General features: G+C 38.1%; 6 protein-coding genes, 14 non-coding genes and 5 pseudogenes across 26 annotated transcripts; 9 read left to right on the top strand and 16 right to left on the bottom strand.

Annotated features, from left to right (window-relative positions):
• Positions 1-23,790: 23,790 nt before the first annotated feature.
• caly (calcyon neuron-specific vesicular protein) lies at positions 23,791-32,445 on the bottom strand. Of its 3 annotated transcripts, none has more exons than XM_063475418.1 (5): positions 32,185-32,445; positions 29,153-29,387; positions 28,426-28,545; positions 27,275-27,388; positions 23,791-25,107 (listed from the first exon to the last, which is right to left on the bottom strand). In XM_063475418.1, exons 2-5 carry the CDS (start codon positions 29,279-29,281, stop codon positions 24,865-24,867), a joined length of 606 nt encoding a protein of 201 aa, XP_063331488.1. In that variant the 5' UTR covers positions 29,282-29,387; positions 32,185-32,445; the 3' UTR covers positions 23,791-24,864. The 3 variants fall into 3 exon arrangements, with proteins under 3 accessions (XP_063331488.1, XP_063331489.1, XP_063331490.1); XM_063475419.2 differs by having other exon boundaries at positions 29,153-29,295; positions 32,185-32,325; XM_063475420.2 differs by having other exon boundaries at positions 29,153-29,291; positions 32,185-32,303.
• Positions 32,446-41,194: 8,749 nt separating this feature from the next.
• On the top strand, positions 41,195-42,497 carry LOC134628672 (trace amine-associated receptor 13c-like). The gene has a single exon (XM_063475417.1). The coding sequence runs from the start codon at positions 41,468-41,470 to the stop codon at positions 42,461-42,463; it is 996 nt and encodes a 331-aa protein (XP_063331487.1). The 5' UTR covers positions 41,195-41,467; the 3' UTR covers positions 42,464-42,497.
• Positions 42,498-43,496: 999 nt separating this feature from the next.
• Positions 43,497-48,733, bottom strand: nsmce1 (NSE1 homolog, SMC5-SMC6 complex component). Of its 2 annotated transcripts, none has more exons than XM_063475413.1 (8): positions 48,597-48,733; positions 47,877-47,996; positions 47,135-47,256; positions 46,915-46,992; positions 46,173-46,319; positions 45,308-45,424; positions 43,877-44,003; positions 43,497-43,626 (listed from the first exon to the last, which is right to left on the bottom strand). In XM_063475413.1, the coding sequence occupies exons 1-8, from the start codon at positions 48,706-48,708 to the stop codon at positions 43,592-43,594; spliced, it is 858 nt and encodes a 285-aa protein (XP_063331483.1). In that variant the 5' UTR covers positions 48,709-48,733; the 3' UTR covers positions 43,497-43,591. The 2 variants fall into 2 exon arrangements, with proteins under 2 accessions (XP_063331483.1, XP_063331486.1); XM_063475416.1 differs by having other exon boundaries at positions 48,589-48,685.
• Positions 48,734-49,529: 796 nt separating this feature from the next.
• On the bottom strand, positions 49,530-60,703 carry vps37a (VPS37A subunit of ESCRT-I). Its single transcript, XM_063476600.1, has 12 exons — positions 60,251-60,703; positions 58,833-58,907; positions 57,462-57,579; positions 56,464-56,567; positions 56,011-56,224; positions 55,216-55,286; positions 54,085-54,212; positions 53,937-53,995; positions 53,474-53,542; positions 52,556-52,699; positions 51,756-51,844; positions 49,530-51,554 (listed from the first exon to the last, which is right to left on the bottom strand). The coding sequence occupies exons 1-11, from the start codon at positions 60,358-60,360 to the stop codon at positions 51,764-51,766; spliced, it is 1,173 nt and encodes a 390-aa protein (XP_063332670.1). The 5' UTR covers positions 60,361-60,703; the 3' UTR covers positions 49,530-51,554; positions 51,756-51,763.
• Positions 60,704-63,119: 2,416 nt separating this feature from the next.
• On the bottom strand, positions 63,120-63,324 carry LOC134630106 (small nucleolar RNA U3; annotated as a pseudogene).
• A 978-nt stretch (positions 63,325-64,302) lies between these two features.
• On the top strand, positions 64,303-64,516 carry LOC134630097 (small nucleolar RNA U3). The gene has a single exon (XR_010094169.1). It is a non-coding gene; the product is annotated as a small nucleolar RNA U3 (small nucleolar RNA).
• Positions 64,517-64,973: 457 nt separating this feature from the next.
• LOC134630099 (small nucleolar RNA U3) lies at positions 64,974-65,188 on the top strand. Its single transcript, XR_010094171.1, has one exon. It is a non-coding gene; the product is annotated as a small nucleolar RNA U3 (small nucleolar RNA).
• Positions 65,189-65,993: 805 nt separating this feature from the next.
• LOC134630101 (small nucleolar RNA U3) lies at positions 65,994-66,195 on the bottom strand (annotated as a pseudogene).
• Positions 66,196-66,948: 753 nt separating this feature from the next.
• On the bottom strand, positions 66,949-67,140 carry LOC134630102 (small nucleolar RNA U3; annotated as a pseudogene).
• Positions 67,141-67,626: 486 nt separating this feature from the next.
• Positions 67,627-67,840, top strand: LOC134630095 (small nucleolar RNA U3). The gene has a single exon (XR_010094167.1). It is a non-coding gene; the product is annotated as a small nucleolar RNA U3 (small nucleolar RNA).
• A 929-nt stretch (positions 67,841-68,769) lies between these two features.
• Positions 68,770-68,983, bottom strand: LOC134630093 (small nucleolar RNA U3). The gene has a single exon (XR_010094166.1). It is a non-coding gene; the product is annotated as a small nucleolar RNA U3 (small nucleolar RNA).
• A 491-nt stretch (positions 68,984-69,474) lies between these two features.
• LOC134630104 (small nucleolar RNA U3) lies at positions 69,475-69,661 on the top strand (annotated as a pseudogene).
• A 745-nt stretch (positions 69,662-70,406) lies between these two features.
• Positions 70,407-70,608, top strand: LOC134630100 (small nucleolar RNA U3; annotated as a pseudogene).
• Positions 70,609-71,413: 805 nt separating this feature from the next.
• On the bottom strand, positions 71,414-71,628 carry LOC134630096 (small nucleolar RNA U3). The gene has a single exon (XR_010094168.1). It is a non-coding gene; the product is annotated as a small nucleolar RNA U3 (small nucleolar RNA).
• Positions 71,629-74,481: 2,853 nt separating this feature from the next.
• Positions 74,482-74,695, bottom strand: LOC134630098 (small nucleolar RNA U3). Its single transcript, XR_010094170.1, has one exon. It is a non-coding gene; the product is annotated as a small nucleolar RNA U3 (small nucleolar RNA).
• A 1,602-nt stretch (positions 74,696-76,297) lies between these two features.
• On the top strand, positions 76,298-76,512 carry LOC134630089 (small nucleolar RNA U3). Its single transcript, XR_010094162.1, has one exon. It is a non-coding gene; the product is annotated as a small nucleolar RNA U3 (small nucleolar RNA).
• Positions 76,513-80,223: 3,711 nt separating this feature from the next.
• Positions 80,224-80,429, bottom strand: LOC134630088 (small nucleolar RNA U3). The gene has a single exon (XR_010094161.1). It is a non-coding gene; the product is annotated as a small nucleolar RNA U3 (small nucleolar RNA).
• A 3,071-nt stretch (positions 80,430-83,500) lies between these two features.
• LOC134630087 (small nucleolar RNA U3) lies at positions 83,501-83,716 on the bottom strand. Its single transcript, XR_010094160.1, has one exon. It is a non-coding gene; the product is annotated as a small nucleolar RNA U3 (small nucleolar RNA).
• A 1,613-nt stretch (positions 83,717-85,329) lies between these two features.
• LOC134630092 (small nucleolar RNA U3) lies at positions 85,330-85,544 on the top strand. The gene has a single exon (XR_010094165.1). It is a non-coding gene; the product is annotated as a small nucleolar RNA U3 (small nucleolar RNA).
• Positions 85,545-89,251: 3,707 nt separating this feature from the next.
• On the bottom strand, positions 89,252-89,457 carry LOC134630090 (small nucleolar RNA U3). Its single transcript, XR_010094163.1, has one exon. It is a non-coding gene; the product is annotated as a small nucleolar RNA U3 (small nucleolar RNA).
• Positions 89,458-93,873: 4,416 nt separating this feature from the next.
• On the bottom strand, positions 93,874-94,089 carry LOC134630086 (small nucleolar RNA U3). The gene has a single exon (XR_010094159.1). It is a non-coding gene; the product is annotated as a small nucleolar RNA U3 (small nucleolar RNA).
• Positions 94,090-95,477: 1,388 nt separating this feature from the next.
• Positions 95,478-95,693, bottom strand: LOC134630084 (small nucleolar RNA U3). The gene has a single exon (XR_010094157.1). It is a non-coding gene; the product is annotated as a small nucleolar RNA U3 (small nucleolar RNA).
• Positions 95,694-96,233: 540 nt separating this feature from the next.
• On the bottom strand, positions 96,234-96,449 carry LOC134630083 (small nucleolar RNA U3). The gene has a single exon (XR_010094156.1). It is a non-coding gene; the product is annotated as a small nucleolar RNA U3 (small nucleolar RNA).
• A 1,212-nt stretch (positions 96,450-97,661) lies between these two features.
• micu3a (mitochondrial calcium uptake family, member 3a) lies at positions 97,662-135,396 on the bottom strand. Of its 4 annotated transcripts, XM_063476595.1 has the most exons (15): positions 135,087-135,396; positions 128,621-128,768; positions 126,054-126,085; positions 123,784-123,862; positions 118,932-118,979; positions 117,271-117,353; positions 114,979-115,050; positions 113,762-113,803; positions 110,220-110,315; positions 103,892-103,986; positions 103,606-103,777; positions 101,505-101,613; positions 101,204-101,361; positions 99,238-99,302; positions 97,662-98,835 (listed from the first exon to the last, which is right to left on the bottom strand). In XM_063476595.1, exons 1-15 carry the CDS (start codon positions 135,345-135,347, stop codon positions 98,829-98,831), a joined length of 1,467 nt encoding a protein of 488 aa, XP_063332665.1. In that variant the 5' UTR covers positions 135,348-135,396; the 3' UTR covers positions 97,662-98,828. The 4 variants fall into 4 exon arrangements, with proteins under 4 accessions (XP_063332665.1, XP_063332668.1, XP_063332669.1 ...); XM_063476598.1 differs by lacking the exon at positions 113,762-113,803; XM_063476597.1 differs by lacking the exon at positions 97,662-98,835 and having other exon boundaries at positions 99,234-99,302.
• Positions 135,397-139,002: 3,606 nt separating this feature from the next.
• Positions 139,003-141,345, top strand: fgf20a (fibroblast growth factor 20a). The gene is made up of 3 exons (XM_063475412.1): positions 139,003-139,557; positions 140,368-140,471; positions 140,626-141,345. The coding sequence occupies exons 1-3, from the start codon at positions 139,233-139,235 to the stop codon at positions 140,869-140,871; spliced, it is 675 nt and encodes a 224-aa protein (XP_063331482.1). The 5' UTR covers positions 139,003-139,232; the 3' UTR covers positions 140,872-141,345.
• Positions 141,346-143,193: the final 1,848 nt, after the last annotated feature.

The raw sequence follows: 143,193 nt of genomic DNA, 5'->3' as shown, positions 1-143,193 counted from the left end.
TGCCGTATGAAACTGTCAAAATTGTCCAAGTTTTGTCGTGTTGAGCTTTCTTCTGTCACCTTTGTGCAGCAGAAGGTAATAAAATTTAGCTGGTTATGCTCACAGCACTGCAAAATTAAATTCTGTCTATTGTTTTCTTTTTTCTATAAACATCTAACAGATTGTTTTCCTGAAGAATTAGTTGAAGTTGACTGTTAATAAGTTTTAAAGTACAAAACAAGCCTTATTTAAGAAACTGTGTATAAAAAAATAAACAAAAAAAAATACGTATGTTTCATTTAAGGGCTGCTGTAGGTCTTGAAAGACATGATCTCTCAGATTTGCTCATGAAACTGGCCCCTTTTGCATCTTTCGTATGTGTTTACTTCAGTCGTAAACCATGTATGAGTAAACCACTGTAGGAGACCTTTAAGTGTAATGAGGGAAACCATTGCCTTGTTCCTTTATTAGCCCTCACGTGACAAAGCTATGTTAGTGATCAAAATAAATGACTGGGATGTTTATGTTTATGATATGCATGCTATTTTTCAAATAACTATATTATTTTTATTGAATCCTTTATTTAAACAATAAAAACAAATCTTTTTCAATAGAGACCTTTGTAAACAAACATTCGGATAGACACATAAGGACACATTATGCAGGTAGAGTAAGTGTAATTGCAGATAGTAGTTACTAGTAGTAGTTTTTGTATTTTGTTCCATTTTAAGAAACTAAGTATTTGAATCTAAGAGTAAACTAGGAAGTAGAGTGAGTCGTCAACCCAACGCACGGTTGACGAAGTGACTCCCCGGCAATTCTAGTCCAAAGCATCCTTGGCAAGATACTGAATCCCGAGTTGCCCCCAGTGCATCCATCAGAGTCTGAGTGTGTGAGTGAACTTTCAAAAAAGTGTTTAGATACAGAAAAACATCCTTGAGTGAATGTCTGTGTAATGAAGAGGGTGAATGAGGCTTGTAGTAAAAAGAGTGCTCAGTTAGAGGATAAAAGCTCTATATAATTACCATTCCTTTAACAGGTATTGTTAAAAAGTCCTACGAACTTATGTTGTAAGTACTGTGTTTAAATTGAGTAAAAGAGAAGAGATAAGCAGGCAGTCTTTGAGGTAGAGCCTTGAAAATGAACAGCATACAATGCTGCTCTCTTCTGTTAGCTAAGGAGGACAATGGCGATAAAGTGGTGAGTAAGAAAACAATCACCTGTAGTGCAGTGAGATACAGCATATAAATAATGTCACCATAAACTGTGTATATTATACTTATGTTGTCCCTTTATCTATGAAAGATATTCTAAAATGATCACATATAATCAAATAAACTTTTTTATTAATTTTCATGCAATAAGGGCATTTTGGGCAGTTTCAGCCAAAACTGCACCTCTCTCTTAAAGCTACCAACTATTCTCAGAATTCAGCATCAGCAGTATGTACAATATTTATCATGTTAGCCATGGTATACTGCAAAATTTTACAATGTAGTGATTAGAAGTGTGAAACTGCAAAAAAATATAAAATAAATAAATAAAATAAAATCAAAGCCTCATTTTAATAAAAGCACACACATATTTCTGGGGTAATAAATGACCCTATATAACTTTCCATTATCGTTGGCGCACCAATGGGCCAAATCCTTTTTGAAGAAGTAGCTTGACAAATTAATAGTAGGAAACATTTTTATGGTTAAAAATGTCACAATGGCGCATATAAATATATGACTGGGGTCATATATGATGCAGCTCGCTCACTTAAAGGTTGTATGTTGAGAACGGCAGATTTTGTTTTTCGTTCTTAAAAATGCTCCTACTCATTCTTTCTATATTCCTCCAGTGCTGCAGTGTAGTTCACTGTGCAAGGATGCTTTTTGCCAAAAGGATGCAGAAAGGTGATTATAAAAACCACTTCATTCATGGCTTTGGTTTTTCATGGTGCTTACTGACAATGAGACAAACATCCTCAGACCTGCCGAGTAAAGGGTTTTGCACTGTCTTGTATTTTTTTTGATTAAACAAAGAATTAACTGCATTTTATTTAGAAACAGTTAACCAGTGCAACATATGGAACATATCTGAAAATTTCAGCAGTTAATAGAAATTTGAAATCGTCTTCACCTGGACCCCAGTTGGTGAAAACATGCTTCTGTGTTACCTTTGCTTCGGTAGTGACACTTTGGTACAACACATGCTGTTAACACTAAGTGATGAAAAGACCCAAGTGAAAGGTATGGTCTTCCCTTGTGGATGTGGTATTTGTTGCAAGATTGAACTTTTCCAATTGGCTACAAAAATTAAGCCATAAAATCTTTCAGTGAGTGTGACAGGTCATGATCAAAACCAGCTGCCAATTAACTTAATGACTGAAGCTATCACATTCAATTAGAGCGAGTGTATCGACTGTCAATCCACCTCTTGGCTCGATCGCTAAATAAAAACACAGGCGGAGTATGATCACTTTAGGAGGCATGTCTCTTTTTTTGTGATCCTTATCTGACGAGCCCTGGATCATATTTGAACCAGTCGGCCCTGACAGGTCCCACGGATAAATTGCTTTATGAGAGGGGTCACCTCAACCTCTGGAATCCATCGTCAGCTTTCTGTCTTGCACAGCTGACAAATGGTTTCAAATAGCATTCAGGGGGCTTTACAGAAGTATTCCCTGATGTGTGTCTGCGGAAAGAACAAGCTAAAAGCAAAAACAAACAAGAGGAGGAGAGTGGTAAGAGAATGAGATGAAGGGAGAGATCCAAGTGAGATAAATAAACCAAAACAAAACAAAAATGAGAAGCACTTTCTCTCAGTTAGACCTTTACTCTGGCAAAGAGCCTACTGTAATCCCCCAGAGGAGCGGCTATCAGGCAGAAGTTTGCTCTGTGGTCAGTGTCTTTAACCCCAGATGATAACACTTAGCCTGGCCATAAAGCATAGGCCCCTTTAACTGATCCATTAGTGTCCGATTCCTGAGAGTGGACCCGCTGGTGTCTACTGAAACTTACCAGGAAGCCTTGAAGGAAAATAGCATGGCAGACATGCACTGAGATCAAAGACAACACCCCCTCCTCCTGACTACCTTTGCTCCCTCTGCTTCTTCACATCCAACTCTGTCTTTCTCTCCTTTTCTCACTGTGTCCTCTAAAATATTGTCCAGCTTTTAAAGTTTAAACAATTAAAGATAACCCAAAATGAGATATTTATGTTTTATCCATTTTTCATTCAGTAGGATCTGAAATTTGGGTGCAGGCCAATGAACTAGAACAGCAATGAACCTCTGTTATGAAGGAAATAAATTAATAATAAATAAAGAAAACTAATTAATGTTGGTGTTTTCTTGTTTTTTGGTCTAGAAAGCAAGCTACATGTAGTTTGTGTGGTTACCAAATACCACCACCACATGATCACATGATTGTCACAATCATGAATGACTGTGACAGTTATACCTAAAAAAATGTTGTGAAAGGAGTCCGATTTGAGTAGATGAGTCAGTGAAGCTCACTTCTGTCTGATGACGGCAATATAGAGGTGAGGTGTTGAAGATATCCTGAACATTTCTGCCAGCAGGCACTGCTGTATTACTGCTGTTAGCTGCTATCAGTAGAACTTTCTTTTAAAAGGATCTATCATTATTGGACAGACACTTAGTGAATAAATTCGCATTAAATATTGGAATGTAATATAACTGCTTATCAGAGGGAGAGTGCGATATTTAGGCTGCTCAAAGCTATTATTAGTCGACAGTATGTTGTTACCTTATAACCAGCTGCTGCTGTTGTTATTGTCAGCTATCCAAATCGCATCCAGTCCTGATCTTTCCCAGATCTGTGATCCTAATTCATTCCTGATCCATTTTACCATGCAAGTAGACTGAACCCAGTTTGTGAATCTGTTATGGAGCCAGTAGAATATCCAGGGTGGATCCGGTCCTGAGCCACTTTGCTATTTGGAAAGGAAATCCCCATGGACCCCCATGCTAAAAAGCCCAGAAATTAACATGTTTATGAACTAACTAGACATAATTAAAATAACAGAACAATGATGCAGAGATTAATAGTTAAAAGCTTAGCAACCTTTACTGCCGAGTCCTTACCCAGTGTTGTTTGTAATGTAATGGATAGATGACATGAAACTAAGTTCCTGTTTTGTCTGATTTCAAAAGCTTAACATGGACATAATCTAAACCACCTATAAATATTTTCCACATATCTTCCTGATGTCTTTCTCTTGTCCTCCATCTCCTCCTCTATATCTCTGTAGCTATTCATCTTTCCTTCTCTCTCTTTTAATGTCTTCTTCCTTGGTAGACCTCCCTACTGTTCTCCTTTCAACATATTTGTTATCTGCCTATTTTCTTTCTTCTCCTCATATAAACCCTTTCTGTCCCTTGTTGATATTTCCGCTGTACTCTTTCTCTCTCCTCACTAGCCTTTCCTCCCTCCCTTTACTACCAGCATCCCCCTGTCTTCCTCCCCTTGTGTTTTCAATTTAGTGCCACTATGAACCAGTTCAGATTGTAACGCTATCAATTAGTTAGCGACTCCAGCACATTTATTTAATGGGGCCAAGAGCAGTGATTTACAGGCTGCAAGAGAGATGTAAGGGAGAGATGTGCAGACATGTGCTGATATGGGTCTTTAAGGTCTGTGGGAACAGAATCTATGCAATGTGTACCTTGAGGATTTGGTCTTGCGGTTTAAGGTCTCTGTAGTAATGCGGTGAAACCTCCATAAGATGAAAAGGTTTGGAGAGGAAGAGAAGAAATGCAAAGAAAAGAGAAAATGTTTGAGATTTTCTGGACAGCTAAATGCTTCTTTTCATATGTATTGGATTTCAACCACAGTCTTTTATTCTGCAAGAGCTGCAGTCTTAATATATGTTTTGGAGATACTTTAAGATAAAAAGCAGAAGGTAAAAATGTATACTTGATTTTAGATGTTTGCTTTCAAAGGAAAATGCACTTTTGACTGTTGCTGTCACTGACAGTGTTTTAAAAAAAAAGGCTTGCAGTGATATACTTTTGTATATCATTATGGTGTTAAGTTTCTTTCTCCTTAAGTTGCAGTAGATCTTACAAAGAAACAATGTTCTTTGATTTAGGACCACAGCACTGCTGAGCTGAGGGTTGTCACAAATCATTCTGGTCATCTTTTGAAGTTTCAGACTGCTTTTTCATGATTTTGAGAAAATTTCATCTAGTGAAAGACAGTCCTTATTAATGTCTATTTCCTACAACAGAAAGGGGCATAATTTAAGATAATAATGATAAATCAGTATAGCAAAAATGACTCAAAAAATATTTTGTTTCTTCTGCATGTTTTTAGGTAAACTGGGTTTCTGATTAAATGGTGAGTTTCTGAACTCGCCTTATATACTGTGTTTTTTCACTTCATTAGTCTCAATCAGTTGGTGAGCCCATGTAACTTGTTGCCTCAGTTTCATGTTTTTATGTTTTAAATGCACCTGGTGTGGTCTTCTGCTGCTGTGCCCACCTATTTGAGTTACTTTCTTGTTCTTACCAGCTTGATGAAGTCTGGCCTTTCTCCTCTGACCTCTGGCATCAATAACACATTTTCAGAAGGGGAATTGGTTATTTTCTCTGTACACTCTAGAGATCATTGTGGGGGCAAATTCCCAGTAGATCAGCAGTTTCTGAAATACACAGCCCATTTGGCACCAACAACCATGCCGCCTTCAAAGTCACTTAAGCCACCTTTCTCTCCCATTCCCATTACTCAGTTTGTACTTCTGAAGGATGTCTTGACCATGTCTTTATGCATAAATGCAATGAGCTGCTGCCGTGTGATTGTTAGATTAGATATATGACAAGGTATACTTAATAAAGTAGCCAGTGAATGTAGATACCTGTTGCTGTTTGTCTTTTTATGTTAACAACATAGAGCGCATGCACATGAGTGCCTCTGCTGTTATCATCTTCATCAAAATCCTCACAAAAGCCTCATTTTAAAGAAAGAAGAAAATGTGTAGTTTCATGTACATAAGTATAATAAATTCATCTAATTAGGGTTCAATTTAATTCATAGTTTGAAAAGAAAACATTAAATATACCTTGCAGCTTTAAAGAGTGGGGAAAATTAATAAAGCAATCTAAGAGAAAATAAATACAGTTCAATTAGAACAAAAAATGATGCAGAAAAAGAAACTTGGATATGAAAAAAATGTTTAAATCTATTTACAAAATTTATAAAATAAACTATACTTTTATTTTTGGAAGCAGCATCTATTCCAGAGCCTATAATTTGGCTTATTGTATCTTGTCATATCATATGTTACTCCAGTGGCTGATTGAGGTTGACCATAAAACAAAAACTATATATAAACATGAATGACATGACATCACCCATTGCTATGTGACATCCCATTGTGAAGCCCCACCAATGTGATCTTAGCTTTTTGAAGCCAAACATCATGACCAGTGTTAATTCGTGGACTGATAATTTTGTTTTGTTTTGTTTTTTATGAAAACAAGATAATAACTAAATAAAACTTAAAGGATGAACACTATAAAGAAATGTACTGACACATTCATCAACAAATCAAAATGAGATGAAAATGTTCTGGGGAGATCAGATCCGATCAGGACTAATTAAGATGTGTTAAATGTGGGATGAGTTTGGAAGTTACCTATTGAGAGGTAATTTCCTTGTGCAGTAAAGTTAGATACACATGTTTCATCTTCCCCTGACATACAGGAGCTAGATCTCCCATGTTCCCTGTTTCTCATGAAGATGAGACTGAAGGCTTGGGAGCAGAGGTATTGACACCTTTCACATTTGACATCAAGGAAAATAAGACCGTAAACTGTGTAGAGCAACTCTCTTTATGACTACAGCTAAAAAACTTTTTTTTTTCCCAGCATGACTAAGACTAAATCCAAATTTACCGTCAAAATTAACGTTGTTCATGAGTGAGGGGTAAATATGACTGCGGAAGAAGAAGCCACTGCCGTCAGTGGCTTAACGACTCATGACTGACAAAATGGTTTATCATCCTTTCCAACCATAATTTACAAAATGATCTTCATGTTTTGTTTTGTATGACCTGAAACTAAGTGGCTGATCCTATAAACTCATCAGTAAAGTGTTTACTGAGGTCACAGAGGTGAGGAGCAGAGGACTGTTTTCCTATAGACTTATATACAACTGAAAGTCTTTTTGCAACCAGAGGAGCTGCGCTCTGCTTGCCATTACAACAAGCGAAGCTTGACTTTTCCTACCTGGACTTAATGTTAAAAGGTGGACATAGCAAAGGTGTTAAAATCTCAGCAATCAAAATAACGAATTTACAGCCTTGTCCAGCAAATAGTTTAGTTATCTATAGATAATTTCCCCATTTATAATAACTATAAAGGTGGTGATTGTTTTTAAATAACTCACCCATTTGGATTTTGTCGAGGCTCCACCGATGCAAGTCACTTTTTTATCCAACAATATCTGACAAATATGGTCCGCTGTGAGGTAGGGCCCATCTAAGAATTAGAATTAGCACTAATTAGCAAACTAGATACCAGCCTGCTAACTGAGCTGCATGGGATGCCCCTCTTACTCTCCTCTAAATATGCCTGGAAAAACAAAAAACATGTCAATAATTCTAACCTTACAGCTTCAAAATGCCAGAAAGTAACATAACTGATAATGAAAAAATATTCCAAAAAGTTGATTCTGTTCATCTGGACGTTTCAATCGTTCCATCACTCATCAGTCTCTGAGACTGTAGAAGTCACTTGGATGAGTGATGTAACGTTTCTCCTACTGAAACGTCCAGATGAACACAATCAACTTTCTGGAATGTCCTAACTTGGATTGAGCGTGCATCAAAACATGAAAAATATGAGAAAATTGTGGCAACAACATTGAACTAGTTAACATGTCTGTTTTTTTTTAAAGACGCAGTGTTCTCACAACAAAATTATCACTATGTGGTTTGTAGTTGGGGCAGCAGGGTAAGCAGTCCAGTGTGTGTGTGTGTGAAACAGAGCCGGAGACCAGAGTGTTATTGGAGAACCAGAGATGGGTTTGTTGGCTTGTCAGTACACACAGCCAATGGCCTGTTGCCTGTAACCGAGCCCCCACCGTGTCTCTCAGTGTCTTCCTCTTAATTACCCATCATTCCTCTCGCGGCAAGGCCCCTCACAAATTACAGCGCATTGTCTCCTGCCGATCGGCCTGTCATCACGCGGCTCCATGTTTCAGAACGCGGCTCATTGTCGATGGAGAGCAGAGTTTGGCACACACACGCATGCACGCACACAAGACCTTCATGCGTCCACATTCACACACACATGCACACACAGGCCAGGCCCATTAGCGCTGGTGCCAGCTGACTCTGTGACCCAGACAGGTTTCTGCCATGTCAGCAGGGCCAAATGACAGTGCCATGGTAGTAATACCCCCACACGCTATCACACATGCACACACACACAGTCACGCATGCACATAGACACCATACGGGTGAGCAGAGTGTCGCTTTGGAGAGTTACACATCTTTCTGTTGATCAGCTGAATGACTGCATTTCCCCTGGAGATGAAAGGAGGTACCCCCCTGTTTGCTCTATCAACCAGGATGAGACGGCAACACAACAAAAGCTTCAGTGTTTCCACCAGGAGTCTCCTCGACACGGGTAAACAGAAATGTATGCAAATATTGGGCCTGAGAGGTAAAATTTTGGAGACATCTTTTAAGTTGGATGTTTTTTGGGGGGTGAAGCAAAAGTTGGGAAGCAAGTAAAATGTATTATTTAATACAAAATAAATAAACGTATATAGTACCTTTCTTAATAAGCATCACAAAGTGCCTCACATCAACAATCAACATACAAAATACACATAACTAACATGTAGCAGCAAATTCTTCTCAATATCAGTGAAACTAGAACTTGTGACCAATGCAGATGTTCTGTCTTTTTAAAACTTAATCAAACTTTATTCACAGGTTAAACTTGGGGGAAGGGACTTATTTCAGCTGTGGATGAATACACATTTAATGCTCTAGTGAGTATCTGTGGCAGTAAGATGGTGTGTGTGGGATTGAGTCAAGGTAAACTATAGTTTGTGTGCGTTAACTGTAATTAGAAAAGACTGAACACATGTTTTTAAACAGATTCAGGAAAATAAAGGAGCTCTATGATGGCTTTAGCTGCACAGTCAATATGTGATGATGACAATAAGTTAGAATTTAGCAGTTTTACTATATGGATTCTATCATGTAGGTAACCTTGAAGGGTCACACTAAAAATGTTTTTAAAGAAGCAAATTATGATCCAAAATAAGCACTTGTCTGTCTTTATCTTTTAACACATTGCCCTCGTGCTATAATTTATACAGTATATCATAAACACATGAACGGATGGATGGATTACTTAAGATATTTGTGCTTCTATGAGTTATGGATTTATTAGTTTAAATCCGAAGCAAATTATTTGTTGCTGCTGTCTGTCGACCCCATGTTTTTGGCTGGGATTTAAGATAACATTTGCCACGTGCTGACATGTCTGTCACATCCCCCTCTTCACCTTGACCGATTCACTTGCTCCTTTGAACGTCACTCTTCTCTGTTCGGGCTCGTTGCAGCTCTGTGAGAAACTTTAGCTGCTCCGCACGTATGTCTGCCAAACTGTTGCATCAGCCCAGCATAAAAAAGGAAGGAAAAAAAAAAACTATTGAAAAACAAACACATAGTAAACTTTAATTGTAGGCATTTGCCTTGGGTATGAGGGAGAGGGTTTTTACTGGTTCTCCCTCTTATTAAAATTCAGGCAAAACACTAATTAATAATCACTAGCATATGCTGGGTGAAGTGTGGAATTCTTTTACTGTGGCATTAGGTGCAAATGAGATTAAAAGTGCAGTAATGGCTGCTCGGTCCATCCGTCCAACATGTTCACTTTAAAGAGCACCTCTGAAAGCTTTTTGCCCCTGATATGGGCAAAGATGTGCTAGTTTAGTTTACTTTTGAAGTTCCTTTTTTTAATAATCACATTATTAGGAAAAATAAGAAAACATAGAGTGTATTGTTTTTTGCTGCATTCAGAATTTAGCAACCCACAGCTCCTAAACAAATGCCACTAACTTATAAGCAGACAGTCCTCCTTCCCCACTAACTGCTCACTGAGACACATGAAAGCGTTGGTAATTGTGAGAGTTGCTGCACTTACGTGGAAGGTAAGGGGGAGGACGGTAAAAACTAAAAATGGAAGGCTCTTATTGAATACAATGACTTCCTTCCCCTCTCTGTATGGCTGCTTCTGTCTTCCAAGCAGGGTAAGAGAGGAAAAAAGAAGTCTCCATTTGGCACTGATTAGGGAAGACACAGATTGGAAGGAGGGGGCTTGGAGACCACAGGGGTTACACACATGTATCTGAAGCCGCGACACTTCAGGCCCCCTCTAATTTAGACGTCTAAGAATTTGCTGTATGTGCTGCCTCATGCCAGTAAGTCTCAGCCTCACTGTAAATAAATGGCACAGGGCAGCGTGCAGTCACCCCCATTTGTAAGTCATTAAAATATTTTTTGTGTGACATATTAATTAGAGTGCTCTGTTCGTCTTCTCGCCTGTGCACGGGGAGTGTTGAGGTTCTGCATGCTTGCAAACAAACGTGTTTCAAGTATGTGTGTGTGTGTGTGGCTTCATTCATGCTGTACAGACAAGATAGTTGTTTATCAGTCTTAACCATCTGTAACACATCATCTCGCCAATTTAAAAAAAAATGTCACAAGTTTACTGGTAACACTTACTGTGGTTTACTTTCTAGCTCTGAAACAGGGAGGCAGCAAGAATAATTTAGAAACAAAAATGTTGAACATGCCCAAGAAATAATGTTTAATTATTTAATTGTTCCGATTTTAGTTTAACACTAATTAGTTAAAATGCATGTCCTATAAATTTTATTCTCCACCTTTAAAGGCTCTTTTTTTAAGTCTTCCTTTTAATATGAGGGGAAAACAAGTCCTATGCCAAGTAATCAACTTTAAAGGTGAATTAGGAGATTTTTGTAGCTTTTACTGGATTTCGGAGGAAAGCATAACATGCTCTAAACACAACAAGATGAAATTGTCCACTTTCTACTTATCAACATAATATGCACAAGTCCCAGTGAGTTTCAGTTGGATACTGACTCTGTTACTGGCTCTGATTTGTCATAATCAGAAAAACTCAAAGCTGCAAGTCACAAAACCAAAACAATGCACTAAAAGATACTAAAATGCTCTGAAACATAAGGGGAAGCTCAAAGCTGGGTGCTCTATTTCTATTGGTTCATTACCTTTTATTTGTTACAAAGTTAATATAAAAAGTTGACTAACTCAGCTTTAAACACACTACCAGGTTCAGCGTTTAATTTACCCGTCACATTTACGTATCATGGCTTTAATTGTATGCAAAAGATTTCATTGAAGTTGAGCAGGCTGCAAATAAACAAACGTTTCTGTTTGCAGAAGAGGAAATGTGGGCCATCAAAGAGTTGCACAGTGAGTGCAGTAATTGGAAAAGCAAAGAAAATCTATTTCAGCTTAAAGGTCATTTAAATTGAATTTGTAAATCTCTGAATCTCTTTTTGTCCCTGATACAAATAGAGTCCCTCTAGCATATCTTCTCTCTCTTCATGTGGATTATCGTTGTATCTCTTGGCCCGCTGGAAGAATTATGGCTCTAATAACTTTCATTGGAGGCCCCTGAAGCATCAGTAAAATGTTTACTACAAGAACGCAGCGAGGTCCTTTGGTGAAGCCGTGCGTTCGTTACAGAGCCTTTGACTCAATTCAGTGTGTATAAATATATCCATTTCATTATAGGAGGCCAGTCAAATATTTGTTTCAGCGGTTTTCCCCCCATATAATGTAAATTGCTGCAAGCTGTTGCACTTGGAAAATGTTTTCTCATAATGCCTTTCTGCCTTCACATAAATCACAGCTAAATGTTGCATTCAAATGACTACAGACAGGCAATTTATTCTTGGCTTCCTCGTCCCCCTCCAGAGAGGCTTGTGGCGAGAGGGTCGCTTCGGTTTTAATAGCGACTGTCATTATTTGTTGACAGTTGTTCATCATCCTTTCCAAATTTATGGTGTTTCCTTAAAGTATTTCTTTGTTTTCTCTGCAGCTATGACCACTGTCAAATGAAGTGAGGGGTGAAAACATGTCAAGAATTAGGCCACTGTGAGGCAATGAGCACATGACATGACATCTTTTTTTTTTTTTTTAACATAATGAGGTTACGGGGAGATTCTTTTAATAACCCCTTTGCTCTAAAAATCCTACTCAATAAATATCAATAAGGTTTTTCAACGTTTAATTGTCTCACATTTGGCTTCCGTAGTAAACCATGTAACAAGAGCCTGAAACATCACCTCAAATTGACAGTGACATTTCCATTCCCTTTATAAGGGACAATAATGATACATCATCCACAGGCAGCGAGATAAGCCTCTGGTGAAACCGTGGTTGCCTAACAACAAAAAAGCAGGATTGTGTTGTGCAGTGTGAGTGAGCTCTGTATCAGCTTTAACTGGATCTCAGTGGGGTTTGCTGACAGTTGAACCACTGTGTAAGTGGCCCTGAGTTGCCCCACTGAGGGATTTTGGGGAATCTGTCATCAGTGACAATCAAAGCTAATCCTGTAAAAATCCACGTCATAGCTGCCTGTTAACTGAGGCCCTAAATGATTATGACATTGTAGAGCAGAAGTGCAGATGCTGCTTCACTGAGGTTTGGTTGTACCTTTGAATTTGGGAGTAGTACAGTGGATCCACCTGCCACACCGCCGTTGAAAAGACCTCTATGTCTCATACAACTAGTACACACCCAACAATACAGGGAGCTAAGTAATTAGAGGATTGTGAAAATAGAATTAGACAACAAATAAATGAACATTATTGCAGTAAAGTGAAGAATTCCCTGTGCAACAAGTACACCAAAAGCTTTTTTTTTTTTTTTGCTAATTACCATTTAACAATTTACCAATTACCATAATCATGAAATATATTGGAGGTCACACATCCCTCCTAGTAGAGCGTTTGTTGCAGTGAACCACAGCAGAAGTCAAATTGCAAATGCAATGAGTATAATCTGCACAACACTCGTTTTGTTAATTTACTTGCAAACAGTTAGGACCTTATTTGTTGGGCAATGACACAATTTTGTATTTTTGCCTCTGGGCACAACCACAAAGGCCTTAAATCAAATTAAAGTGAGGACTTTCAGCTTTAGTTTGAGGGATTTTTAAAAACTTTTGCATCAACTGCTTAAAAATTACAGCCATTTTTATACACAGTTCCTCATTTTCAGAGGCTTAAACTTCATTGGAGAAAATGACATAATTTTAAAGATGAGGATTGTTTCTCACATGTTAATGAAAATACTTTGCAGTGGGTGATTTTGGGCAAAGCTCAGCTTGCGGTAAATTCTGATATCCCACTAACACATCAGGACAGATTACTGTCTTGAAAATGTGCGTTTCTACCCCACAAAATATTAAAATATTTGACATTCCTAAGTAGAACAGAGATGTTTCTTAGTGGCTGCTCAAACATTGATACAAAAATGTTGAATAAATTCATTTGGTTTGGGAGGATAAGCGATGGTTCTTGGGCTGTGACACCCTTATCGGGAAACCCTGGACTGGCTCCCTGGAACATGTCAGGGATTAGAAACATGTTGGGGGTTGTGAGATGTTGTCAGGGGTCCCAGAATTTGTAGCCACACCCCTGTTCAGTGGTCTGGACCTGGAAAACAATATTCTATCTTTTAAAACTGCTCTTGGTTTTAGGGTCATGAAGAAAAACCCATGAAAAATTAGTTGATGGGAGAACTACAGTAACAGTGAGCTGTAATTCAGTTTTCTTATGAATATCTTGACTTGCACAGGTTTTGTTTTTGATTGTTTGGTTGTGCCTGCGAGCAGGATAACATAAAAATTGCCAAGCTGCATGTGGTGAAAGACGGTGGAGAGGCATATGAAACAGAGGGAAGAGGCTGTTCTTAAGTTGCAATAAAGGGCATTGGTGGCAGTTTCATCTATCATCAAAGTACTAATTTGTTTATACTGTATTGATTTTACATTATTTGTCAGTGACTATTTAATCTAACACAACAGTTTTGCATTGAAGAAGGATTGTGGGAAACCAATTCTTTTCCCTTTGTGGGCAGAGTTTTAAACCATGACAGTGAAGTGATGACAAAGCAGAATAAATGACACTGGATCCAAAATCATGTTGTTATTCACTTGCTCCTAAATGATAACAGCATGCACGCTAAAATCTCAGGGATTGCTTTTCTCCAGCACAAACAGGCATATTGATACAATTTCTACGACTCTCAAAGTCATGTTTTTGCCAGAGGGCACTACATACTGAAAAGATTTCACACTGACACTGTGGACACTCAAGGCAGAAAGAAAGTATTCCATGAGGTCACAGGGAGAAATGCTATTTCTATTTTATTAACTGTTTTGTGTGCTTTAAAGGACAAACAAAAAGAATCAACACTGAGAGTTCTGGTACGGTGAAGTGCAATGAGTAATTCAATATGAACTTTGTGTTCCTTTAATTAAATGATGGAATCCCAAATATGCTTTGTGTGTCAACACTGACACCAGCAGAGAAAAAAGATGAAGACACCCAGAGGGAGAGAAAGGTCAGTGAGAACATCCTGGAATAAAGAATTGGAGAATCCCACAGACAGACAGACAGGAATACCGCAAACTAAGACAACAGTAACAGACTGAGATGGAAGTGTTTGTTACTCATAACATCACAAAGGCAAAAGAAGAAAAAAAGGCAAGCCTCTTAAAGTAAAACTAATTAGTGCACCACAAACAGTTAATCAGAAACTGCTAGAATAACTTTACTGCCTCAATAATGTGACATGATCTTTATTTGTTGAATTACAGCAATACAATTTACATTTAATGTCTTCTCTGGTGTCTTTACAAGGATAACACTGGACATAAAATTGGTTTGAAGGAATAATGACATTTCCGCCTTTCACTCAAGTTAGAATCAATTGAGAATAAATTCAGTTGGTTCCTCGATTAAAGTAATAAAAATCCTGTGATGTGACCTAACAGAGGGGAATTTGTATTTTTTTTTTATTCTAATAATCAAGAAATGTAGATTATAAAAACAGACCACTATGGAGATTTTCCTGTTCAGTCATGTCAGAACAGCCGACCATTATTCAGGAACACACATAAAACAAAGATCGGGTGACACAGAGACATTAAAACCACTCAAGTACAGACACAAAAGAGCCACAAGGATCAGATGGGTTTTCAGTACGCAGATGTTCGACTCTTCTATCTGTGTTCTAGTACATCAGTGTGTAATTTAGACTTTATGTTGAAGTCTTACGCCAAAATAAGACTGTTTCCACCTGCAAAATATGTGGATGCCCCATTGGGAGCAATAGTAAAAATGATTAAAAGTATCCAGAGTTGTGCAAATGATGTCATGTTGCTTTTATGAGTGTCTTACTATGATCTGAACGTGACATGAATACCATTGATTATAATAAATAGCAAACACAGACAACATATAAATCTCCATAAAACTGATGGCACAGCTCTGGTAATAGATGAAACCAGATCTTGTCTGCATACCTTGATTGAAAAACAAATGTAAAGACACTTTGGCTTTTAGGAACAGTTTTCTACACATTTCCTTAAGACTCAAATGATATTTCTGCCTCATCACACTTTACATTTGTCCTGCAGATGTTCGCTTGCCGATAACTCATCCTGTACGAGAGCTAGCGAGCCGAGTCATGCATTCAACAGATCACCATTAATCACATTGTGACCTTCCTCTCAACCAGGCCCATCTAAAGCTCATTCATCCCCATTTGCCATGCAACTCTGCGGGTCGATAATTGGCAAAGCAAAACACAGATTAAACCCAATTTGGAGGGTTTCAACTTGAAGCTTAGCAGAGACAGCCAGGCTCAGGCTGAACTGGAGTTCACTGGTCTCTGGTCCTGTCTGAGGCTAAACCAGGAGGGGAACACAAAACCTAAATCAAACCAGCCTGTTCTCTGTTTGTGTTGCATGCATGTGTGTGTATGTGTGCGCGTGTGTGAGTGTGCAAAGCGTGCAGCATTGTGCTTCACCCTGCAATGGCATCACTAATAGAAACCAACTTTAAGCATTCAAACTTCGTTTGTCTCATTAACCTATTAGCTTAAAGCTTAATTACAGGATGTCGTAAAATGATTTGGTCTATGAGTAATGACAATATTTCAGCTCCTTAATGGCCAGAACAAAGCAAACTAAAGCTAAGTTAAGCAAAGCCGGTTGTTTTTCTTCCTCACGGCATGTCTGGGCTGCAGCTTTGGGCCTTTACCTCGCTGTGTAGGTCGGATAATTGTTTACTGGCGAGGTCTTCGTTGCATGAGGGCAACATCACGGCAGGAAAACAAAACTAATGACTAATTTCATGGCTCTTGAGTCATTTTAAAAAGACCATCATGAGGATTAACTTTAAAAGGGCAACTGTTCCTAATCTGATAGCAGGTATTCAAGTTATGGTTCAAAAGGCATAATTACACTTGTAAAGTGAAAAACAAAGAAGGGCAATAAAATATCTTTTTTTTGTGTGATTTCAAACACTTTTAGGCAAACATAAACCATCTTGTTTCTGCTTATCAAGCTAGTGGTTCAAAATACGCAGAAAGAACATCCCTCTTTGCAACAATGGGAGATGACCCCTAGGTGGCAGCGTACCTCATGAAACCTCTACCACTGTAAGTACATCACTCCAATTACAAAACCTACTCAATCGTCCTTGCTTTTATTATCTCTGCGGGACAACGAAACTGGATGACAGCGCGTTCGAGCGCTCGATAAGTTATGATCAGCTGCCTCGGCTCTAGCTCATGCCCTTTAAACAGCAGCTTGATAGGATCTGTGAGGCTCGCTGAGCATGTATAGTGTTACTCTCATCAAAGGGGGCTGAATGGGGGTGAATGGAGGATGATGTGTGTACTGCCTCTGCTTAGTGGAGGCATTTCCAGCTGGCGCCAGGGCAGAGGAAACCCACTGAGACACACAACAACACACACAGACACAGGGGTCAGCTTGGATTCACCCTCCTCCTCCACCACTACCTCCTCCATGCCTCTTGGCCTCTACCGCCTTCTCTTCTTCTGCTCAAACCCTCACCCCCCACCTACACTTCCCAGGCCTGGCCGCCTCTCATCTGCTCTTTCTCTTTTCTTCTGTTTGTCCTTCATTTTCTTTGCTGTCTTGTTTTGTCATCCTCATTTGCCCCGTCGTCCAACTTCTAAGAGTTAAAATGCTTTAATGAGCCAGCTAACGGACAAAATAAGTTCTTTGCTGACTGTGAACAGGAAGAGAGACACTCCACCTTGCAACAAAACGTGCAAAAGTGGTCACATGATTAGTCACATGTGTTTGAGCAGGTAGAGACAAGGATTTCCCCTTTGATGTTTTTTGTTAAATGGTAAATGAACTGGTTCTTAAATAGCGCTTTTCTACTCTACTACTGCTTGAGCACTCAGAGCACTTTATACTACCAGCCTCATTCACCCATTCAGACACAAACATTCAACCATGCACTTCTAATGCTTTGTATCTAACATTCACACTCCAGTGAACACATCAGGAGCAAATTGCAGTTTAGTATCTTGCCCAAGAATACTTTGGTATGTAAACCAACAACTTCCTGTTGGCAGATGAACTGCGCTACCGCCTGAGCCACAGCCAGCTTTATTTGATCTATTTTATTATTGATTAACATAAAATGGGAAATCAACAATAGACTGAAATATTTTTACTTATTGTATGTATTTATTGCATGTATAAACAATGGAGGAATGAAATTATTTTGTTAGCAGACAGAATATATTAAATAACGTATAAGAAGCAGTATAACAACAGTTCAAACAAAATAAAATCAGAACATGTCTGTTAACACGGTTAGCTCGTTAACGTGTTGATGCCACGCATGGGGCGATCCGCAGTAACGGTTATGGTGTTAACGTCATTTTAACGAGATTAACGTTGACAGCACGAGTTTGTTGTTGGTTTTTTTTTACAAGTTGCATGCCGTTAAACATTTACATGAAATGAAAAATGTAGACAAAGCCACAATTTTCCCAACTAAAAATTACACTTTGCTTGAAGTATCCACATGTCTGAAATTCTTTATGCTTCCTGCTGATGTCTATTTCTATTAGAGATGGACCGATCCGATATTAAGTATCGGTATCGGTCCGATACTGACCTAAATTACTGGATCGGATATCGGCGAGAAATTAAAAAATGTAATCCGATCCATTAAATATCAAAAAAGCACCTCACAAAACTTGCGACACGACGTAACTCGGCTTGTAACCGTAGCACGTCGAAGCAGTGTGCTCACGTGATAGAGCGGCTGTGTTTATTTGTAGCCTCGCTAGCAATCCAGCATTTCATCTCCGAGGAAGTTATCCCAGAGAGAAGTAAAGCAAGTGTGTAAGTTCATCTCTGAATGTTTGTAAAGCGTACCTACGTTAAGCTTAACAACCGATATATGGAGCCTCTTCTCTCTCCCTCTCTTGCTGCTACTTCAATCGTGAAACTGCTTAATGATCAGCTGATCGGCTTTTCTGTCGCCAGTCCGTCTCTCTTCTTTGTTTTTGGCTCACTTTGCACCAGAAAGAGGAAACCAGCGGCTGAACAACAGCAGCACGTTTAACCTTGATAAGCTGTTGTTAGAATTTATTTAATATTACTTTCTAGACCAGGATCCTTTTCTACGTAGCTGACGGCTGGTAACTGTGCAGGGGCGGATCTAGCAAAGTTTAGCCAGGGGGGCCGATAGGGCATGAACAGGGAAAAGGGGGCACAAAGACATACTTATCTTTCTTATTCTCATTTAAAATGTCTAGCTTTTAATAAATAATTATCTGAATCTTACACCCAAAGTTTTAATCTGATGTAAAATGTATAGAAGTCCATTACTGTATATAGTAACTGTTAAGTCTAATATACCCTAGTAAGCTATAGTACTTTTTCCTTTGGGAAAGTACCATCTGTGCAGTCTGCAATTCTGTAGAAGAAAGATGTTGAATATATTTAATTATTCTTGAAAAATAATTTATTTCTGTGCATTTTTTTCACACTGCATCAAATTAAAGTTGATTACGTCGATTAAGCATCATGAGGTGGAGGGTGGGGGTGGTTCCCTTTTTTTTTTTTTGCTGGGAGTTTGCAACCCTATTAGTTAGGTTGCTTAATATTTCTGCTAAGTACTCTTTAAAATACCAGAATAGGAAGGATGGAGTAGGTTTAAGTTTATTAGATTGATCAGTATTGCTGAACTATGAAATATTTTGGGTGCAGTGTATTTTTTACATACAGGTATAACAGAATAGCTTTAGTGTTGTTGTTTATTTAAACTTGAGTATGAACTTATACAAAATGCAGCAAGATATTAAAAAAAACAGTTTTATTGATTAAAAACACACTATATCGGATTAATATCGGTATCGGCAGATATCCAAATTTATGATATCGGTATCGGTATCGGACATAAAAAAGTGGTATCGTGCCATCTCTAATTTCTATTAAGAGACCATGATTGCTCATATTTAAGAGCACTTAATCAGTTTGAAATCAGATTAATAGTTTCTTTTTATAAAGCAAAAGATTGGCAGATTTGTGCATGTATATAGTAAACAACTGGTTGGCGTTGCTCAACATGAAGAGTTGAGCAACGCCAACTCTTCATGTTGGCGTTGCTCAACATGAAGAGTGAGCTAAAAACATGATGCCTGAATGAACCAAATCAACCAATCAGCACCTTTGAAGCAGAGCAAGGCTCTTTTTCTTCACTTTGACTCCTTCTGAATCTCCGCTGGCTGCCTTGGCGAAAACTCAAGGCCACAGGAGAACCTCTCCTGTACCTGTCATGTTATCAAAAAACTAACAACTAATGTATTGCTGCTCAGTGTACATCGAGACACAACAGGTAAAATTGATAGGTTACACAATTAATACTGATCATCTTTTTATTAAGCAATACGTTTGCCATACGTTTCTGTCTTAACAATGCTGTTGCCCTGGGATGCCCCCTTCATGAATGTGTGTGTAAATGGGTGAGTGTGGCTTGTGGTGTAAAGTGCTTTGAGTGCTCAATAAAACTAGAAAATTGCCAGTCCACATGCCTTTCCCTTGAGAGGGATAATGCACCCTAAGACATGCAAAAAAAAAAACGCAGAACCGCTCAGGGTCGGCATGAGGAAAACAAGGTGTTGTTTTGAAACGCCCCAGATCCAAATCTGATCGATCATCCTCTGGATGCAGTGGACTGACCCAAATGGGCCCTGTCTGTCTGTGTATAGCCCCTATCTTGTTGGATGGGTTGCCAGATTTCCTATATCCATGCCCAGATTGATTGGTGATATTAAAGCAGCACGAGGAGGACCAACAACAATAACAGGTTTTTAAGTAATGACTGATCATAGATGTTGCTCCTTCTCTCTGTCTTTTGGAGCCACACCTACCTTTGCTTACTCTTTCTTCTTGAAAAGCTGACACTGCAGCCTGAGAGGCACACAAACAAGGAAGAAAGTACTTACATCAGTGACATCAGAACTCAGAGGAATGTAGTTCTGGTGCGACGCTAACAGCTAAATAACTCTTGGCATGGCCTCCCTCACAATCTTCAGGGGGAACGCAGGGGAAGGGTGGGGGGACTCCAAGTGGTCAGAACAAATTAAAAAGCCAACCTGCTATTTTACTGTTCAGATCTGTTGATGCTATAAAGCAGGAAAAATAGGCTTGGCCGCCTTTACGTGACTACTCGGCTGATTTTACGTGATTTTCCTCGGGCCCTGAATCTAAGCCCTTTTGGCACAACATGCTATGCCTTGACCAAGCATGGGACCTGTAAATGCACCAATAAATATTTTTTAGCACTTTATTTAATTCCATGCCCTGGGCCAACAGCATCTCAAAGTATGTCACTCAGCAACAACAGTGAGGAGGAGAAAAAAAGGACCCTAAAGGCTAAACAGGGTGTAATGTAGATTTAATTAACAACCTAAGCACAGCGTCTCTCTCTCACTCACTCGCTCACACGCACACACACACACACAATACATGAAGGCTTAAATATACTGTAACAGACACAAGTTACACATAAACTTTATCAAACACATAACTTTAGGTTAATGGTTTCATATTCACACACACACACACACCTTCAAGTCTTTGAGCCACACATCCCTGGGTTTACAGCGATGGTGTGAAAATATGTGAGTGTAAATGAGATGCAGACAGGCTCACAGCAGTGAACCCAGCAAAGAGAGAGAATAAGAGGATGTGGCTTGGCTTTGAATTGCTAAACTAAAGTTTGAGGAGATGGAAAGAGTCATATTTTGAATTCTATGCATACTGATCATCTTTGAGCAACAGAGTGTAAACGGAGTCGAACATTTTTCTTCTGCCGGTAATTCAAGATTAAATTTTTTAAATATTAAAAAATATGCACTGATCCCTTTTTCCTATGTAGCTCAAAAAGCAGGAATGTGTGGAAAGCATTCAAAGTGTCTTTACAGAAATATTTAATCACAAAGAGCAGTTCTGCATTTAAAATATACTTGGCTATATGCATGTTTTATAAGTAAAATATGTCACAAAAGTTACTCAAAAATAACTGAAGGAACAATTACAAGCTGTCTCTGATTTATTTTCAGAAACAAACTCAATATAAAACCTGTTTAGTGACTCATTAGCTTGATAAAATGAAGCAAAATATAAAAAATAAATAATGATTACTTAAAGAATATTTATAACATTTGTGTGACATGAGGTCCTGTTTTATTTATCTAGTTTGTACTAGTGAATGTCCGTTACATATGTAACGGAGAGGAGCGATAGTCTCTAACTCGGAGAACCAAGGTTACAATGTAACCGTACATTTAACAAAGTTTGAAGTTGCTGGCTTGCAAGTTCTGTGGGGATATCCTTGTGTTAACACGTGAGATAGAATACCATATTGATTTCATGTTAATAATACAATATACAAATAATCCAGTAACTCTGTTACACTTTATACAATAGGGGGATGAAAAAACACTAGTAATTAGTAAAAAATAAAAGTAATTATTAGTTACTAGTCAACACCACAGTGTGTGGCTACCAAAGCATAAAATTAAAGGAGAAAAGAAAAAAATAAACAATAATCATTTACAAAAAAAAAAAAAAACATACACTAAAGATAAACTAAATTTGAATGATAATATATTATTTATAGCTGTTATGGTAATATTGCTATCGTAACTTATTTTAGACAAAATACTGTCAAGTGAAGATCTGATACCTTAATAGCGCCTAATTACTATCTTTGGTTTTGTGCACTAAAATGATTGCATTACATCCACTGAAATACCATATACACTCACCAGCCACTGTACTATGCACACCTGTGCTAGTACTGGGTTGGACCCACTTTTACCTTAAGAAGTGCCTGAGTTCATGGCATGTATTCAGCTGGAAACATTCATTAGAAAGTTTGGTCCATATTGACATGATTGTGTCACACAGTTACTCCACATTTAAACAATCCACAGTTGTTACTAAGTGACCCGAAGTATTCACATCATTACACTGACCACTGATAAAAGGCAGGATGGATCCATGCTTTCATGCTGTTCTCATCAAATTCTGACCCTACCAACCAAATGTCACAGCCAAAATTTAGACTCATCAGACCAGGCAACATTTTTCTTCTGTTGTCCAAGTTTGGTGAGTCAGCGTGAGCTGCAACCTCAGTTTCCTGTTCTGAGCTGACAGGAGTGGCACCCAGTGTGCTCTTCTGCTGGTGAAGCCCATCTGCTTCAAGGTTTGATGTGTTGTACATTCAGAGATGCTCTTCTGCATATTTCCTTTGCAACAAGTGGATATTTGAGTTTCTGTAGCATCAACAAGCCATTTTCACACAGAGAAATGATGCTCGCTGGATATTTTCTCTTTTTTCCAACCATAAAACCTTGAGATGGTTATGTGGGAAAACCATAGTAGATCAACAGTTTCTAAAATACTCAGACCAGCCAAACACTATGCCATGTTTAAAATAATCTAACTTTCTTCCCCATTCTGAAGCTCAGTTTGAACTTTGGCAGGTCGTCTTGAGCATGTCTACATGCTTTGAATTGCTGCCACGTGATTAACTGATTAAATATTTGTGTTAACGAGCAGTTGAACAGGTGTAGGTAAGAATGTGGCCAGTGAGTGCATATTAACTTATTATTGGTAAAACTGCTTTATACAAAATTTGATAATCAACCATAAGCCAAGACTATGTTTGAAACCTCTGACAAGGACAACTTTTACTGCGGAGGATAGAAACACCTAATGACTGTTTCTAAAATAACATCAGTGATGGTAAGTTATTAATTCAATTCATTAGTAGCAATGACTCTAAATTATCTTTGCCGGTTCTGAGTGAGAGAACTCAACACTTCAGACATTTATTTCTGTTCAGTCGGTGACATCAGAACAGATGTGCCTGATGTAAATGTTTGGCAGTTAAACCACTGGAAACAAGCTGTGCTGTGATCTCAGATTCATCCGACTCACATGAAAAGTTCTGTTCCAAAATAAGATTAATGCCACTTGGGAAAAAAAGGAAAAAAATGAATGAGACAAAAAGAAAAGTCAAGAGAAATTCTTCATACTTCTTACATCGGCAATTTTCCAAACTAAACCTTTGAGTCAAGACATTAAATACTGTACAGATATATTATTTGTTAATTAAATACATTTAAAAAACATAGAAGCTTTTAACACATAATTAACACTTATTATATCTACTGTATGATTAGAGCAGCTTATTCATACATCAGGATCGTGATAAGTTAACCCTGTGTTCACCATAAAGGCTTTTACACAATATTTATAGCAACATAAGTTAAACAAGAACGAAAACAGAACGTCATGTAATTAGCTACTGTTCACAATAAGCGTACCTACATGAACATACAGTACAGGTTTTGTTTGTAATAATACATTAAAGGCTCTTAAACTGTATCTATCATTACAGAAAGTAGCTCACATCATAATGTGACATAACAAGAGTCATCAAATGAGGAGTGGATTCAGAAAACAAACAGCATGTTTAAGTGATGCATACTTAATTGTGTTTTGTATTTAATTAATACTGATTAAGTGAACTTTTCTTGAAATTAATTACAAAGCCAATAACCCATTATGACAAAACTGTTTCCCAAAATCCAAATTTGGCTTTAACCTTACACAACTGCAATTAAAAGTCTAGACATAATAAGATGTGGGGTCAACTAAATTCAGTAAAATGGAAAATGTCTTAATAGTCAAATTATGTGCACATTCAATAATGACTTCATACATTCTGCTCTAAGAGTAAATCAGAAGACGAGGCAAGATAACAAGGCAGCGCAATGAGGGGAAACTCATTAAAAACTTATCTTCAGTTCTCACTGCAAGTTCTCGCCTTGCTTCTCTTCTCTCACCTCAACTCACTCAGATGAGTACACATATTACCCAGTATATACGTACATACACCACACATGAATGCAAACATGCACACATGAGCTCATACTAATGTAAGCATGAACAGTATTTACATGAGTGCAGACACACACGCCGGATCCAGACTTTAGTCATGACTCAGTAACGCTGTAAAAGTCATGCACATTCCTGCCTTTAACCACAAGAACTCACCACACGCACGCATGCCTTTACATTGGAGCACCAGTATAAGCGAGTGATTCAGTGAGCTGTCTGAGGGAAGAAAAAAAAAATCCAAACACGCACACACAGACGAAAAATAAAGTAACATAACATCCACCATGCCCCTCATTGTCATTTTCTCCCCTACACATTCTTCACTCATCTGTTTCCAGCACTCCTTTCAGCGGTTCGCTGCCTGGTTTGGTCACCTCAGCCTCCTTCAAAGCGCTGATGACTGGTAACCATGGCGATGACAGCTCAGGTCCGCTCCTCTTGACCTGGTTTAGGTGGCTGAGAGCAGCGTACAGTCCGGCGTTGGTGCCGCCGTGCACACCTGGCTCCTGCTCCTGCTGCTCTGTGTAGTACATCTCCAGAGCTGCAGGGGTGCAGTGCTTCTGCTGTTAGAGGGAATTATACAAACAGCTTTGGTGTTTTCAGTATTACTCACACACTGATTTGACATCATCATCACAGAACAAAAGCCATCCTGAGTCAAGATAAACTGCAGATTTCCTCCACCTGGTCCAATAGGAAGCAATCTGTTTTATGACAAGGAAAGTACAGTCCATGGGGATAAACAACCATTCATTTGCATCATATTAGTTAGATATTTGATATACAATTATGACTGATAGTTTTCTCTGTCTGTTATAGAAGTGTTTACCTAAAATACAGTTTAAATGTATTCTGATTTATATCCATGCTCTTCTGTATGTTTCACCTTGTTTCATTTTCAATCATGCGTGCAGCTGCTTTGAGCATTCTGGTTTTCTACAAGAACAACTTACAAAAATGTATTGAAAAATGTAAGCCAGCAGCGACGTTTGCTGCCATAGGTTGCTGTTTGCCTTTGCACTTTTGGAAGAAGCTTCTGAAGCTTGAGACAATAACTAAGTAATCCTGGGTCAAATGTTGCCTGTTTTCACATGCAATGCACATCAAACTGCTGAGTGGAACATTTGCATTTCACATACATTAGGTGGGGCTGGAAAGAGTTAAAGTGTAAAACCATGTTTCAGTCCTGTTCAGGAAGTTGTATTACATCCACATGCTATAAACCACATTCAGATTATTTTCAAATGCTGTTTCAAAGGCTAAGAAAACAATTTAAAAAACAATATACGTAAAAGGTACTCCAGAGGATAATTGAGGTTCTTAAATATACAAGGAAGCATCAGAGTGTGAAGAAATTTTACAGACAGAAATGTAATACAGTTGAGGATGTTTAAATGCTTGGTGCACAAACATAATTAAAGATTCATATCCCCAATAAGCCTTCACTTGAGGCTAAAGCATCCTTCAGAACATCCTTAAACTCACATTTACCTAATAGAATTAAAGATACATATGAAATTATGTGGGTGAATTAAACCAAGACACTGAATGCCTGTCCTTTTATGGTTGTGTTTTGAAAAGGGCCCATGTAAGTAGCCCTGACCTTGCAAGTCTTTCCCTTAAGGAGGATCCACTACCTGACCTTCCCTAAAAGCAAGGAGTCAAGCCTCTGAAAAGCACAGCAGTGACTACACCACCCTCCACCTTCCATCCTCTTTTTATGTCTCTAACAACACATTAGTAGGGGGAAAAAATGCTAAAAGCAACTGTAACCGGCAAAAACTTCAAAAGCCTTGCCGGAAGGTCCTCCTCCCTTTCCCCCCACCCCCCACCCCCCCTTCCCTTCCTTGCTTCCCCCCCTCACCGTTAAGCCTTTAATCACAGTTTAGTCACGCTCAGCTCTAATTAAAGACCCCTACAATTCACAAGCGGGCATCCCAATCTCTGCCTGACCAGAAAGTAGGCTGTCACTCCCTTCCCTTCCTTCCCCCACTCTCTCTCTATCTACCCCACTCTCTCATTTTCCACTGCGAGACAGGCCCTTTAACTAACATTCGCGGTTGTGCTGATTTGGTGCACGATGCCTCCAAGGTGCAGACAATGAGTTTGTGTTAGTCCTGAAGTGACTGAAATGAGAGTGTGCGGAGAAGAAAACACCAGACAAGCTGCACTGTAGACTGTTGAAGTACTCCACACAGACTACTTCGACAGTAATAAGTTTGTGATATAGAAAGATGAGACTATGACCTTCTTCAGCTGGTCTCTGCTATGCTGCAAGAAGATAATAGTCCATCTCCGATAATTTGCTTTCCTTGAATCATATTAAAAAAAAAATCACTATTTGTACATCTGTGTTTGTGTGTGTGTGTGTGTGTGTGTGTGTGTGTGTGTGTGTGTGTGTGTGTGTGTGTGTGTGTGTGTGTGTGTGTGTGTGTGTGTGTGTATGACAGTATTACTCATGTTGTGGGGACATAAATCTATTTAAACAGTCATGTCATGAGGACCTGTCGGCCTTCTAAGAAATGAAAGCTTTAAAATATTTCATAATGTACATTTTGACTTTGTAGGTTTAAGCTATCATTTAAAATTTAGTCATAGTTAGGAAATGAACATAAATCAGGGGAAGGATCTGACTTTGTGTGGGCATGTGTGCAGACACATGTGTTTATGCTAAGCGTGGTGTTTGTAAAATAAAGAAGCTCGCTGTGCACACATGGATACGCTGCCCACCTTCAAGATGAAACCCTCTGGGCAGGTAAGTTGGTCGTACCACATAGCTTTGTACATGAGCAGAAGGAGCAGGCTGGTCAGAAAGGTCAGAGTAATGAGGATCAGACCTGTGATCTGAGGAAAAACACACAGTTATACAGAATGTAAGACACTACTTTTCACTTCAGTTCAGTTTTATTTATATAGCGCCAAATTGGATTCCTCCTATGTCTATGGCCTTTAGCCACCAGGTGCTTTAGCTCCTGACACAGACTATATGTGAAGATGGTGACGATTATAGCTCTGTCAACATAGATGTTACGTCTTTCTTGGTGCCTGGGTGCAATACAGTTATAGCAGCTATAGTCTAAAAGGACCCACTGTGAACTTATCTATTGGACTACCATGTTGAAGCCTTCAGTTCGGCATTTTGACCACTGCCATTTAGATTTTTTGCTTTTTTATAACCCAACATGATGAGCAAAGGAGTGGCTCTAATTGAGAACCCGAGGACGCTATGCATGATCATACAGCTGTGACCTATCAATTGGAAGAATAATAAATCCTGCTTATTGTAAATATAATTTTCAAAAGAAACATCATGGTGTACTGAAAAACACTCTAAATTAGTTACTGAGAACATGAAAACATTATTTTGGTAATAAATCAAGTGATAATTAAAGTCATTCTTTCACAGATTCCTATTCAAACATTTCTGAAAGGAGAGGAGACAGAAGAGCCTTACAACTCCTGTTTTCATGATATAATAGGTTGTTGATATGATTAGCGATATGATTATTTAACTTTTCTTTGAGAAAACACCACTAGCAACTTTCATATTAAATGAATGAGGCAACATATTACAATCTTTTATGGAGTTCTTGAGCCGTTTCAAATAGAATGATCAACTTAATTAAAGAGCTCGGCTCTACGCTCTTTAGCAATCAATACAGTGCATTTGCTGGGGACTACTTTCAGCCAGGCATTAATACACATGAAATGCTCTAATGAGGATTTCCAGGAGCAGGCCATTGCACATGAGATGGATTCAAAACAGTGCTAGTGTTTATTAAAACAAATGCAAAGTCCACCAAGCACTGCATGCTGAACTTAACGGAAACACAACACAGACTTATACTAAATTTACATGTGTGAAGATTTTCACCCTTTACCTTGGCCTTCTCAGAGACATCACTGTAAAGGTTGATATTCAGCTTCTTAATGTTGGGAAAATACAGCTTGTTCTTCTTCTTCTGCTGCAGCTGGTACTGTGTTGACGTTTTCACAATGACCTGCAGCAGAGGCAATGCACTGTCACTGCGAGTTTCCTGGAAAAAGCTCGGAATTCCTATTAATCCATTATGGTTGATCGAGGATGCCCTCAGTTTTCAGCACAGGTTCAGCAATCCTGCCACTGAACACCATGATGGTTGTGTAAAAAATAAAAGCATCATTTGCAAAAGCAGATCGTTTTAATGATATGTTAAAAACACATTTGGGAACTACAAAGTGTTTTTATGTTAATGATTCACCACCATCTACTGAGCCTGTAGAACATCCTGTGCTGCTAAGAGCATTATCGGACAAAATATGATTCTGAGAGCTTTCTTCTTGTGTTATGTATTCAAAGAGGTGCTTGCATTGCGTGGGCTGGTGCCAAGGTTTTAACCTGGGATGGTAGGCAAGGAGAGGTAAATATAGCACTCTCGGCATTGGGTTTAAGTGAGGACAGGTAAGTATGCCCACATGAATTTAAATATTGTTTGTCGTAATCTGTTGGGCATTTTTGCAATGCTGTAAAATGCATGGTTCTGTTGCACCCAGTGTTCAACTTTGAAACAGTATTTTAGAAAACAGAAGTGGGCAGGCACAGAAAAAGAACAAGGAGTACAATTTTACCTTTTCTGCAAAAGGCTGCTGGAGCTGGTTGACCTCCAGGGGTGTGATGAGGGGGATGTTATCAAAGCCATCGTCCGCAGATGGCTGCTTCTCCAGCTTATCGGACAGATTGCTGCCCAGCTTCACCATAGCTGCTCGTCTGTCTGAAAATGACCGGACGGATCTCGGAATCAGGGACGGATTTAGTCAGACTGAGTGTTTTTGTAACCAAATGTGATAGAGCTGCTTGAGGACCCTGCCAGGACACAAGAGGAAGTGAGAAGATAACAGTCTGATGAGGATTAATGGGCCAGGATAAGAGAAATATACGCTGCATCAAAAGAAGAAAGGAGCATGAAAATTAGTTTTGAGTCATTTTAGCAGCGCAGCTGAAGATAAGGAAATGTGTGTTGGTCTACCACTTTTGCTCAAAGCAAATTACAGCAACAATGACTGTACTGAGTGACATTATTTTATAAATATAAACATAATATATCCCACTGACTTTGCCAAAACAGCTATCAGATGCACTGCCATCACATCTGCTTCATAAAAACATGTAATCTTTGGCAATATCTTTAATTTGCATAGTGCCACGTTCAGGCCACTTCTAAGTTTTATGACTAAATTAAAAATTAACAAAATCAATGATATTGCCATAATGCAAAGCTGCACTTTGTGTTTAATATTAAATACATGCTAAATTCTTGCTAAAACAGTGAATAATGCATTTGATAAATTTTAAAAACACTGTTATTGTGAGCATAGCTTGCTGACATGCACAGAATAACAACCAGTGTTTGTTTAGAAGTTATTCTGGCTTACACTATGTATACACGTATTAAATATTTTAAATTACTATTTCTTGGCGGGGAGCAGTCTAGACATTTTTACTCTTTCCGCTAAGCTACCCAGCTGCCTATTTAACTAAATGTTCATAGTATATTCCTGGAATCATATTATAGCACTTGACAGAAAGCAATTTAGCAGATTTCAAGCTATTTCTTGACTAACTGCCTTTTAAAACTGTCGACACACGACGCGAATGACTTTGATCATATTGTTACAGTCCATTGTTGCATGGAAACCTTAGTTCCTGGCATTTATGGGCATGTTACTTTGGCATATACCACCCACCAACGCATTGTTGTAGATAAAGCACACTCCCCAACGGCAGCAACCTTCCCCAGCATGCCACATTATAAAAACTGCTCAGTTTGAGTCTTTGATGAGAAACCCATCAAAGACTCATAACAACTCTCAATCTAGTCAAAGCACCTGCGGGGTGTGCCAAAATAAACCTCATCAACGGAAGTCACACTCAGTAACTTGTGGGACCCAAAGGATCTGCTGCTAATGTCCTGGTGCTAGACACAATATTAGGTTTGAATGTTGGGGCTGATCAGTGCGGTAATAGCTCGAGGACATACAGTATTTAAGTAACTCAGAGAAGCCGACTCTGTTTCCTGTTTATCCAGCCCAACAGTCTGGAGTAAACATATTTCATTATTACTCTGTATCTATGAATCTACTATCTATCCATCTCTTCCTCCAGCCTCTCACTTTTAATGTTTATAGCCAACATATACAAACTTTATTCTCTCAGTGCTACTCTGCTCAGATAACTGTCTGATTTCTTTTTCTCCTCTGACGATGAACTAAATGTGGAGGGAAGAGGTGAAGAGCCAATTATCTCATTCACGCATTGCAACACAACACCTTCCCCCAGCAAAGGACGCCACTGGCCCACTGATGCCAGTGACTCACAATGATGATACACACCAGGAGGCAAAGAGCTAGAGTTTGTATGCTGCTGGAGAAATCCCCAGTGCTCAGGAAATGTGTTTTTGATGAAGGAGACAGAGGATCATTTACTAAAGCCTCTAGTCCGTCATCAAGTGGAAAATGCATATGAAAATATTTTTAACTATGTGACAGCTTTCTACCAAACATTCTCAGCATTTTGGAAAACAACAAAAACCATTTGGACATTTAAAATCTTTGTTAGGTAAGATCTTGACTGACTCTAGGGTATTACTCAAGACTACAACACATATTTCTCGATGAGTGGGTGGTTATAATGTGGTCATCTGCGCTGACCGCCATTTTTCCTCCCCACGGTTGGAGTGAAGTGCGGGTGCGATGATTCATCCTGAATCTGTGATTAACAAATGAGTCGAGTGCTGCTGTCAAACATTCAGTGTTCCCACACCCTGACAGGAAAGGAGTCCAGAAATTGAAGGAGCTGCAAATGACATCCTACAAATTCACAACCACGGCTCGTTTCAATCATACATACAATTATACTGTAAAAGATTAATGATTACTTCACAGTTCTATCCATCACCCATATCTGACACACTGAAGGAGACTTGAAGCTGTCTAAAGGTGAATACATGCTGTGCTATGAATAGGTAGCAGAGTGTTTGCTACCTGTGCCTGTCAAGTTCTTCAGGGTTCACTGGTCATGCATATCTAAACTTACTGCATTGAAGACTGCTGCTGCAAGATACACAGGCTGTGTATGCAATAATCAGAGACCAGACATATGGATTGATAAAACACATTTCTGTGTATTTGTGTTTTGAATTATTGGGCTATTTAAACAAACATTGCAAACTTATATTCTTATATTTCGTTCTTCCACTGTTTATTTTCTACATTATTGTTTTTAATGAACTGCAGACTTAATTAATAACCATAGGAGACGAGGGCAATGACAGAATTTAAGTGTAGCCTCTTATATAATGTGGAGGTATAGGGAAAATTGCAACGCATGTCAGTAACACATACAGTCCCATGGAGCACACAAATCAAGGTTTTATTGTCCATTCATTCCCCAAAGAGGATGACAACCCCCCAATATAAGCTACCTGCACTAAATCACTTAATTGGGCAACGCATATCTAATCGATATTAAATAATCATCCCCTAGCTACATAACCCGCAGCCGATCAGGCTGTTCTTAAACCGCATTCACGTCCGTCTAATAAACACAAATAAGCCGCGGCACCGTCAAAAACACTGAAGCAGAAGGAGGAATAAAAACTTACGGTGGTCTTGCGGGCTCTCCGGTTGCCTGTGGATGGGATCGGAGCTCACCGATGCTGAAGGGGACTCGGTGTGAACGCAGGTTGCCGTGGTGATGTGAGATTCTCGGCAGGACTGCGCATGTAATTCAGCCTGGAGCGGCTCCGTCCTCCAGCAGAAACTGGCAGCTCAATGCGCGTCTCAGCGCGGCTCACGAGGACTTCAGCTGATGTACGTGTGTGAGCCACATATTCATATGAGAGTGTTTGTGATCGAAAGCGTCTGGTTTGTCTCTGAATGGAAAGACGGAGAGACCATTACTTCATCTTGGTTTCCAGGTTTGCGTACATTAACACAAGTGTTGGACTTCAGTGCAGTTTTGTGGTTCTTTTGAAGGATCTTTCACTTTTTACTTGATTACATTTAAGCTACTTGACACCTATAATTTCCGTTTAAGGTGCGCTTTACTTCAAGTCTCGTTATTTTGCATTTTTAATAAATGTAAACACATCTAATCAGTGCTTTACAAGCTGACATGTTCTATGTGAGGTGCCCACTAGAGGAGTTAGAATTGCTGATAAAGACATTAATGCGCCTTACATCTTCTCACAACTTAAATAAGTGTGTTTCAAACCAAGTGCTTATAAAGTGCTACATAGTGGGATTCAGACAGATTAAGATTTTACACTGGAGAAAAAAACCTACTTAAACCAACTTAAATATAATTACACATTTAAAAAGAACCCTATAAAGCAGTTCATATTTAAAATACAAACTGTAAAAGGGAACATTGTGCAAAACCAGTTTTATTGTTGATATTTTAGTACATTTTACCTCCATATTAATTGAGTGATTTTACTTTCATGAGAGTATTTTTAAACTGACGTATATGTTTAGCTAAATGTATTATTTCATCTACATACCTGTAACTGGGCCTAAACTTTATAGCATCTTTGATCTTCAAAAGAATTGGAAGTAAAGGTCTTGAAAACATAACTTAGTAATGATGGGCAAAAGGTTAAAGACCTGCAGACATAGCCCAGTTGTCTCTGACCTACTAACACATATCCCATGACCCAGGTGACCTGCAGAGTCTTCAAAGGCATATTTAAGCTTCAGCTTATTTCTGTTTCTTTTTTCTTTTCTTTTTTGTTGTTAATTTTTTTATAAACTCTTGAATCAAATGTGTATTGCCGTGAGGGAGAGTCATTTAGAGATGCTTACTGAGGTTTGTTTGTTTTTTGTTTTTTTTTATTGGTGCTTGGCCACCTAGTTTAATTCTCTCAGTAACTCTCAGTAAAGTCAAGCGGAAAAAAAGTATTTAATCATACATGTGTATGTGATGAGAGCGAAATAAGAAAGTGACGCATTAGTGGGAAGAAGAAGCCATGCTTGTCTGCAAATTTAGATAAGCCTTTTCATGGAAAGGGGACCCATGCTGTTTTCTTCTTTGGCTATGTCTGACTGTATGAATTCATTACCTCTTAAAGGGAGCACTCGTCCAAAAATGAGTGCTGAACCCCCATGCCCCCCCGCCAACCCATCAATTGGGTCTACATTTATTATTTTGACCTTTCCTTTCAGGCAGAGGGACATCAAAGTGGATCCTGGACTAGTTCCTCTATGAGGAGATGGAGGTGTCATCCTCACAGTGTGAGAGGCAGACTGCCGGCCTGCGCTGGTTTTGTTGTCAGTGTAGAAGATTCACAGAGTCTGGGTCAACATAATTAAAATGAGAATCAATTAGGATAAAGTCTATGGAGGAAAAAATGTGACAAACCAGGCGTGTTAATGAGGCTCTGTTTGTATGCAGTCACTGGTGTGTAGAAAGAAAAAAAAAAAGGAAAGTAAAAAATTTCTATAGTTCTCTATTAATACAAGTGATTAGATTTAAAGTGGCTCCAACTGGCAAATTGATTTAACATTTGTAGTTCAAAGAGAGGAGACTCCACAAAACCAAACGAATTCAAAATTGTATGACTCAGTTGCTGTAAATGATCAAGGAATTTCAATGGGTTTTTACAATATAACGAAATCAGTAGTTTTCATTTGTTGGTTTTTATTATAACAAATCTTAAGTTGAAAATCAGCAATAAATCCTACTTTAAAATTAAGTTTGTTTTACAACTAGAGTGGAGCAACAACAACTAGAATTAATACTAATCATGCAAGTTTTCACATGATGTTAGCAGGAGTTTCTGACTTTTATAACTGGAACTGGATGCTGAGTTTTAAATTGTCAAAAACAAACAAAAACAATACCAACAAAAATCAAGCGTAACAAGAATAATTACAAAAGTTAAAATGAATTAGTAAATTAGTAAATCCTTACATTTGGTATTTTTACAGCAAGCATGTAAAGATTTTTAAGAGGAAAATAAGAAATAAATATTGGGAAAGAAAGCGCAATAAGTTGGCAAACTTATTACTGATGGTTGGAATTTTAAAAAGTAGTGATGTTGGTGTTCACCAGTGTTCCTTTCTTTTTCCAGTGAATTCTCACAGCCATTAAAACTGCACGCAGCATGTAATGTTTCATATATCAGTATATGTACATTTTTACTAATTAACATGCAGACACAATTCTCAGTGCTATGCACACTTTAGTTTTCTCCACCCTGACTGCTGATGTCCGCCCTTCACTGAAAACTCACCTTCCGAAACAAACATCGCTGCCTTCCCACAGAACCGTTAAATCTGTCCTTGCAGTCTTAAAATAGCCAATCTGTCTCTCTACTGCTTAAACTATGGTTCCTCCTCTGCAGTCACTTCGTGTCCTGTAGCAACTTTTGTAACAGCCAACACAGAACTATGAATAACAGCATTAGTTAAATGCCTAAACAACAGTAACAGGACTGTTAAGTTGGTGCTTCTTTATCATTGTTTAGAAATGAAAACATTTCACATTTAAGACATTTTGTTATATTGAAATAGAAAGTGTAATCTGTTTAGAGTTTCAGTATTGTTGATACTGGAAAAATTAGTGATAAATAAATAATTTGTGAGTGAAAATATTTTTTTAAATATTTTCAAATATTTTATTTTTTACCGTTTTTTTCCCAAGAACAGACTATAAATGTAATTATTTCCATATTCAAACTTTTGTAATAAAATAATAACAAATAGTTTAATAGGACAGTGCAGTAAACTGTTAAGTTAATAGATCAGAGCAGTTTGGTTACAGATCATTTACCAACAGGGCCATCTAGTGTCAGAGTCGTCACCTCACAGTAAAGTAGAGGCAAAGACCAATGAGACAAAGACTGTTTGTTCTTTTTTTTTAAGCACCGATAAATCAAACAAAATGAGCCCCAGCAGTTTAACCACTCAGTAAGTACAGTATGATGTATTACTGAGACAGTTAGTGTTCATTATCAACAGATGGCAGCATCACTTCAGTGACAGAAATGATCTGACTGATGGGACCGAAGTCTTTGCTCTAAACTGTAAAATTCAGCGAGATGTAAAATCTCTTTTGGAACAATAATTCAGACAGCAGTTGTTCACTTTTGAACAACAATTTATCGTCCTCAAATTAATCTTACAGATTTACTTTATTTTACCAGACTTTTAAAAAATGATAGCTGTCCTTTTAAGCTATTCTTCTGTAAATTTTTAAGTTATTAATTAAACCACATATTTTCTTTAGGCTGAACTGACCATTTAGAATATACTTCTTTGTGAGAACACACTATTTTTTACAACGGAAATATTTTTCAAAGCACTAGGGCATTGAGGTACTTTTTTTTTCAAGACATCACAGCTCTATGTCAGTCTGATAAAATGTTGTTGAATCAGATAATAACTCACTTACTGTTTCAAATGAGATCAAAGAAGGATAAAGTCTAAAGAAGTAAAACAAATTCAATTAGAGTTCAAATGTTGTTTGAACCACTTTCAGTTTTCATGCAGATGTGGAAAATTCATAAAAGGTGTAACAACGATTTAATCATTTCTAAGCAAAGGACTGGTGCTGTTAGGCAAAGCACAACTTTATTGAGAGTTCTTAAAACCTTTTGCAGTCACTCATTGTGCTTTAAAACAATCATATAAGGCACATGTTTAATGTCTAATCATGTTTATTTAAAACATGAAACTTAGTGTAAATTTATCCCCCAAAATGTGTGCTTTTAATTTATTTTAATTTACAGGGACAGCTCATTGATCAACTCAAAAATGAACCAGGTCAATAGATTCTTTCTAATCTCTTGTCCCCTGCAAAGCTCTTTAAAAGTCCTGTAACCCCATAATTAGCATAACATGACATTTTTAATGGTATGTTAACGCGAATTAGCTGCTGACACCCCCGGCAGGAGCCTATCCCAGCTACCACAGGGTGAGACAACCTGGACAGGCTGATGCAGGGCCATCACAGAGAGACAACCATTCACACTCACAGTTATACATATGGGCAAAACCACCAGTTAACCTATCCCCACTAACTGCATGTCTTTGGACTGTGGGAGGAACCCGGAGGAACCAGAGAGAATCTGCAGAGAACCCACGCAAACGAAGGGAGAACATATACACAGAAAGGCCCTGGATTTAAACTCAGGAGCATTGTCCTGTGAGGCAACAGTGCTAACCACTGCACCACCATGCTGCCCTAAAATATAAGATGTACAACATAATACACTATACATACATACCCATAATATTAAGCATTTGTGGTTTCTCAAGAAAAACATTCACTCTTTCACTGCATTCCTTATCATGCTTTCAAATTGACCAATAGATATATGTTTAAATCTAGGTTCTGTAATTTATTCCATGTCCAATGTGCATAGTAAGAAAACATTGTTTTTCTCATCTGTCTTTTAAGCCAGACTTTCTTTGGCTTATGGATTATGTATTTAAAGGATGTATCAGAAAGAGAAGAAATGCAATAATAGAAGTGTCAGTGTATGTAAATACTAAAATAGTAATGAAAACAACCTGTGACAAGAATCCTGCTTAAACATCCATAAATGCACTTTCACTGTAAACTATGATGGCTACAATAAATAAACGAGCCTGCATCAGTGAAAGGTTCAATATGGTAAGTTATTTAATTAAAGTATTTGATACGGCATTAGACATATTATAGAAATTAGTACAAGGAGAGTATTAGAAGTACATGAAACTGTATTTTTCCCTTTATGTATTAGACACAAGCCATTGTTTCCTCATCGGCTCCAACAAAGAAAAACACACATGAAAGTTGTCGGGTGTGTTGTGTGCCAGAGGGACGCGTTTACACCTTGTAGACCTTGTGTGTCTGATATCACATTAAACCTCAAGTGAGTTTAAGGCAAAGGTGTTAATAAACAAACTTTAACAAAAACACATGATGCAACCAAATGTCACATGAATGCACAATATCTGAATTAAGGAGTCAAATAAGTGATTAAACAGGAACTAATGTCATACATAATATGATAGACATAAAAAATACAGAATTACTTTAGCAAAGTAGAAATGAGTAAAAACAAAATTTAGGTGATTATAGAGAATTAATTGCATTATTACATTTGATCAGGACCAGTGCATGACAAACTGTGAGCTAAAACTGAGACTGAAGTTTCTGGGACTAAAATTGAAGGCATTTTCCACAGGAATAGAGAGTTTTGTTATATTTTAAAATCAGCGTTTCCCATTAGCTCAAAGCCTTACCTAACAGAAAAATTATACATAATTATTAGGGGTGCAACGATACTCGTATCGATATTGAACCGTTCGATACAGTGCTTTCGGTTCGGTACGCATGTGTATCGATCAATACAAGATTTTTAATTTATTTTATCAACTTTTCTTCTGACGATGCTGTCTGTGTTGAGAGCTCAGTGGATCTGCGTTCGACTACTCCGCCTAGGCTGCACTGTCGAGCGCAGATCCACTGAGCGCAGCGCAAGCTAGCAAGACAGAAGCTTAGCTCGTTGCAACATGGTAAATTGAACCTCCCCCACCCTCATTCAGATCTGGCCTTTGGAACTATTTTGGTCTTCATGTGAAGTATGACCCTGAAGGTAAGCGTGTCATGGACAAAAGTAAAACAGTATGTCGGATGTGCCACGCAGTGTTCAATTACATGGGTGGGAACTACTGCGTTAGTGCAGTTTGCTCGTTAACGTGTTGACGCTGTCCAGCCCCACACACGGGGCGATCCGCGGTAGCTCATTAACGGAGATTTGCCGTGTTGTGGCGTTAACGTCATTTCAGATTAACGCTGACAGCACTAGTGGGAACACAATGAATATGACTGCACATTTACTCCGACATCATCCTAGTGCAAAGACAAGTGGAAGCAGACAAAAACAACAAGCACGCATGCTACAGACTTTACCCGAGTCATTTAGACAGCCGTTAGCACATGATTCTCCTTATGGGGACCTGATATGTTTAATATGCTGCTGAGAATATACCCCAGAAGAAGCGTATAGTATAGCTTTTATTTTGGAAAGAGCCATTTCTCTGTAATAAACTCTTTTCCAAAGATGAGGGATTTCTCCATCAGATATTTATTTTTTTATTACTTTGTCATTTCAGCAACATTAAATTTAAAAACTGTACTTTTGAGTTAAAATATATATTTATAATTTTAATAAATGACAAATTAAAAAGGCATGAACATTGTTTTGTATCGAAAAAATATCGAACCGTGACACCAAAGTATCGAACCGAACCGAACCGTGAATTTTGTGTATCGTTGCACCCCTAATAATTATAATGGCAACCAAGAGAAGCTGCATCATAGAAAGAGCCAGCGATCAAGGGATTACAGATGACTCCATATAATAGTAAAGGGGGGGGGTCATAATACTGATGCTTTTATGCAAATGACAATAGCACCAATACATTCTGATATTATAATGGCATATTTCACTCCACAGACTAATAATGGCTTTGTATCATTCATTCATCCCAGTCAGTTATGACAGTGTCACAGTGTGCCAATATACAGAAGACCAAAAATCAAATCCAGCTATCTTTACTCTTAGTTTTGTGGTTTTATTAATGAATGGCTTATGTGTAAAATGTCTATTTGAACAGTTACTGAGGCCTACAACCACATACAGACATACAACCACAGGGCTGAAGTAAACTGAACTTTTCCTAACAATACTAATACAGCCCGTTTAAGTTTCCATAAAGCTCATGTTGTACGGTTCCCTGCCTAAATAAAGAGACAAAGAAACAAAAGTTGAGGCTTCTGCAGTCTATCTTAATAATAATAATACCATCCAGGTAGGGACGTGAGAATTTTATATCTACAGTACATAATATTGTTAAATGAATCCAATCGAGATGAGGCCCAAAAACAGTATCGAATGGCACTCATCTTCAAGCCCTCAGGCAGCACTGCATTAAACACAGATGTGTTTCTATAGAAAAACCTTGTAAAACTTCACAATGCAAAGGGGAAAAAAAAGATATAAACAAGATCCAGAAACACTACAGCATGTCTCAGTGAAAAAAGAGTCCTAGTGCTAATCTGGCTTGTCTGCAGTCCAGACCAGGCACCCACTGAAAATACTGAGTGAACTATAAAGCAAAAAATACAAAAAAGGCCATCATCTTTCATGGAACTTAAAAAAAATACTAAAAACTATTAGTATCTGAAAAATGTGAGAGCATCTTTGTTTTGGGTCTGCTCCAAATATGAAGTGGTGCAGACAGGATTCCAAGACTTTGTGGAAAGCCTGGCAACCCAGTCTGTGCTCCCATAACTGTTCAGTGTAGCTAAGGTCGGGTGCTGCAAGGAAAAGTCCATGAAAGTCAGCATTTAGACATCTTTGCTCTTCATGTAGTTCTTGTGTAACTTTGAGGTTTGTTTGCGCTTATTTGCTGTTGCTGCGTGATTCTGTTTCTGCAAAGTTTCCAATTCAAGAAAGGAGAGCTCCTTCTTATTGGAGTGGGTTTAGCTGATTGGTATCAAAACAGCCTCAGACCTTAAAATTCACACCTCCAAGTTTAACTGCTCTATTATTAACCTCTACCCTTCATCTTCTTCCATAACACTGATCTAAAGCCACAAACCTTAAACTTGGATTCATCTCCAGCACTTTTTCCCATAATGAACTGTTGAAAGTATTTGACCTACCGGCATCCCCTGAAAAGTTTGCTGCAGACAAAATTTCATATAGTGATCTTCTGACACGCTAAGAAATATCTTCTTTCCCAATAATAAATAAATAACAGCAAATTTACAAGGTTCTAATGACTAGATCAAAGACATTTGAGTTTAATCTAAAAACCACTTTAGTGGAAGAAATTCAACTCAAGGAAATATAACCTGTCGTACAAACACGTAACCAAGGTCAGTGTTGCCAATATGCTCACACTGCTAACCTAGGAATAGATACTTGAATCAGTAAATGCTTTGAGTGACTTGGAAAAAAAACCCTATGAAATTCATGGAGGGATGAATCTAGTTGTTTGATTATTAGATTTATTATTATTTCTAGTTATCCCCCTGAAACACTGATTCCTCACATGGGATATATGGTCATAAAAATGTTTTAAATGCATTAAATAATGTTGACTTTATTGTGTTAAGCTGTAAATAATAACCCAATGTCTGCACATGAGGATGTCCTTTTGTTACTTAACTTTTCCATACTACAAAGTAAAGATTTTCTATTTAAAGATGATGCTTGCTTTTTGGTTAATCTGAAATACTTGGAAAAAATGTCAAATGCATCTTAAACAGGAGCTCAGGTCTCACAACGTCAAACACTGTCAAAACAGACACATCCGTCAGCAATGATGGATGTGACTGCTGATTTATGAACGCTTTGGCTTTAAACTTTAATCTGCTTTGAAACTACTTCACAGAACGTAGCGTTTTGTGGGAGAAACGTTTCGTCACTCATCCAAGTGACTTCTTCAGTCACTTCAGAGACTGAAGAAGTCACTTGGATGAGTGACGAAACGTTTCTCCCACAAAACGCTACGTCCAGATGAACAGATTCAACTTTTGGAGATTTACTTTCCTGGATGATTGAGAATGCATCAAGACGATACTTCACAGAACTTAGAAACTTGAATCTTGCATCATACAAATGGGTGATGAAAGGGGAGAGAGAGAAGAAAGGAGCAAGGTGGAAAAAACAAGAGAGGATTATAGACGAGGAGGAAGAAGAGAGAGGGGGGAGAGAACAGTAGGAGAGAATCGGGGGGGACAGGGGACTACTTAGCAGACAGTGATGAAAAGGCTGACTTGGGAGTTGGAAGGGGGGAGTGTCATCAGAGATAAATAAGCTGTACAATGTCTCACAGGGTCAGCAGGTTGCTTGAACTCAGCAGGTCATCCTTTCTTTATACTGGATGATGGACAGCCAGGACAGAATTGAACTCTGCTACCCTGAGCTTGCGAATTTGTCTTGCAGGGGTTTAACACGTCCTCAGCCTGAGGCTGTCCTCCTCTATACACTGTTCTTTTCCATCTCTGTGCTAACTGTAGCTCTGAATGTGCTGGTTATCATATCCATCTCTCATTTCAGGCAGCTCCACATGCCCACCAATGTCCTCCTGCTCTCTCTGGCCATCTCAGACCTCTTGGTCGGGCTAATTGTTATGCCGGTGGAAACAATGCGGTTTATAGAAACCTGCTGGCTGCTGGGAGATCTCATGTGTGCTTTTTCTTACATTATCGGCTTCACTCTCACCTCAGCCTCTGTGGGCAACATGGTGCTCATATCAATTGATCGCTACGTAGCTATTTGTTATCCTCTGCAGTACCCCACTAAAATCACTCACAGCAGAGCGGAGCTGTCTGTGACTCTGTGCTGGGCCTGTTCGCTCCTCTACAACGGGCTGATCTTAAATGAGCATCTCAGGCAGTCAGACAGGCATAACACCTGTCACGGTCAGTGTTTGGTGGTGATTAACTATGTCTCTGGAGCCATCGACCTTGTCTTTACTTTCATCGGCCCTTGCTCAGTCATTATCATTCTGTACATGAGAGTATTTGCTGTAGCGGTGTCTCAGGCTCATGCCATGCGGTCTCATATTACAGCTGCTGCAGCTGGTACAGTAAAAATCACCGCAAAGAAATCAGAGAAAAAGGCAGCCAGGACTCTTGGCATTGTGATATTTGTGTTTTTGATGAGTTTCTGTCCGTATTACTATCCCTCTCTTGCAGGGAAGGACATTTCAAACAGTGCTTCATCTTGGGCTATTGTTTCCTGGATGCTGTACTTCAATTCTTGTCTGAATCCACTGATATATGCTTTTTTCTACCCGTGGTTTAGAAAAGCTATCTGGTTCATTGTCTCCCTGAAGGTACTAGAGAAGGGCTCCTCTCAGGCAAATATACTTTAAAATAGCAAATTTATCCTGAACCAAATCAGTCTGTATGAGAGAATGAAACTGCTGATTATTATATGTGGCAGTAGCATGATGGTTTTTAATTATAGACTTATTCAATGAATCAAAGACCATCTGTCACAAAGTCTTATTTCATATGACCCACTTTCTCTAACAAGTATTGTATCCTGTCAGAACTGGAACATATAAGTCATGTATCAATGCATAATGGCAAAAAAGATTTACCCTCCTTACTGCATGAAATCAACAATAATAATTATAATGATTCAGGAAATCTTTCAAGCTTTTAACTACAGGACTTGTATTTATTCTGTTTAGATTTTTAAGTACTGTGCTCCTTATTACATTATTTTTATTCATTAAGCTTCCCTTTTTAACTTTCAAATTTCTGCTTAATTTCTTTGTGTATTTTTTATATTTCTTGCCATATTGTTCACTGCTCCAAAATTTAAAGGAGCACTTACAAAACACACATGAGATCGTGATGAAACATTTAAATTAAAAATCATTACTGAAATGCATTATGTAATTTGTTGGGGACAAGATAAAGTAACAATGGTTATTGTTGTTTCTTACATCTTTCAGTTTAACAGTTTGTATGCTACAGACTTAAAAAGGGGGTTTAGGAAAGTTGATAAAGGTTTGAAAGAAAGACATCTGCCTTAATTTCATCTCAACCACTGAGGAGCCACTGATCAGTGAAAAATTTCTTTCTTATTGTGAACACAGTGAGCCATATTTTAAGATGGATTTATGTCATTATTGTCAGCAAATCAGATACTCGTGTATGTTGTACAACAAAACTAATTTTCAAATCTCCATCACATGTTAGTTAAAATGGGCCATTACTGTCTCATAAAAATCTTTTATGTCTTAGAATGACATTATTCTCTTAACTTATCTTCTAGTGGAGCAGAAAATGAGAATATATATCTAGACAGAAAAAAAAATGTTCACAATGAGAAACTTGTTTTGTTTGAGGGGCGGGGGTAGATATTTGTAAAATGCAATACAAATACTACACTATTGAAACAATCTTTTATTTTTTATGTATAAAGCAAAAACAATAAAGACATTTATATTATATTAACAAACCATTAAGAAAGACTATTGATGAAGCCTTCATCTCCTGGATTGTGAATGAGGACGTTTCACTTCTGTAATAAAAAGAACAAAGAACATGAGTTTGTTATGTTGTTCTATTCACCTTCTATTTGAATATATGTTTAAATGAATTATAAAACGGCAATCGCACAGAAAACCTTATTTCTTTTTTGCACTCATTTCTATTTTTATCATTCACAGTTCCAGTCGAAGCCGATCAAATGTGCACCAAAGTTTGGGAGTCTCTAATTACTGGAGGTGTAACGTGTCCAGAAACAGCATTTGAGAATAAACAACATATACCAGGGATTTCATGTGGCCAGAAGTCATCACAAGAAGGACAACGTGGCTCCGATTTGCCTTTGAAGTATCTGGCCACACATGGGTTGTGTATTTTTATGCCACATGTAGGATTCTCACAAATTTGGCACTGAAAAAAACAAGAGAGACAAAAAAAAATCATTCAGATCAAATACTGTAAGCAAACAAATAATGCTGGTGACACATTACAGTAACTGGTCATTTTTTGGATACATTTAACACATATCAGGTTGGACTATCTTTTATCTTAAATGTTTCTCAATTAAAAACATTCCTCAAAGATTTTGATCCATACTGACCCCAGATGATTCACTTATGTGGGCTGCATCTTCATTATGCTAGTCTCTATTTCTACTGCTCCCAGGTTCTGGTGTGGTAGAGGCCACTTAAATACTGTGAACTCATTAGCACAGTAAAGAAACCGGTCTTATGCTCTTTGTGGTGTGTTATTCAGTCAAAAATGCCCATTAGCCGATTAAAACACTTGCCATTAAAGGAGGAATACAGTCAACAACATGAGTCAACAGGCTGTGGTGTTTAAATGGTGCTCAGATTACACTAAGAGGCCTAAAGTGTACTCCACTACATCAGTCATGTGCCTACCACCCACAAGGCAGGGTGGAGCCATGCTTTTATGCTTTTAATCTCAAATTATGTTCCTATCATCTGAAACTCATCAGACCAGACAATGTTTTTCCAATCTTACATTGTTCTGGAGTACACTGGTTTTCTGCTGCTGTGGCCAACCTATCCTACAGGTTGTGCAGTCAGAGATGCTCATATCTATAACATGGTTATAATTACTGGGTGATTGTATTATTGTTTCTATCAGCTCAAACCATTCTGACATTATTCTTTGAGCTCTGGCATCAACAAGACAACGTCAATTAGTTAGCACTCACAAGATGGCTTTCTTCTTTCCCTGACCATTCTCTATAAACTCTAAAAAATGTTTTATGTGAAAACCATTTCTGAAATATTCAAATCAACAATGCCACATTTAAAGAGACCTCAGTCCCCGTCCTTCTCCAGCTGACACTTGCGATTTCAGCACGTTTATATGAGTTTCTGCAATTTGGATGGCTGATTAGATATGCTTTATCAAGCAGTTGTGTCCAATACGGTAGGCAGTCAACATTACAGATGATATTTACTTCAATTCTCTCTCAAGATCAATTTTCTCAACAGCAAATGAATATAATATAAACAATAATTTGTAGTAATTGTAGTATAAATTATAAATTGTATATGCATGGTAGTCATCTTCATTGTTCATTTTAAAAATTTATATTTTTAAAGTTGAGGTAATATAACCACACCAACCTAATGTTTACAGTTTATAGTGATCATCAGTGCCTAAATTCAAGCGGGTACGAGGGTGATATTACTAAGTGGAAAAATGGAAACATTTACCTGGAAAGCGATGTTACGACAGATGTGGCACACTTTGACATGGTCTTGATACATTGTGCGAATATATGGCTCCATCTCTATGATACACCGGGTGGACAAGGTGTATTCGCCCCGTTTCTAGGGTAACAAATAGCACGCAATTACACACTTACAGAAAAACAAAAACAAGTGGTGAGTTATATATGTATATATTTGACATTATAGGCTTTGATTTCATTGCACTTTTCCACTTACTGCTACATTGTGAAGTTTTGCACTGAACACTGATTAACAGAAATACAAGAGTTAGTATTGCCAGAAGCCTCAATGTGAGTGCTTCTGCACAAAATATTTTAACTGCACAACTACAAACAAAAACATTTATTTTAAATAGAAGGACCTAATGTTTATGTATATTTTGAAGTTAAAATGATACTAGCATACTGAAACACATACCCAAAATTTTATTATTATTATTATTGTTATTATTATATTTTTGTCATCATTGAAACAAAGAAATCTTGTTTTGTAAGCTGTAAATGAGAAGGATTGTCTAAATAAATGTCATTTTATTTGTATAATACATTTTTTTAAAAACTGAAAACCATAATTAATGACATTTTATACTATGTCTTATTAATAAAGGAAGCAGTATGGGAATGATAAACAAATAGAGTCATTATCTTTGACCTTAATAAGCTGTATGACCTCCTCCTGCTGCATTCCCATTTTAAATATGGTTAATAGGAAGGCAAGTACTTGAAGAACTGAAATCATTTTAATAATCCGTTCACAAAAAAAGAGGAAGTAGCAAAAAAAGAGGAAGTAGTTTGTGGGAAATAAATAATCAGAATTGTGAAATCCTACTAGAGACGGTGTATTTTACCTCACTGAGCCATTTGTCGTGCACTAATCGGCTCAACAGGTGCTCCGTTTCGCTCTTCTTCATCTTTCTGGTGGTCATGGAGTCTGTGCTGTTCAGAATATCAGTAGAGGAAGCCTTGCCATTCTCAGAGCACACGATGAGGTCCAACTGAATGAGCACGATTCAAGTTGATCACAACATTAGTTTTACTACAAGCCACATTCACCCATTCACACACATTCATACCATTTCTTCTGTGTCTTTAACATGATATGTTTAGGAATTCCTGATGTAGCAAATATGATACAAAACTTCTTTAAACTTCTTTCTCAACACTCCATTTTCCAAAATTTTGAATTTTCATGGTTTGGGCTTTACAGGGTTAACGACTGCCTATTTAACACACACCAAAATTTGGGGTTCAATACTCTTGCCCAAGGAAACTAACATATGGACAGGAATCACAACCCCAGTCTTCTAAATGGTTGATGTTCTACCTCAAGAGCCACAGTCACACAAATCTGTGTGTAGTAATCTATTCATGACTTCCTACATGATCTTTTGAACAAAAAAATAATGTTGACCACTGTTTATGGATAATGTCACTGATTAGACTGTTACACTGAACTGCAACCTACAAGTTATGTTGTTTCAGGGTTTTACATCAATATACCCCCAGAGGCTTAAAACCCCACCCCGACAAATACCAAAATTTATAGTGGAGGCATCTATAACATGTTGTTTTGCTGTGAATTTAACTCACAGTTTTCCTGAAGAGCTCAAGTTCATTGTCGGCATAATCTGACGACATCCTGGTGATGTCAGTTTCAGCCATGTTCACCTGGATGGGATTAAAGTTAAACTTTAATTAATAATCTATTTCCTTTAATATGATCCTAAAACATGTAAAGTCTTTGCAGCTTGGACACATACTAAACAACAGCCCGACAAGGCAGACCCAATACAAGCATTAAATCACTAACCAAGGCGTAGTACTGCAGACCGTTATTTTCAGACATCCCTTTCCTAATCTGCATGAACATTGGCTGCAGTCTTGAGTTGATAGTATCAATAAAATCTTCCAGCTTGTCAGGTGCATACTGTGCTGCAGAAAAAAACAAGAACAACAATGTTTGTTAGTCTCCTACAAAAACAAAACAAGACACATTCTGGTTCTGGTATCAAAATGTGCACATTAAAGGTAGGTGATATAATCTCAAAATTATATCACAGTATTTAAAGGCAAGTTATGACAATATTTCTGATGATATAATGGACAATGGACAATATGATATGGCACAGCCCTAGTGCATATACACAAAAATATTTTCTAATGTCTATATGTTTGGGGAGGGTTGGGCTGAAGGATTTTAATTGGAACATATATACCATCATCTTATTGTACTTCTATCCCAAATTTGTATTTTACAACTTATTTAATATTTTATATATCTGCACAGGGCCTACAGACAGAAATTAGTTAGTAGCTAATTTTGGTACAAGGCGTCTTGTAACACTGCCTGTAATGAGGTTGCTTTTTTGTGTAACAGTAAATCAACAGTAACAGTCTCTTAGTGTAAGAAAATAAGAAATTATTTATTAATAATTAATAAGGGGGTGATACTACTTTTGGTTGCCCTACTTTACACTAGTCTCCAGATACACTATGAGGTGCATTTTGAATTTTCATTCAATTGTTGTTCACATGTATAGAAATTTACTTACTGTGGTGCGTTTCACAGCAGTACTGATAAAGAGCCTTTGCCGCTTGCTCATCGATTACACCACTGACCATCATGGTCTGAAGAAACCTTCGATGGCTTTCTCCCATCTGTCGTGACATGTCTGTGGGTACAGACAGGTGGTCTTTATATATATAGTTAAATATCTGTAAATCAGGCAAAAAAGATGATCATCCCATATCACTTTTGTGCTGGCTAAACGTAAACAATAAACAAATAGATAAATAAATAAGAATGTGATGAAAAAGTAACACTTATTATTTCACTGACACAAAAAGAAGTTATAAAACATCTAAAAAGCACATGTAGACATCTATAAAAACAAACAAACAACAACAACAAAACATTCTACAACTATTCCCTCCTGCAAACTCAACAATAACATCATTTCTGAAGGTTTCCTCCTCTTTGCCGAACGGCTAACTTAAGCTAAAACTACTGTTGCTAGCTTTTAGCATGAACTATATAAATATTGTAACTATGACTGAATCTTTTTAGAAAGGTTACGCTAGGGTAACGTTACAGCCAGACATTTTGCCAACTTTAACTGAACTATCTGCGGCAGTATGGAGATTTTGTCAATCAACAGTTATTGCTAATGGACCCGGTTATTTGCTTGTCCAGTTTTGCAGTTGCTCTAATGTTTAAAAACAAAAAAAATGTAATTCTTTCCAGTTTCATTTAAACATGTTTACCTACTCACCCCCTACCGCGCGCGCCTTCCGTGTTTTCCTCCGGGTTCTCTTCGTCTTTGTAGGTTTTTGTGGTGAATCACTGCCACCTGCTGCTGTGGAGGAACTACTGCGGGACGCCATCCCTGCCACCTCTGTTCATTCAAGCCTGCAGACCTGTTTTTTAGAGCTGTCACAATATCAGTGACCAAATTAACATTACTAAAATTATTCCCTTTACTTTTACTACAGCAATACATAACATGTTAAATGTTAAAAACCTCTAAGTTTCAAATATTATAAAAGTGCCAGCTCCACATAAAATTCTTAATGAATAGGTTTAGTATATGGTACATACACATAAGAAAAGCCAGATACACAAAATAATTAATACAGAGACAAACCACATTCATTGAAAAGCAGGAGCTACTGCTAAATAAAGTAACAGCTAAATAAAAAGCAGACTATTAGTGTTTTAGCTCAGACTTACCTCCTCTGACTGGCACTTGTTTTTCAGCTTTTATCTGGCACCTCTTTCCTAGTCTCTCCCTTTTCTTTCATTCATTTTTTAAATCTAATCGACGTGTTTTAACGTTACCAGGTTGCCATGTAGACAGAGAGATTGCATCTTTGACGTATGCACTTGGGTGCCATGGAAACTGCAGAGAGAGCAGAGTCTGTGGTGGAGAGATGTGTGCTGTTCTTAAACTGTTTACTGATGAAGATGATATCCACAGCAGGCAAAAGCAACCCACAGGCCAGTGATACCAAACAAAGAAACAAAAAGATTCATGTTTTATAAAAGAACGAATAAAAAAAATTGTGTCTATTTTCATACAGATAATAATGTAAGCAAATTTTCTAATGGCGAAAGTGCACATAGGTACTGAGCTTTAATGTTTTGTGTGTACAGTACTGCACGCAACCACAATATATACGGTAGCAGTGTTGTGCTTTATTTTAATGCCATGAAAAATTACACCGTATAATCTTTAGTGTAAATTGAATTTTATAAAGTATAGTTATACAAGGCTGGCTCAGGTTACCCTGAATCCTGCTTTAGTTACACCACCATAGGCTTAGGCTGCTGAGGGCTTCCTACAAAGCACTGAGTGCTTCTTCTTCACTCACCCTTCACTCTCTGAGCTTACACACCACTCTGAATTTAATCATTATTTATTATTAATTGGCTCTCTTCCACAGTGTGTTTTTTTTGTCCTGTCTTCCTCCCATCACCCGTCGCGACAGATGGCTGCCTCTTCCTGAGCCTGGTTCTGCCAAAGGTGTCTTCCTGTTCATAACAAGTTTTTCCTTCCCAGTATTGCCAAGAGGCTGTTCACTTAGTGTTGGGGATTTCTCTGTATGTTCATTGAACAAATTCCACATCATGGTCTTACTGACATCATGCAGCCCAAGGATACCCTGAGAAACTCTGGCTTTCAGGCAATGCTGGTATGTTAAAAAGAATGTGATCACAGAATTTATTCTAAATGCTTTATTACTCTAACAAATTAAATAAGAACATATAATACAAGGTGTCTTGAGTCTTTGATTACAATATAGCCTATTATTAACATTATTTAAATACAGTATCCAATGTCATTGAGTTTTACTGCAGCATTTAAACTAATATTCCTCAACATTATCCCACATCTTCTGAGGCTTTTCAGCAGAAATTTCAAGTTTGAGGTTTCAGGTGTCAGAAAACAGTTTCTCAGGCGATCATAACTGTGCATATAAGGGAAAAGTGGTGGTCAGTATGTTTACATCAATAATTTTTTTTTTAATCAATCAATGTAAAAAGCACTGAATTAAAATAAAAGAGGGACTGAAGTATTCAGATTTGAGTTAATGTAGTTTAACCTGCCCTCTGAACAGAAAAATATTTGCTTTCAGTGCTAAAAACTAGAACCACAAATGCTAATCGTGTTAGCATTGGTTTCAATACGTGACCCTCAATAAGCAGAATTACAATACAGGAACTAACAACTGAAACAGCTCTTACAGTATGTTATGTGGTCTGCTTGGTTCACGTTAACTTTGAATTGAAAACAAATGTATTACAACTTACAGTACATAAATTGAGGGATTATCAGAGTACTGATAGAAAAGTTGAAACCTTAACTATGAATGTTTATGTAAACACAATGATATTCAGGCTGTGTTTAGGATTTCCTCAAACTGACAGCTTGATTAACAATCAACCACTTTCCACTTTGAAAACACATAGTTTAAATTTTAACAGCCCAATTAAATGTCTCCTGACCGCACTGTTGAGTCCTTGCTTCTTTTCTTTGTTTTACTCACTGACAGTCATGGCTGTCTTGGACAAATTATCGCTGAAAGTGCATTGGCTGCACAACATCTCCGTATAGTGTAATGGGATGATTAAGCAAGGACTGATCTCAGAGATGTATGGTACAGACACCAATATTTCAGAATAACTTTTTAAGTGATACTAACTAGCCCACAGCAAAGAAAATGGAAGATTAGGGGCACTGTACTACACAACTTGTACTTTCTTCCACATTTCTTCACATCTCCAACCTTCCTGATTAAGAACAGGCAAGATTTTATGAGCAACGTGACATAAATCTAAAGAGGAAACAAAGCTTGTTGTAATCACTGCCATGTCAAAACTGGAAAAAGAAAAAAGAAAAAAAAGAAAGTGCAATAAAATTATCCACAATGTGATGAATCCATAGTAATGTGTCTGGAGCATCTAGGCATGTACCACTCATCCTCCAAGGTTTGGCCTCCTGTGGTGACTCAACGTTACTCTCACAAGATCCAACTTTAACTGCTTTTTTGTGTTTTGTTTTGTTGTTTTTTTAAGCTCGGATCTGGACACCATAGGCTTCTTGTTTTAGCCCAACATTGCAATCAAAATCTTCATGTTTCTCCAAACTGATGAGTGCCCAGTGTGCTTTTCAGCCCCTGTAATACCTTTTTCCTTTTACTTGGCAGCAGTTGGCTGAGAAACTCTGAATCTGAGGACCAAAGAAATGGTGAGAAAAGCAGAATGAATAAATGGGAATGAAAAATACAATTTCCTTTTTTTTTTCTTTCAAAAAAAAGAGGAAAGGTTATTACAGTCATTGCAAAAGTTGAGAACCAGCATTTTTACCCTTTAAACAGACATGTGACTGCAATGCGACTAAGTAATGTGTGCTGTGCTGTGATTCTTCTACCTTGTGATCTAGTGACTGGTAGGAAACGGGCCATGTGTGTTGATGGACTGTTGCAGCTTCTCTTCTTTGGCTCTTCTGCTGTGGCAAAGCTGGAAAACAAAACAAAAGTCATCTGAAGTTTCCCCTTAAAATGTTAAATGCAGTACTTCCTATAACATTCACACCTAACAATAATTTACAATAAATTACAATAGAGCCAAATGCAGTAAATATGGCACAAATTAAAACTAACATTTTTTTTAAAAAGTGTCAGGAGGTTCAATAAAACCTCTATTTTTAAACAATTAAAAATTTCTGTCAATTATTTCATGGTTCAGTCTTTAAAAGGTTAAAAAAAAGCCAACATGTAACACTAGAACAGCCACGCAGCATCATTTTTACCCACTGATGCAACAGTATCAACAAAAGCAAAGATTTCACTTCTTGAATAAGTTTTTTTTATTACTTTCTCCAATGATAACAAATAAAAGAAGCTACTTTCAGCTTTCCCTTGCCACAAGGGGTCAACACAGCGGGTAGGCTTTGCATGATAGATTTGTCATTATCATGACCGTCATCAGTCTCTCTCCAGTTCCTTACAGTTTTAATACCCTGTTTGCATCCCATTCAAAACTCAAAAAAATGATTTTTTATTCACCTCCAGTCCCCTATTTATGTATCGTTCAATCAAACCCAGCTAACTCTGACTCATATAACAAAACATGAATGAAACATGAATTAAAAAACAGCATAAAAATGACTCCTGGGCAATTCTAGGTATAAATGGCTTTTTGTCGTTCTTGTTGTTGTTAGCATCTCACTGTTCTTTTTTCCATGAAGCTGTTCAGGAATTCATCAATGTCAATGCGTCCTTCCAGGAAGTTTTCAGCCGTCTCCTCAGACTCCTCCTCTGCCTGGTGAGCTGCGACTTTTAACCGAGCCTGTAGAGTGCTTAGACTGCAACTCTGGTAGGGAGTAAAATAAAAAAACAAAACATAAATGACAAATACAAAATGATCAAAGAGTGCTTACAGGCAAACATGTCTGGGTTGATATCTATAAGCTCTTCTTTAGAGTATTGCTCAATCTAATGAGTGCTGTTAAACAAATCCTTTTTTCTGCCGGTGAAGGGGCCTTGTATTGGCCAAGTCAAGTAAAAAGACAATGTAAAATCTTCAGGATAACCTGCTGAAAGATAAAAGTAACTGTATGTATATATTTGAGCCTTTAATGTATACTTTTGACCCTGTGTGGATTAAAGAAAATTCAAAAGAAATTCAAACTTATGCACCCAATACTTGCTATTTAAAGTGAATAAAGATATATGCTGTGCAATCATTAAACCCTGGAAAAGTCAATTAAAAGCCAAAAAAATCACCACAACGTTCACGTCATTGATGAGTGTATATAAACCTCTGACCACAACTGTAGCAGACTGACATGTAGTCACCAATTAAGTCTGTATCTTATATTTTACTTTTTCTTTTTGTGCTTGGTTTCTGGAAACTAAGCAGTCAATCAAGCTTAGCTTAAGTAACAAAGAGTACTACAATTACACAGTTATACGATTCACAAGTTACACAGTATATTAAACAACCCAAGCTCAGTTTTAATCAACAAAATGATAAATCAGTATTGGAATAAACATATGAAAATGTCAAAACTCTCATTTCAAGACGTGTATTTGCACTAAACATGTATTACGTGTAAAACCAGAGTGTGCTGGTGTGGCCATTTACCTCACTGAGTTCGTGCTGTCTCTGCATCTTTGTTTCAAAAGCTGACTTCATCTGAGTCAGCTGTTCATACTGTTAGCACAAGAGACAAAAACACATAATGAGCAGCAGAACAATGTCATGAACGAATATGTGAGCCATGTGTGTATGACACAGAGAGGAGACCGGGCCTTTGCAGTTACTGCGCCTAAACTCTGAAACTGTCTGCCTTTTCAAATTCTGACCTCTCTAACATTTTTAAAACCTGTCTGAACACACCTCTTTAATCCCTAGCTTTTAACGGTGACTGAGTTGTTTTGCTTTTGTGGCTTATCTTCTATTTTTCTATATTGATGTATATATTTATTATTTTTCTATTTTTCAGTTAGTACAGCACTTTGGTCAAACTGCGTTGTTTTTAAATGTGCTTATAAATACACTGACTAGACTTGATTATGAAACAAAGGGGAATTATGTAAGAACTGACCTTGTAGAGCATCTCTTGTCTTTTTCCGTCCAGATGTGGCTCTATTTGAAGATTTTTCTCTGCAAAAACACATTGACACCAACTTAAATTAGAGCTTCACTTTCCTATGACTCCTATGACCATCTATGAGAACAGGGGAGGAACTTACTGGCCATGTCCAGTATACTGTTGACCAACTCTTCTTTATCAGATGTGACCTGTTTCAGTTGTGGCAAACTCACAAAAAACTTGAGCAACACATCTTCGTTTTCAGACATATCTGACAACTGTGTCAGGCTGGGGGTGGATAAAGAAAAAAATGGATAAATGGGCAGATATGTGAGAGAATAATTATTTGATGTGAGTGCCCACTTACAAAAAAAACCATGAAAAGCCTCTAACTTTTATTGTAGCTTCATTTTAATGGATAGAGACGGAATATCAACCAAAACCCAGCCACTCCTTTGTTGCCGTGGTGGTATGAATTTGGTCATTGCCATCGTGGAAAAGACATCCGTGATCCATCTTCACTGTTCTGGCTGAGGGACAGAGGTTCTAAGATTTAAGATTTTGCAATACTTAGTCCTGTTCACTGGCCCCTCAGTGGAGTGAAGTCATCGTGTACGCTTAGAAGAAAAAAAAAAAAAAACCCCAACGTATAATGTTTTAACTCCTGCTTGACTGTCAGGTTGGTGCACTTTGGGTTATACTCAGCAGATTTCATCCTCCAAACACAGCTCGTCGAGCTGAGCCCTAGAATTTTCTGCCAAATCTTCTCTGAATCATGTTCAATCATGTTCACTAACAAATTTAGGACATGCCTGTACATGTGCCTTCTTGAGCAGGGGGACGCTGCAGGTGCTGAAAGATTTAAGTCATTTATGGCAAGAGTCTTACATGTTCTGTCTTCAGATCACTAACAAGTTCATCCCGTGTAGTTTCAGGTTGATCCACCACCTTTCTCATGATCATCCTCACCCCCTGAAGCAAGATTTTTATAGTTGTATAGTTCTAGATTTTCCAGATACTTTTTGGAGATTTTTCTGCATTTTGGGTTGATAATCTGTCTCACATCATTAAAATGAATAATTAGACACTATCGTTTTCTTTGTAAGTGAGCAACTTATAAATTCAGCATTATTTATAATTATTTCTCCCACTTTAAGATGTTTAAGATGTTGGTAAGATGTTGAATACATCAATAATGGTATGAAATAATGGTATGAAATAATTTTTGTCACGAACAAACATTTCACACTGTGCAAACATTTTAATTTGAAATCATTAAGGAATACTTTACTTCATGTCACAGAGTTCAGGAAAAGACTCAGGAATCTCAGGCATCTTGTACACGTGTCCATTTAGTCCAGTCTAGAAGAAACAGAAGTAATATATTCACATCACAATCTTCAGTGTATTAATGTCTGAACACTAGAGTTGTGTTGGACTGTCCAATGCTAGTTCTCTGAGTAATTTTGTCTGATGCCATCTGCTTCTTCCTGTAATGTGTAATGTGCATGCACTAGTGGCACTAATATTGGCCAGCATGAGATTAAAGTTTTATTTGAGCGACCTAGAAAGTCCACATTAGTTGTATGGAGTGTTAATGACAGCACAAGTTGTAGATTTCTTGGCAGGACACCATGGCTCGTTTCCCCGTTGTGTTCTAAGCTTGGATTTTTTTCTTCATTCGCTGATTTGTTTTGTTTTTCACTTGTTTTTCACTTTTGGTTGAACTATGGTTAGGTTCATGTGCTGAAAACTACTTGATTAGGTTCAACAAAAAGTTCTGGTTTGGGGTAAAATACATCCTTGAGTTCCACAAAATTACCTTTAAATTTGGCCAATTTCCCCATCAGTGACATTTTCTCAACCATTCGTGGGTTGCTTCCAGCCCGGCTAATGTTTACATTTACAAAGCGATCTTTATTAAACAGAATTTGTGCTGGAAGCAGTCCAGAACCTGGGATATAGGCGGAGGAACCTACAACTTTTTGATCAGTGCTTTTATCTGGTTTGGTGAAGGTGATGGTTGGCTTGCCATATGCTTGACTGTTACCATTCCATTTTTTTACACTGTGCATCAATTGCATACCTCTGAATCTCCAATAGGTACAGGCAGTGGCAGGTCAGAAATTATTCCATATGGCGCTGGAGCTCGAGGGGGCCCAAGGGCACTATCGACCCCTGGGTGAGGCATTGGCGCAGGGGCTGGACCAGGAGACGGTGTCTGACTGGGTCCCATGTGGCGAGAACCAAAGTGAAAAGCCGGATTGGGGTAAGGTGCTATACCTGATGATTTGTACATACTGCTCCAGTGAAAAAAGGAAAGAATAAAAGGCATAATATCAATCTTTAAATGATTTTTAATGTGGAAAAAATATATCAAACTGCTTTTTAGATTATACATTGTCCAAATTAAACTCTGACTAAAAAAATATTTAGAATAAGACCACACTTGAAAAATATACGAACTTTCTTAGAATGCCATAAGAAGTACTGAGAAATAAGTGTCTTATATTCTCAATGACAGAAGGAGGAGACTTACTAAGGAAAGCCAGAAGGACCACTAGACATCAAGGCGGGAGGACTTTTCCAAAACTCGTCAAGCAGACTTTGGATGACCTTTCCCAGGTCTGAGTGCATCCCAAACTAGAACATATATAACAACAACTAAATACAGTAACATGGATAAAATTAAAGCATGAATTAACAGAAGAACCTAACATAAGTGGATTTACTTTGCAATGAACCAATGAAAGAAACAGAAAAAAGGAAACAAGTACATGTTTTTGCAGCTGATGAACACCTGGTTTATGTGCACAAATGAAGCAAGGATACCAGATAGAAAGCTGTGCATCGACGACAGCTCTCCCCACTCTATCTGGATCTGTCATAGTTTACAATTATGCATTGAAGTGTGTAACATAATCAATTTAATTATGTATTAAATCATTTTTTAAAATTTGGTTACATTCAAGATGCTTTCTAAAGTATGCTATTTATTTATTTGTGTGTGCAGATGATGTATTATAGCTTTAGAAAACTGGATTACGTATACGTATTTCCAAGTAAACTGGATAATAGAATTAGACTATTCTTCTTGGTTGAAGACAGAGAGCATTTGATGGTGGTGAGAAGACCTACTGCTCAGCCTTGGAAACCCCCTAACTTTAAGTTACTTATTTCACTTTCACTTTTAGTCAGATGAAAAATGTAGTTATCTTGGACACTACCATGAGTAATGATCATTCAACTTGTAATGATCTTTCAACTTGTCCTGCTGCTTTCACAGCAATGCTGTCACTTTGCAGCATTTTACTTCCCTTTGTTTCTCTCTTTTTTTTTCTTTTTTTTTCTTTTACACAGATCATTGTAAAACAAAGAAACAAAAAAAGAAAACCACACACACATTTGTGCAATGACACTTTAAACAAAAAAGAGTGTTATCTGTGTCATTTTAAGTATTGATTCTGGATGCCATAATTTATAATTCTTGTTTAAGATCTGAAAAAAAACCCTCTTTAATCCTCAAAAGCTACTTACATTAGTGATGAGGGGGCTCTTGATCATAGTGCCATTATTGCTGTCCACTAAATGATGACCAACAGGGGGAAAGACACTAACCACTGGTTTCTCCTGGGGGAACTGAGGAGGCAGCAAACTGAAATGAAGGGTAACAAAAGAGAAGTGTTCAACTTTCATAGTTAAACCCTTTAATGTTAACTATCAACAATTTACAGCCCAGATAATATAAATCTAGTTATGATGTAGTATTGCTGGATAATCAATCAACATTACTGGATAATCTATAGGAAACAAGTCAATTATGCAGGAAGCAAATGAGAACTTAACTGATAAACAAAGAAACAGACTTTATAAGAGCAGGATTATTGAAAATGTAGGTATTTATTGTGTCATAAATTTTGTTCTTGGGATTAGTAACACCTGTGTTTACCTGCTGTTACATGCCAAAGTGGCATCTGTCAAAAATGTTTATGGCAAATACAGTTCTGAAATACCCAGACCCAAACCAATTAATGGACAGACCTCCACACCTATAAAGCCCAGCCCCATATTTTCTTTATAGGTGACAAAAATAGAAGCAGAAATGGGAGTGAATGTGTGACAAAGGTTTTTCCTAACAGCTCTCATAAACATTTGACTACCTAATGCGAGAGTTACTAGAGCCTATGGCACATATTTGGGTTCTCAACCGGCTTTACTAGTTTTTCTTGTCTCATCTTCTTTGTGGAAATCTGAAAATTTCTATCTTGTTTCTCTTGTAATGCTAGCCTTCTTTTGTATTTATTTTACAGTGCTGTTAAGCCAAAGTCAGATTTCAATCAGTGGTGTAAGTACAGACTGACTTTGAGGCACACAAACCATTGTCTGTTGATAATCTGAAATTACTGTATGCAGTGTGACAAAAAGTTTCAGAAAAGAGGCCTATAAAATCCAAAATCCTTTTTGGCCTAACCCATGTTGACCGTCATAATCCTGTGTATGTTTAAGCAGCCTCCAGCATGGCTGCTATTATTCCCATTCTGACCACTCTTTTAAACTGACCAAAATTTTATCTGAAAAAACACGGCTGGTGATAACAGGCTCTGGCTACAATACAGCAGTTTGCAGTCCACAGTCTCCAAGCCTGAAGGCAATGCGGTACATGAGGTGCTATTATCATTACCCCATGGTGTGAGACTCCCAGTGCAAAGTTCAATGCACTTACTGAAAATAAAAACCAAGCAGAAATGCAAGAGAATATAATGATAGTAGTGAGAGATCTATAAAAAAAGCAGCCAGATGTGTATGAGAAAATGACCTCCAATGTGAGATTAGGTAAGGCTCTTTGTTTTCACAGACATACAATTAGAACTTTTTGATCCCACCTGGTAGGTGTAAAAATGTACTCACATGTTAACACTAATGGTTGAATTGTTGACTGTGAATGGTATTCTGTATTCCACATCCTTCTGGATTTCTGCAAGGCTGTAAAAAAGGAACAGGGCCAGAAATTTGAAGATTTATCAACATGCAACCAAAAGAAGATGAAAAAGGAGAATTATACACCTAAGGTCAAGGTTTATGAAATTCTGCTAGTTTAAAGAGCAAATGATAGATTCAGTATTTATCCTCACCCAACAACTTCTGTGGGTGAGGGATTAAAATGGCACAGAAGGTGAACATAGTTTTCATGAATAAGTAAATACAATCTATTTATGGTACTTAGTAGTTGATTGCTGGGGAAAAGGTAGAAAAAAAACAGAGTTGTTTCACAAAAAAGAGCAATTAATACACTTGACATGTTAGGTTTTAAAATCACACACAAGTGACTGTCAGTGTCTGATAATAATGAACTTTCCCTTTCACTGCCTCTAATGCTGCTGATTCCACTATTTATCTGAATAACTGCATTTTTACCAGATAAACTGCACCAGTGAAATGATGGAATAATTGTAATGCTACACTGTTTATAAAATCACAACTTGAAAAAATAGGGCAAAGAAGGTTCATGTTGAAGTTGGTCCGGAAGTCAATATAAGGGGTTTAAACAGTCAGCACCCAAAAAAATCAATTACCATGTCAAAGTAGCGTGTAGAAAACCTTCACCTTACACCCAGTAACATCAGTGTCATCATATGAGAAGCATTCAGAGCTCCATGGCATCTAAAAGCACATGATCTGCATTTGATATGCTTGGTTCCTTCTCAGAAACTGTGTAATCCCATTTCTTTGTCACACACTTGCCATAATTCGCATTACGAGGGAGAAGACTGTGACTCCATGCTGGCTCAAGAAATGAACCACAACAGTGGGTTTATGGTGGCTTACGCTGGAAACATTCGTTGATAAACAAAGGCTAATACTTTAATCTCCACTTCTCAGTAACAAGCTCATCTTAAAACTACATGCATGGCAAACACATGACCACAGGACATGTCCAGCCATGAGCCCTAAAAATAGACCCTGTCATTTAATGCTAACATAGCACGCGCTAATTAGCCATGAGAAAAGGCTAGCAGGATTAGCTTACAAACCAGACTAAGGGGCTTCACAACAGTGGGTTTACCTAAAATAGTATTACATAATTTTAATATTTAGAGAACAGATGGGATAAATGTGGTCGATAATAAACCAAAAGTTGGTTGCTAGCATGAGGTACTTTTAACTTAACTGTGAGAAGTAGCTAGCTCTGAGAAGTAAACAGCAGGTGTGTTTGTAAACTGAGTGAGGGTGTTTTCTATTTAACCCCATTAAAATGTTCAGGAAACATTGTGGTGACCATAAAACAATCTCACGGGTCGGGTTTTGGGGTGACGGATCGTAATTACCTCGGGTGGGCAGCTTTTAGGGACTCGATCTGCCGCTGTCTCTGTTGCTGTAAGCTGTTCAGAGGAGGGAGAGATCCAGAGCCTTTGGAGGATGGGAAAAACCAGTTCATTCTCTTCTGGCGAAACCACTGACCGGACTTGGCGAATCTAAAGGCCGACTAAAAACGAAGAAGAAATGGAAGAGAAAGTCAGCATGAGCGGTACACGGTGTGGAGATTTGCGGCGCTGACCGCTGTTAGCTGTTTGACTCTCGGTTTCTCGTCCTCACAAGGTTTACTTTCTGTATATGTTACAAAGTCGGATGGCATATCCTCATTTGTTGGTTAAAGTGTCAGTTCCGGTTTATCTCCCAAGAGCTGTGTGTAAATGTCACCCAGTCATTAATATCATGCGAGAGATTAAGGCTAAAGGAAGAAAACAACCTAGCTAATAACAGCTTGATCAACTTATTTACGTGTTACGTCACGCAAACGCCTACGTAGAGCGCAACTTCCTGTTTTCAACCTTTTTTTCACAATAAAATACAAGAATAACATATTTTTTTGGATTGGACCTTATAATAAACTATATGAGATTTAAGAATAAAGCAGCAAAGCCACGTTAAAAATGCGATTTTTTTAGTAACATAAATTATAATTTTGTGAGTGTTAAAAGGTTTTAGGGTGAGCACAGGTCCCTCTTTATGTAGGACTCCACTACATTTTTATCATTTGTCCCACATATTCAGATATTGTTCCAGATTTTTGTTTTTAAAATCCATCCTCTAGGATGCACATTCTTCTAAAGTGTGAAGAAAGTAGCAATGAGTCTAACAAGAAACTAAAACTAAAAACTAAAAAGGAAAACAGGTCCAATCTGAAAGAAATAGGCAGGTACAATGTGAGAATGTAGATAGGCAGAATTTGACGGTAGTCTGTAGGATGACTTAAGAAATCAAGAAGCAGTAGTAAGTGAAGGCAGACACAAGCATTTAATAGTGGAAGCTTAAGAAGGAAAAACGTTGCACAGGGAAAATTTGTCACAGGCTCCGGGTGGTAGGGAAGAGTTCCTAGATATCTGGAAGTGGTAGAGCTGAAGTGGTGAAGGAAATTGCCAAAATGGTTTTTGGTATTTTCTCTGGATAGAGAAAAGAAGACAAGGAGGCTTGGCGGTGAAATGAGGAAATGCAGGAAAGTATTCAAAGGAAGAGGTTAACAAATAAATAGTAAGCTTATCAGGAAGATGAAGAAAGTCAACAGGAGTACTGGGAGGGTTTTGATCCTAATGATTCGCTTTTTTTAAGTTGACATAAAGTATACTAAAAAAAACAAAACACTCCAAAAAACTCCAAATCTCAAAGAGGTTTTCAAAGGTGGTTGAAAAAATGTCCCAATAATTTATCTCACAACTGATCATAGTCAGGTGTACAGTTTAGATTTTATTCTTTGCACTGACAATACTGTATCCAGTTCCACTGTATATATGCAGTGACAATAAAGATTATTGTACTTATCAGTCCTAGCATAACTAAGTCAACATAACTTTAACTTAATTCTTGACTGTGTCCATCAACTTTCATTTTCTTCAAGATAATTTAATACATATTATAATGTAACACAATTACCAACCATTCAAGCAAACATGGCACATTTTATTTCTTAATAAATGGGAATCAAATACAGAGCAGAAGGCCAAGGCATGCTGCAGTGCCTTTTTCCCCTTACTTTTTCTGGAACACCAGATAAAAATAAACACCCAAGAAACCAAGGTGACGTAAATACTGCTTGAGGACACTAGGTTGACAAATGAATCATCTAATATCAAAGAAACAAAACCAACAGTTAGTTTAATAGTTAACTCCTATTATATAAAAGTGCTGGCGAACTTCATAACTGGGTGGCTGCAGGTGCGGCCACCACACTGATATGTATGACAACCAGAAGGGGGGGATCCCCCACCCCGAGATCACGATTCATGGTGAACATGTAACACTTGTAATCACATTTTTTTGAAACATCTTTATCTCAAACATTTGCTCAAAAGTTTACATTTAAACTAAGGTGCATTTAAAGTACGAAATTGTAAAACCAAAGCCAACCTTCTTTAAAACATATTTCCTTCCTTTATGCTCCATAACAAGGCAAAGAGAAATAATTTAAAACACTTGCTTTTTGCCCAGAAGTGACAACCATCTGTGGTGTTTTTAGCCCTTGTGATAAAAACAGGAGCTTTAAGCACTTAAAACCACATTTTTACCTTTAAATCCTTTCTATGACCACTCAGACCATATTCCCTTCATCAAAACTACATTGAACTATAACTTTTACAAAAGTAAGATCTACTGATAAAAATATTTTTTGGCATTACCAATTTGGAAACATTTATGTTGCTCATGTTCAAATATTTGATAGGAGTAAAAGATAATTTGGACCTGTTTTTTTGTCAACAAAAGGGGATGATAAAGCCATGGAGATGGTATCAGTTTAAAGGAGACAAGTGGATGGTTCACTCACAATATTAATTTGCTTTACTTCATACACAGTCCCTGTAAATGCTTTCTAGGCTTGGTAATGCAATTCCCAGCAACTTACTTGCTATCGTTACTGTCTTTCTAATTGCCTTTTTCTGTCCCTCAGAGGCATTTCCGAACAAACAGTACAGAAATTCAACAGCCTTTCAACAAAAGCCCAGTAGAACATGTAAAGCATTTTAGACTTTGAAGGCTAAAAGTTTCTGCAAAAATATAGATTCAATGCCTGTCTTATCCATTTACTTTTGTAGGTGAGAGATTTAAATAACTCAGAAGTCACACATGACTTTTCAGGTATTAGTAAAGAGCAAGTGTCTGGAAAAACAGTTACGCAATGTTTTCCTCTTCAACTTTCTTAAAACCACTCAGATTGTAGTTGCTTCAATTCTGTAAATAAGCACTGAATAATCATGAATGACAAAAAAACATGACACAATCATGACTGTTCATCAGCTTCGTACTCAAATGGGAACATCATAGCAAACCATGATGGTTTCCAAGACCATACACTCTACAAACACATCAAACCAAAAACCATAGAAATGCTCCTTGAAAGCATAGCCATAAAAAAGCTGAGGATGGAACCAACAAGTCACTCTCAGTACAATTATTCTCACTCAGGGTGTTGATCTTTTAGAAATCGTCTCATTATCTAACATTAATGTTTGTCTGTTTGTTATGGGTTTTAATATAGTGTGCCATTCAATCATGAGTGTTTTAAAAAAGTGGTCAAGCAACCTTCATTGTGTGAAAGTTTTAGATAAAATGTTTGATGTTGTATCTATTTCATGCTTAGAAGGAAGTATCACAAGTCATCGTCGTGGTTAGCAAGACCGTAGACTTTAGAAACACATTTCTCAAATCAGAAACTATACAAACTGTAGTCTTAACTTACGTGAGTTTTAGTATAGTGTGTCATGCAATCATGAGTGTTCTAAAAAATGATCAAGCAAACATCATTCTGAAAAATTTTTTTTTAGATAAAAGTCACCAAATATTGGGGGTAAAGTATGGTTACACTGTTGGTTCTCTGAGCGAGAGACTATCTCTCCACCCTATATATATGGAATATGTAACGGAGTGGAGAGAGATAGTCTTAATATGATAATATGATTCTCTCAATATGATTCTCAAACTGATCTCCCTGTTGGAGCTCAGTCTGGGGGGAGTTCTTTCTTCTCCTCGTCTTTCCTCATGTTGTGCATTTTCCATTGTTTCGGTTCGGGTCGCTGCTCCTGTGGTCGACCGGCCAGTGCTACCTAGCCTGACCTGTATGTATGGTTACAGAACCATGCAAAAAGTAAAATTACATTCATTTTTTAGACTGGATATTTTACTTTTGAGTGTCTAGGGTGCCAACCGCCGCCACACCTCGAGGTGCTGACAAAGGACACATTTTACATAGAACAGCAGTTACCAAATCTAAAACTGCATTTAAGTCTGAGCTAATGTTCATGTTTGACCAGTTTTGACAGCTGAGGCAAACCATTAGTGAGAGTGACTGTCCTGGGAATCACTAGCTCTTTCTGGACGTTGCTTAACTAAGACTATACTTTCAGGGATCATTTTTATAGTTTTTGACTTGAGAAATGTGTTTCTGGAGTGTATGGTCTCGCTAACCACGATGATGAGTTGTGATGTTCCCTTTTGAGCATGAAACTGATGGAGTAGTGCTGTGCTGCACATGTTCTCCGTCACTGATGATTGCTTATTGCTCTACTGTAGAGCAGTGAGGAAGAGAATATGATCAGAGTGGCTCTACAAGAGTTAACAAACAAACCAGTTTTTGTTTTTTTGTCTAGTGATTGCTTCCACACACAAAATTGTGGGCTTTGGTCACATTTTAAAATAGTATGACATTTAATAACCATGTGAACAACTGCATCTGAAATGTGCACTATTTACTATTTCTGGTCATTTCCAAATTTTAACTTTCTGGAAAACGATCACAGTAATGCCAGCGACTGAGTAAATGGTATTATATTTAACGGCTTTTACCAAGCATCAACGCTCTCAATACTGGATTTAAATGTTACGTAATTATCTTTAACAGCAGATTTATCCGTGCTAATGTTACTGTAGTTACATACAACAGTAATAGTTCAATAACTTCCCCTTAACTCGAGACTTTGGCCATGTTTGACAGCTGAGGCAAACCATGAGTGAGAGTGACTGTCCTGGGAATCACTAGCTCTTTCTGGACATCGCTTAACTAAGACTATACTTTCAGGGATCATTTCCATAGTTTTTGACTTGAGAAATGTGTTTCTAGAGTGTATGGTCTCGCTAACCACGATGATGAGTTGTGATGTTCCCTTTTGAACATGAAACTGGCAGACAACCATGATTTTATCATGTGTTTTCTTTTATTAATGATTCTTCGTTGCTTCTTTTTGTATCTTTGATAAAGGGAATATGATCTGAGTGGTTCTAGGAAATGTTATGACACCAAGCTGGTGTCATAGCACTGAAAGCACAGGTACAATCATCCCATGCAAGTCCCTTCATGTGTGAGTAGAATTCAATAGTTGCATTAATAACCAAGCAATGAACAAATAAATGGTTATTTAAGGGACTTCACACACATTTTCTTTTTTTAGTGAGTGACAGAGACAAGTCTGTTGAGGAAGAATTTCTTAAACTTGGACTAAATGTTGTCAGTCTACCAGCTCTTCAAGCAGGTAGAGACATCTAGTGGCCACTTGTATTACTGGTCTCAGATAATAGTTTGTTAAAATAAAAACCAAGATTTGCAGATACACAAGTGCAAGGGAGCATAATGTGTGATCTATAAATAGCAGCCAGAGGTGTGCAAGAAGAAGACCTTAAATGTGAGATTGGCCAAATTTTGATCAAGTAATGCTCTTCCCTGATAGGCGGACACATTCACTTGCATGTTAACACTAATGGTGGAGTTGTTGACTGGGAATGGTATTCTGTACTCCACATCCTTCTGGATCTCTGCAAGTCTGTGAAGGAACAGGACTACACATATGAACATCTATGAACATCCAACAAAAAGAAGATGGTGAAAAAAAGAAGATGAAAAACAAATTGTCCACCTATACTCAGGGTTTATTTCTGCTAGTTTAGAAGGAAAATGATAGAGTGAATGCTTGTTTTATCCAGTAACTTTTGCAGGTGAGGAGTTTAAATAACTGGCTTTCCTGGTACAAGACATATGCAAGTGTAGATTAACAGTTAAACACTATTCTGACTTTCAACTTTATTAAAACCACTCAGAGCATTTTCCTTTCACCAATGTTCTGAACACTTATCAAGGACAGAAAACACATGACAAAATCACAATTGTCTGTCAGATTCATACTCAAAAGGGAACATCATAATTCATCGTCGTGGTTAGCGAGGTCATACACTCCACAAACACAGTTTTCAAGTAAAAAACTATAGAAATGATCCCTGAAAGTATAGTCGTAACAAAGCTGCGGATGGAAACAACAAGTCACTCTCAGTACAATTATTCTCACTCAGGGTGATGATCTTTTAGAGGCCTTATTATGAGTAACATGTTTAGGATTTACATGAAACGTACAAAAATTGTTGTATAAAAATATTTTCAGTATAAAAGAATGTTACAAATGCTACACTGAGACAGACTTAAAAGGCTGGTGTCTTACAGCGACTGTAAAGGTAAATCAACCTTCAGTTATTGCATCCATTCGAGGCAATGTAAACTTTTTTCTTTCTTTTTTGGTGAGTCTACATGAACCTTGTATGTTCAAAAATAAGGCCAGTCTATTTTCTCTAGTGACTGCTAAATTAAGCCCTTTCTGGCCACCAGGTTGACTTGACTGCCTCTTGTCAAATATGGACTTTACAGGCAATATGTCACTAAATTGTGATTTAAGCTTCTGCAGGAATTCTATGTCCTAATTGAAATTGTAACCAGAAGCTCCTTTTATTCCTACACATTTTTATGCCTTCTATAGTAATATAATAAATTTGTGTCAAAAAATAATTATGCTATAGTACATAATATTTTCCAAAGCACAAATTGTTTTTTAACAACTGTGACATTTAGAAAATATCTTTGTTTCCCTCAGAACAAATATTGCTTATATAATTTTCTTTCCACTAAGCAATGTATCTAAACTACATCTAAGCCAGCATCAGTACAGTCATGGATAAAAGCAGTCAAGCCAATATTTACATTTTTCATGTTCATGCAACCACTCAGACCGTATTCCTTTCATCAGTGCACCACACGGAAGCAAAGAGCAGTCATCAGTGACAAGCTGATTGTTCTATCTATTTCATGCTTGGAAGGAAGTATCACAAGTCATCGTCGTGGTTAGTGAGACCATACACTTTAGAAACACATTTCTCAAATCAGAAACTATAGGATGTATAGTCATAACTTCCACGAGTTTTAGTATAGTGTGTCAACCAATCATAACTGTTCTAAAAAAACTTCATTCTGAGAAATTATTTTTAGATAAAAGTCACCAAATGTTGGGGGTAAAGTGTGGTTACACTGTAACCTTGGTTCTCTGAGCTCTCTCTCTCTCCACCCTGTATATATGGAATATGTAACGGAGTGGAGAGAGATACTCTCAATATGATAGAGAACAGCTAGATTTTAAGCAAAGAGAACAGAAAAAAAATTCTCAGTCAGACAGGACTACGACTCATGAGGATGACTCAATTTGATTGCCACACCACACACTTTAAAAGATATCTCAAATCTATCAAATAAATAAGTAAATAAATTTTAGTGGCACGTTTCTTAACTATTTCTTAAAATAAGGAAGAAAAGCATTGGTATCTTTGGATGAGCCACTGAAGTAACCGTGAGTAAGAATGATGCTACCACGAATGAGATGCAGTTTTAATTCTTCTGCAAACTAAGACTATACTTTCAGGGATCGTTTCTATAGTTTCTGACTTGAGAAATGTGTTTCTAGAGTGTATGGTCTCGCTAACCACGATGATGAGTTGTGATGTTCCCTTTTGAGCATGAAACTGATAGAGTAGTGCTGTGCTGCACATGTTCTCTGTCATTGATGATTGCTTATTGCTTTACTGTGGAGCAGTGAGGAAGGGAATATGATCAGAGTGGCTCTAGAAGAGTTAAAAAGTCTTTTTTCTTTTGGTAGTTATTTCCACATATGTAATTATGGGCTTTGGTCACGATTTAAGATGGTATGACATTTAATGGCCATGTGAACAACTGCATCTGAGGTGTGCACTATTTACAATTTTTGGTCATTTCCAAATTTTATCTTTCTGGAAAATGAATAATGGCAGCTACAGATTTTGGATTGAGTAAATGGTTTTATGTTTAACTGCTTTTACCGAGCAACAAGGCTCAAAACTCTCAAAACTGGATTTAAATGTTACGTAATCATCTTTAACAGCAGATTTATCTGCGCTAATCTTACTGTAGTTACGTACAACAGTGATAGTTCAGTAACTTCTCATTAACTCAACACTTTGGCCAGGTTTGACAACTGAGGCAAACTATGAGTGAGAGTAGTCCTGGGAATCACTAGCTCTTTCTGCCAGCCGTTTTTCTAAGGCTATACTTTCAAGGATCATTGCTACTTTCCTCCCACTTTAGAAGATGTTTGGTAAATGGTAAATGGCCTGTATTTGTATAGCGCTTTACTTGGTCCCTAAGGACCCCAAAGCGCTTTACACATTCAGTCATCCACCCATTCACACACTGGTGATGGCAAGCTACATTGTAGCCACAGCCACCCTGGGGCACACTGACAGAGGCGAAGCTGCCGGACACTGGCGCCACCGGGCCCTCTGACCACCACCAGTAGGCAACGGGTGAAGTGTCTTGCCCAAGGAGACAACGACCGAGACTGTCGGAGCCGGGGCTCGAACCGGCAACCTTCCGATTACAAGACGAACTGCCAACTCCTGAGCCACGATCGCCAATTAGCAGTTGTTCACAAGACTATTAAATCGTGACCAAAGCCCATAATTACATATGTGGAAATAACTACCAAAAGAAAAAAGACTTTTTAACTCTTCTAGAGCCACTCTGATCATATTCCCTTCCTCACTGCTCCACAGTAAAGCAATAAGCAATCATCAATGACAGAGAACATGTGCAGCACAGCACTACTCTATCAGTTTCATGCTCAAAAGGGAACATCACAACTCATCATCGTGGTTAGCGAGACCATACACTCTAGAAACACATTTCTCAAGTCAGAAACTATAGAAACGATCCCTGAAAGTATAGTCTTAGTTTGCAGAAGAATTAAAACTGCATCTCATTCGTGGTAGCATCATTCTTACTCACGGTTACTTCAGTGGCTCATCCAAAGATACCAATGCTTTTCTTCCTTATTTTAAGAAATAGTTAAGAAACGTGCCACTAAAATTTATTTACTTATTTATTTGATAGATTTGAGATATCTTTTAAAGTGTGTGGTGTGGCAATCAAATTGAGTCATCCTCATGAGTCGTAGTCCTGTCTGACTGAGAATTTTTTTTCTGTTCTCTTTGCTTAAAATCTAGCTGTTCTCTATCATATTGAGAGTATCTCTCTCCACTCCGTTACATATTCCATATATACAGGGTGGAGAGAGAGAGAGCTCAGAGAACCAAGGTTACAGTGTAACCACACTTTACCCCCAACATTTGGTGACTTTTATCTAAAAATAATTTCTCAGAATGAAGTTTTTTTAGAACAGTTATGATTGGTTGACACACTATACTAAAACTCGTGGAAGTTATGACTATACATCCTATCGTTTCTGATTTGAGAAATGTGTTTCTAAAGTGTATGGTCTCACTAACCACGACGATGACTTGTGATACTTCCTTCCAAGCATGAAATAGATAGAACAATCAGCTTGTCACTGATGACTGCTCTTTGCTTCCGTGTGGTGTACTGATGAAAGGAATACGGTCTGAGTGGTTGCATGAACATGAAAAATGTAAATATTGGCTTGACTGCTTTTATCCATGACTGTACTGATGCTGGCTTAGATGTAGTTTAGATACATTGCTTAGTGGAAAGAAAATTATATAAGCAATATTTGTTCTGAGGGAAACAAAGATATTTTCTAAATTGTTAAAAAACAGTTTGTGCTTTGGAAAATATTATGTACTATAGCATAATTATTTTTTGACACAAATTTATTATATTACTATAGAAGGCATAAAAATGTGTAGGAATAAAAGGAGCTTCTGGTTACAATTTCAATTAGGACATAGAATTCCTGCAGAAGCTTAAATCACAATTTAGTGACATATTGCCTGTAAAGTCCATATTTGACAAGAGGCAGTCAAGTCAACCTGGTGGCCAGAAAGGGCTTAATTTAGCAGTCACTAGAGAAAATAGACTGGCCTTATTTTTGAACATACAAGGTTCATGTAGACTCACCAAAAAAGAAAGAAAAAAGTTTACATTGCCTCGAATGGATGCAATAACTGAAGGTTGATTTACCTTTACAGTCGCTGTAAGACACCAGCCTTTTAAGTCTGTCTCAGTGTAGCATTTGTAACATTCTTTTATACTGAAAATATTTTTATACAACAATTTTTGTACGTTTCATGTAAATCCTAAACATGTTACTCATAATAAGGCCTCTAAAAGATCATCACCCTGAGTGAGAATAATTGTACTGAGAGTGACTTGTTGTTTCCATCCGCAGCTTTGTTACGACTATACTTTCAGGGATCATTTCTATAGTTTTTTACTTGAAAACTGTGTTTGTGGAGTGTATGACCTCGCTAACCACGACGATGAATTATGATGTTCCCTTTTGAGTATGAATCTGACAGACAATTGTGATTTTGTCATGTGTTTTCTGTCCTTGATAAGTGTTCAGAACATTGGTGAAAGGAAAATGCTCTGAGTGGTTTTAATAAAGTTGAAAATCAGAATAGTGTTTAACTGTTAATCTACACTTGCATATGTCTTGTACCAGGAAAGCCAGTTATTTAAACTCCTCACCTGCAAAAGTTACTGGATAAAACAAGCATTCACTCTATCATTTTCCTTCTAAACTAGCAGAAATAAACCCTGAGTATAGGTGGACAATTTGTTTTTCATCTTCTTTTTTTCACCATCTTCTTTTTGTTGGATGTTCATAGATGTTCATATGTGTAGTCCTGTTCCTTCACAGACTTGCAGAGATCCAGAAGGATGTGGAGTACAGAATACCATTCCCAGTCAACAACTCCACCATTAGTGTTAACATGCAAGTGAATGTGTCCGCCTATCAGGGAAGAGCATTACTTGATCAAAATTTGGCCAATCTCACATTTAAGGTCTTCTTCTTGCACACCTCTGGCTGTTATTTATAGATCACACATTATGCTCCCTTGCACTTGTGTATCTGCAAATCTTGGTTTTTATTTTAACAAACTATTATCTGAGACCAGTAATACAAGTGGCCACTAGATGTCTCTACCTGCTTGAAGAGCTGGTAGACTGACAACATTTAGTCCAAGTTTAAGAAATTCTTCCTCAACAGACTTGTCTCTGTCACTCACTAAAAAAAGAAAATGTGTGTGAAGTCCCTTAAATAACCATTTATTTGTTCATTGTTTAGTTTTTAATGCAACTATTGAATTCTACCCACACATGAAGGGACTTGCATGGGATGATTGTACCTGCGCTTTCAGTGCTGTGACACCAGCTTGGTGTCATAACATTTCCTAGAACCACTCAGATCATATTCCCTTTATCAGAGCTACAAAAAGAAGCAATGAACAATCATTAATAACAGAAAACACATGATAAAATCATGGCTGTCTGTCAGCTTCATGCTCAAAAGGAAACGTCACAACTCATCATCGTGGTTAGCGAGACCATACACTCTAGAAACACATTTCTCAAGTCAGAAACTATAGAAATGATCCCTGAAAGTATAGTCTTAGTTAAGCGATGTCCAGAAAGAGCTAGTGATTCCCAGGACAGTCACTCTCACTCATGGTTTGCCTCAGCTGTCAAACATGGCCAAAGTCTTGAGTTAAGGGGAAGTTATTGAACTATTCATTCATTTCATTTCATTTCATTTATTTGTTCATTTCAGGCACAACAAAATACATATGTTGAACATAAAGTGCACAAAACAAAAAAAAAAAACCAAACAAAAATTACCTGAAAAGGAGTGGGACGAAGAAAACTTATTAAATCCCACCCCTATACTCACTCATCAACAAAAACAATAAGCTTCCCACAGCTACGCCCATCGTTGCAAAGCATCATACATATACATACATACATATATATCTACACACACATGGACATATATGTACATACATACACGCACACTTTTTTTTTTTTTTTTTTTTTTTTTTTTGAATATATACCAGCAATGGTAAGAGAAAAGACATTACAGAGCACACTAACACCATTTATTGAGTATACTGTGACCAGACCAACTGCTTGTAGAGGAATTTAAATCTATGAATATTTTTGCATTGTTTCAGTTGTAAACTCAGACTGTTCCAGATTTTCACACCACATACAGACACACAAAAACCTTTACGGGTTGTTCGAATTCTGGGTAATTTGAATTTTCCGAAGCCTCTCACATTATAACCTGTTTCTCGAATTTCAAATATAGTTTGTAAATTTGCAGGTAGTAGTTTATTAAAAGCTTTGTATAAGATTATGGTTGTATTGTAATTAACCAGATCCTGGAATTTAAGTAACTTTGCCTGAAGAAAGAGTTTGTGAGTATGATCTAGATAACCAGCCTTGTGAATAATACGCAGTGCTCGTTTCTGTACTGTAACTAATGGATTAGTTGTATTTTTATATGTGTTTCCCCACACTTCCACACAATATGTGAAATATGGAAGAACCAGGGTACAGTACAGAGTACGAAGTGCATCTTTATCAAGGTATGGTTTCACTTTGTTCAAAACTGCGAGGCTTCTGGAAATTTTGGTTTTTATGTGTCTGACGTGGGGTTTCCATGAAATTTTGTTATCAATTACGACTCCCAAAAATTTGTTTTCACTCACATTATCAATTGGTACACCTTCAGTGATGATTGGTAATTCTATATTATATTTTAAATTACCAAAAAACATTGCTTTAGTTTTACTTATATTTAATGATAATTTATTTATATCCATCCATTTTTTTATTAATTTTAGCTCCCTGTTTACGGTCATTACAAGATCAGTGTAATCATCGCTGCTGAAAAATATGTTGGTGTCATCTGCGAACAGTATGAGTTTAAGTACTTGAGAAACCTCAAAAATATCATTTATGTACACATTGAAAAGTTTTGGTCCCAACACTGACCCTTGGGGAACACCACATGTGATACCAAGTTTCTCTGAATGGTAATGCCCTATGCTAACATATTGTTCCCGCCCCGTTAGGTAACTTTTTAACCAGTTACCAGCTTTCCCTCGAATACCATATCTTTCCAATTTATCCAATAAAATAGAGTGATTGATTGTGTCAAAGGCCTTTTTGAGATCAACAAAAATACCAACTGCATATTTGTTTTTATCCAGTGCATTAGTAATTTCTTCTACTGCGTCAATTATCGCCATTGAAGTGGTTCTTTGCGTTCTGAAACCATACTGACCAACATTTATTATTTGATGTTTTTCAAGGAATTTTTCTAATCTTGAATTGAAAAGTTTTTCTAAAATTTTTGAGAATTGAGGCAGTAGAGAAATAGGCCTATAATTGGTAAAACTGTGTTTGTCATTACTTTTGTATAGTGGTATTACTTTCGCAATTTTCATTTTATTTGGAAAACAACCGGACTGAAATGATAAATTACAGACATATGTTAAGGGACTAGCAATATTCAGAATAACCTGTTTAACTACGGACATATTTATGTCATGATAATCCATTGAAGACTTACTTTTACATTTTAATGTGATATTTATTACTTCTTGCTCATTTGTAGCAGAGAGAAACAGTGAAAAGGGATTTGATTTTATATTACTGATATTTTCATTTTTTTGACACGGGATGTCCGCTGCTAGTTCAGGGCCAACATTTATAAAAAATTTGTTGAACCCATCAACAATGTTATTCATGTTGTGATTTTCACCATTTGCATCAATGAAATATTCAGGATATGACTTTCCAGAAGATCCTTGTTTGATTAAGTTATTTAACACATCCCAAGTTCCTTTAATATTGTTTTTATTTTCATATAATCTTCTTCTATAATAAAGTTGTTTACTCGTTCTTATAATATCAGTCAATTTATTTCTATATGCTTTATATCTTTGTTCCACTTCTTTTGTTTTTACTTTGATGAACTGTTTATACAAATTGTTTTTCTTTTTGCAAGCATTGATAATTCCTTTTGTGAGCCAAGGACTTTTTATCTTTTTTTTCGTTGTCCTGTGTTCGTTTACAGGACAATGTTTATTGTACAACATAGTATTATAGTAACATACTATTACTGTTGTATGTAACTACAGTAACATTAGCACGGATAAATCTGCTGTTAAAGATAATTACGTAACATTTAAATCCAGTATTGAGAGCGTTGATGCTTGGTAAAAGCCGTTAAATATAATACCATTTACTCAGTCGCTGGCATTACTGTGATCGTTTTCCAGAAAGTTAAAATTTGGAAATAACAGAAATAGTAAATAGTGCACATTTCAGATGCAGTTGTTCACATGGCTATTAAATGTCACACCATTTTAAAATGTGACCAAAGCCCACAATTTTATGTGTGGAAGCAATCACTACATAAAGAAAAACAAAACTGATTTGTGTTTTAATTCTTGTAGAGCCACTCTGACCATATTCTCTTCCTCACTGCTCTACAGTAGAACAATAAGCAATCATCAGTGACGGAGAACATGTGCAGCACAGGACTACTCTATCAATTTCATGCTCAAAAGGGAACATCACAACTCATCATCGTGGTTAGCGAGACGATACACTTTAGAAACACATTTCTCAAGTCAGAAACTATAGAAATGATCCCTGAAAGTATAGTCTTAGTTAAGCAACGTCCAGAAAGAGCTAGCAATTCCCAGGACAGTCACTCTCACTCATGGTTTGCCTCAGCTGTCAAAACTTGTCAAACATGATTATTAGCTCAGACTTAAATGCAGTTTTAGATTTGGTAACCGCTGTTCTATTTAAAATGTGTCCTTTGTCAGCACCTCGAGGTGTGGCGGAGGTTGGCACCCTAGACACTCAAAAGTAAAATATCCAGTGTAGGTCTGTGTCCCTGTACGTGCATATGTGTGCGTGTGTGTGTGTTCCGTGTTTAGCCGAGAGAAAGTGTCCCTTCACTCGGTTGGGCAAAAGTCAACAATCTTCGGTCAACGCGGGTGGCCTTGAATGAAGGGGAAGAAAGTCACAACACAGTCTTGTTATCTAAGGGAGAATTTTTGTTATTCCCGTCAGCTTTTGCCTTGAGCATCCAGCTGGCGCCAGGGGGGCCGCATGAGATGAAGATGGTAGTTGTTTTTGGTTAGTGCGAACAAACTGCTTCCAGTTGGTCTAATGTTCTAAGGTCTCTCAACTCCCATTGTTCTTCTCCAAGATATTATCCATATTACGGTCAATAAACACAGTCTGAGTGCTCACGGCCCTGCCTATCGTCTATCATGTCGGCCCGCCTTGTGGGATTTTGAACAGCTGTAGCTGCTTCTTGTTCTTCGATAAGCCAGGTCCGAGCCAGCTCCAATCAGCCAGAACTCTGTTATCGTGGTTCCGAATTGGTAGATGTCGTTCAATGTCCTCCATCGAGGGTGTCGCCAGACACACGACGCAACCGACCATCGAGTGTCCGGCAGCAAATGTCTTCGCAGGACAATCGGGCTCTCCCAAGCCCAGGAGTCTGTCAGTTTCGTTAAGGGACCAATTGATCAAATCCATAATTCTTCTTTAGGTTTTTAGAGAACAAGTCTGGGATACTCTCTTAGGGTCAGAGAATAAGCAAGACTATACAAAAGACATGAGAAGCCAAGGAGGAAAGATAAGGGAGAGGGAGAAAGTGCGACCGCCTCCGTCAAGAGCCAAGAGAGAGAGTGCTGAGGAAGGCTCATTCTATTGTTAATTGTTTTAACCATCCACTTCACAGTGAGTTTGACTTGTTGCCCTCTGGCTGTTGTTTTAGAGTACCTGTGAGGAAGACCAAAAGACTCGAGGTTTCTTTTATCCTTACTGCAACACGTCTCTTTAATGGCAAATAACTGTCTTGTGGCTTTTTATTATTGTTTTCTTTATTCTTATTGTTGCCCTTGCTGCTATACTAATTTCCCCTTGTGGGAAAATAAAGTATTGAATTAAATTAAGGTCTTCTTCTCGTACACCTCTGGCTGCTGTTTTTAGATCACACATTATGCTCCCTTGCACTTGTGTATGTGCAGATCTTGGTTTTTAATTTCAGTAAGTGCATTGAACTTTACATTGACAGTCTCCCTCTGTGGAACAATGATGATAGCACCTCACGTAACGCATTGCCTTCAGGTTTGGAGAATGGTATCTGTAACTGCAAAATGCAGTATGTTTGGTTACAGAACCATGCAAAAACCATTAGTGAGAGTGACTGTCCTGGGAATCGCTAGCTCTTTCTGGACGTTGCTTAACTAAGACTATACTTTCAGGGATCATTTCTATAGTTTCTGACTTGAGAAATGTGTTTCTAGAGTGTATGGTCTCGCTAACCACGATGATGAGTTGTGATGTTCCCTTTTGAGCATGAAGCTGACAGACAACCATGATTTTGTCATGTGTCTTCTGTCATTGATGAATGTTCATTACTTCATTTCAGAGCTTTGACAAAGGGAACATGACCTGAGTGGTTACAGGAACTGCTTTAAATATGTTTCACCAAGCTGAGGTTATAGCACTTAAAACACAGGTACAATCATCCCATGCGAGTTAGTTCATGTGTAAATAGAATTCAGTGGTTGTATTAAAAACTCAGGGGGCAAAAAGGTTCTTTGGGGGCTTTACACAAGTTTTCGTTTTTTACTCAGTGACAGAGATGAGTCTGTTGAAGAAGAATTTCTTAAACTTGGACTAAATGTTGTCCAAGCAGGTAGAGACAACTAGTCACCACTTGTATCATATGTAAAATGTGGACTGTGTCATCAGAGCCAAGTGATAGAAACCTACAGATGTTTGTTGGTTTGGTGCTTAACTCTAATCACTAAAACAAAGCACATTTTAAAAGCAGTTTCAGAGGCTTTTCCGTTATCGTTAATCCACACCTTATTCACAGCAATGATTACGTATTATGTATTATTGCTTGGCATAATAAAGAAGTTAAAAATAAGAATAAAGACTTATTGAACCAAATTAGATTTTCTTTACTAGTTTTTTCATTAAGTCTTTTTCAACATTCTTCCTTTCCAATATATACTTCCATGAATTGGTTTTCAAAAGACTTCACAATTAACGACGACTCCTACCACAACATTATGTTAACATCACCCTTGCCATACACAGTTTTTTGCTTTTTTCTCTCAAAAGCAAATTGTTTCTCTAGTAACATGTTTACCATAGCAACAGCCATTCTCGTGATGCATGCTCAATCATCCAGGTAAGTAAATCACAAAGGTTGATTCTGCTCGCATCCATACAAATTCTGCCATTTATCTGGACCCAGGTCACCTCAAGCTTGGTCTCAGTTAATAGTTTATTAGATCATGCAATTCTGAAACACACATTTCAAATCAGAAATGATTTCCATGAAGTACAGCCTTAAAAGAACACAGCGGATGGACAGACCAGGCCATTAGGAGGATGCATATTCTCACTTAGGGTTGTGAGAGCAATTTAAACCATGTGTCTATGATGAATGAGCATAATGGTAACTTATTTACATTTAATCCAATTTAAAAACACTGTAAAGTTAAAAAAAAAGTGTACTTCTGTCATTTATTGCAAAAAGTAAAAGCACTTACTCCTTATTAACTGAATGCCTGGAAAGAATCATCACAGTTCATCATTACATTTCACCGCACACTAAAGAAATGCATTCATCAAATCACAAACAATCCCAGAAAAAACAACAAGCCATTTGCAAGATGACTTTTCTCTCACAGGTTTTACCTCTGCTGCAAAACAACCACCTAATGAGTGAACAAAACAATAATGATGTTCATTAACATCCTCCCATGTAATGGAGGTGGATCTCTTTTTACCTGGCTACATCACTATGATAACTTATGCTTTTCACTAGGGCTGCACGATTAATCGTTAGAAAATCGCGATCTCGATTCATACTTATGTGCGATCTCATTTCCAAATGACAACGATTTAAAAAAAAAAAAAAAAAAAAAAGACGACGACGATTGTACCGCATTTTTGATCCGGGACGTAATCTGCATGAAAACAAGCGCTCACTCTTCCTGCTCAACAAATGACAAGGGCGGAGCCTTATACCACGTGATACAGAAGCTGTGCTGTGATGCTCAAATTGGCAGGGAAAAAACAACGGAGAGCACGTCAGGGATGACGAGAAAGTGACAGGAGAAAATTCCCGGTCCCGGTCAACCACCCAAACATCAATAACGGGAAGCTTATACAGCGCTTCCCTATACACGTCGAAGTCCCGCAGGCACAAAGAAATTACGGAGGCTATTACTTATCACCTGACCAAAGATATATCAACACTGTGCAAAACGAGGGATTTAGGAAAATGATCAACACCCTAGACAAACGCTACACAGTGCCGTCCTGCAACTATTTTTCTATTGTTGCACCACCTGCTCTATACACGCAGTGTCGAGCAACGGTGGAGACGGAATTTCAAGCAGTACAACATTTTGCGGCAACCACAAAATGTGAGGCATTTATTGTCTTTATGTTTATTTATTGTTTTTATGTTCAGTTTAAACTGTTACGAAGTTGATGTGCAGTTAATAAGTGCTATAAATATTTATATTGGAAAAGAAAATCGTGAGAGAATCGTGATCTCAATTCTAAGCAAAAAAATCGTGATTCTCATTTTATGCAAATCGTGCAGCCCTACTTTTCACTAATAACTTAACTCTCTATTTTTTTCTACAGTCCACTTATATGGATTCTCTGCTTCAGAAATACATTACATTAGAATTGTAGCATGGTTGCACAGTGGCTAGCACGGTAGTTAGCACTATAGTCTAACAGCAAGAAGGTCCTGAGGTTGACGCCACCATCTGGAGGAATCTTCCTGTGTGGAGTTGCATGTTCTCCCTGGGTACTCTGACTTCCTCCCACAGTCCAAAGACATCCAGATATTGGGGTAAGGTTAATTGGCCATTCTAAATTGCCCATAGGTTTGAATGTGAGTGAGAATGGTTGTCTGTCTCTCTGTGTTCGCCCTATGACAGACTGGTAACCTGACAGCTGGGATAATATTTATATTATCCCAGCTATTATTTATTAATGGAAGAGAATGGATGGATAATTGGAGTTCCAAAAAAGCCTTGTCCCCCAGAAAATAAAAAATATATATTCTTTTCTGAGTGGTTACCCAAACTGTTTAAAAAAATCTGAATATATATCCCCAAGTAAATACACAATTTCCTTAGAGATTATTAAAGTATTCTGATTCTGGTTAAAATAAGAGGAAGTAGATTTAATAACTACAGTTTTATGATCTTATAAGGAGGCTGGCAAAGATGAAACGTTTCAGTTAAAGATGGTTTAAAATCTTTTGGAAACTTCACTCATCCATAAATACACTTTTCTGTAACATGTTAAACATCTTAAAAACTTCCAGTCTGTAGGTTTCTAGGTTGCTAACCTCTGCCCCACCTAAAGGTGACTCAGTGCACATTTTGGGTTTTTTTAAGGTCAGCCTAATCACCATTTTTCAAAATAATCATCTAACATGTTCACTTGAGACTCTCCTTCTTGTCATATTGTCCAGGTAATTGTTTGTTCAAATCACAATGGCCATAGTTGCACTTTGAAATTTAGTAATGCTATTCCATGTAAAATGTGAACTTTGTCACCACCTTGAGGTGAGGCAGAGGGTAGCACCCTAGACACTCAAAAGCAAAATATTCAATCCAAAGAATTAATCTAATTTTACTCTTGGCATGGCTGCGTAACCACTCTGATTGTCAATAACAGACAACACATGAAATAAAACTGTCTATCAGCTTCATGCTCCTCCTGTCTATGTAAAAAACACGGTACAAACATGTAAGAGAGAATGACAGCACTAAAGGAAAAAAAAATAACAGGTAAGAGGGATGGTAAATAAAGGTTACATGACAATGACTTCATGAAAAAGACTATTTGTTTCAGGTTGAAAAGATTCAAAAGGTTCATGTCTCTGAGTCATTAAGAAGTAAGACGGTGTAAAAGCACCTGGATAACATTTAAGGATGAATAACTTTTTTTTCTTTCCAATTTACTAACCTGACACTCAGACAGTCCTCAGTACTCTTTTAAGATTTCAGTGCAACAACCAAGATGACTTTTTGCTAAGGTCATGGCTTCTGTAACAGAAACTTTAAACACAAGCATCCAGGAAAACAATTAAACCTCACTTTACTACTTTTTAACACTCTTATAACCACTCTGATCATGTTCCCTTCCTCAATGCTCAGCAAAGAGCAATCATCAATGATAGAGAGAATGAAATGAATCATTGTTCTCCACCAGCTTCATGCTCAGAAGGAAACATCGTGACTCATCATCGTGGTTAGTGAGACCACACACTTTAGATACACATTTCTCAAGTCAAAAACTATAGAAATGATCCCTGAAAGTATAGTCTTAGTGTGCTCACATGTGGAAACTGCATGTGGTTTTCAGTAAAGTCTTCATCACTCAGGGTTCTTCTCTGCTATTCAATAACCTTGTGCAGTTACCATGTCTTGTCCAATCATCTGTGTTTATGCAAAGAACATAAATACAGAGGATGAAAGGAGACAGAGGAGCAAAGTGTGTGCGCATTAGAGCAGCTGCGTAAGTCTGCTGTTTGATGAAACCAGAGCAACACACTAGACGCAGAGGAGAGAAAATACCAATGTTGGTCAATCCTCTTACTCCATAACACTGAGACATGCCTCTGAGAACTACCTCTAGTGTGTATGATGGATAGGGATGGGACTCCATATTTATGTTTTAGCAGCGTGTTAAGCAGATGTTTTGAAACACTGCTACAAAGTGTAGTTCGAAACACCCGTGTTACATGACAATAAGTAATATAGGTTTTGGTGCGCTTTGCCCCAGTTTCAACAGCTGGCTTAGTTTCTGCTTAAAGGTTTGACTAGCAGAGTGCAGAACAAAACAGATAACAACATAAATTCCTTGAAAGGTTAAAAGTCATCAACACCAGCAGCAAAAGCAAAGGACAGTTTGCTGATGCAGCTATGGAGGTCAAAAAATAGCCCACAGCTGCATCTGTTCCAAGGACACATGATCCTTTACATTGGAAGGAATGATAAGTCGTATATCCTCATATTTATAGGTTAGCCTATCTATGTATACTTGCAGCGTTTCCCAGGCTAAAGAGGTAAACTGCCCAAAAAGACACTAACTGAGCCCCGAAATATGTTAAACATGAAAATGTAGACATTTGATTTTCTCTTGTTCATCTTCATTTTCCATCAGCATAATTAGCAACATTCAATCACACTTGATGCCACCGTAGTTGAAAGATCTTTTACAAAGCTTACTGGGGCCTACTCAGCCCACATACAAAGTAGCAGACATTTAAATCCAGAAGACCTATGTGGTGAAGCCACTGAAGATATGAAAAACATGTTGATCATTAATAATTTGGTATAATAAGTATCAGTCGAGTCTACGGTAGTGCAACGTCTACGGTGTCTGTAGACCATTACGGCTTTTCATTGGCCCGGAGTCTACGCTGAGCGTAGACACTGTAGACTCGGGCCAATAGGAGCGCTGAAACCCACTGTAGACGACCAATCGTCTGGTCGACGGAAGTTGCGTCACCAAAACAAAAACAACACACAGCGAAGAAGCCGGCAAGTCCGCTATTTTTTTTTAAATGGAAACTGGCATTTCTTCTATGTTTACGTGAAGTTACAGACTCTGGATTTAGCGGAAATTACACGACGCTGAATAGCGCATTTAAGCCTTTTTCTTTGAGGTAAATGTTAGCCGCGCGCTAGCCGACATCTAATGTATTACGCCCATTTCTAGTCTCTTCAGTGGCTACAACTGATGATCGCGACATTAGCAATTCATGTTGTAAATCCAGATGGCCATGCACCTCGTCAGCAGGCCTGGTGAGAAGTATGGTCTTCACCAAACCTGCACACAGCAGCTGCTCAGCCGAGCCGCTGCCTTCACTGACACACGGAGGGTATCCACGCGCCTTCAAGTCAACATGGTGCTTTCCGTGGCTCGTTACAAACGATCTGAGATATATGAAGTAGTAAGTGTATTAAATATCATACTAGGCTGATTTACCGCACTGCCATTTACTACACATTTACCCGTGTTTGGCTATTGTCAGTACATCTCGCTCGTTGTAAACTTTCTGTAAGTGTGTGCAACATTCACAATGATATTGTTGATGGTAACGTGTATGATTCCAGCCTACCTGATAGGCACTTTTGACTTTTTGTAGTTCAGTTCACTGATTGACTATCCTGCAGTGCTGTTTTCCTGTATTCCTGTTTCATCCACTTTAATAAAGTGTCCTGTGTTACAGTAACAGTGAGTTGTGGATTTACTTAATGAATGCCTAAGTTGGGCTTTAATCTGCCTTGGACATGTAGACACAACTATGTAGAAACACATAACAGACCTGAACCAAAGAAGCAATGTATACAAGCAGGCAAAGACAACTTTTGGAAGTATTTGTACAACATATGCCTCCACAACAACTTCAGTGTATCCTGGAATTGATTAGGAAACACTAACAGAGCTATTATCTATCTGTTATGTGAGTCAATTTTCCCCAGATAGTCTTGGTTGACATCAGGTGACTGTGAAAGCCATGGTGTATGATCACGCCATTTTCATAATCAACTATTCAGTCTATTTGTCACAGGACAAACATAATCTCTCATAGCAACTTTGTAATGATTTTACAACTCTTTTACCTTTGACAAGTGAACCCTAACATGGCAGCAAAGTGCAACAATGTCTCTCTGTGTAGGGGTCAAGAGTTCCTTTAATTTCTTGCCTGTCATGGCATGAATAACCCTTCAGATTTTACCAGTAGAAAAGTAAAACAATTACATCGTCTCATCAGGAGAACCTAAAAGACTCCTCTTATGGCTAGTCTTTGCACATAATAATCACAGAAGAAAAGAAAGGAATTGATTTTCAATTGCTCTTAATTTCAGGGGACTTTCCAACCTGTTGGTTCAAAAGAGCCAAAAGAAAAACCTCATCGATGTTGGAGTTAAAACTAGATGCTTTTATTGGAATATACACTGATAATGCTTACTGTCCTGTCATTGTAAACCAGTCAAAATACATAAATAACACATTGTGATCATGCTGAAGACCACAGACAGCATTCCAGGCGTCAGGTGGGATAAAGGAGCAGGAAACATCACCTGATAAAGAAAAAACAGACAGCAGACTGAATGAATGAAAGAAGGCTTCTTCATTGCACATTTTCCACCAATCACATGCCTCTTCTTTCACTCTAGACTTTTGACCAATCACCGATCAGGATCAATTGCACTACTGTACTGTGCATCCCCAACTGTGCAAGGCGATTTAACAGAAGTGCCACTGAGAAGTGACATTAAGGAAAGGCTCAGATTGCCATCTCTGTGGAACAACGTATTAACACTGCATAACACCACCATAAGAGTGTATAAACCAACCGCTCAGTTTCATTGAAACACTTTTAGTAACCACTCTGATCATATTCCCTTCCTCATTACTCCACAAGGAAGTAAAGACCGGTCATCAACGATAAAGAACATATGAACTGAATCATTACTCTCTATCCGCTTCACGCTCCGAAAGGAATATCACGGCTCATCATCGTGGTTAGCGAGACCATACACTTTAGAAACACATTCCTCAAGTTAGAAACTATAGAAATGATCCCTGAAAGTATAATCTTAGTTAAGCAACGCCCAGAAAGAGCTAGTGATTCCCAGGACAGTCACTCTCACTCATGGTTTGCCTCAGCTGTCAAAACTTGTCAAACATGATTATTAGCTCAGACTTAAATGCAGTTTTAGATTTGGTAACCGCTGTTGTATGTAAAATGTGTCCTTTGTCAGCACCTCGAGGTGTGGCGGAGGTTGGCACCCTAGACACTCAAAAGTAAAATATCCAGTGTAGGTCTGTGTCCCTGTACGTGCATATGTGTGCGTGTGTGTGTGTTCCGTGTTTAGCCGAGTGAAAGTGTCCCTTCACTCGGTTGGGCAAAAGTCAACAATCTTCGGTCAACGCGGGTGGCCTTGAATGAAGGGGAAGAAAGTCACAACACAGTCTTGTTATCTAAGGGAGAATTTTTGTTATTCCCGTCAGCTTTTGCCTTGAGCATCCAGCTGGCGCCAGGGGGGCCGCATGAGATGAAGATGGTAGTTGTTTTTGGTTGGTGCGAACAAACTGCTTCCAGTTGGTCTAATGTTCATCACTGGTCACCAGGTCTCTCAACTCCCATTGTTCTTCTCCAAGATATTATCCATATTACGGTCAATAAACACAGTCTGAGTGCTCACGGCCCTGCCTATCGTCTATCATGTCGGCCCGCCTTGTGGGATTTTGAACAGCTGTAGCTGCTTCTTGTTCTTCGATAAGCCAGGTCCGAGCCAGCTCCAATCAGCCAGAACTCTGTTATCGTGGTTCCGAATTGGTAGATGTCGTTCAATGTCCTCCATCGAGGGTGTCGCCAGACACACGACGCAACCGACCATCGAGTGTCCGGCAGCAAATGTCTTCGCAGGACAATCGGGCTCTCCCAAGCCCAGGAGTCTGTCAGTTTCGTTAAGGGACCAATTGATCAAATCCATAATTCTTCTTTAGGTTTTTAGAGAACAAGTCTGGGATACTCTCTTAGGGTCAGAGAATAAGCAAGACTATACAAAAGACAGGAGAAGCCAAGGAGGAAAGATAAGGGAGAGGGAGAAAGTGCGACCGCCTCCGTCAAGAGCCAAGAAAGAGACTGCTGAGGAAGGCTCATTCTATTGTTAATTGTTTTAACCATCCACTTCACAGTGAGTTTGACTTGTTGCCCTCTGGCTGTTGTTTTAGAGTACCTGTGAGGAAGACCAAAAGACTCGAGGTTTCTTTTATCCTTACTGCAACACGTCTCTTTAATGGCAAATAACTGTCTTGTGGCTTTTTATTATTGTTTTCTTTATTCTTATTGTTGCCCTTGCTGCTATACTAATTTCCCCTTGTGGGAAAATAAAGTATTGAATTAAATTAAGGTCTTCTTCTCGTACACCTCTGGCTGCTGTTTTTAGATCACACATTATGCTCCCTTGCACTTGTGTATGTGCAGATCTTGGTTTTTAATTTCAGTAAGTGCATTGAACTTTACATTGACAGTCTCCCTCTGTGGAACAATGATGATAGCACCTCACGTAACGCATTGCCTTCAGGTTTGGAGATTGGTATCTGTAACTGCAAAATGCAGTATGTTTGGTTACAGAACCATGCAAAAACCATTAGTGAGAGTGACTGTCCTGGGAATCGCTAGCTCTTTCTGGACGTTGCTTACCTAAGACTATACTTTCAGGGATCATTTCTATAGTTTCTGACTTGAGAAATGTGTTTCTAGAGTGTATGGTCTCGCTAACCACGATGATGAGTTGTGATGTTCCCTTTTGAGCATGAAGCTGACAGACAACTACGATTTTGTCATGTGTCTTCTGTCATTGATGAATGTTCATTACTTCATTTCAGAGCTTTGACAAAGGGAACATGACCTGAGTGGTTACAGGAACTGCTTTAAATATGTTTCACTAAGCTGAGGTTATAGCACTTAAAACACAGGTACAATCATCCCATGCGAGTTAGTTCATGTGTAAATAGAATTCAGTGGTTGTATTAAAAACTCAGGGGGCAGAAAGGTTCTTTGGGGGCTTTACACAAGTTTTCGTTTTTTACTAAGTGACAGAGATGAGTCTGTTGAAGAAGAATTTCTTAAACTTGGACTAAATGTTGTCCAAGCAGGTAGAGACAACTAGTCACCACTTGTATCATATGTAAAATGTGGACTGTGTCATCAGAGCCAAGTGGTAGAAACCTACAGATGTTTGTTGGTTTGGTGCTTAACTCTAATCACTAAAACAAAGCACATTTTAAAAGCAGTTTCAGAGGCTTTTCCGTTATCGTTAATCCACACCTTATTCACAGCAATGATTACGTATTATGTATTATTGCTTGGCATAATAAAGAAGTTAAAAATAAGAATAAAGACTTATTGAACCAAATTAGATTTTCTTTACTAGTTTTTTCATTAAGTCTTTTTCAACATTCTTCCTTTCCAATATATACTTCCATGAATTGGTTTTCAAAAGACTTCACAATTAACGACGACTCCTACCACAACATTATGTTAACATCACCCTTGCCATACACAGTTTTTTGCTTTTTTCTCTCAAAAGCAAATTGTTTCTCTAGTAACATGTTTACCATAGCAACAGCCATTCTCGTGATGCATGCTCAATCATCCAGATAAGTAAATCACAAAGGTTGATTCTGCTCGCATCCATACAAATTCTGCCATTTATCTGGACCCAGGTCACCTCAAGCTTGGTCTCAGTTAATAGTTTATTAGATCATGCAATTTTGAAACACACGTTTCAAATCAGAAAAGATTTCCATGAAGTACAGCCTTAAAAGAAAACAGCGGATGGACAGACCAGGCCATTAGGAGGATGCATATTCTCACTTAGGGTTGTGAGAGCAATTTAAACCATGTGTCTATGATGAATGAGCATAATGGTAACTTATTTACATTTAATCCAATTTAAAAACACTGTAAAGTTTAAAAAAAAGCGTACTTCTGTCATTTATTGCAAAAAGTAAAAGCACTTACTCCTTATTAACTGAATGCCTGGAAAGAATCATCACAGTTCATCATTACATTTCACCGCACACTAAAGAAATGCATTCATCAAATCACAAACAATCCCAGAAAAAACAACAAGCCATTTGCAAGATGACTTTTCTCTCACAGGTTTTACCTCTGCTGCAAAACAACCACCTAATGAGTGAACAAAACAATAATGATGTTCATTAACATCCTCCCATGTAATGGAGGTGGATCTCTTTTTACCTGGCTACATCACTATGATAACTTATGCTTTTCACTAGGGCTGCACGATTAATCGTTAGAAAATCGCGATCTCGATTCATACTTATGTGCGATCTCATTTCCAAATGACAACGATTTAAAAAAAAAAAAAAAAAAAGACGACGACGATTGTACCGCATTTTGATCCGGGACGTAATCTGCATGAAAACAAGCGCTCACTCTTCCTGCTCAACAAATGACAAGGGCGGAGCCTTATACCACGTGATACAGAAGCTGTGCTGTGATGCTCAAATTGGCAGGGAAAAAACAACGGAGAGCACGTCAGGGATGACGAGAAAGTGACAGGAGAAAATTCGTCCCGGTCAACCACCCAAACATCAATAACGGGAACCTTATACAGCGTTTCCCTATACACGTCGAAGTCCCGCAGGCACAAAGAAATTACGGAGGCTATTACTTATCACCTGACCAAAGATATATCAACACTGTGCAAAACGAGGGATTTAGGAAAATGATCAACACCCTAGACAAACGCTACACAGTGCCGTCCTGCAACTATTTTTCTATTGTTGCACTACCTGCTCTATACACGCAGTGTCGAGCAACGGTGGAGACGGAATTTCAAGCAGTACAACATTTTGCGGCAACCACAAAATGTGAGGCATTTATTGTCTTTATGTTTATTTATTGTTTTTATGTTCAGTTTAAACTGTTACGAAGTTGATGTGCAGTTAATAAGTGCAATAAATATTTATATTGGAAAAGAAAATCGTGAGAGAATCGTGATCTCAATTCTAAGCAAAAAAATCGTGATTCTCATTTTATGCAAATCGTGCAGCCCTACTTTTCACTAATAACTTAACTCTCTATTTTTTCTACAGTCCACTTATATGGATTCTCTGCTTCAGAAATACATTACATTAGAATTGTAGCATGGTTGCACAGTGGCTAGCACGGTAGTTAGCACTATAGTCTAACAGCAAGAAGGTCCTGAGGTTGACGCCACCATCTGGAGGAATCTTCCTGTGTGGAGTTGCATGTTCTCCCTGGGTACTCTGACTTCCTCCCACAGTCCAAAGACATCCAGATATTGGGGTAAGGTTAATTGGATATTCTAAATTGCCCATAGGTTTGAATGTGAGTGAGAATGGTTGTCTGTCTCTCTGTGTTAGCCCTATGACAGACTGGTAACCTGACAGCTGGGATAATATTTATATTATCCCAGCTATTATTTATTAATGGAAGAGAATGGATGGATAATTGGAGTTCCAAAAAAGCCTTGTCCCCCAGAAAATAAAAAATATATATTCTTTTCCGAGTGGTTACCCAAACTGTTTAAAAAAATCTGAATATATATCCCCAAGTAAATACACAATTTCCTTAGAGATTATTAAAGTATTCTGATTCTGATTAAAATAAGAGGCAGTAGATTTAATAACTATAGTTTTATGATCTTATAAGGAGGCTGGCAAAGATGAAACGTTTCAGTTAAAGATGGTTTAAAATCTTTTGGAAACTTCACTCATCCATAAATACACTTTTCTGTAACATGTTAAACATCTTAAAAACGTCCAGTCTGTAGGTTTCTAGGTTGCTAACCTCTGCCCCATCTAAAGGTGACTCAGTGCACATTTTGTTTTTTGTTTTTAAGGTCAGCCTAATCACCATTTTTCAAAATAATCATCTAACATGTTCACTTGAGACTCTCCTTCTTGTCATATTGTCCAGGTAATTGTTTGTTCAAATCACAATGGCCATAGTTGCACTTTGAAATTTAGTAATGCTATTCCATGTAAAATGTGAACTTTGTCACCACCTTGAGGTGAGGCAGAGGGTAGCACCCTAGACACTCAAAAGCAAAATATTCAATCCAAAGAATTAATCTAATTTTACTCTTGGCATGGCTGCGTAACCACTCTGATTGTCAATAACAGACAACACATGAAATAAAACTGTCTATCAGCTTCATGCTCCTCCTGTCTATGTAAAAAACACGGTACAAACATGTAAGAGAGAATGACAGCACTAAAGGAAAAAAAAAATAACAGGTAAGAGGGATGGTAAATAAAGGTTACATGACAATGACTTCATGAAAAAGACTATTTGTTTCAGGTTGAAAAGATTCAAAAGGTTCATGTCTCTGAGTCATTAAGAAGTAAGACGGTGTAAAAGCACCTGGATAACATTTAAGGATGAATAACTTTTTTTTCTTTCCAATTTACTAACCTGACACTCAGACAGTCCTCAGTACTCTTTTAAGATTTCAGTGCAACAACCAAGATGACTTTTTGCTAAGGTCATGGCTTCTGTAACAGAAACTTTAAACACAAGCATCCAGGAAAACAATTAAACCTCACTTTACTACTTTTTAACACTCTTATAACCACTCTGATCATGTTCCCTTCCTCAATGCTCAGCAAAGAGCAATCATCAATAATAGAGAGAATGAAATGAATCATTGTTCTCCACCAGCTTCATGCTCAGAAGGAAACATCGTGACTCATCATCGTGGTTAGCGAGACCACACACTTTAGATACACATTTCTCAAATCAAAAACTATAGAAATGATCCCTGAAAGTATAGTCTTAGTGTGCTCACATGTGGAAACTGCATGTGGTTTTCAGTAAAGTCTTCATCACTCAGGGTTCTTCTCTGCTATTCAATAACCTTGTGCAGTTACCATGTCTTGTCCAATCATCTGTGTTTATGCAAAGAACATAAATACAGAGGATGAAAGGAGACAGAGGAGCAAAGTGTGTGCGCATTAGAGCAGCTGCGTAAGTCTGCTGTTTGATGAAACCAGAGCAACACACTAGACGCAGAGGAGAGAAAATACCAATGTTGGTCAATCCTCTTACTCCATAACACTGAGACATGCCTCTGAGAACTACCTCTAGTGTGTATGATGGATAGGGATGGGACTCCATATTTATGTTTTAGCAGCGTGTTAAGCAGATGTTTGAAACACTGCTACAAAGTGTAGTTCGAAACACCCGTGTTACATGACAATAAGTAATATAGGTTTTGGTGCGCTTTGCCCCAGTTTCAACAGCTGGCTTGACTAGCAGAGTGCAGAACAAAACAGATAACAACATAAATTCCTTGAAAGGTTAAAAGTCATCAACACCAGCAGCAAAAGCAAAGGATAGTTTGCTGATGCAGCTATGGAGGTCAAAAAATAGCCCACAGCTGCATCTGTTCCAAGGACACATGATCGTTTACATTGGAAGGAATGATAAGTCGTATATCCTCATATTTATAGGTTAGCCTACCTTATTAGAAGGTTTTAAAATTTCTGTACTTTTAGGTGACAGAAGGAGACATGTGGCCTGGTCAAAACACAGAGAGCTGCACTCTAAAAGATCTTTAAATGTAGTAAACATACCTTGTGTGCCACAGACTGCTCCCAAACACGAGGGGGCAAATAATACCTCTAAAACACTTAAGTTGGCTTTATTAAACGTTAGATCTTTAGCTGGGAAAACATTTTTAATTAATGATTTAATCACTGAGCACAGCCTTGATTTTATGTTTTTAACTGAAACTTGGTTGGACCAAAGTAACAGTGGAGCTGTTCTCATCGAGACGGCCCCTCCTAACTACAGTTTTATCAGTGAGGCCAGGGTGAGCAGGAGAGGAGGAGGGGTTGCCGTCTTATTTAATGAATCAATTCAATGTAAGCAGCTATCTACTGGAAGTTTTCAGTCTTTTGAATATGTGGCGTTACAGCTGAAGGCCCCATCCAAAGTTGTGTTTCTTAATGTTTACAGGCCTCCCAAATACTGCACAGACTTTTTTAATGACCTCAGTGAACTGCTGTCTGTGATCTGTGTTGATTTCGACTGTGTAATTATTGTTGGGGATTTTAACATCCATGTGGACAACCCTCAGGACAAAGGGACTAAAGACCTGAGTAACACTCTGGGCAACTTTGGGCTGACTCAGCATGTAACAGAGGCCACACATAATAGAGGACACACTCTTGACCTACTGATCTCCAAGGGCCTGAGCATTTCAAAGGTTACTGTGTCTGATGTGGGCCTGTCTGATCATTACTGTGTTTTCTTTGAAAGTAAAATCTCAGCCCACACAAATATATCAACAGCAGTGATCACAAAACGGTGTATAACCGAACATAGTAGTGAGATCTTTAACCAGGTCTTCCCATTAACACCTGACCTGTCCAGAGGTTCAGTCAATGAGCTCGTCACTAGCTTCAATGCTAAAATGTTAAATGTAATGGACACTATTGCTCCCATTAAGGTGAAGGTTATCTCTGGAAGGAAAAAGTCTCCATGGAGAAACTCCACACTGGTGAAAAATGAAAAAAGAGAGTGTAGGAAAGCTGAGCGCAGATGGAGAAAAACAAAACTCCAGGTTCATTATGACATCTATAAAGAGAAACTTCACAATTATAATTCACAACTGAGGAGTGCAAGGAGGTCCTACTTCTCTGACATCATCACCAAAAACAGTCATAATGCTCGGGTCTTATTTTCTACAGTTGACAGGCTAACAAACCCTCCTGTGTCAGTGGCAGCTGAACTTCATTCGACCATGGCCTGCAATGACTTTGCCAAATTCTTCACAGAAAAAATCCAAAAGATTAGACAAGCAATTGGTACATCAACAGCAGACCCAGGACATGTACTGTGTCCACCAAAAAACTGTTTAAACACCATCAAACAGTTTCACCCTATTAACAGCAAAGACCTGGAGGACATCTTAGGTCAACTGAACTCCTCCTCTTGCTGTTTAGATGTCCTGCCAACGAGTTTTTTCAAAAAGGTCTCAAAGACTTTGGAGTCAGACCTGTTACAGATCATAAACCTTTCTTTAATATCAGGTGTGTTTCCAGAATCACTAAAAACTGCTGTAATAAAACCTATACTGAAAAAGGACAATCTTGACAAGACACAAATGAATAACTACAGGCCGATCTCAAACCTCCCATTTTTAAGTAAGATCATTGAAAAAGCAGTTTCTCAACAGCTCAATTACTTCTTAACACAGAATAACTGCTACGATGCCTTCCAGTCAGGTTTTAGACAGAACCACAGCACTGAAACCGCTCTGAGCAAAGTGTTTAATGACATATGTCTGAATACAGACAGTGGAAAAATGTCAGTCTTAGTTTTACTGGATCTTAGTGCAGCATTTGATACTGTTGACCACAACATATTACTCAAACGACTGGAGAACTGGGCAGGTCTTTCAGGAACTGTACTAAACTGGTTCAAAACATACTTAGAAAACAGGAAATACTTTGTATCAATAGGTAACTTCACATCTGAGCAGACAAGCATCACATGTGGAGTTCCCCAAGGTTCCATCTTGGGACCCCTTCTGTTTAACATTTACATGCTCCCACTGGCACAGATTATAAAGAACAACAAAATAAACTATCATAGCTACGCAGATGACACACAAATATATATCACAATGTCACCAGGAGACCGAGGCCCTGTACAGGCTCTTGGTAAATGCATCGAGGAAATTAATGACTGGTGGTGCCACAATTTTCTCCAGCTAAACAAAAACAAAACTGAAGTAATAGTCTTTGGTCCCAAAGAAAAACGATTACAGGTCACCAGAGAACTTCAATCTATACACCTAAACACCACCAACCAGGTGCGAAATTTGGGTGTAGTGATGGATGCTGACCTAAACTTAGAAAAACACATTAAGACAATAACAAAATCAGCTTACTATCACCTCAAGAATATTTCAAGGATAAAAGATCTGATGTCTCAACAGGACCTGGAAAAACTAGTCCATGCATTCATCTTTAGCAGGCTTGATTACTGTAACAGCATCTTTACAGGTCTACCTAAAAAATCAGTCAGACAACTACAGCTCATTCAGAACTCTGCTGCTAGAGTCCTCACTAAGACCAAAAAAGTGGACCACATCAGTCCAGCTCTGAGGTCTTTACACTAGCTGCCTGTCCGTCAGAGGATAGACTTTAAAGTTTTGATGCTGGTCTATAAAGCTCTGAATGGTTTAGGACCAAAATACATCAGTGACCTCCTGACCCAGTATGAACCTTCCAGATCCCTCAGGTCATCTGGATCCGGTTTTTTATCAGTTCCCAGAGTCAGAACCAAACACGGAGAAGCTGCATTCAGCTTTTATGCTCCATATATCTGGAACAAACTCCCAGAAAGCCTCAGATCAGCTGAAACACTCAGTTTATTTAAATCCAGGTTGAAGACTCACCTGTTCTCAGCTGCTTTTGAATAAAGCACCAAATCCACACTTTTAAGCTTAAATTTCAAAACTTACATTTTAACTACTGACTTTATCTACTGTTTTGATTTTATCTACTGTTCTGATTTTATCTACTGTTTTGATTTTTGATTTTAAATACTGTTTTGTTTGTTTGTTTGTTTGCTTGTCTTAATCAATTTTAAATCATGCTTTTTATTTGTTTTTGTTTTTAATGTCTCTGTAAAGCACTTTGAATCACCTTGTTGTTGAATTGTGCTATATAAATAAACTTGCCTTGCCTTGCCTTGCCTATGTATACTTGCAGCGTTTCCCAGGCTAAAGAGGTAAACTGCCCAAAAAGACACTAACTGAGCCCCAAAATATGTTAAACATGACAAATGTAGACATTTGATTTTCTCTTGTTCATCTTCATTTTCCATCAGCATAATTAGCAACATTCAATCACACTTGATGCCACCGTAGTTGAAAGATCTTTTACAAAGCTTACTGGGGCCTACTCAGCCCACATACAAAGTAGCAGACATTTAAATCCAGAAGACCTATGTGGTGAAGCCACTGAAGATATGAAAAACATGTTGATCATTAATAATTTGGTATAATAAGTATCACCGGTTTTGAACTGTGCAAGGCGATTTCACAGAAGTGCCACTGAGAAGTGACATTAAGGAAAGGCTCAGATTGCCATCTCTGTGGAACAACATATTAACACTGCGTAACACCACTATAACAATGTATAAACCAATCATTCAGTTTCATTTAAACACTTTTAGTAACCACTCTGATCATATTCCCTTCCTCATTACTCCACAAGGAAGTAAAGACCAGTCATCAATGATAAAGAACATATGAACTGAATCATTACTCTCTATCCGCTTCACGCTCAGAAAGGAATATCACGACTCATCATCGTGGTTAGCGAGACCATACACTTTAGAAACACATTCCTCAAGTTAGAAACTATAGAAATGATCCCTGAAAGTATAGTCTTAGTGTGCTAACATGTGAAAACTGCATGTGCTTTTCTGTGAAGTCTTCTTCACTCAGGGTTCCTCTCTAACTTTCAATAAGCTCCGCCTGTTACCATGCTTTGGCCAATCATCTGTGTTTATGCAAATAATACTGTGTAGCACATCCAATCACTGGATACCTCTAAAAATACTGACGGCAAACATACAAGAGGGAACGGCCAGACTAACAGATCAACTTTATAAAAGTTTTTAGGGAACATGAAGTGTAACTAAAAGTTACAAAAGTGTGATCGTTTGCGACATTCAGTTGAAGCTGAAAAGATTCAAAAGGCCAGCCTCTCACTCACTGACAAATTAGACAGATTGTGTAAGTGTCCCTCAAACATGAAGTACAAAAAATATAAGGTGGTTTAGCAATCTGAGTACATAAATAGGCTGTGCTAACTTGCAGGTTACTTCACATACAGACAGATTATTAGACAACAGAGAGACACAGCCGCCCCGACTACTGATATTTTTAACTTATAAAGTTGGCTCATGATTTATGAAGTGAGTGCATCATGAATATGTTTATTATGAATTCTTTAACTGTAGTATAGTAAGCGTAACTAAACATAAAAAGTATAACTACACATCTTTTACACATACATGTTCTGAAACAGTTTTTGTAGACCTGGAATTTAAATGTGCTTTTTTTTTATTATTTCTATGTACAATACACAAACACATGACTGGACAAAAAGGTTTGATTCAGACCTGTTCTCACTTCATGTTTGAGATTTTTTTTAACTTCCAATAAAAAATAATTTCACATGTTTCAGTGGGCTGAATCTATTACTTGAATATCTCAGTAAAGCCTGCAGGTAATCAGTCTGCTAAAGTGGACCTGGGTATTCTTTTATTATAAGTACGGATTCAGCTAGTCTGGTCTGGCTCGATGCTGAAGGTCTTGGATTTGTCCTCCTCCTTGTGTAATTTGTTCTTAATTTGTTTTTGGGGGAATGTTTTTGTTTGTTTGTTTGTTTTTTCATTTGTCTATATAAATTTGGTTTTGTTGCCGGAATATATTTTCCTTCCTACACAAAATGCAGCAGTGTCGAAACATCTGTAAGAAAGATTATTGGGATCTACTCAGTCTACATACAAAGTAGGTGAGAATAAAATCCATAAAACTCATTATTTATCTCAAAAATGACATGACAATCATGTGTTGATAAGAATTATTGATACTTTGGTATGATAAGAAGCCCTGTTTTATATTTTAAAAGTACTGGCTGTACAGTTGTTTCACAAAATGGTGTTAACAAAAAGAATGAAGACAACACTTGTATGTAATGCCTGTTGCTACCACAGGAAACCATCCCCGCTGAAAACATAGCTTCTTATGATTTCTTTTGTACCCATTGCAACCACTCTGATCATATTCCCTTCCTCATTACTCCACAAGGAAGTAAAGACCGGTCATCAATGACAGAGAACATATGAACTAAACCATTATTCTCTATCCGCTTCACGCTCAGAAAGGAATATCACGACTCTTCATCGTGGTTAGCGAGACCATACACTTTAGAAACACATTCCTCAAGTTAGAAACTATAGAAATGATCCCTGAAAGTATAGTCTTAGTGTGTTTCCATGTGGAAACTGCATGTGCTTTTCTGTAAAGTCTTCTTCACTCAGGGTTCCTCTCTAACTTTCAATAAGCTCCGCCTGTTACCATGCTTTGGCCAATCAAGTGTGTTTATGCAAATAATACTATGTAGCACATCCAATCACTGGACACCTCTAACAATACTGACAGCAAATGTACAAGAGAGAATGGCCAGACTAACAGATCAATTTTATAAAAGTTATTAGGGAACATGACGTGTAAATAAAGGTTACAAAAGTGACTTTGTGATAGTGGCGACATTCTGTTGAAGTGGAAAAGATTCAAAAGGCCAGCCTCTCTCACTCACTGACAAATAAGATAGATTGTGTAAATGTCCCTCAAACACGAGGGACTTTTTTATGCATAATTTAAGTACACATGACAAAAGGGTTAACTTTAGACTTGTTCTAGAGGTGAGGTAAACTGTTTCACTGAAACTTTGAGATCAGGCTGCTATTTGATATTTAAATTAAGTACTCGCATAACATGTATAATTTTTGCACACTATTCGTAACCACTCTGATCATATTCCCTTCCTCATTACTCCACAAGGAAGTAAAGACCGGTCATCAATGATAAAGAACATATGAACTGAATCATTATTCTCTATCCGCTTCACGCTCAGAAGGGAATATCACGACTCTTCATCGTGGTTAGCGAGACCATACACTTTAGAAACACATTTCTCAAGTTAGAAACTATAGAAATGATCCCTGAAAGTATAGTCTTAACGACACTCTGGGTCGAAGCAAGAGGTGATTCTCGGGAACGCCGTTCTCACTCACGGTTTATGTCAACTGTCAAACATGACCTAAACGATCAGTCCGCAAGGAGTTAGTAGACTATAACTTTTACAGAGCTACGATTATGCAAGTAAATCTAAAAGTGTGGCTAAAGCTGTTTATTTAAGTTTTAAAATCCAGTTTCCAGTCCCACAATGCTTTGCGAAAGCAGTCGCATACGTCACTATACGAATTTATTTATTTTCACTCAAAAATCTGTAACAACCGTTATTTTTATTGTTTACCTGAAATATGAAGTTGTGAATAACATAAAAATTGAAAGAAACAAGGCGTTGATCATGCAAATAGCAGTAACTTTAAGTTTAAATGAATGTTGTGTGGTGCATCGCTTATTATACTCCTGACATGAATCTGGCAAAGAGGAAGCGTTCCGCTTAGAAACAACTATTACAATTTGTTTAATTAAAAAAAAGTTTAAACTCGAAACAATTGGTTAAAATATTAACGATACATAAATCACAAAAAAGAGACACGTCTATTGTTTTTTCTTCTGTAATATAAGACGTCGAATCTGTACATGTAGCACCGCAGCTACCCTTGTTACGACACACGAGGGCAGCATTTCATTGGCTAGCAGAGTTTAATCGTCACGCGATATTCAATGTTTGAAAGACTGCCAAAATTTATATTTTGGTTAATTTTGCTTAAAATAATAAAAATAAAAAGAACCCCGTTACCTTAGTACACAACATTCTAGAAAAACTCACTAGGCGTCGAATGACTTCAACACAGACGCCTAACTTTAACTGAAAAAGCTAGGTGAAATAGTTTCACCTGCAACTAAAAGCAACACACTAAGGGCGAAAACTAAAATAAAAGTGCGCCACAAAAGGCCAAGTCGACAGTATTTTTTAACTACATTTTAAACAGGCTGTAGCTAATTATCGGCTAACATAAATGTTTTCACCCAGAGACACCACGCCTCCATCTCAATTTTCTTTCTATAAAAATATTTTTAATCACCTTTGAAACAAACTACTCACCAGCATGTTGTCCAGCAGCACATTCGCTTTGTCTTAAAGAAACAGTCTCAATTTTTAAAAGCTTTAAAATAAAGCCAGATAGCCAGGAGACTCCCCAGTTATTAACGTTTTGTTTTGTTGCGCATGCTCAGGGACAGAGGAAATTCGCGTGTTTCTTAAAATAGTTTATTCGTGCATGAAATTAATTAAACAAACGCACTCGTTACATATATATGATCGTTTTAAATATCAGAACAATTTTTTAATACATTAAGACAATTCAACTTGATGTTCCAATTATCAGACATCATGCTAAGACAACGTGTAGTCATCAATGCATAAGTTTTGTAGTTGAAATTAAAAGCTCAAAAACTCGTGAATTGCTTTGGAAAAGGGGGGTGGCTCAAAGGCACCTATGTGGGCATCTACTTATGAATACTAGGAAACCAGGAAACACGAAAGAAGCAAAAACATTCACCCCGAAAAAATATTGAAATACATTTTTCATACCAAGACCTGCTGTAGTATTAAGATAATAAAGCATTCCTAACTGCAACAGTAGTGTGAGTCATACTGTTTGTGCAACAAAAAGTAAGGGGTTAGATGGAATTACTGCTTAACATAATATAAATGAGTTGAGGACATTACATATCCACAACATATTCAATTAATTATATAGTTTCAGCAACATGCAGGTTTCATATTGTATAACTGTTATCCGTTTTATATGGATGTTACTTTAATCCCCTAGAACTCATTTAAAGATTCTTGTGCTCCTATAGATTGCAGTGCTGTAGCGGAACTAACAAAACAAGTTTTTACTAAATGCAATAATTAAAGTAAAGAAAGCAACTTTTGGGCCTCTAGATTTCAGGGTGTCAGTGTTAACCAAAAGTTCTCCTCCTTATTATAAAAAACAAAATGACAAAGTTCCCACCATTGTGGAGGTATCGCATTAGAACAGACATTAAATTTCTATCGTAACAAAATAACATTTAACTACATGTAAATCATACCCAGGATAACTGACATCAGATCAATGGATGGATGACTGGAAACAGGGCAACAAAAAAAAGAAAAAAAGAATGACACTTGCTTATTATCATCACAGAGAGAATCAGTCGGCTTTGTGCGGTCATGCTTGCAGTAATCACATATGTACAGTCTGAAGGTCGACGGGAGAACTGCTCCACAAATACTGGCTCCTCCTGATTAATTAACGTCGAAGCTCCGTCAGATTCCGTCCACTCTCTATGGCTCCTTGTACCTCCTCCACAACAGGTGCATCTGTCTCCGGGCCTCAGAGCGAACACATCTGGAGAAGGAGGTGTGCTGTCGGCCCTTCACCTGGTAACCACAGAGCGATTGGGCGCAGTTCACTTCAACAACTCACTACCTTTAAACTTTATTCAAAATGTACAGTCAACTAAAATATGGCAACTACTGGGACACAGTGGCAGTTTTTTAAAGCATCACAGTGGAGTAAAATGCCCTCAGATCTTACTGAAGATATTCAGCAACCTACTGCTCCTACTCTTACACATACAGGTTCACAATATATTGTACAGTATACTCTATGAATTATATGAAAACACATTCTGTAGATACATTGTAATAAGGCTAAACAGTTCAGGTGAATCAGACACGCAAAAGAAGTCATAATCCAGACTGAATTCAAGTCAAGAAACTACCTGCAACTCTAGAAATAACAATGAACAAACTCCTTGAACTGTAGCTGTTAGTGGTACTTATCTGCTTGCCAGCTCCTTCTTCAGACAGGACCTGAAGGAGGTAGCACGCTCCACAGCTTTATAGCCCTGAGATGTGTGTAGACAGCCAGAGTGAGGCAGGAAGACAGGAAAACAATCGCAAAAGTGGTGGGCACATGGAAGATGAGAAAAACAAAAGTATAAGTGTGGTAAATTCGTGATAATAGGGGAAAAAGCATGGGTTAGAAAGGAGATGAAGAGAGAAGTACATCAGCAAAGTAAGGACAAAAGAGAACACTGTTAAAAAGCCAAGACAGTGAGGCCAAGACAGCATCAAAAGGGACATACAGGACCATATAAAGTGCAACATCCAGGCCTACAGTGGTGCCAAGTTTATTATCACATGACAACCTCTGAGCAGTGTTATTGCATCAAAATCCACCACTGGGGGGCAGTATGGCCTTTTCTGACAGCATCACCAAATTGCTTATAGGTGATTTCCAACCCACAAGCCTGCAAATTATCTTCTATTTAAGCTTTTTTTGTTACATTCCTGATGCTTACTAAAAGTCTTTCATCAATATTTTGAAGTCTGTTGTCATGTGTGTATGTTAAATGCATTTTCTCTTGTTTTGGGTTGATTTACCTTAACTATTTGACTGCAACTGAAGAGCACAAACAGTCATGAGTAAAGGATGGCTTAGTTGTACCAGCAGAACTTCTTCTACAAAAAAGGTTTAAGAAACAGCTGAATAACAATAATACTTGTAGTTTTGGATTTCCTGTTTTTTGTTACTCTGTGACACTAAATCCTGGCACAGGTGAAGCAAGTTTGCATTTAAGGTAAATACTGATTTGTTATTCTATAATGAAACAGGCAAGAAGAAGCTCCCATGTTTTAAATTTCAGCTCTTCTTTTTTTGAATCTAAAATGCTCAAAAAATAACACATCCTGTAGTTTTAAATCCCTGTAATTTGTTTATGTGGCTAACTTTGACATTGTAACTCCACCTCAACCAAGTTTTTGGGTAATGCTGGATGTCAGAATTTATACTTGAGAACCCAGATGCTATGACTACACCGTTCTTCTGGTCCTCTGGGTGCCACCAAAACAGCTTTGACCCACTAAAGCAAGGCATGCACACAACCCGGTATCATGGCATAGCGTGTAATAGACACGCCGGTCCACAGTGTCCATTTCACACTTTGCCTCTCCAAAGCGTGAAATGGACACGCATGCAGAAGCTGCAGTAAGCTGCAGTACCAGTAGAGGGAGATATTTCATTTCAGGCCAACATGAAAATAATCAAAGTAAAGCATTTAAAGAGACATTACTAATACATTCATGAGCAAATACAAATTAGCCACCTAGCTTAAAAATTTCTGGCATAGTGGGAGCCTAGAATGTACTTTATACCTTTCTTGGTCACTGTGGACTTTATGGCTTTACATATATTTTCTCCCCTTGTTGCAACTTGCGTCTCCATTTCACACTTTAGAGAGGTAAAATGTGAACTGGACACAGCAGACCAGTGTGTCTATTACACGCTTTGCTGTCATTGGCTGTGAAGGTGCCTCGTGGTATCTGGAAGTTTAGCAGCAGATCTTTTAGGTTCTGTAGGTTGTTTGTGTTAATGGAGTATGTGCCCATGTGCCCATGTGTGGTTCAGTTGGGCTCAGGCATGCTACACATGCACCGTTCATCTGTAGTTTACATCTGGCCATAGAACTCCCAAACTATAGCTGCCTTTGGGTGCTCAGTACTCAGGCAGAGTATAAGGCAACTGGTCAAGTGGGAGTACACCTTAAATCTTAATGAGAAAACTGTCTCTTTGTAAGTGCTCTGGAACCCACTTGACCTCAGACCTTTCTGCGAAGGGAGGTATATTTCTCAAAAGTGGTTCCTTTTTCATGTCCTGGTGACTGGCTGTGCTTCAAACTTTTTCTAAACAAAGATTTTTCAGTTGGAGCTGAGTGCACTTTTTCTCAAAAAGAAGGAAGTTCTTTACCCTGGCTCCCCTGTGCAGCCGGTCCTTCATGATACCAATGAACTCTTTGTAGGAGAGCTGGTCATCGTGATCGACATCGAAGATCTTGAAGATGGTATTTACAAGGTGACGTGTCAGCTTGAGCCCTGTGGCCACATACACCGCTCTGGCAAACTCATCTATCAGGGGAGAAAGTAAAAATGACTTTGATCATTTGTCTAAGTGCAGCTGAGTGAAAAACCTGGAGGAGAAAACACAGCATCAGTGAGTGTAAGCAGAGACCTTCAGTGCCCGCATTTCAAGCTCAATACAGTTTTAATACCTTGTCCAATGGAGCGTGCAGCAAAGTTATACATCTGCATGGCAATGGCAAAGTCTTCAAGGTTGTTGAGAAACTGGAAGAAGGATCTGAACTCATCAAAGGTGATTCCCTGAAACACAAGTAGAAACAGTTAACAAAACAACTGCAGGGAGAGGTACTGGACAGAAAGAAGCTTGGAAATGACAAATATCGTTTGAGCGAGACTGTGAAGGTGCATTTAAGTGGCGTGCATACAGCATTCCTCCAAGTGCATCTAGTCATCTGTCTGAAAAATTAAAAAACTAAATGATTATTCAAGCGATTCCATGACATGGCCTCATGAAGGACGTAAGAAGTCATTCATGGGGTTAACCATCGTATGTGTGTATGATGTGGAAAATTTTTCGTTTTCCTCAGTGGCTTTGGCTTAATTCTCAAATTACAGTTAAAGTTCGTATGAGAAATCTTTTACAGCATTTTGTTACTCAGAAAGAGCTGCTCTCTATACAGTGGCATTTTCAAATGTTTCAATACAATTTCGCAAATCACTAAGCAGAACACTTATTGATTCTTTTTTAAAAAATAAAAAACTTATTTTTTACTGTATAAAATGGTGTGTTGACTCATCACATGCAGAATAGTCCAGCTAATTGTCCACATGTTTAGGTCAGTAGTGTAAGTAATAAGAGTAAGTGTAAGAGATGTTATGTGTTTTTTCTGTCTCTGCCCATTAAAATGGAACTACCATAAAAATGAGAGACTCTTCAATTCTCTAATTGTGAGAAAAAAGAGACAAACAAATTCAGCAGAGGATCAGATGATTCTTTCTACTACAAAATATTTTCAGTTTTATTCTGTTTATTGTATAGTGCTGTGTTGTCAGTCAGTTTTTCCTTACGTGCTATGCAAATGTATAGGCACTCTTTTGCTTTACAAAGTAGAATGTAAAACACTGCGCCCCTGAAATCAGCATGTGAATAGATTCACTAGGACATGCTGTAGTTGTTGGAAAAAATATTAGCCTTGTATTGTTGGCACTCAGTGTCAGAGACACATTAATTGTGCAGGTTAACTATAGTGTTTTTCTGCATGCATGAGCTGTTTCAGGAAATGCATTTTTTCAGCTTCTGTGACCTTCAGATATGTTTGGAGAAATATACCAAAGCAGTTGAAAAAAACAGTAAAACACATTGCAGTGTTTCATCTCCGTAAAGTAGCATAAAGTGAAAACCAATTGGAATGTACAGTCTAATTGTTGGGATGGCATGTGTTCATACATTGAGCATTCACCCAGCACTAACAAAGGATAGAAAGGCTATTGTGAATTTCATGAAATGAATAACCAAAGTCCATCTGAGCAAATGGTTGTGAGGTGCACCTCATGCTCTTTGCTGTGAACTTGCTGTAACCCTTTAACAGATGCATAATTCAGAAGATAAAATATTATTAATCAAATAAATAAATGTTGTTGTTTTTTTTAAATTACATGATGAAATGTAGATTAAAATACAACAGCTTGCTGTGTATCTTAACCTTGACATCGCTTATATGAAGAAAAAAATAGAAGGTGGCAAATTAAGTTAATAGCAGGATAGACTGACAGATTGTAACTGCAGGTTGTGAATTATACGAGGCAGAGACCAACCTCCTGCTTCTTCCACAGCATGAAAAGGAAAGAAGGGAGGGACAGAAATAGAGACGGGTTGCATAAGGACTACATGCCAAAGTCTAGCTAGATAGCGCAGCATGATAGATAGATAGATAGATAGATAGATAGATAGATAGATAGATAGATAGATAGATAGATAGATAGATAGATAGATAGATAGATAGATAGATAGATAGATAGATAGATAGATAGATAGATAGATAGATAGATAGATAGATGCAACTGAAAGTGTAGTGAAATGTGTGTTTTTGTGTGTGAGATGTAGTGAAGCAATTGAGCACTCAAGTGTGGAAAGCCACAACAGCCTCAGGTAGAGACAACAGTTTGAAATTACAGGTACTCTAGATGTCTAGAAGGCAGAAGCTCCCATACAGGAAGGAAGAATTTCATTATTATTTCATTACTGATCAATGAATTGTCCAGTAAATAACTGTGCGCACATGTATACTGTACCTTTTCATCAGGTATACACTGGCGGACATTTTCCAGATAGGCACTAATGTTTTCCACGTTGGTGAATCGCAGCAGGATTTTGGCAAAGTCTTCTTCACTGATAGTCGTCATACCTTTAGAGTAAGTCAGGAACTCAATTTCCAACACCTCTGTCTGGAGGTTATCCATAAATCTGAAAACAGAAAGAAAGGACAGTAAAAAAGACAAAAAGAGAACTGTTCTATAAATCATCTATTCTGCCATGTGGTTAATACTGTTAGCGTTAGCACTCTTTCTGTTCTAGTACCTGTAGAAGTCATCAAAGGTAAGCTCTGCCTTCCCCTTCTTCCCAAAGAAATGGACCAGTAGTGTGGTGTCAATTGTGATGCTATCATCTGCTCGCTATCAAAGAGAGAGAGAGAGTGATACGAGAGACGATCAGTGACTAAATGACAAACCTCAAGCGTCATGGGTGGAGAAGGACGAGTCCATCATTAGACCCACATGGCCACCGCTGTGCCAGATTAGCAGGAAGCAGGTTTCTATTGCACGTGTGCAAAACGTGCACTGGATGAGCATTACAAATTACATTACAAATGACATCACAAATTTCAGTCACAGTCATCAGCTCAGACAAACAGTCAACAGCCATCATGAAATCAAACTTACCAGTCTAGGAAGCATAAAATGATGTGAAAAACATACTTCAGTCAGAAGAGCCAAATAAAAATTTACAAGCAAACTGAAGTAAAGCAGGTAAGTAAAGAAGGGAAGTCAGATTAGATCTATTGAAAAAATCATTCTCTATGCAGTCTAGACTGGTGAGGAGTGATGCTGTAGCAGCGTGAAACACAGACTGATACAATGTTAAGGAGTACTCAAGTATCAGCCCAAATAAAGAGAAGGCGATAAGATCATAAGTCATGCCTACATTCACAGAGCCAGTGTGAAGTTAACGGTGGAGGTGAACAAGAATGCAGGAGGAAGGAAGACAACACTTTAAACAGGTGGAGTTCATTAAGGACAGAGAAACAGACGAGGTAAGCAGAAGACATGAGAGGAAAAGAAGACTTCTGGAAGAGCAACTAAGTGCAACACAGACAAATACATGACAAAGACACATCCCATGCATTTCTCTGCAAATGCCACATTGACACACCTAAACAGAACCTCAAGTCACCAAAAGCAACACCAAACAAAACCCACATAAGCACAAGTGCAGAGATTTTGTGAGCCGATTCCACCTTTTTCCGTCATCAGATGTGTTTGGTTGCATATCCTTCTAGTCTCCCTTGAGTGTGTGTTGACTCTGTGACCCAGGTCATTTAAAATCCATTCAATGAGCTTTGGGTTGTTTCGACTGTTTGCTCTAGCTTTAATCTGCTGGTTAACACCTTGTTTAAAGCAAGGTGACACGGTTAGGATTTTAAGCCTTTGCAGAAACTTAATCTAAGTATTTAGTTCACTATTTTCTGGTCATACACAGTAACATACTTGTATCTTTCAGAAAAAGGTGACTTTTGAGCAGTTCCAGAAATGAATCAGGCAGCATCAGGACAAAAAAGAGAGGAATTCAAATACACATCTTCTCTCTAATGACCTGTCATGCCCCACCCAGCCAACCTTCATTTCCAATCTTTCACCATGCTGAGGAATACGCAGACATAAGATTAAATAAAATCTCATGTCCTTCTAAGAAGGAGCATTTATGGCATTTCAGTCATCATCAGAATTATCATCATCACCACGATGCCATTCGTGGTTCTACCTCAAGAGTAAAATCCTAAAATCCAGTGTGGGACAAGAAGAAAATGTGAAACAAGATCACACGTTTATTTAAGGGACAAAATATCAAGAGGTCTTTTTTTGTGATTGTTTGGTGTCACACAGTGAATATTCATTCAGTCAGTCAGAAATGTCTGTAAGTGAGCTGCAGTCTTTCTGATAGAGAGGAAACCATCCCCACGGATAAGAATGAAAAATAGTGATCTTACAAAAAACAACTGATGTGACAAAAGTCATTAGAATTTTGCTGGGCATTTACCGGGCTACATTTTAGGCTTTTATTAAATTGTTGTTATGTATGAATAACCACCAACTAAAAACTCTACTGGTTAAAGTAAATCATGTTTCAATTACAGATTCTTTTGGTCATCAATGCACAATATTAACAATAAGCTGCAGGAAGATGCAGATGTTCAAGGCAGTAAAATTCTTAAATGTATGGTAGATTAAACTGGAACCACACTGGTAACTCACACAATAAAAATGTCTTGTGAGAAACAAGCATTAAAAGTAAACACTGTTATAAGACCACTCTTAGCTTTTGGTCTGTTGCTGATTCACTTAAGAGTCTGGTCTTTCAGTCTTTGATTAGGGACAAAGGAAGATTTCCTTTGTGTAAACACAAGACAAACTGAAACAATTACAGACTTATCATTGCTGTGTCTAAGTTTTCTGTGTCTCATTTACTAGACGTTCTTTTCATTAAGTCTCTGATTACGGACAAACAGGACAAAATTTGTTTTGCTCTTTTATCTCTTAACTGACGCATTACTGATGTCTTTATGACACATGAGCTGTTCATACATCTAGACAGTATCCAGGTGGTGTGTCTCTGCCTCTCTTCCCTCCCACGTGGAGTTCCCTTAATTCTGTTTTGTTGTTTTGAACTTAAAACAAGGAAATCATCTTGCATTATCTTTATTCCAAACTATTGTGACTGAGGAGTTTATGTATCTGGTGGGTGTCTATTCACCGCTGCAGTGAGTTATCAGCTGTTGCACAAAGACTTGTACTAAATGTATTTCAGAAGTCTTCAAGATATATTTTGAAAAAGGATGGATCCACAGCTACAGCAAGTAAAGCCTGCAAATGAGTGGAATACACTATGGTTGGAGTGATATTTACTGAAGTGTACAAACTAGCAAGGGAAATTACTTAGATTACTTAGATTGATTGTACACTGTGGGTGTAGGATATAACACCAGTTATCTGAGCTTTATGTTAAAAATAGAACATTAAGTTGAAAAATAATTACTAAAGCTACATTAAGAGATTTTTGACCACTACTTTGGTCACTACCAATTCCTCCATTAACTTTAATTAAGCTTTTTCACAAAAGAAGCTACCCGATGCTGCTAAAAAATGAGCTAGACCAAAGTAATAATAAAGTTGCAGTCAGATATTTTGAAATTGAAAGTAGTATCACTGAAACAATTTGATCTAAAGTTTTGATTATTTATTAGTCCATGTGGTAACCTATTTTTCACTGGATGCTGTCTTATAATGTTGTTTGATGCTAGATCATTAATAATGTGTACCCTCACCATGACCACAGACTATAAAGAAGTTTATTTTAGCCAATACATCTTATATGTGCAAGTCTCTTTAAGTGTAATCTCTTCTACCAGCCAGCACGGGGCGACTGGTTGCTAAAAAATCAAGAAGCGTAGAAATCTATGGGTAAATGGCCCTCGATTCCCCTTTCTGGATAAATTCAATGGATTATTTGCTAGCTTCGATTCTTACTGAACACAATAAGATGCTCATCTTCTAAAGTACGGCTGCAAATAGTGTCCATAAGGATGATAAAGCAAGTTGTGCCTTTGGTATCTTTCTCCATTTGGTATCTTTTGGTGTCACAGTCAAATTGTAACACCTGTAATGTCTGGTTTTCAAAAAGATTAGATGACAACGATCAAAGTGTTCAGCTTTAAAAACGTAACTTGGCTAATAAATTAGCGATGGCGCAGAGGCTACAGCCACCTTTTAATTAGTCCATGATCACAATGAGCCCACCTCCCTTACAAATTCTAGAGCTATTTTTTCTTACGTGTCTAACCAAAAGAATTTTGTCACTGTGATGTGCAATAACTTTGTCATAGCAAAGGCTTTCAAGAATCCAGATCAGTCTACCAAATTGTCGACGTAATGCCAACGGATCATAACAAGCTTATCATTCCTGGAAGTGTGGCGGTACTAGTGTGAGCTCATCATCCCCGTGACAACGTAATCGTTACCACGCCCACAAGGCACGAGCCAACACCTGGTGCATGCATGTGTCTATTTGTCCATCTGTGTGTTTATCTGTGAGCTTGTGCAGTCTTTGATCACGAAGCTGAGGGTAAAAACAGTAATTACTGATGTAAACGCTAAACGCTGTTCCTCACCCTCCCTATCTGTGAGTAATACTCCGGAGGAAGAGCTCATTGTGGGTCTTTAGTCAAGTCAGTCAGACTGTCAGTCAGTCACACCTTCCAGGGGGAAAAACAGCCAACCCCCCCTTTCCGTTTCATGGCCTGTTCAATTTTCTTGCAATGACTTTTATCTCCAAAATTTTCTTTCTTTCTTCTTCTTTACATCTCTTATCATTTCTTTAATCTTATCCCACCCCCTGCTCTGATTACGCTGATTTCCTTTCACCTCACACTACCCGTCAGTACCTCCTTCACCTGACAAACACAGAGGTGATTTGCTCTGTCCTACACTCCCTCCTTTTCTACCTGTCAGTCAGTCCCTCCTTCTCCAGACAAAAGGAAAGAGGTATAATGGTGACTAATCTGTTGAGTAAACACATCTTTCTCTAAATACAACCTGGTTCTTTCTTTTCACCCAAATGTACTTCCCGAACTTCTTTTCTTCTCACTCACTTTGTTCCTGAACATTTGTTCTGCCTGCTGACCTGTGTCATCTTCCTTTGGCCTTTTTCACCCATTTGTTTACTCTGATTTTATCTCCTTCGCATGTTCTTCACCCTCATGTTTTCCACTTATCTGATATCGCGTCCTTAAAGATATGTTACATTTCCTTGAATTACATCTTTTGCCTGGCTGTCATCTTGTTTGTCATTTCACTGTTTCACATTTTTTTTCTTACTTAATTTGATCCTAAATCATTTCTAATCCCTTTTATGTTTAATATATCCCTCCATTAAAAAAAATCCTTACTCTTTTCCCCCCATGTCTGATTTTTCTGCTCTGTCCGTCTGACATCCCGGCAGATGAAAGGCTGCATGGTGTAAATACAAGGTCAACCCCATTATGTTTCACTGTCATTACCTCAACCTCAGCTTCCGCTGCCAACACAGCAGACAACCTGTCATTAGTGAGCTAGTCTGTTAGCACTATTTTAGCTGTTACTAATGATTACCAGTCTTCAGAAAATACTATCAGGAAGACACTTTAAGCTGCAATTGTAGAAATAACTGGAAACACTGACTTTGATTTATTGGGACAGCTCATTTGTTAAACCACCAGTCATGAAATATGTTAACAAGTATCAGTTTGATGAACAGATATTCTGGGATCCAAAGACCATAAAAGCTTCTGAGGTAATGTCTCAGCAATTATTCTATCATCGCCTTTTCCTAGCTTGGAATAGTGCATTAAAACAATAAGGATGAGGTTGGATGCCTGCTAGTTCCGATTAGTTCAGCTCACCATCTGGTTTTAATTTTTGATCCCAGGGATTTTGCAGGTTGTTTTTTTTCCAAATGTTAACCTTTTGTGTAAATCATAGTTTAAAAGTAAGATGTTGTCCTGTAACTCCTCATGAATTCTACTGCGTGAATTTAAGTTTGTAGTGATAAAGAGACAAAGCTTTTGTATGTGCTCTGCAGTCAACCGTCTTATCCTTGTTAAACACTTGTGGCGCAACGTGGCAATGATCTGACACCAAAGCTACGCCACTAGTCACAACACGGTACAGATAACAAGGCACAGATACACATATGAAGCAGAATGAAGACATAAATGAAGGTGAAAAAAAGACAAGTTATTAGAAAAAAGGACATTAAAATCTTTGTCATTAAATGGATCAGTACCGATCAACAACAAAGGCTAAAGTCTTCCAAAATATTCATAATCTAAAAGTAAATAAATATCTTCACAGACAGAGTGAAATGACTTAGGATGGAGCAAAACAGGAAACGTTTGGAGGATGCTCACATTATTCCATTCAAATCCACAGTGTGTCGAGTAGAGAAAGATATTTTCTCACAAATTAAAGGTAAACATTGGAGCTTGAATGCTGATTTTAAATGTTTCTTTTAGAGCTCATCCAAACAAACATGATTTCACACTGAAAAAAACCAGTAATGATTTCTACACTAGTCTAAAATTAAATTTTTACTATTTTAAGGAACAAGAACAAAGAAGAACGCTGTGGGACAAAGGAAGGAACGCTGGGAAGAATAATGAGATATTTCTGTTCTAACATTTAGGAAACAAAGAAAGAAAGCAAGGAAACGTATCATCACTATCAAGCCAAACCAGAATAAAAGTTAGAATGACCAAAGCTTTTGCAATAATCCCAAAATGACTATACTGAAGTGAAGCTTTAAAGTAACTTTTTTGGTGCATGTGCACTTCAACCAGTAACACATGACTTCTCTGAAGATTGGAGAATAACTGTGGTGTGTGTTTCAAGTAAAGCTTTTATTCTCAGGGAAAAGTATTATATAGTATATAGGATTTCGAGTTTGATTCTGGCCAGCTTGATGGAACATTTTTCTTGTGAACGTGTGGGGGTATTTGGATCCTCTATGTGAACTATCTGGTGCTGAAGAATGAGGAAAAAAGTAAAGGATGATGAATGCAGGGGTGAAGGAACAGAGGACGGTTGGGTATGTGTACCTCCGCCAGGTCAGAAAAGAGGACTTGACTGGCGCTTCGCCTCAAAACGTCCCAGTAACTCCGCGCCACAAACTCCTGACTGTCTTTTTTTAGCACCTGTAGGAGTGGTCAAGCAGGGCCAGGGTCAGTCAACCTCCAAATCAACCAGTTCAGGAAATAAACGTCCATTACCCATTCAATCAGTTGTCATTATAAGTAAACATACACAGATTATATCTCTGAATTTATATGTGAACATACTACAAACAGATGGATATTTAGGAAAGGTGTCACATGTAGATGCAAGCATTTTTTATTAATACCTGGCACTCACTAGTTCTCTCAATAAAGGAGACCCTATCCATTCAAACATTAAAAAATAAGCAGTCTTCACATTTTCACGCACAAAAACATGTTAGCATCAAACAGGAAGGGGCATACACAAAATAGCTAGCTTCTCTGCAGCTAGGTTTACATTACAGATAAAGGAAAGGATACTACCAACAGGGAATCATCAGGATGATGAGGGATGTGCTATTCTGTTTAAATCACTGAAGCTATAATTCACTCATGTTGCTGACTCAGCAACAAACACAAGGAAAAAAAAAGTTTTTAAAGAAGAAATATATGAAGATGTCACCCTATAGCACATTGTCTTTATTAAATAAATACTTTAGGCAGTTCTATAGCAACAGTTGGTTCTGTTAGCAAACGTTATTCTACCTTAATAAAGGATGACCACGGTGCTGAGCTTCTGACCACCCACCTCGTCTCTCTCTCCAGGGAGAAAGCAACAGCAGCCATTTTAACATGACCCTGCAATGCTCTTAACTTCACTGTGACAATGCGGCTATCCATCACAGCAGTGACAGGAGGAGTGCATATGTGTGTCTGTCTGTGTGTGTCTGTCTATGTGTGAGACAGCATGAGAGAGAGAGAGTGAGAGAGAGCAGTGTAGTGAAAACAGCACACTGCTGATTTTCACTACACTGCAGGCCGTTTCCACTTCACATATAAATTACTACTCATAACAGACAGCTACAGACATTGTCATTATATCTCAACAGACACTAGGGACAAAAAAGCACTTGAAAGTGATAAAATGGAGCTATAATTAAATGTCCAATGTTTCAAATAACGAGGTCCTGGTGATCTCTGTGAACGAAAAGCTCAGGCTTGGAACCCTAACCCAAAACATTCAGTTTTAAACATTTCTTTCTGCTTTTATCGCTAAAAGGGAGGCAATGTCCTTAATATGGTGATCTAAAGCAGCGGTCCCCAACCCCCGGGCCTCGGACCGGTACCGGTCCGTGAGTCGTTTGGTACCGGGCCGTGAGAGTTGAGGCTCAGGTGTGAAATGTATGGTTTTCAGGGTTTTTATCGGTTTTCAGCGTTATTTTGTTATCGTTTTTATCGTTAACTCGGTTTTCCTGGGTCTTTTCACGTGTGTTATGAATAAATCTTCTTTTTTTCGGTACCGGTACTAGTTTTATTTTATTGTATATATCCGCGACACCTTAAAGGCCGGTCCGTGAAAATATTGTCGGGCATAAACCGGTCCGTGGCGCAAAAAAGGTTGGGGACCGCTGATCTAAAGTACACGGCTCTGGCTGTGATCACAGAAGCACCGCTCACCTGTTCAAATTTTTTGTTTGCAATGGACAACCAATTAAAAGAAAGCTGTATTAAAAGGATGGTGGCTTTTGAGCTAAATTTGCTTTTCTCGTTTAGTGGATGAACTGAGGGGCTGCATCAAGAATAACAGAAGTAAGGATTATCTTGAACTGTGAATTATGCAAATCTTTTCTAATACAATCCAGGAAAAAACATATAGAATTTAAGTATAATTAATTATTTAAATATTTAAACCATAATATAAAGCATTTCAGAAATGTCACACGTGATTATTATTCATTAATATGCAAAATTTTGTACAGCAGCTTCAGTAGTTTTAGTCATCATCATTGATACCCAATCAATCTCCAACTATTTCCTAATCATTGTTGTCTTAATAATTGTTTTCCTACTTAGAGCTCATCAGGTTACATACAATTAATAAGTCAAATCTATCAGCATTTTGCACAGGGTTGGTAAATAAGAAATATTCATCCTTGAGAGGTAAAAATCTGTTTCATTTTTTGATCCCATAAGGCTCAACAGACAAATTCAACCTCTTTGTGTTCTTTATGTAAATATGATTTTGTTCAGACAACAGAAACATATTTTTGTATGCACCCTTGGCCTCCTTCCCTAAAAAATCTCCTTCTATATCTTTACATTAACAAACTTCCCCCATCAGGAACAAACAACACTGCCAAAAAATACAGCACGTGTCCTAAAAAGGACTAAAATGGAGTCTGATTGTCTTTAGAGCTCTACAGGGTCTCAGGTCATTTTAAATTACATCGCTCTCTTTTTGTAAGAGTTCATCTCTCCTGACCCCTTAAATGTATTACTCTTTTCTTTCTCTGTCCATTAATCATCCCTCAATCAATCAATCAGCTGACTTGACAGATGGGCAACCTTTCTTGAATTTTTCCCTTCTCCCTCTCTCTTTCTCTTACATTCATCCTTCAAAGTAGCTTACAGAGTACATTTCACTGATAACAGAGGATCAGGTGGACTGGGTCAAATTTAAGGCTTTTTCCATCATCAGGAGCAGAAGGCCTTTTTATTTTTATTAAGGTTTTTAGACTCCAGAGAGTCAGTGTATTAAAAAACTCTGCTGCATATATATATTATATGGAATGTTTAAACTGAATGCAAAATAAAGGCCATTAATGTGTGATTTAATGTGTGATATTTAAAGGTCCTGGTAATCTATATTCATTTAAACATGGCAGGGTTGGTGTGTCCTTATATTTAATGAACAGATATGATTGATATAACTCTTCTCACCTAATTTTTCACATTAAACTTAATAATTGTATCTAAAAGGCATGGTGACACACAGACTGCAAAGCAAATGTTTTAGTGCAGATGTATGGAAATATATATGTGTCACAAGTGGCAGGTGAGCTAAAACACAATCACAGACAAATTATTTCTATTTTTTCAGCTATTTCAGCCATTTCCACTCAGCAGCCCAAAAATATTCATCGGAAATGGGAAAATGCCTCCTTGGTAATCATTGCAGCAGATTCACGCTGTCATGGCCGGCTCTGCTCTCAAAGCTGAATTCTGCTCGCTCAAATGATTCTGACTTATGACAGTTTGGAGGGCAGAGCCCAAAGGAAAAAGGTCACTTTGAAAGTGACCTCACAACCTCTGTGATTGACAGGTTCAGTTTACTGTGTTCAATTTAAATATTTGCCCATGATTATGTTTTATTTCGCATTATTATTGACACAAATATAATTCCACACAGGTAAAGTTTAACATATTCTCACATGGTTTCACAAAACTTAAGCTTTTTGTTACCATTAGGTTTCTACTCTGACTGATTGCTAAACAATAAAGCTGTTGAACTGATCCAGCTAATAAAAACAGCCTATTCTCTGCTCCCTAAATATCTTTATCTATTTAAAAAGCAGAAAACGTGACTATGCCATGTGGATACCTACGCTGTTCATGGGGGCAACCTGATATCCATACAGCTGCATACTCTAACACACAGAGAGAGACATGAGGAAGAGACAGAAGAGGACAGAGCATGCAGTCAGAGAGGAGGAGAGAAGGTAAAATACATGTTAGTACATGCAAGGAAAGAGGATGTGCCATTTTCAACACATCTATGATTACATTTTAGAATACACACTGTGCCTAACACCAAGCATGTACTTTCAAGAGATAAGTTATGTGGGAAACATATCCTTCATTTTTCAGTGACAGTATTTCCTGTGAGCCAACAGCACAACCAGGACTGTTCTGTAAGATACCCAATCTTAGATTAACAAATCTCTATCTCTTATTTGCTTACACATCTACACAGGTTGTTAGTAAACTTGGGTTTGAAAGATTTACTGCCTTCAAAATCAATAAATATAGATAAGTAGCAAAAGGAAGCTTTTAATAAGAAGCCTTTAAATATTTTTTCTGCAAATGATGTCATGAAAAACTTACCTTGAGAACATTTTACTTTAACTAATGCACAAGATACCTAATGGCTTATCTGTTTATAAGTTACCTTAATTAATCTGTTTGTAGCACAACACGTATGTGGGATGGGACAAGTTAATACTGACTCATCAAAACCTGCTCTCTTTAATAGTTATCAAGTTGCATATACACTCTGACACAAAGAGAGCAGTAAGGCGAGGTGCTTGGTGTTATTTCTAAAACTCAATCGCATAAAGTGCTGAGAAAGACACATATTCTATCATATATATATCAAATATAACAAGTCCACAGCAGGGATAACTGTCACAGAGATACCAAACAGTTTCTATGAGGCAGCATGCACTCAAAACTAGTTACATGAAAGGTTTAGTTTCACACCTGCATGAATACAAATGACAGTTAACTTTGATGATCATGATGATCGTTTTTAACACATCCATGTGCACAATGTGACACAGCACTTCTGTCAGCAACCTTAACTAAATGGTAAGAGGTGTTGTGACAGTTTACACTCATGGATATATTAAAATGTAAAGTAACTTTACATTAATGTTTACCTGTCTTTTAAGTTTACCCCACTAACAACAGAAGCATTTATGAAGTCCACGTCCACATAGACTATTCATGGTTGGTTCACTGTTGCCAGCATTAAGGTTAATTAGCAGTAGCACCCATGCTTGTCTGAGCATACACCCCCACACCCCGTTACCATCTTCCTTACCAACTGCGCAGACTTCTCAGCATCTCCTTTCCTTCCTTTCTTCTCATTTTTCTTCCTAAAGATCTCCTGAAGCTGTAATGAGAGAAAAGACGAGGAGCTCATTGACAATTCAAAGTCAGATCTAAAACGCTGTTAAAAAAATGAAATGCTCAAATGAGTTCAAACAAGGTCATTCACTCTTTCAAGCACATCTATGATGTCATTCAGGTAATGGTCTTTTGGCAGCATGATTAAGGGAGTATTCAGGTTTCACTCTGGAAGTGATTTATGTTTATGCATATGTGTTATTAAAGGAAAAATCAATGCTGAATTCAATATGAAAAAAAACTGCTTCTACACTACAGTGTCGGGTAAGTTTTTATATACTTACTTATTCAAATTTAAATTAAAATGCTAATTTCTTTAAAATAAAATAATGAGATTTGTAATATAAATGTTATGATTAATTAAGAGTTAAATAAAAAAAATGCACAGCCACAAACACAGCAACCTGATGTCTACACAAATACAGATACATAAACGCTCTCTAAGAGCATATGATCATAAAAGACAGCAATAGTCACTGGTATTGTTCAATTTCCATTTAAATCAATAGAATATTTAATTACTCTGACAACCAATATCACATGTAAAACAGAAAAATCTGTATCTAAACCCTCAATGTGAAAATCTTTTTCTGTCCCACACCTGCCTGCTCCCACAGGATTTTAAATCATTACCACTCCCTCCTGCTGATGTGCCATCCCACTCCCACCAACCTTCAGAGATTCTGATCCCTTCATGCCTGCAGCGGTGTTTTGACTTGAAAACGTGTCAGTTCTATCCCACAGGGAAAGAAACACATGTGTAGCCCTCAAGAAATCCTACAGTTAGTCTTCTCAGCTTTGTAATAAGCTGCCTTTAGAAGATGCAAATTCAAAGTCAACCTTTTTAAGTGCTTTAAACGTTAAAATATAGTTAAAGCTCAAGGCACTGGGAATAAAGGTATATAATAGTATATTCACTTAGGGTACTACAATGGTGGCCAAATGTTTTTTTTATTGATTAAGATGATGGAGATACTTTAATAGGGAAAAGACTTCTGTAAATGATGCAATCTGTGAATGTATTGTTTGAGAGCGCAAGGATGCTTGCATGAGACTTGAGGAACAGTCTTACAGGCAGATAAAGCTGAAACACGACCAAGCATTAGTCCAAATTCTGAAATGATTTACTGAGTTTACAAACGTAATGTAACATGCTGAGAATCAAGATTAATTTCAAGCTGTCAGTCTGTTAAGTTTTCAATAAGGTAGTTAATAGTAGCAGTAAATGTTCTCAATCTTGCCTATCTGTAACATGGTGATGTTAATTTAACCAGAGAGCACAATTATTTGTATCTAAAAACTGTTAAATCTCTTTAAAAATCCCAGAAAGAAGCTAGGAAAAGTCTAACATCAACTAGAGCAGCCTACCCTACCAACTCTACTCGATTAGCAACAAAAATGTGGAGCCAAGTCACCAGAAGCACAGCACTACCACAGAAAATCAAAAAATCTTGTTGTCTTTTTTGGGGGGTTTTGACCTGTGATATCAAAAATGGTAGAGTATCAGGTATTAAATTTATCAGTACTGTAACAGCCCAAGTCACAGTGGGTAAGGAATCATTTTAGTAATGTAAGGTAGACAAGATTTGACATACTGACATTTGATCTATAAATGTGATCTATGACAATTCAAGAGTTTCTACTATGCCTGGTTTGACAGTTCATAAACACTGTTAAGTTCATTATAGTTGCTAATACTGACATAGAAAACAACCAGGCAAGGAAAAAACATCTAGGATGGACTGATTTGTGCAATCTTGTTTTTAAAGCTTCAAAATGAGGATTTTTGGTACGCCAATCTTTACTTTTCAAAAACCAGACATCATGAGTCAGAGGCTGACACTGGATGAACTGAGGGTCTGCACTAAAGCCCGTCATTTGATGTATAAGGTTTAGTATCCTTTTTCCTGTAAATCACATAAACATATTTGTACTAGAAGAGTCCAAGAATTAAAATATTGACTTGAAAATGAGCAAAATAGGGCCTCTTTAATTTTAGTAATTTAATAAACTACAATAAAACACCATGGTACAAGTCAAAATTAGAATTTCAAAAGTAAGGTTTTGTCTTTTGTCCACTCTAAAATCATGGATCGTTATTTAATACTAAAGCTATTCTTTAACACTGCTTTTTAGTAAAAGGAGTAACAAAAAGGGTTAATATTAATATGTAAATTCAGGTTTTCTCCCAATATCTGCGACTCACCACTAGGAACTCCCTCTTATCCACCATCTGGTTGCCGTCTGCATCAAACATATTGAAAGCAATCTTAAAGCCAGCATGAGGCTCTGGGGAACAGAGAAGAGAACACATAGGGTGAGTGTGTGCATGTGTTTGTTAAAGGCAATTTGAAATCCATAAATAGTAAGTGGAAAAAGTGTCTCAAAGCGTCGATAGGAGGGAGAATGACTTAAATGAAGCCACAGTTTCAAACACAGCTGCTTATCCAAAGAATACATTAAAGTGTTAGACCAGGTTAAAGTTATTTTAAAAAAAACAAAAAAACAATAGCAGAACAAATACATTTGCTACAGACTGACCTTTCAATTTGACATTTTATTCTATTTATTCAACCATTTTTAAGGCCAAACAAGGAAGCATGCATGTAAAGAAAAAAGAAAAAAAAGACGGTAATTTCTATTTAAACTAGTTTCACATGCTGGTCATAGGTCTAAGAGATGAAGTAAAATGTAATTTCAATTATGTTCTTATGGTTTTTGGTTTTGGGGTGTGCACTGCCTTTCACCCTGTGGCAGCTAGGACAAACTCCAGCCCCCTACAAGCATAAACTGAGCAGTTAAGATCAAGTATGCTTATTTTTATTCACTATAACTTCATCCATCATCTATTTAGGTTGAAAATCATTAAAAGAAACAAATTTTTATTGATCCCTTATGTGTCAGTACAGCTGAGATCCATATTTGTAAAACACCCTAAAACATGCTATGCCAGTAACTGGCCCACCCCCAAGCATCAGAGCAATACAGTGTACACTCTTAAATGTCAAGAGGATGGCTGTAAATTATACACCGGGGACACCAAACAACCTCTGGCTAAGTGGACGGCGCAACACAGAAGAGCCTCGTCCTCTGGCCTTGACTCTTTAGTCCACTTAGACACAATGGTCACACTTTCAATTACAAGGACTTGCACATCCTGGACAGGGAGGAACGCTGGTATCATCAAGGAGCCAAGGAGGACATTTATGTGAAAAGGGAATGACAATGTTGGAATTGAGGAGGCCTTAGAGAAAATCTTTAACCATCTTACAGTGATGTGATCGCAGTCATTACCCAACTGTCTGTGAAGAGTGCAAGAAGCTACTGATTAACGGTCACGCCAATTTGCATATCAACCATTATGAAACTGATCTCATTGCTCATTGTTATGCAGTGGCGCTACTTTCAATCGTTATGCAGCTGGACTGTTTGTAAGGTTAGGGAGAGACTGGGTCACTTGGATGAGTGATGAAAGTCCTGAAATTGTTGCTTCCAGATGAAAAGAATAAACTTTATGGAATTTTATAGCCACTTTCTTTTTTTCTTTTATTAAAGAAATTTATCTATTACTTTTCTTCATCTTTTGAGAAGATGTTCTTGCAACTTTCCTTACGTTTACATTTTTTTCATCTTTGGTCTGTCTCTGTCTCTTTTTGTCTTGCCCCAAGGTGAAGGGGAAAACCACAGCATTTGTGAGATCAACCTTATTTAAATTTCTATATGTACTTAGCGCACTTCGCTTTGTCACGTAATTTTTCTAAAAATAAGAATATAATAATGCAAACAACAACTGGGTGAAAGAGATGTGATAAAAAGGTGCAGATGAGTTTAAGTGAAAGGAGAATGTGTGCAACTGAATTAACTCACTTGTCAAGATGCAGAGCAGGAACAGGTACTCTGTGTATGAGATGATGCCTGGTAATGAGATCAAGACAGAGAGAGTTAAGGAAGAGGTCAAATTCAACTCACACACACACACACACACATACGCAATGTTTACAGATGTTCAAAGACTGTGGGCCTCACACAAAGACATACACACTAACACACATAATCCTTCCTTTCATGGAGATAGCATCTTAAAATGTGTCTTCTCAAAGCGGAGCTGCCAGCGGCCATTTGGCCACACACCGATTCTTTTTCTACACCCCAAGTGTCCAAAGTAAAGACAAAGGCTAGTGTGTGTCTGTGTGTGTATGTGTCTTGTGTTTGGATAAGCAAGTGAAAAATGTTTCAGGAGGTGATCCTTTCTTGCCTCAGGCACATTTAGGAATCTTTGCAGCTCCATCTACGCTCTCTCTCCCTCTTTTTTCGCTTTCTGTCTGATCGTTCAGATAGTTCAGGGTGGTTTGCTTGAGTGTTACGGGAGACTGCTCCCCCATTTGTGTGTATGTATGCATGAGTGTGTGTGAGGGTGAACACGACAACAGTTAAAGTCAGTGTGAGCCTTGTGTTTTGCTGATGCTTGACTGCTTTGTGTAGAGGAGCTGGTTTGGAACTGAAGTCTTTTTCCCCCATGTAGCCTGAGCTCTGCATAGACTAGAGCATACAAAATTGAAGCTACTCAGGTTTCTATAATACAGTCTGTTGTGTGTTTACGCTCCCATGCTTTCAGTGATATACCACAGAATAAGAGGAGGGATTAATACTGATCTCAAGGTGATATTTAATCATGATGGAAAGGGCTGTAAACAGGCATTATATGTCCTCTCCAATAGTTTTAACATTAACATTATCCTCCATATGTTTGTGCCAGTGTTGAGCATAAAGCGTTCTTGGAAATGATGAAAAGATTTCAAGAAGTCACTGAAACCATAATGCTTACTGCAACATCTGAGACCTGCTGGGTGTTGAGTTTGCCTTCCTTTTCTTTTAATTGTCAGTGGGTTAAAGATGTTAAGAGTCCATTATAATCCAATAATAACAAATCTTATGGTTTGAATCAGCGCCAAGAAACTTAATTAACTAAAAAAACCCTGATATTTACCTCCAGAGAAATTTATTTAACTTTACAAGTCTATATCAATATATATGTTAATACTAAAGCACCTTCCTCTATTATGGACATCTGCTATGGACTCACTAGAATAGCATATATTAAGAAGCCCAAGAAGATCTAAATTTTGTGTTTGTTGTGCAGGTCAACTAAAGAAAAATATAAGGGTTAGTTAAGTACATGTAATGAACCATGAACCATGATGACATTACAGTAGTACTAATAAACCGTTTTAAATGGAAAACATGAAAGTGTCACATGAGTATTAACATATTAGGCGCAGGTAACAATGTTCCATGTTGCATACAGGCAATGCAAATGACTGCAATAAGTCTTTACTGCGTTAACTGTATTTCCAGTTATATTTTCACTGCAGTCTGAAATTTTGTTTTGATTTAATTATCCAATGTGTGGCACTTCACTTACTTTATCAAAGTCAGAAAGTCAAAAACCAAAAAGGCATTCCCAGTTAACACAAATGCTTTATACCGGTACTATGAAAGGAATATTTATTCAGCTGTTGTGTGTGACAGATGGAAACATGGATTAACATTGTGTTAAATCTGCGATATACATACCCAGCATGTTAGTGTATACTTACACAGTCAATTTTTCTAAAGCACAGTAATGCATTACCCATACTGTGGTACCCATAAATAACTGATAATCAATTAATCGATAATGAATTAATGTAGTGTGTTCTGACATTAACACACAGACACAGTGAACAGTTTGAGTCTTTGTCTGATTTTCAACTCTATCGAGCTCAGAAATCCAAAGACATTACAACGATTTCAACTTTCAAACGTACTGAGCCACGTACACATCACACCTGCAGGAGTTGTTCAGCCATTGAAAACCCATGTCATGAAGTTCCCTGAGAACAGCTTGTGTTCTGATGTTGATGCCAGAGGAGTTTTGGAGCTTTACACACTATGTACCTCAGCACTCAGTGACCCCCGCTATATAACTTTATGGGGTCTGCCACTTCATGGCTGAGTTTCTTTAGTTACTAAATCCCTCCACTTTAAACCACTCACAGCTGATTGTGGAAATATAGGATTTAAATTTAATGGACTGACTTGTTGCAACAGTGACATCCTCATCCTCAACTCCTTCTTTTACAAATGCATGCAAGGCCACACATTTTATACACCTGCGGGAATGGGACTGAAAGCACCTGAATTAAAAATAAAAGTAGTATGAATTTTGTGAAATCTAGGTAACATATGCAGTAGTTTTGTGACCCTTTGTAATCCAGACTGATAGATGTCAATGACTTTGTTTCTCGGCTGTTTCTTTATATCATGGCATGATGTGCTGCTTTCTGCAACACGTTCTCATCCCGATGCGTAAAATACCGACGATTGTGACAAATTGTCGGTATGGGAATGAGAGCAGGTTGGAATGAATCTATAAATGTGTTTTACGTGTGAAATGAAAATAAACCGAAAAAAGCATTACGTACGTTAAATCTGCTCACTTTCAGATCTTGAATCACTTTGGAAAACACAATGTGATGGCCACAACATGAAGCTATTTTACTGTTGAATTATCAGTCATACTTTGATGTGTTTGTATTGGAATGGACGGCTGGAGCCTCTGCTCTGAGCATCTCTTACAGCCGAGAGCTTCTATTTACTCAGGTTATCTTTGTCTAACATTTAAATTTGTTTGATGTTCTGAAATATTTAAGTATGAGGAATATGTAAAAAAAAAAACAACTTTGGAAATCAAGAATGTTTTACATGGCACTGTGTGTGAATGAAAAAATCAGTCCTGTTAAATCTTGATGGTGTGTGTGGTCTCAGTAGTGCTCCACCAGGCCTGAATGGTTAAAGTACAATAACCATAGATTACCCCGAGGTTTCTGTTTACAAACTTTCTCCTTTTCCTCTCTTACCATATTCATTTCTCTGTCTACTTTGCCTGTTTGTCTTTTATAGCCCATCTTTTACACTCGATCTGTTTCTTATATTTCTCCCACTCTCCTTTTAAATCTCCTTTTCACTCCCTGATTTGATTTTCCTACTCTATTCTTTTTTTCCCTCCATCTCTCTGATGAAAAAAGGAAGCAGACCACCCTCCCGGCTACTTGTCCCTGTAGACTAAATCAAACACACTCAAACGTTACAAGCTTAAGAATATACCTCTGTTATTATGGTAGAGGAAGCGAGGGGATGCATCACACATGGTTCGCTATATTTAGCATCACCCAGTGAGTGTATATCTGTGTATCTGTGTAATTATCACTACAGGGAATCAGTCCCAGACTGTGTTATTCCTCTGTTACATACTCCTGAGGCAAATGCTTAATTAGGGTGAGCTTTTCTCTATCTTTTAGTGTTGCATAAATTGTAGAGGAGAGGAGAGGAGAGGAGAGGAGAGGAGAGGAGAGGAGAGGAGAGGAGAGGAGAGGAGGTTGTTCAGCTGTACGGAGTAACAGCATGGCACAAACTTGGATTAGAGACCCCTACAGTGACACACAACTCACAAGTATGATTTAGTCACACACTGAGAGCTAAGCACTGGGAAATGTGCACAAAAGCACAGTTAGGTCTGTCATGGCAGTTACTGTATAATAATGTAAGAACCCTGACAGTCATGCAGGTGTATCACCTAAGAAATATAACATGATGCAAGAATACCTCTTAGATTTCTACTACCTCTGTTAGGTATTTGCGGGCTGAATGAAAAGAAAAAATACATAATAAAGATAATTAAGTTAATTGCAAGGATGCATAATTATATTAGTGATCCTAGCAACCCCCCCCCTTTGCTCCTGTCCTAAAACACAGACATATATGCTAATTTATCATGTTATTCGCTTTATCTTCATTAATATCTTTTTATGTAGTCATATGGCATAAATGGCTGTTCATAAACACCAGACAAATGAATAATAAATACTTGTATCTATTCTTCTTTGCAGGCAACATGTTTATTGTATAAGACAAAGCATTCAGTTCCAGGTACTATTAGCGTCACTGTTTAATGAGCACTTATTTACACATATGCATGGCAGCTCATTCCAGTGACCCAAAGTGTCACTGCACTAAAATTTTGATTACCAAAATGTATTTCCGAACAATGTACACATACATAATGTGCAGGTAATGTCACAATTTGTTTTGACTTTAGTTACTACACATAATATATATGACTTATAAGAGGATAAAGTATTATATTTAGCACTCAATTCATTTGAGTGTTATAAAAATTATTTCCAAAAGCTAAATAAATAATAATCGTGGTGCTCTAGGCAGTTTATAAAGTTTCATTCAGACTGATTAAGGTGACTGATTAGGAGGAGTAGGAGGAACAGACATACAGACATACAGAATGGACATTATACATATACATGGTCTTAAAATGACAGTCATCTTTTTTACAACATTAAATTCTCTGACAGTGTATCAGCAAACACTTGTTTAGTATTTTAAATAATCTTTAACAACTTGAAAGCTAAAGGAACGTAAATATTTTACAGTGTTTACTCTTCATATAAACCGAGTCCTATTTGACTGACATTCACTGACCTTGTTATTATCTGACTCTTACACTCCTACTCATGTGCTCTGATAACAATTAAAAGAGAAAACAGTGTCAATGGGTTTTGTGTACAGTGCATGTGTGTTCCTTTTTTTTATTTAGTGAAAAGGTATTTTACTCCTGTTTTGTGTGTATATGCGTGCGTGTGTGTGTGTGTGTACTCTCTCTGACCTCGTTCTCTCAGGTTGCGAAATAGTTTGGAGGATCCTCTCCACACGGGAGGAGTGTCTGATAGGATCTTCTCCAGCTCCTTACAGATACATACAAACACACAATAAAAATGTAAGATAAACTCTAAAAACACAGACCTCTAACTTCAAACTTCAACTTTTACACACGCCAATCCAGCGCAAACAGGAAAGGTTAGCATGAAGTGGAAAGAAGGAAAAAAAAACCTTGGCAGGCCAACTATTTTAGTATTATTATTAATGTGTTATTTATATGACTTGTATAGAAAGGAATGTATGCATATTTTTTTTTAATTGACACAAAGACTGCTTTTAAGACAGAAAAAATAGAAAAAAGAAAAAAAGAGTACCAAAAGTAGCCTGTGGAAGTTTTGACCATTTGTGGTGCTGTGAATTAGGGTTTGAGTGGAGTCTGCGTTTTTCTTAGATTTCACACTCCAGCAGCACAAGAATTTCCTTATGGATTCTTAAAAAGAAGGTACAACACTAAACAAGAATGTAAAAACCTCCAAAAGTTGATTCTGTTCATCTGGACGTAGCGTTTTCAGTGGGAGAAACGTTTCGTCACTCATCCAAGTTCTTCAGTCTCAGCTGACTGCAGGTTTCCCCAATCTTATAAAAAGTACATTTGCATGATGACCGAAACCAGCCCACTGAAAGAACAATGGGCTGGGAGGTCAGTTCCTTCATCTTAATTATGCAAATTCTCATGACCATTGATCAACAACCACTGATCAAAGACCACTGATCAATGGCCATGAGTACCATTCACAGAGAGTTGGGGAATGGCTGCAATCACAGCATTGTAAGATGGTGAAAGATGCACCCTTAGTCCCCTCCTCGATTCAGAGATGGTCTTTCCCTTTTCACGTAAATGGCCTCCTTGACTCCGCGCTCAAACCAGCGTTCCTCCCTGTCCAGGATGTGTACATCCTCATCATTGAAAGAGTGTCCACTGGCCTGTAGGTGTAAATAGACTGCTGAGTCCTGGCCCGACGAGGTAGCTCTTCTGAGTTGTGCCATCCGCTTCGCCAGAGGTTGTTTGGTTTTCCCAATGTATAAATCCTGGCAATCCTCCTGGCACTTAACAGCATACACTATGTTACTCTGTTTGTGTCGGGGCACCCAATCCTTGGGGTGGACCAGTTTTTGGCGCAGTGTGTTTTGGGGTTCAAAAGTCACAGAAACACGGTGTTTAGAAAAAAAAAACAGAATCAACTTTTGGAGATTTACTTACCTGGATGATTGAGCATGCATCAAAAGAATGTAAAAAGTACTCATGTCTAAAATCGCTGTTTAAATGTTCAAATCCTTTTCAAAATCTATTTTATGGACAACAATTTTTGTAAACTGTGGTCTGATTTTATGTTAGTTATGTTAGTTAAGTTATGCTTCAGAATGTAGCCATCTTGTTATTAATAAGATGCTGTATTATGGGCATGTGTAGCATCCTCAGGTTCCCTTTCAGATTTGATGGATGTTTTCAAATTTAAAAAATTAGGATCACGATAATGAAACCCTTCAACTCAAGACTTTTAAAAAGTGGCTGATTTTATATACAGTTTATATGAATAAAACTTAATGTAAACTGTGTCACAAACTGACTAGTAGGTGAGAAAGAGGGATTTCACACAAGAAGCTTACGTAGATATAAAATAATTTATTATACATAACCTAACCAAGACACATAGATTGCTAATAAGTTGATGTCAGGTGGAGTGGAAGAGAGAGACTGAGTGGTTCACCTGGGCCGGCTTTTATAGCCCGCAAGACACAGGAGACCTGCATTAACTGACGATTGTCCAGTGCCAGCCAAACAGCAAGCCATAGCTTTCATCAGTGTGGGAGGGTGTGCAACATGAAAACTGCACAGGGTACTGAGATTTCAACCAGGTGAGTACTGATGTGGCGATATCCTGTATTTTCACATTCAAAGTTTAAATAAAGCTAAAGACCCTATTTGTGCTGTATGAAATTTTCGGAGCCTCAGTATTTTGCATACAGTATTTCTTTAATGCACTTACATTTTTACATTTGGATCTTAAATTAGTAAACCTGATTATTGCTGAACTTAGAGATAATCTGCAATACATACGCATGTGGAATCATGACATTTGTATGGAGAAACTCATGACAAATACTAGGAAAATAGGTTTAAAACTTTGCAGTGTATACAGATTTAGATGTAACATGCAACAGATATCTGTCTGCAATATAGAGGAGCACGAAAAACAGTTAGAGTGTGTTTCCCACCTGTTTTGTCAGGGACCTCCAGGGCCTCTTGCCTGCCAGGGAAGCGAGACAAAAGAGAAGAGAAGAAGAAGGGAAAGAGGAGAAGAGAGTTTGGGTGGGCTCAGTCAGATAGCATCTGTGTGATCTAGAAATGGGTCTTAATGTGCCAGGTACAGTCACAACACACACACACACACACACACACACACACACACACACACACACACACACAGGCACACTCATTTTATATACACTGTCATCATCACAGGCCCATTTGTACCATCTCAAGTGCCCTGTGCTTGTCTTTGTAGTATGTGGAATGTCCCTGTAAAAGCACATACTACTTTTGTTCTGTTTTATACAACAAAGTTCATCTAATTCAACTTCAAAGGGGCCATTCGAGGATGTCAGCTGCCGAGAGGGCATGTGCGGCTGTATCGTATGTCAGCGAGCCAAGGCTAGATGTAAACACACACATACAGGTGCACAGTTTGCACGCAACGCAATTATACATCCATTAAAGAAATAAATAGCATCTTTTTGTTTGTGATAACTTCCACATGTGAAGAGATACTTAAAACAGTGGTCATACAGGAACATTTTAAGGTGATTCTCCAGATTAGATATTTGCAGGGTAAGAGAAAGGGTACATGAGACCAAATGGAATGTGTGTGTCTGACTAACATTAACCACAGACTAAACAATAGCTTTAAAGCCACCTGCTTTGAAGAAGCCAGCCAGGGCTAATCTGTTACGAATGACAGTGGGCCGACAGAAATTGCAAAGATGTGTTTTAAAACCATATTTTTAAAGATTTTAAGAGATGGCAAAAAATCGTATACCTGGCACTGAAATACATAGTTTAAAATACACATGAATATTAACAAAATAGCCACTTCACATGGTTATCAAAGTAAAGTAATACAAATATTAAACCTGAAATTGTAATATTTAAAATCAACTACAAAACAGGGATCAGTAAACATGAGGTACTCACTGTCAATTAAATTATAAAAACAAAGGGTTTAAAAAACAACAACAAAAAGCTGAAGTATCCAATCAAATCTTGCTTAAATTTAAATTTAATTTATACCTTAAATTCTTGAAGTATAAATTAGCTTTGCCCCGTCCTACACTATAGACTTCCTATCATTTTATGTTTCTCCATGAATCCCAAGAACCTTTGAGGCTGCTATTTTACCTTATCAAACACTATGTGTACTTAAGAGCCATTTGAAGACCTGAAACGATTTATAAGGCAGTCATTTGTCTTACTTTTCATATTTACAACTTCTCATTGAAGAGAGAGAGGCGCTGCCATCTAGGTTTGCATAGAGTAGCTGCATAAGACTTTAGACCCAGCTGGCATGTTCATTCATTAAAAATGAATGATTAATTTAATCGACTTGTACTTCTAGCGCCGATTAGCAAGAGCAGCAACATTAAAGTAAATTAATCATGTGCATAACTAAATTAAAATGTTTCAAAATATGACAGAAAGCCTCTTTAGATGTCAGTGTTAGCTATTACAAAAAGGTGGAACACTGCTTTTAAATAGCAGACCTACTGATTGGTGGATAACTTTTAGTGAAAATTCAAACTCAGCTGTTCAATCTAACCTTTAACTGACAACTCTTTAAGTCTGTCTGTTGTAGATTTTCTTTAAAACATTTAATTATCCTTGCAGCTGAATTGCAAAGCACTTCGAGTTGTATTTATATAAATAAAAGTTTTTAATGGCAAAAGAAGCATAGAAGTTTACAGTGGTGACTGATTTTAGCATTTTTTTCTGCATATTTCCATTTTTATTTTTAGCACTGACAGAACTAATTTATTTGTGGACAACCAGCTAGCCCTGCCCCCTTCCTGTGTTTTCCCTACGGGAAGACTCACTGGCCAGCTTGTTTGCTCAGTCTCGGCCGTGGTTGGACAGATTCCAACTCCACCATTTTGGACTGCATGAGTAGACCTTGTTTTGCACCAGAGATCTGGAAGCCACCCTAACCTGCACCAGGTGGACAAATGGTTCATGTGCCACTATGCAGAGTTCACTGAGACTGCAGAGCAGAACCAGGTCTACCAGCTACAGTCCAAGACCATGGTGGAGTTAATAATATTCAACAATAGGATGAGAGACTCTGTGAAGATACAGCTGATGATATAGTTTGGTTATGTGTTCCATAGAAATAGCCAGCACAACGATGGTTTAGTGGTTACCACTGCTGCCTCAGGACAACTTCATGCTTAACACCCCTGTAAAAGATATTCTCAAGACATTCAGTTCTTGGTTAAATAAACTTCCCTCCTCGGATCTTGGTTGAGGAGGAGAGAAATTTATAAACTGCATTTTCTCGTAGTTCCCCTGTGAAAGCAATCGGGCCTTCTTTTGCAGTGCTGAGATATATACACGTCCCATCAAAAGCAGAATATAAATTTGTGTTAAATGATTGATTTAAATGAAGCAGTCAAGTACTCTGGGTACATGTCATATATGCAGATTAAGCAGATAAAATAAGCCCCAAATATTTTTGTCTTAAGGAGACACAATTTTGAGAACAACTGAAAACAAGCTATTTTTTCATACGTACTTCTCGGTTCACTCATGGTAACCGACTCGATGAAGTTTTGTGGGGTCATGTACAGCTGTCCTTCATACTCCACTGAGCTGAACAAGCGGAAACGATGTTCATGGGAAGACATGTACACATCTCCATCCTCAAAGTCAAATGGACGTGCCTGCAGAGAAAACCCATAATAAAGAAAAGAAAAACAACAAAACAAAGTATATGCATTCCACTTATACTGTTAAATAATTATCCTAATTCTCATATTAAGTGATTAAAATCAGGGATAAGCAATTAATGTTCTACTTGTGTCACAGTGGACATAATGTGAATGCGACCTGTGACAGATTTCTGTGCACACAAAGCTGTGTGCACCTCTTCACGGCATTTCAATTTCTATAATGAGGAGACTCATCTATTCTTGGCATCAACTCTCTCCATTTAGCTCCCTGTGGTTATAAATAGAGCAAGCACCGCTGGCACAGTGCAGTAACGGGAAAATGGGCACACATGCACAAAAATACTTTGTCACTACTTTCTACTTGATTAGCATCTGTCTCTCACTCTCTCTCTCTCTGCAAGCAGCCAGTGCTTCAACTTGATTAGCTGCAGAGTAGGAGAGCTTCTACACCAACCGACTGTACCGCGTGAAGCTGTATAATTAACAGAGCGGCTTCCAAATTTAAACCTGTTTAGCTGCAGGCCCCAGCACACAGTGGTTTCGGTTCAGCTCAGCTAACATGCTAATGAGCATACAGATTCATTCATAAAGCTTTGATGATGCTTGCACCAAGGGGGTTTTTGAAAGCGTGAATTGGAGATCAGTGCTTGGCTTCATGGGAATGCACCCCACTCAAAAGTAAGAGCATAGGCACCCATGGCTTTAACTCTCACTAATGAATGAAGTTTAGAAAGTTTTGCAAAGGCAGCTAGGTTCACATGCCATGCTGCACAACATGAAAAAGAAATGTAAGAAAAACCAATTAAATTGCAGAGATTAGAAAGTAGATTCAGTGTGGCTCACTGCTTTGTGTCTTGACTACAACTAAAACTTTCTGTTGTCTTTTCACAACTGCTCAGCAGATGCTCCAGGTGTTTTCCCCTCGGGCAACGTTGTGTGTTCCCTTCACAGCTGCAGCTCTGTAACCCTTCTGCTCAGTTTCACGCTTAAAACTGTCACTGTCTGCTAAACTTTTGAATGAATAATGATGATATTTTATCCCAAAATCCCAGTATCAGTTCTGCTTATAGGTGTGATTCTTCATCAGTTGACTTATTGATCCATGAACATTTTTTGGAACGAAAAAAGTGGCTTTTGCAGGTCAACAACTATTTTGTTCTCTCTGAGTCTAAACACAGTAAAGCAACAATACAAATGAAAGCATAGGACGGTTTGCACATGTGGAAAAGTGCCACTACCATTATTATTTTAATGTCACTATTCTGCACCATTCTGTCATTTACAGTACCATTTAGGGTACATAAACCCTTTTATATATGAGGTGTATTACCACTCCAGGTTGCTGGGCTCCCTCCCATGTGTGGTTAACTATTAGTGTGTGCTGCTCTGCTTTGGTGCCTGAACCTGTTCTTTGTCGTCCAATTGCCATCTGTGACTGGTCCATCCCAGTCTCCAGCTACAACCACAACATGGCTGATTATGGCAACTGTTTCACAAGTCAAAGCTTGTAATTTGTAGCAGCTGTGATTTCAAGTGAGCAGTCTGACCTGTGCCTCTTTCTGGTTTGTTCTTAAATTTCAGGTTACTTCTTGTCTTTTACTTTTGTAAAAGATAGACTGTATCTCAACAGGCTTTGTGTACCCTTGGATGGTTATGTACTTGCTTGGAATTTTGGGGTCTATATTTGTTTGTTTTTCTCCATCTGAGACACCTTCAAGGCACTTACAGCCAGGCAGGAATAATTCACACTGTAACACACTACACTGGTAGGAGCTTCTTCTGTCAGATACAATGGTCATAGGTGTGCAGCTTCCTTTTCTAGTTTATATTTTTGATAGGACGGTTTTAATTTCTTTCTTACGACCTAGAAAACTCAGGCTTAGCATTTAAACTTTTGCTAGAAGTCATTTTTTGTATTAATTGGTTATTTTAAATAGACATTGGTTTTGTAAAGGGGTAATCCACCAGTTTTACACGTATTAACTTTGTCTGCAGGTATACTTCTTCATATGTTAAAAAATACTATCTCAAACATTCTTTGATAAACCCTCTATGCCACCAGTGAACTCACCCTTACACTTCTGAACCCTTTAAGAGCCAAATGATCTTGTGAACTTATCTCCCATACCCATTCAGCACAAGTCTCAACTGCCCCATATTTTTCTCTGCCTCTGTGGCTTTCTTTTACCAGAATAGCTGCAGTGTTGTTCAGTCACTACAGATGAGTCATCCAACTTTTTGAGGCCAATTATTCAGATTCCATTTCCTTCCCCAGTAAAGTAAAATTTATGTCTGCATCTTCTAAACTGCCCCCCTTCCCCACCCCACCCCCACACCCCCAACTCCCAAAACACTAAAAAAAGCTGCGTTTTCGTCTGAAAACGCTCCGCGTCCACACTAGCGTTTTCAGCGGTTTTCACAGAGTTGTGCGTCCACATTGAAACGACCGAAAACACTTACGTCCCAGTACTGAGCATGCGTGAAGCGCAAGAAGATTCGGCCTGCCTCATTTCTGTCAGCCGTTTATTTACTTTGTTGAAACGTCACGGCAAAAGGTTGAGGAAAAGCAACGAGTTTTTTAAATGGACTAACAATGAGGTGAAGTTGTTGCTGCGAGTAACACAAAAGTACAAAGTTGCAAAAGCGAGTGAGAATTAAATAATTTGAAGAAAAGCTATCTGGAGCATGTACAAACTGATATTAATCTTTAATAGGGCTGTCAAAATTGAGAGCAAACAAAACAACTGCTGTATAATTCCCTTAATTGGTCACATGACTGCATCATATAACTAAAATGCGTCACCGTTTTAGAAAGTCTCCGGCGTTTTCACAGTCCACACTGCGACGCAAACGCACCGTCTTCAAATGTATTCGTTTTCGAGAACGTTTTCAAAATGCTGCATTTTTCCTTGGGGAAAACGCCGTCTCAGTGTGGACGGGAGGCCAAAACGGAGAGAAAATGATGCGTTTTCAAACGAAAACGCATTAGTGTGGACGTAGCCTAAAGAAGCAACATTGCTGGCTGAGAAGACATAATTGTACATTTGGAATCTGGATAGATATGCAAATGGTGCCACTGAGCTACTGTCCACTTCAGTGAGCTACTAAATGCAGTTTGTATCTATAGCCAATTATGTGCAAAAGTCTTAAGCCACCCCCATTTCTTTATATTTTGCTTCCAACGAGCCAGGCTTTCCTTTATTTATTTTTTTAAATGTTTGTGAGCAGTACTTCTCCAGAATTTCTGAAGGTCTTTCAATGCTTTTCTTTGCTTTTTCACTCTGCTTTTAAATTAATTTTCAGTCCAGGCCTTCTACCTGACCATTTTCAAAGATTTTTTTTTGTTGTTGCATTAGAAGAGCACCTAACTTAAGGGATAAACCAGTATTGTGTTTGCACACAACAGACAACTTAGCAAAGAACCAATTTGTAGGGAAATTTAATAGTTCCAATGATTCATTGAAACATGCTAACATGGAAGCGTGGGATATAAGGCAAAAACAGAGTTTGTACATTCTCATAAGCTGGAAAGGCAATACTCTCTTAGGCAAGCTTTCTGAGGGACATTTGAAAGCTTTTTTGGATATTGGTGGCTCCACTGCATTGATAATATTCAGGTCTGGACTCTGGGGAGGCCAATCCATGACTGATGGTGTTTTACTGTGTGTTTTTCTATCAAGGTATGCTTCACTGGATTCGCAGTGCATTTGTGATCATTGTCATGATGAATAAATGAAGCCATTGCCATTCAAATGCTTTCCAGATGATTTTAATACCTCACCGTTTTCTCCTTGTTTCTCTTCCTTAAGAATGGCTTCTTGACAGCCACCCTTCCATTAAGACCATTTCTAATGGGGCTTTGGCAAGCAGTAGACAGATTATCGAGATACTAGATGCATCTCTCAGGTCTTGTGTCGGGTCTTTGGAAATGTTTTAATGTATGATTTTTTAATAAATATCAAATATTGTTCAACTTTTGTTGATAGTTTTTTTAGGCCTGCCAAGGATGCACTGCATAAATAGTGAGATATGCCTAGTTTTCTGCTAACAGGTCTTTGAGAATCACCTTTTGGTGCAAAAGTATAATTTTATGCCTGTCATACTTTGTTATCGTTGGTGCTTTTTAATACTTTCAATGAAAGGAATTGCAACAAGCTATGTGTTTTTACGGCAGGTTCCTAGTAACAATAAGACTAAAAATACAATTTAAAATAGGTCTATGCTAATTTGCCTGTTATGTGTGGACACAACATTAGTACACCCCTTGATTTAGGTCCTCTTTTTATGCTTGAAATAATTATATCCTAATTCTGAAAATGATCAAGTAGAAGGCCTGGACTGAAAATGAGTGAAAAAGTAGCCAATGTCCAAAGAAAAACTTTGAAAGCCTTAAGAAGTATTTTTCATGCTCAGTATTGCTTTTTGACTTCTGAAGCATGGCTAAAAGTCTTGATCATTAACTATGCAACAATTGCTAAACAAATGTAGATGATTTTGCCTGGCTAAAAATGGACTTTAAACAAAACTGTTCCACATATCTTAAGGCAAGGAGTCTCTGTTATCTTACTTAACAGACATCCAAGGATATCATTTCAGCCCATTTGGAAAAAAAAAATATTTTATGTTCAGATAAACGAAATCCTGATTAGAAAAAATTCTCAAAACATTACTCTTATTAAAATCACCACCACAAAGTGTCATTTGAAGCATTGCATTCAATCCACGCTGTAGTGGGTGACCTGTTTGTGTGCATGTATGGTTGTGTAATGGTGTATCTGTGCTGTTCTACCCTCACATTATAAAATTTGAGAAAAAGGAGAAACAAACACCTTTAGCTGAAACACTAGCAGAATATTAGCTATTTTATTAGCATAATGAAAAAGCTAATGAAAAATACAACATAACATATTTCTTTCATTATACTGTGGTTATGCTGCATATTGTTTCCAAATAGACACATAGACACACTATCACATTTGCTGAAGTTTGCATTTCTCCAATGTGTAGTTACATTTCTGGGAAGGTGCATATACATTATGGTTTATAGATTTAGATTAGATTTAATGTAGTACTGTAATGAAGGAGGCAGAGGTTTGTTAACACTGTCTCACTAGCAAGAAAATCCTAGGTTCAAACCCAGCCTATGGGCCTTTCTGTGTGGAGTTTGCAAGTCTAAAGTCATGCTTGGGATTAACTGGTTATTCTAAACTGACCACCTGAATGCGGCTGTGAATAGTTGTCTGGCTCTCTGTGTTCGCCCTGCAAAAACAACCTATCCAGGGTGTACCCCACCTCTCAATATATGACAACTGGGATAGGCTCCAGCCCCCTCACGAACCTGAACTGGTCAATCAAAAGAAAATGGATAGATGAGTGGATGGAAGGACCGTAATTAAGCATGGCAAGGAAATCCATTTAAAACAACTACATGTTTTAATAACATGTTGATATCTTGGCCAGCTTATATACAACAAATTGTATATTGCCTTATCTATATCGTGGGTCATCCTAGCATAACTGATTCTTTATGTATACATGAGTCATTTCAAGTTGTACTTCCTACACCTTTGTTTCAGATTGAAATTACTGATATCATATGGATCATGGTTATTAATACTAATATCATAAATGAGTTATTATAGTGCTTTACATTTGAGTGAATCAACAATTATACTCAATACTATAATATATATTTTTTGTAATGGGCAATGATTTACAGAAATAATTTTAACTTTTAGAACTTTGGATTATAGTATGGTGGGGGTTTTAAAATGTTTTTATTGTATCAAACCTTTAATGTATGACTTTATTATTTTCATGGAAATCTCTGAGAACTTCTGTCTGCCTGACCTGCCTCTGCACAACGCTGTCTGATTGACATCTCGAGCCTGCTGTCATTTCAGCACCAGCTCGAGCGGAGAGCGCCCTTCTTGCATCTGCGCGCGCACATCGCCCAACAGCCAAGCAGTGAGCAAACTGTTTCCACTGAGCGTCCTAGGAATGAGTGACACACTTTATCCACCGCAGAAAAAAATTTCTATAAAAAACAAGCTCACCATGACTACAGAAAGAAAAGTGGGCCTGTCTGACTGGGCCTGTGTGTCTAATCTTAGCGGAAGGAAATGTGGAAATACCCAGCGCTCTTTGCCTTCTCTCCCTCTTCTCTCGACTATGTCCTTCCACAGTCTTGAGCACTGAGGCCGTGTGTCAGCAGTTACACATTTTCGACCAACAATCAACCACCTCGTTGTGTGTCACGACAGCTTCGGTTTTGTCATTATCTGCAGCAGCTCAGTTTGTGCCACCTACCTTCTCTTTGGCTTCAACAGTCGGGATGGACGGGAGCAAACCGTTGATGCTGTGCCTCTTTATCCTCTTCCTGCCTCCGCCGCTTATTAAACCGTTGTAGAAGTAAAGTACGGCGCCACCCGTTGCAACGCAAACCCCGGCTGCCAGACACCTCCAGGTCCTTCTTCCATTGGCCGTCTGCCCACCGACCAGCTCGTTTCGTGTCGCCGACCAGAGGTTGAGCTTGCCGGCCAGTGCTGCCACTCTGCGGAAAGCAGCCATTGCTGCCGTGGTAGTAGCTTCTGCTTGGCTGCTGTGATTGTAACTTTGAGGGCAGCTCAAAAGTATCGCGTTTCCCTGATTTCATCGCGAGATTTACGGCCTTTCTGTTCTTGGCATGACAGAGAAATCCCGCACAGCGCGGAGGATTTGATGCTTCGCTGAGTGATTAATCTTAACCAAGGTCAATTATAAACACACAGAGATAAACTATTATGAGGCTAAACTCAAGCTTATCCAGTTCGCATAAAAGAGGCCATATTAACAGCCTACACCAAAATCAAAAATACTGAATATTAAATTAAAAATGCATGTGAAATATAGTGAAATATATATAGACAGCTTTATTTTCTAAACGGATTAGTGCATCTGAGAAGTGGCATTGAATAAAGTAAAACATATATAAGTTTTCTCATTTAGAAGTTAGGCCTGCAATAACCTAATAGAAGTAAATAACGACTACTCTGAAGTATTTTAAAAATGTGCAAAGATGGTTGTACTACTTCATAAGGTACTGGCAGCTGGCAGACTAACTGTGACACACATGGAAAGAATAAGGACTCCATATTCCACGGTATCATCTTAAGTATCTTGGCAGGTGAGCATGGGTACATCTTCAAATAAATTAAAGAGATTGTAATTTTTTTGGTGGTGGTGGTGGTGGTGGGGGGTGTCTCTAAATGAGTAATGATATCATTGATATCGATATTTGTCAGTATTCACGAAGGGTCAATGTAGTGTCGAATTTCCAGTTGTAAGTGATGGATCAAAGGAGCCAAAAGAGCAGATATCAAACAAATATCAAAGATGAACTCTTCATTTAAGTCCTCACATGTAGGGCTAATGTTAACCTGATGGGGCTTTTCTGATGACTTTGATGCCGAAACAATAAAGGGAAGAAGTCTAATAGATGGCCTGTCACCTGTTCACACATGAAGCTCAGTGGATCACTTGGCCCATAAGCTGAAAACAGATCAAACAATGTCTAAAACCTCTTGATAGAAATGAACCATTTAAAAGACTGAGTATTGATATTAAACACTTCAATTATTGCTTTGATTTCTATTTTCTTCACAACCCAAACTTCATTAATGTATCATGGTGATTAATCCTAATTAAGTTTCCTGGTTTACTGGTTGCATTTTTTTTTTATGAAACTGCAATTTGAAATTTTTAATCTATCTATACACGAAAGATTGCAGAAATATGATTTTCTTTTTTTCTGCATTTTCTGACTGACCTATGAAGATTAAAATATGATGAAATTAAAGTCTGCACTTTCATGGGGCCCTCTGAATCTTGCCCTGGGTTCGCTAGACCCTAGTTTGGAGACCACTTGCATTAATAACCTCTAGGCTACTTATTCAGTTATTCCATTATCCAGGCATTCGATTAGGTTGTGATTTCTTTGTGTGTATTGTGTGTGTGGGTGGGTGAGGGGTTAGAGGTGGGGGTATAACCCTAGGGACCTCCTCCTCATCATCGTCACCCTCCTCCTCCATGACAGCTATGTTCCTATATGCTTGGCTTCCCTCTATGTCCCACTTGCAGCATTGTAAAAGAAAACCTACGCTGGAGCGAATCATGTGGTCCTGGGAACTGATCACTTGCGCCTTGTGTGAACAGTTCCCAGGACGATGTGGCGTAGTAGTTGACGTCTTCACTGAGGCCAAATCGATATCCAATACTGGACCAGATCGGCCTGAGGCGATTACGATTGATCCTGTCGCCCTTTAAAAAAGTTCTTTTTGTGCTGGTCATAAATACTAATGAACCGAGGGAAAGAGGGAGAAGGACACGCGCCACACACATAGATGCCCTCTAACTTGTCTGTCACACACACGTGTGCAAAGCCAATGCAGAAAACTGGCGTTATAAGAAACATTTTGTACTTAATAAGTATGTCAGGTCCTGCAGCGTGACAAGTAGACCCGTGTTATTGGTATGGGTATATGACTTTTTGTCATGCTGCAGGACCTGACATGAGTACAAAATGACCCGAGTATGGCACAGCAACACCTCTGGACCTTCAACTCATTTATCAACGGGACTCCCAGGGGAAGGGGAGACAGTGTGAGCGCGTGCGTTTGTGTGCACGACCATGTGTCTGTATTGCTGCCCCAATCAATGCCATGATCTGGAACATAAGACCATGCTTCGTGCCCTTGGTTTAAATAAAATCACAGTCTGTATTAGAGGCTAAATAGTGCTGAGCATTTCAGAGCTAAATAAATGACGTCGCACCATAAAAATTAAGAAAGGACTGTTTAGCCGGTGTTTCGAAAAAGCGTCTTTTTGGAATCTGGCAATCCACAGGCTTTTATTACCAAACCGCCATGATCACGGTCAACTTCAGTAGTAGACTGATATTTTACATTAATGTGATATACTCAGTATAAAGTTTCCCAAACTTATAACCACTGGAGCGTGTTCATTGTTATGATCACTAAAAATATTTGTTTCCACAACAAACTCCGTTTTTTTTCTCTCAAAATAGCACTTATTTTACACACACCCCCCCCCCCCCCCTCCCAAAGTCCTTCAGTGTCAAGTGTCGGGGTATTTTCTAAGCGTGTGGTTCAAACAGGTATATTCCCGTCTTCTGGTTGTTATTGCCTGATCCCCTTACAAGATCCCTGCGCTTTGAAGCCTCTGTTTCTTTGATTCGTCTCGTAAGACCACAATTAAGGGTATATATGAGCTCCAGTGTTGTTCAAAGCATCGTGGAAAGATCAATGAAAGGATTGACAGTCAAGTGATGTCGTTTGCACAGGTGTGTGTGGGTGCATGTGTACGGCTGTGTGTGTCTGTGTGTGCGGGTGCTGTAAATGTGCGGCTGGGTTACATAAAACAGGAGCAATAAATCAACAGTCGAGTGCGAAAATTACGCAAATGGGGGCTTTCCTCGCCCCTCTTTCTCTCTGCACCTGAGCCATTTCGAAATGGGGGCACTGAGATGTAAAGCATTTAAGATAATGGAAACATCACTTTCATGCCTGTTTGACATGCACACGCTGCTTCTTTCTCTCCACGACTATTTCACACCCAAGTTGTTGCAGAGACGCGCGCTCCGCTGCAACTCTTATAAACACCTGTACAGTTTAATCTGTTTAATCTGCTGCTGAACTGTCCACGAGCAAAATGACATTTTGTCCGTTTGTGAGTCAGGGAAAAATTCGTGTAGCTTGAGGGGAAGTAAGGGAAAATACGCCTGTCATGCTAATTTTTATTAGTGGTTATCAATTTTCCTCTCACGTGCCCCTGCGCTAAGACTGAACATCAAAGGTGAGACGGGAGAATAACGAGAACAAATATTAGCCATAAAGAGAGGGGATCGGGCCATATTTGCATAAAAGGCAACCTGGGGTGAATAGGAGGCAGTGCGCTATAAATGTGGAGTGGTTTGCACTGGTTTCACTGCGCTACACACTGCTGCTGGGGGAGGTATCACTTGAGAGAAGAAATAAAAGGCTGAAGTGAATTTAGCGAGAGAGAGCGCGAGAGCAAGAGAGGGGGGTGAGAAAGAGAGCGAGAGAGAGAGGAAAACCCTGGTGCGCACCGGAGCAAAGGGGGAGTATCCCGAGTTGAAGAGGAGAGAATAGAAGAGAGGAAAGAAGGATAAATAGCAGAAGAGAGGAGACGGGGGACACACGCTGCAGCAAGCGGGGATGCGTACGCATCCAACATCAAGATAACGCAGGAGTTTAATCTCAATTAGATGCCAGTCTGATCACACGGATTTTCTCTGCACGCACGGTCAACTTTTTCCCTTTCTTCGCCTTTCGGCTTGACCTTCGCTCACTTGCTCATATAAAGGCTCTCTACCCATCACTTGGAACTCGACTTGGAGCTCCTACACTGCAAACAGGATCTGGTGTGTCATCTGTGATGGGGGCAGCGGCCGAGGTTGGGAGCTTCGCCAACGGATTTTTGGACAGCTTTGGTGCCGCTCCGGCTCCCGTTGGCTCTCAGTTTATTCTCACCCCTGCCGGGGCGGTGGACTACAATTCGGCGACCGGATTGATAATGGGGGGACAGGGACAACAGCAAGAGCACCTAATGTCTGCGGAGAGGCTGTCCCGGAGCCTGGCGGACCTCAGCCATCTGAAGGGGATTCTGAGGCGGAGGCAGCTGTACTGCAGGACCGGGTTCCACCTGGAGATTCATCCTGATGGCACCGTGCAGGGCACCAGGAAAGACCACAGCAGATTCGGTACAGAGCCTGTGAATTCTGGCAGCACAAGTAGTAGTAAGAGCATAGAAAAGCTATTTTGAATTTTCAGACTGATTGACACACTGTCAGGTATCTTTGTGGTGGAGACGCTGACAGACTCGCATACAAACAGAATCTAAACAGGGGAGGAAATAGTGATAATCAGCATACAGCAGCGAATAGCTTACTGGATTATATACCAAATGATATATAAAATAGAGGTGGCCATGAGTTATAACAGAGGAGTTATAACTCATACGGCAAAATAGCTGCATCACTCCTACAGTCACAGCCGTCATGACTTGAAATACCCATGCCAATACAGGCTGCTGTGATCAAACGCTAATCATGAATGCAGCCCCTATTTCCAGGTGGAACAACATTTGAGATATTTTATGTTTGCACATTTCTACCACGTTTCCTCTTTCAGATTAGATTGGACGCTTTTACAAACTTATCTCCAGCTATCAAGATAAAAAGCTGCAGGTTGCGGCACATCAAAAGTAGATTATTTATCGTTGCAAGGTTGTAGCGCCTCTGGTACTTGATTCATTTCATTTGAGATTTGGTTGTAACCTCATGCCAGAAACCACTCTAACCTAACTTGTCAGAGGCATTTGATGGACATACTCTACGAATTTGTATGGAGAACAGACACAATTTAGTAAACTGAAATGTTATCAGCAAGACTAGTGCTCTATTATACCAAATATGAATTGCTATTTAATATTTCCATGTTGTCAGATATGCTAATGATTGCTTAATTAATTAATGATTGATTAATTAACGTAATGTAATGTGTGTTTGCAGGTATACTGGAATTCATCAGTTTAGCTGTGGGACTCGTCAGCATCAAAGGGTTGGACAGTGGCCTTTACCTTGCCATGAACAGCAAGGGAGAATTGTACGGCTCTGTAAGTATACACCTTTGAACAGATGCATATTGGCACAAACACAGATTTCAGACTACACTATTTTTTTTTTTTTTTTGAAGAATGATGTCCACAGCCAGTAGGTGGCACATTTTGCACCCTAAAACTCATCCTTTGTTGTCCTCTCTTTCTGCAGGAGAAGCTGTCAGCAGAATGTGTTTTCAAAGAGCAATTTGAAGAAAACTGGTACAACACCTACTCCTCTAACATCTATCGGCATGGAGAGAAAGGTTCATTTTATTTTGTTGCTTTGAACAAAGATGGGACGTCCCGTGATGGAACAAGATCAAGGAGGCATCAGAGGTTCACTCACTTCCTACCAAGACCTGTAGATCCAGAAAGAGTTCCAGAGCTGTACAGAGACATACTGGGTCAGAGCTGAGGCAGAATGAATTAGCTGGTGAAAAGCAAGGTTAAAAGCAGAAGTGCACCCGAAGTCATCCCCTTAAGGGAAATGGATGATCTTGTTTATGTGGACAAAATAGGATCGTAAAAGTGCACCAGATCAACACTCCCCACTGCTGGCATGGAGGAAGGAAAGAAAACCCGACTGGCTGGGGAGTGTGACTGAACAGCATCAGGGATCTTCTGTGGAACCTGTGAAGAGCCCCATGACAGAGACTACTGGGGCTCCACATATTTTCACCTTATCAGCCTATGCAAAAGCCCTGGTGGCCAAACGGATGATCTTTAAATTTTATTAAGTTTCACTAATGAAATCCAACTATCTGCTTGCCCAGACTGCATGTTCAAAAGGACAAAGGTGTGAACTTGATAGCTGAGATTAACCACTGGCTGCTAGTAACCTTTTACTGCTGTGTCTTGTCAATTTTGATGTTTTGAGTCGACCTTTTATTCCAACATTACTGTGGCTGCTAAGTAAACAAATAAGTTACATGCAAAATCCACTATACAGTGTGGCTGGTTTACATAAAAAAAAAAGTTCATGCACTGGAAAGCAGCCACATTTGTTCTGCAAAACGGGTTTAGAGCTGGGATAATCACATGTACTGAAATGACTGTTGTGATGGCATGGGTGAAGTACCCTTTGAAATCAATCCAGACTATGATTTTTCTGCAAAATGCATGAGGAGGAAGAGAAGAATAACAGTGTCCTGATGTGGGATGGTGTGTTTTGTAATGGAGCTCTTATGGAAGCCAGTGAAGGAATTCCGACTGCTGTCAAACAATGGATGGGACTGACAAAGACACCTTACAGACATTTTGAAATCTTTATTCTTATTTATGAGTTTTCCTTTCCAAGGACATACAGTATATTTATTTCATATATTTATTTATTTTGAGACTATATTTTTACAGCTATGAGATAAAATAAAATAAAAACATCCAGAATATGCACGAGATTTTTCTTATTTATTTTATCATCATAGTATAAACTGTTGTTTTGTGGTCATTGAAGGAGGACTTTTCATAGTTTTTGAGACTTTGTGTTCTGCATATTGGCGCTATGACTTCTTAAACTGCAGTATCGATCATATCAGTCTTTCCAATCTTTCCAGTGCTTTGTCTGTTTGAGCCAATGTGGTTAACATAATCTGCATGTTGGCAATGATATTAAAAACGTTGACTTCTTTATGACTAGTACAACATTTATCTGGAGAACTTGCCTGGAACAACCAATCACTAACCTTAAAAATAGACATCCATAAGAAATGTATACATTATCCTAAATAGAGGCACTTTAAGTCTTTTGCAATGTTAAACTGTGGTGGTGTAGCATTTATGTGTGAAAACAGTTTATATAAGACTTCTGAATAGCACACGTGTGTGATTCCTCCCTCTCAGCTCTTCTAGAAGCCTCCTTTTTTGTCAGTCCTTGTCTACTGGGAGGGAGGGCAATATCCAGAAAACAGGAAGAAAGAAGATACGAGGAAGTAAAAGTTGAAAGCTACCCTAAGACATTCTGTGATTCAATCACACACACAGAAAAATTCCCATATTTCAACTTTAATATTTGTTACTCTCCAAAAAAACAAGACAACTGAAATGACATCATTTGGGTATTTTTCCATTCTTAATAATCACATCAAGAGCTGCACATAGTACTGATTTATACATTGATATTAATTTAAGTTGTTTATACAGTTAAAATAGTCATTTTAAAAAACTGGTACATTGTTTTTGACAAGTAATATTGCTAGATTTCCCCTTCAATATACTATACATCATGCTATACATGTTGCCAAGTAGGCACAGATAACCTGATAGCTGGATTATCAGCCCTCTCTTAGTTAACAATGTCCACAAAATCTGTTTAAAAAAAAGAAGCCTGAATTGGAAAATATATTTAACATCTTTTTTGTAGTTAAATGGATCACAATTTGAAGTACGGAAGACAGCAAGATGGGGCAATGAGTTACTGTGATCTCCAACTAGACACGTGATTGACAGGGCTAATGCTATGGCTCTTTCATCCACATATCCTGTGTGAGTCGTCCCTCATTCTTAACACACCTTAAAGTGATTTGGTCAAATGTCACAATGGCAAAAGTAAAAGAGAGATTACAGTCCATTGTTTGACTTTCAGCCAGCTTTAATCATCATTAGAGTCTTCGCTGCCTTAATCATTTATGAATCACAGTGTTCAGTTATCTGTATTACTAAAAAGGTAAAGCTAACATGAGAAAGACAAGTATGATGAAGGAGAAAGCATGATCTTTGTTTTCTAGTGTTTAAAGCATTT

This window comes from Pelmatolapia mariae, linkage group LG6, assembly GCF_036321145.2.
Source record: "Pelmatolapia mariae isolate MD_Pm_ZW linkage group LG6, Pm_UMD_F_2, whole genome shotgun sequence".
Classification (NCBI taxonomy): Eukaryota; Metazoa; Chordata; class Actinopteri; order Cichliformes; family Cichlidae; genus Pelmatolapia; species Pelmatolapia mariae.
This window is presented reverse-complemented; position numbering and strand designations above follow the sequence as displayed.

What these genes read in the sequence shown, in the direction of transcription:
- caly (XM_063475418.1), bottom strand. Translation starts at nt 29,281, where the DNA reads ATGGTGAAGCTGGGCAGCAATCTGTCCGATAAGCTGGAGAAGCAGCCA. An exon ending in AGCAGCCTTTTGCAGAAAAG is followed by an intron (nt 28,546 to 29,152) that starts GTAAAATTGTAC and finishes CCTCTGCTGCAG; the next exon opens with GTCATTGTGAAAACGTCAAC. An exon ending in ATGTCTCTGAGAAGGCCAAG is followed by an intron (nt 27,389 to 28,425) that starts GTAAAGGGTGAA and finishes GTTTTTCCTCAG; the next exon opens with ATCACAGGTCTGATCCTCAT.
- LOC134628672 (XM_063475417.1), top strand. Translation starts at nt 41,468, where the DNA reads ATGATGGACAGCCAGGACAGAATTGAACTCTGCTACCCTGAGCTTGCG.
- nsmce1 (XM_063475413.1), bottom strand. Translation starts at nt 48,708, where the DNA reads ATGGCGTCCCGCAGTAGTTCCTCCACAGCAGCAGGTGGCAGTGATTCA. An exon ending in ACGACAAATGGCTCAGTGAG is followed by an intron (nt 45,425 to 46,172) that starts GTAAAATACACC and finishes TTGTTACCCTAG; the next exon opens with AAACGGGGCGAATACACCTT. An exon ending in CTGGCCACATGAAATCCCTG is followed by an intron (nt 43,627 to 43,876) that starts GTATATGTTGTT and finishes TTTTTATTACAG; the next exon opens with AAGTGAAACGTCCTCATTCA.
- vps37a (XM_063476600.1), bottom strand. Translation starts at nt 60,360, where the DNA reads ATGAACTGGTTTTTCCCATCCTCCAAAGGCTCTGGATCTCTCCCTCCT. An exon ending in TACCTATTGGAGATTCAGAG is followed by an intron (nt 55,287 to 56,010) that starts GTATGCAATTGA and finishes TGTTTCTTCTAG; the next exon opens with ACTGGACTAAATGGACACGT. An exon ending in GACAGCACGAACTCAGTGAG is followed by an intron (nt 52,700 to 53,473) that starts GTAAATGGCCAC and finishes ACTCCCTACCAG; the next exon opens with AGTTGCAGTCTAAGCACTCT.
- micu3a (XM_063476595.1), bottom strand. Translation starts at nt 135,347, where the DNA reads ATGGCTGCTTTCCGCAGAGTGGCAGCACTGGCCGGCAAGCTCAACCTC. An exon ending in GGAGGTCCCTGACAAAACAG is followed by an intron (nt 123,863 to 126,053) that starts GTGGGAAACACA and finishes TGTATCTGTAAG; the next exon opens with GAGCTGGAGAAGATCCTATC. An exon ending in GGCTGCACAGGGGAGCCAGG is followed by an intron (nt 99,303 to 101,203) that starts GTAAAGAACTTC and finishes CACACATCTCAG; the next exon opens with GGCTATAAAGCTGTGGAGCG.
- fgf20a (XM_063475412.1), top strand. Translation starts at nt 139,233, where the DNA reads ATGGGGGCAGCGGCCGAGGTTGGGAGCTTCGCCAACGGATTTTTGGAC. An exon ending in GAAAGACCACAGCAGATTCG is followed by an intron (nt 139,558 to 140,367) that starts GTACAGAGCCTG and finishes GTGTGTTTGCAG; the next exon opens with GTATACTGGAATTCATCAGT. An exon ending in AGGGAGAATTGTACGGCTCT is followed by an intron (nt 140,472 to 140,625) that starts GTAAGTATACAC and finishes CTCTTTCTGCAG; the next exon opens with GAGAAGCTGTCAGCAGAATG.